The sequence below is a fragment of the Myodes glareolus genome, chromosome 18 (genome assembly GCF_982192425.1).
Source record: "Myodes glareolus chromosome 18, mMyoGla1.1, whole genome shotgun sequence".
Lineage (NCBI taxonomy): Eukaryota > Metazoa > Chordata > Mammalia > Rodentia > Cricetidae > Myodes > Myodes glareolus.
Window position 1 is genome coordinate 39,973,165 of NC_142043.1, and position 144,179 is coordinate 40,117,343.

Consider the following 144,179-nt stretch of genomic DNA (forward strand, 5'->3'; position numbering starts at 1 on the left):
GCTGTTTTCGGGCCTGTTCAGGCACCTTTGCACACGGGATCTATTAATACACACACTCGGGTATACATAATTAAAAATAAAGTGCTTCTAAAAGATAATTGGCTGTTTCTATTGAGTGAGAACCAAATGGCTTCAGATCACATTAGAAAGTTTGTGCTTGTGAATGGTGTAGCTGAATGAGGAAGTGTGTGTGTGTGTGTGTGTGTGTGTGTGTGTGTGTTGCTTTTATGTTTGTCTCTGTATCCCATGCATGCAGTGGCCTCAGAGGTCTGAAGAGGGTATTGGAGTCCTGAGACTGGAGTTACAGTGGTTTGCTGTATAGGCTGAGATTCGAGCCCTGGTCACTGATAGAATAGCCAGTGCTTTGAACTGCTGAACCATCTCTCAGTTCTAAAGTAATATAGTGTTGAAAACTAATCATTCTCAGTTGAATGACTTAAAAAAAATGAGAGAGTCTTTGAGAACTAAAAACGTGTTGTTAACAGGGTTTAAATTCATGAAGTTGTTTATCAAGGACATGCCCATAACTGATCATATTAAAGAACAAACAAAAGATATACATGAAATTACAGTGTTTCTGTATAGCTGCAAGGTCAAGTTTGGTTGTCATCATTTCAAGGAAGAAAGAGAATGTATCCGATTCTTACTGTGGTTAATAGCTTTATATATACGTGTGTGTGTGTGTTGTGTGTATACATATACATACATATATCTTAATCAAATTCTCTTTTAAGTCACACATTAGATAAAGTAGAAATTAATCACACTTCTGTTATTTTGTTATCAAATATTGTTGACAGATACCCTCAGGCATTGGCCCAGATTCAAGTTCACACAGAGATACTCTCCTAACAGCTCACACTCACGGGTGTGTTTGTTGAAGATCGTTTCTAGGATGTTCTTCATAGTGGCTACTGGGACACTTTAGAAAATAAACAAGTACCATTTCATGTTGAATGATTTACAATAGTGCTATTATTAATCAATTAATTTATTTCATGGTGATATGATTGATAATATAAGAATCCAAGCAAAATAATGTTCTATCAAACCCTGGAGGGAAAAACATGGGACAGGAAAAAAAAAGCTAAACACATTTGGCAAAAACAGCAAATGTGAGTTATAGTGTATATATCTGACTCCGTTTTGAGTCGGTCCATACCCTCTGCATCCTGTAAGAGCCGATGGTTCTCACCCTGGGTGTTTGAAGCTCTGTTCTTGAGGTGTCTTTGCTTCAGAAATCAGCAGTAATAGGAGTCAAAACAATTTCTATTTTGACTCAGCTAGGCCAACTTCAGGTCAGGTTTGGTGGAATCTTTGTATACATGGGAGGTCTTGAAGTCCCTGACCACTTCCGATGTGGGTGGTTAGTGAAACAACACTGGAATGTCTCCAGCTGCTATAGCCAGGATGGACTTCAATACCCTGTGGTCCATGCGTCCTCAGGGGTTCTGCTGCTTGGGCCCCCACTCTCTACTTGCTGGAGTCCCTTAATTCTTAGATACAGTTGACCTTGCGTGCTTTTTTATTATTCTCCTGTTCCACTCACATTCAAGATGCTGGAAATTCACTTGAAACTTGAAACAAGCTCTTATCTGCCTCCCAGTCATGCCATGTTTTATTCATCATATATGCCAAATCCAAAGGTCATCTCCAGGACACATCATTATGCGATGTGCACTTGTTTCCGGCATGCTGCTTTTCCTAGTCAGTACTCAGAACTCCTTCCCTGTGCTTACATGTGTTGCTATCCATTGGCATCACACAACACCATTAATCAACTCTCTCTGTCTGTGTCTCAGAATGACCAGGGAGCACATTTCATTACTATGGTATGTGGGGCTCTTTGTTGTTGTTGTTGTTGTTTGTTTGTTTGGTGGTGGTGGTAGTTTTTTTCTACTTTCAGTGCCTGGTGTTAAAAGGGATTCAATAACATTTAAATGAGTGAATGAATGAAGGGAAGTTTGCTTCCTTTTCTTCCTCAAGTGTTTGAGCTTTAGAGGCTCCCAGGAGCTTATACCTTAGTTCTCGGTTAAATTGTGTTTTCTGAACTGTAGCATTCATTATTATGCTGAGAGAAATTCACAGAACACTTGCTTGGAAAGCATGAACAACCCTTAAATTAACCTCAGGACAATTGCTGTGTGTGTGTGTGTGTGAGTGTGTGTGTGTGTTTACTATGGATACAAGTTGATAGATAGTTAGATAGACATAAACAAACACATCAAACACATATTATATAACATATGCTTTAGTTGGGTGTATATATATGTATATATATATATACACTCTATCCTTTGTATAGTATATTTAATGCCATTTTACAGAAAAAACATGGCTATATTTATATTTATATAAAATATGATTGATAAATGACAGTAAATAGATCTGGATAAATTTTGTATAGAATTTTACAAAATTTCTTTATGATCATCAGACTTAGCTCTGCCTCGAGCCAGTGTCTAATTTCCACGCTGGCTGACTGGCTGTAGTAAGCCCACTCCTACAGGTTTTCCAAATGTTGAGAAATTTTAGTTACCTCAGAGTAAAATCTTAGTTTCTTCATTTTTTTGCACATGACTGTTTTCCCTCACAACTAGCCATGATTTGGTTAAGGCACACATTGCTTTAGGGCTCCTTTTATTTGAGAAGAAGCTGGTCAGGCTGTTAGACACAGCTTTGAACGGGCAGGAAACTCAGTGGGTGGATCAGAATACACTCAACTGAGTACTGTAACAACTCTGGATTTTGTGCTTCTGCTGAGGCGTGGCTGAGCAGCCAATCTTCCAGGCCCAGTGTGTACCATCTTTGTGACTCCCTTTATCAGTGAGAGTGACAGTTGCATCCAGCTGAGTCTCCAAAGTCTTTTCTAGTGGGCAACCTTCCCTAAAGGGGACACAGACCTGGGAGACTTGTGACCCTGAGGCAAATACCTCTCCTCTAAAAAAATCCAGATCAGTTATGCTATGCAGAATAAGCAGAAAATGTTGACTGGTTTCCTACCAAGAGGGAGCAATTTACCTTCTGCATCAATACATAGCAATACAGATTGCTGAGAGATTCTTCTCTTATACATGCCTACACACTCTGTGTTTCCTGTGTACTCAGTGAGGACGGATATGGAGTGGGCTTGTTGCATTACACTGAGAGGAGACGCTGCATGCTGTGTTTGTTAGTCTCTGTAAATTAGGGATTCTAGGGCAAAGACACGTGGAGAAAACTATTGCCAGGCGTCATACCTAGCCATAAGGACACTGTAATCCACTCTTCTACCAATGCGGAACGGCGTTGTATGCAGCAGGGGGAGCCAAGGTGAAATTGAAATGCTGATGGGTGTAAAGAAGGTCCTGAATCAGGGGGGCATGATTCCTCTCAAGTGCACTTCAGACCACATCTTGTACTGAAGCCTTCCTTTTCAGGACTACAAATCGATATGAAAAAAATCAGAATCTGTGTATAAGTCATGAAAGCTGAAATAAGGCAGAATGAAGGTGAGACTGTCATAGGATTTCAATGAAAGTGGGGCAAAAAAAAAATGTAAACCTTTTAACAAATGCGTCTCAAATGTTGCGCCTTTAGATTTTACTTGACCTATAAAATCACCCACTTTATAAAAATACCACCTGTTTACTTAAGGCTTCCAATTAGTTTATGAAGGACTCCTACTTTTTTTTTAATTGATATTTGAAAAATTTGTTTTATACAGAAAATTAAAACAACAGCAAAAAGTCATTTTTAAAACAGAGTAAGTATCTTTCAGCCATGTTAGATTCCTCTGTTGAGAGTTCTCGGTTTAGGTCTGTACTCCATCTATTTTTATTGGATCATTTGTTCTCTTGATGACCAGTTTTTGAGTTCTTTGCATATACTGGCTGAAGGAAAATTTCAACATCCTTAGTCATAAGAGAAATGCAAATTAAAATACCTCTGAGATTCCATCTTACACCTGTAAGAATGGCCAAGATCAAAAACACTGATGACAACTTATTCTGGAGAGGTTGTGGGGTAAAGGGAACACTTCTATATTGCTGGTGGGAGTGCAAGTTGCTACAACCCCTTTGGATGTCAGTGCTGTGATTTCTCAGAAAATTAGGAAACAACCTTTCTCAAGAGCCAGTGATATCACTTTTGGGTATACATCCAAAGGATGCTCAATCGTGCCACAAGGACATATGCTCAACTATATTCATAGCAGCATTGTTTGTCATATCCAGAACCTGGAAACAAGGTAATATCCCCTTGACTGAAGAATGGATAAGGAGAATGTGGTACATTTACACAATGGAGTACTGCACATGAGAAAAAAAATAACGACATCTTGAATTTTGCAGGAAAATGGATGGAACTAGAAAACATCATTTTGAGTGAGGTAATCCAGACACAGAAAGACCATTATCTCATGTACTCACTCATAGGTGGTTTTTAAACATAAATCAAAGAAAACCAGCCCACAAATCACAATCCCAGAGAACTTAGACAACAATGAGGACACAAAGAGAGACATACATATTTCTAATCTACATGGGAAGTAGAAAAAGTCAAGATTTCCTGAGTAAATTGGGAGCATGGGGACCTTGAAGGAGGGTTGGAGGGGAGGGAAGAGGCAAGGAGGGGAGCAGAGCAAAATGTAGAGCTCAATAAAAATCAATAAAAGAGGGTTAAGTAGAGGCAAATATAAAACATAAGAGAAGGTCAAAAAGTATCTTGATTAATAATATGTTCATGAAAATCAGACTATTCATGGAGATTTACCATCCATTAAATGATTGCTAAGAAATATATATGATAGCAATAAAAATGCATGTGAACCAAGACAATAATAACTGAAAGAAAAAAATCAAAACCAAGATTGGAATATAAAGAAAGAATATCTTCAGATGTGAGAACAAAACTCAAAATGAATTAACGTAACATCACACATGAACTTAGAACATAACTGAGGCACATTAATACCCTGCTGAAAGGGAATCTGATCAAATAAAGATGAAAGAAAATGAAAACTAGAGTGTTTGATACTGTTAAAAGTCATGAATTTCAGAACCAAAAGCTCCAAGACTCCATATAAATCTCAAGATAGAATCTAAAGAGATGGCTTTACATGTAAGAGCAGTGGCTGCTCTTACGGAGGTTGCATGTTCAGTTCCCAGCACCAGTGTAAAAGTTCACAACCATCTGTAACTCCAGTTTCAGGGAATCTGCTCCTTCTTTGGCCTGCAGAAGTACCAGGCACACATGTGCCATAGAAAATTTATGCAGGGAAAACACCCATACATATAAAATAAACAATAAAACAATAAAATAAACACCCATACACATAAAATGAAACAATAAAGTCTGGGGATAGAGATCAACAACCTCGTTCAATTTCAGAACAGATTTATTGAACCATGATGGCTTTAGCTTTCTCCATAGATATTGCATGCTTTGAAAGAAAGTAAAATACTGATTTTTCTGTGTGAAAAGACATTTACCTTAGCATTTTTATACCAAAATAGCATAACAAAATTGCTATACTTTGAATACAAGGTTCTCTCCAAAGTCTGTGTTAAAGTACAACCCTTGCTACAGTCTTAAGATGAATGGCTATTGGGAGGTGTGTCAGTCCTCATGAGAATCTTATCCATAAGTGGAATTAGCAGCCTGAAGGATTGAGGGAAAAGGTCCTTTTCCTCTACACTTTTGGCACATTAGAAAACGTTGTGCTCCTTATATATTGCCTAATGCATGGTATTTGCTTTTGATGACTCATTGAGACTAAAGCAGTAATGATTACATAAATGTTTTTCCAAATATGCAAATATATTTTAGAGTTTTCATAGCTAAAATAAATTGATCCCAGCTATTCCTTCACCTAGGAGATAAAGACTTTGAGTTGTTATTTGCTTGGTTATCTATTTACTTACGTATTGATATATTTGAAAGGCATGGTCTCACTATGTAACTTTGAGCGGTTTGTAACTATATATGTAGATCAGATTGGGCTCAAACTTAGAGAAATCCACATGTCTCTGTCTCTAAAATTCTGGGATTACAAACATATGTCACCACACCTGTCGACAATGAACTTAAAAAGGAGATTCTGCTTTTTAACGTCTTCACATTGCAAAATGGTGAAATCATACTCGCAAATACAGCTGTAACACCAATATGTATAACAATCACTGAACAATCAGCATAGAACAATACAAAGCTGTGGGGCAAAATTTCCAAAGAGGGGAGCAATGAGGCAATAGCCACTGCTTAGAAGTTTCCTGGCAATACAGCCTTACAGTCTAGGAGAATCATATTGGGATAGTCACTGATCTAGGAAGCCCAGCACCTGACTGAGGGCTTTCTGTTGATTACTCAGGTTCCTGGACCCATTTGCAGAAGGCAAACTACACAGGACAAGATCAATACCCATCAACTGCTGAATGAATAAAGAAATTGTGGTACATTTATTATAACATCAGTTATTAAGAATATTACTCAGTAAGTAAAAAATGTGGATTTGTGTAGTTTTAACCTAAGTGAGTGGATTCAGAATAAAAATAATTCTGAGTGAGGTGACCCAGACCTCTCCCAAACACATATTGTATGTTTTTTTCATATGTGGATGGTAGATTTTAAACTTTTGATATCTTTGATACAATCTGAATAACCATGGAGGTTAGGTACCTAGTAAGGAATTACAAGGGAGGAAATTATCTCTAAAGGAAGGAGAAATAGAATATAGTGTTAAGGAGATATAGAAAGGGAAGTTGGAATAGATGGATTGAAAAGGGAGGGAGTTGGGAGAGAAGAGTAAAGGAGGAATGTACAGAAGGATCTGCTTTGTTGGAATTTCTGTCCTGCCCAGTTCCCACAGTCATTAGGTCCCAAAGAAAATCACACAAAAGTCTACATAAGTTATAAACTGGCCCATTAGGTCAGAATTCTTATTAGCTCTTATCACTTATATTAACCCATTATTCTTATCTATGTTATCCACATGACTCGGTACCTTTCTCAGCGGGACAGCTTCTTCCGTGGTCTGTGCAGGACTGAGAGAGAGGAATGGGCTTCCTCCTTTCCAGCATTCTCCTGTTCTCATCGTCATGCCTCTACTTCCTGACTGGTTGACCTGCCTATACTTCCTGCCTGGCCGGTCAGCATTTATTTAAAACATGATTGACAGAATACAGACAATTTTTCCACACCAGAGGTAATAAAGAAAGGATAGCTAACATTAAAGGCCATTTGAAAACTATCTGGAAACCTCCTACTGCAGAAGCTTCCAAAATACATTTATAAATATGAAAGGGAATTACATAAAGAGCAAAACTTCAAGTGCTAATAATGATTTACTTACTGTTGAGAAAGTTGATCAAAAGGGTCCCATTGAAATCCCCAATCATCACAGGGTATTGCCAAGGCTGTTGATTACTCTCAAAAACATGCTAGTAAGATCCCATTGCTGAGGACAGCACTGACATCATTGAACAGGTAGCAGCCAAGCTGGAGTCTCACCATAGGTTTCTTCCTGCTGACTACCATTCCTGGTCCTGGAGGGCACGCTACACCATACAGAACAAGAACGGTGGTCCCAATCAAATCAGGTACAAACCTTGTAACCTACAACAGTGACAGGCTTGTATCCATAGAAGAATTACTTGCTCAACACACATCAGATAGACTTCTCCTTACAAACTGAGAGACTCTGGAGCGCTCAATCCTAAATGGGATGTCTTCATCAATCCCCTTCCCTCAAGGCTCAGGGAACTGCACAGAAGAGGAGTAGGGAGGACTATAAGAGTCAGAGCTGATGGAGGACTCAAGGGGAGCAGGGTCTTCCAAACACAAAAGAACTGATGAATGTGTGAGTTTGCACAGACTGTAGTGACAGGTACAAGACCTGCACAGGTTCAAGAGAGATGACTGTCCCAGCACAGGTAGAAGAACATGGACAGCAGGTCTCATCTCTAAGCAAAAGCTAGGTGCAATGATACCTGTTGGTAAAATAAAAACCAGTTTTCTCCAGTGGTGTGTCACAGGATGTGTCAACTAAACTGGAGGGAAAGCCGAATGCCTAAGAATATTTGGCCAATATAAAACAAGCTCAGTGGTGTTCTTTGTAGACTTCTTGTTTCATTATGCTTTATTTTGGCATTTATTTTTTTCTTGCTGGAATTTTGCCTGATTGTTTTTATTTTTATTTTTGCTGTTGTTTCTTACTTTTCTCTGTTTATTCTTTTGTTTCTTGGGTCTTTTTGAGGGGGGGTGTGGAATTGTAGGGGTTGGGGAAGGCAAAACATGATCAAAATATAGGGTATGAAAACATTTTTAATAAAATAGACTTGCTACTCTGAAAACAAAACAAAACTAAAAAACAAGATCAATTAAACCTATATGCAAGCGAGAAAAACAATGAAATAAAAAAATTTGGCCCTCTAATTAGAGGGAGCCACGGAACCATATATTTTGCTCTTGGTTAGCATGCCTCTAAACCTCCAGGTGAGTGCTGGCTTCCTGATGATTTCGCTATTGGCGCCTCACTCCTCCTGTGATACTTCTCCAATTTTCTACAGATTTTTTTTATTTGAAATAACCTCTTGAAAAAGCTTCCTGTACTCGAATGCCTCTGAGTCAGTTTCCAGGAGAACTTCAGCATAATCGGGTGTGCTCAAGAAAATTAGCTCAATTGAATATGTCCAAAAACAATTTAAGACTTTAAGCTCCACAATAGTCCATTAAAACACTTTTATTCAAGGCCGTGTTTGCTTTTCACAGACGGCTATTCAAATATGTTATCTGTTGCCCGAGAACTGGCAGTCCCGCATTATTAGAATGTTCCGCCCAGCTAGTGGTGCGCCTGCAAAATGATTTTAAATGATTTCATGTTTAGCCATTTTTACTCATTTTCTTCCATTTTGCAAATTACTAATTTGTTTCACTGAAGTCCAAGTGGCTCAGTAGAGAGTAGAATATTACTGCTGGAACGCTTGCCTTAGCTGGGACTTTGTTGGTAGGCTCAGAACTGTGGCGAAACCTTGAGAAGGGATTTCAGGTGACTCTGCTGCCGACTTCCGATGGGTAACATTCTCCACACTTAGCTGGGAACAAGGAAATCTGTCACACAGAAAGCCCCTTTAAAGTCTGAGACATGAGAATAATGCTCGTCAATTTTCCTTGGTGGGCAAAGTGAGAGTGAAAGGTTTAAGTCCTTAAAGAAATAAAAATAAAAAGTATTTTTCGCAGCCTGCAGGTGACAGGGACCCCCCGCTGCCTAAGGGCACTTTCGTGGGCCGCTGAAGCCTTCCTTCTGCACTTGCTGGGGAAAAGGGTGGTTTTATCCCCAGGCAAAGCTTGCTGGATTCAGGGAAATCCGTTTGAGCATCATACGGCATGTCACAATGCTATGCAGTAGTCTTCTTGCCCAGCAGATAATGAGTTTCCCTCACTGTTATTACCTGAGCCCCAAAATGCACATTAAAGAACGCTGTCAATTAACATTTGGCTCAAAATGTGACCTACATAGTTTCATGGAGACACTCCTGCGGAGCCCAAATGTCTACTAATATATTTCACTACTCTGTTACAAAGAAGGTATAATGGTCAATTAAGAGCAGGCCATCCCCAAGGACCTACAAATGCATAAGAACTCTGAATATTACCATTAGTTGTGTGATATCACTTGATCCATTGTCTTTGGATTCACATTACCCAGAATAGGCAGACACTGATAAAAGTTTGGCTCGTCTCCTAAGTTTAGCCTAGAGATGCCAGACTTAGGGAATCTTGTTCCATCTCTTACCCTCCACGTCTTTCCCCACGAAAACAGGGCATTCCACTGTCTGATAGCAAAGGCCACATCCAGTCACTTTGATTTCCTTTTTTATTTTTTTCCAGTCAGGATTTTCCTTTGGCATGAGGTTTCAAAAAAGGCCTAAAATGGTACTGGAGTTCACCTGACCACAAAAGATATAATAACCACGAAGAGTAAAATCTATTCAAACACTTCCGTTTCTGGAGGTGTATAGATTCTTCCTCTGTGTCTGCACATTAAAGGAGAGGAGGTGTAGTATGGTACATATAGAGAAAGGGGTCAATCAGGATTGCAAACTCTTAGCTTATGTTTTAAATTTAAAACCATTCAATGCATGTGTATCTTAGTTATTCTTCTATTGCCATGACAAAACCCCATGACCAAGGCAGCTTATAAAACAAACATTTAATTTGGGAGCTCATGGCTCCAGAAGGTTAGAGCCCATAACTGTCATGGCAGAGAACATGGAGCAGGCAGGCAGGCACGAAGCTTTACCAGTGGCTTACATCTCTCTGATCCACAAGCAGTAGGCAGAGGCATCATCATCAGGGATGTACCACCAACAAACCCACACCTCCTAATCCTTTCTGAAGAGTTCCACCAATTTGAGATCGCCCATTCAAAAATATGAGCTCATGATGTCCATTCTCATTCAAACCATCACGATATGTCTGGGTGTTTTTGCCCTTGTGTATATCTGTGCACCACACATGTGCTCAGGAGTCAAGGCGGCCAAAAGAGGTCATCAGATTCTCCCAGGACTGGAGCTAAAAACAGTGATATTATTGCTTGGAACTAAAACCAGGTTCCCCACCCTCTAGAAGAGCAGCAAATGACTTTGTTGAGCTGCTTCTGTAGCTCCATCAGTTCCTGCTTTGTTATGACTTATGCAGCAAGAAAAATGATGGAGGAAAGAAAACCAATAATAAAAGATAAAAGTTGTGACGTTTCTTTTTTGCTTGTCTTTTATCTTTTTTCCTCCTTCTTCCTTCTTTCCTTCCATCCTTCCCTCTCTCTTTCCCTCCTTCCTTCCTTTCTTTCTTTCCTATTTTGTTTTTGTTTCAAGGCAGGGTGTCCCTACATAGTCTTGACTTTCCTGGAGTTCCCAGTGTAGACCAGACTGGCCTCGAATTCACAGAGATCCACTTTTCTTTGCCGCCAATGTGCTAGGATTAAATATGTGAAGCAAGTCAACATGCCTGGCTTCAGTGACATTTCTTCAATCCATCTGAGGACTTAGCTTAACTGCCTCTTCAAAATCCAGTAAAAGTGAAGGAAATCCAGATCTCAAAAAGCATAAAAAGAATGACCTGCTCATCTGAAAAAAAAATTTCCAGAGACTACACTCAAAACTGTGGCAGCAATAGAACATTCAAGGCTTCTTGTTTAAGAGAGAGGGCACACAACTTCATAAGCTTCCCCTTATGGATAGATAGAAGCAAAATTCCTTCATAATCTTTTCATGGGGAGTGAAGATACCCTTCATGAAAGGCATATACTACCAGAGATTTCTACTTAGTGAAGACCTTCTTGACAGACTGTACCATGACATATTTTTATCTCATTCATTCCAGAATCCCAGATTCCAGCTTCTTCTAACTGTTCTCTCTCACCTAAGGCAAGGAAGATGCGGAAAATAGTCATTGCTCAAGATTTAATCATTGATTATAGATATTTTCACCTCTGTAAGCTTCTGATGATCATGTGCAAAGAACTGAAAGATGTGATATCTATCAAACAAGGTGCTCTTAGAGAAGTCTGAAGACGAGAGAACAAGAACACCAAAGGAACGAGAAGGCTCTGCTACTTCAAGCTCCTGAAAATCTGAAACGTAACTGATTTCCTACACAAATTAATATCAAAACCTGAGACTACAAACCTCTTGCAAGTCAGTCTTCTCTGCCATTTTAACTGGGGTACGACATGGCTAGGGTTGGTAAACGGTGACTGAGGCATTGTTAGAGCACGTTGAAGTGTTGGAAGGCGACTGAAGATGAAGGTTCACTCTGAGTATGGGTAGCACAATTCAATGGGTTGGGAGGGATATGTCTCAGGTGGAAAACTTGGAGGAAGCCAACCGGTATGACAGGGAAAGCGCTGCTTTCTCCTAAGTTAATATGTATCACTTCTGCATTCAACACAGCTTTTTTTTTTTGAATTGTAATGTGAAATCAACCCTGGTGATTGATTTCCCAGGATTCTAACTCTAGACTGGCATGGCCGAGGCCTCCAGATTCTTTGTCCTGGCTATTTTTATATCAACTTGAGATAAGATAGAGTCATCTGGGAGGAAGAAATCTCAACTGAGAAAAAGTCTCCGTAAGATTAGACTGCAGGCAAGCCTGTATGGTATTTTCTTATTTTGAGATTGACTGATATGAGACAGCCCGATCCACTGCGGGTGGTGTCATCCCTGGGCTGGTGGTCCTGGGTTCTATGAAAAAGCAAGATGTGACAGCCATGAGGAGCAAGTCAAGAAGCAGAACCCCTCCATTGCTTTTGTATCAGTCCTTCCTCCAGGTCCTTGCCCTGTTTGAGTTCCTGTCCTAACTTCTTTCAATGATGAACAGTTATGTGGAAACATACATCAAATCCACCCCAGATTGCTTTCAGTTATGGTGCTTTATCAGAGTAATAGTAACCCCAACTAAGATATTCTTAAACTGAGAGGTTGCCTGGTTCTTCGCCTCTCCATGTAAAAGTTGTCATTGTTTTGGTCAGCCTTTTGTCATGTCAAGCAACCCAATAAGATGTCTTTTATAATAATCATATTCTGTTAGTTTCTGTTCCCCTAAAATAATACACTTATTGACCAAAGTTTATAATACTCAAAGCACCACATTCAGTGTCAATATAAAATTTATAAACATGCTAGAAGGACAAGAAGAAACTTGTCTTTGCAGGAAAAAAGCAAGCACTAGAAGAATATTAAGTGTAATCCAGAGCTTACAGGAATACAAAGATAACTAAGAGTTTAAAATGAAAAAGATGAGTCAAGGTTTAAAACATAACATGAGGTAGCTCGGATGAAGGGAAAAGATAGAAATGAAGACATCCAAAAATGAAAATGCTGGGCATCAAAACATAGCCAAGAAAAATGCTTTTAACAAGTTCATTGATGACTTTAATGTAGTCAGACATTTCTCATCCCGACTGCCCACTCTGTGTCCCATTAACTGCTTCCAAATTATGACACAGAGACTTATATTGATTATAAATAGTCGCTGGGTGGCTCAGGCTTGTTACCGACTAACTCTTATATTTAAATTGACCCATAAGTCTTACCTATGCTTAGCCACGTGACTTGGTACTTTTCTGGGTACCTCATGCTTATCTTGCTTTCTCTGAATGTGACAGCGACTCTTCTGAGTTCCCCTTTCCTCATTCTCCTAGTTTGGTATCCCCATCTACATTTCCTGCCTGGCTACTAGCCAGTCAGCAATTTATTAAACCAATTTGAGTGACAAGTCTTTACCATGTATAAAGGATTATCCCACAGCACTATAGACCAATAAGTTTGAAAAATGATTGAATGCCAAACCGAGAAATAATGCAAAAGGCAAAATGGAACAGTTAAGATTTACAAACATTTCAAATGTTATAACTTTTGCATATTCCACAGAAGCCACAATTTTTGCATGTTTTATTGTTGAGAATTGCATAAATGGATACAATGTGTTTAATAGCCACTCCATATGCAGAAGTCAGCATTTCATGCTCCCACCCCATCTGTCTGCTTTATGTTCCTTTCACCACTTCTTCCTCAAAGTTCCCTGAGTCTCAGCAGTGGACAGGTTGATCAAAGGGCCCTATCGATAGCTAAGCACTCTGAATTATTTAAATTTGGCACTTTGGCACCATGAGTCTCTGTATTAACCCTTACTCACTGCAGAAGTAGCTCCTATGTCTTCCCAAAGGTGAAATCAACACAAAGATTCTGGGTATAAACACAAGTATTTAGAAGGCAGTTTGGGAACATGACCACTTAGCAAACAATATGTGCTCCCTACTAGGGGCTATTATATCTTTTCATGAGGGTTTAGGCCAGGTTTACCAAACATAAAATCCCTCCTATGAGGAAAGACTTACATCCAATTATCTCCAGAAAACAGAACTTTCAGAGCAAGCACAGAAGAATGAGTCAAAATCGGAACATAAATCAATGGAATAGAAATAAATAATAACAACAAAATCAGAGTTTTGGGTAAAGATTCCTAAAATTGAAAGCTGATAAATTAGAAGTCACAATAACTGGCTTAGTAACTTTTCTTATTTCTGGTACTGAATAGCTAATATAAGTGACTTAGAAGAGAAACATGTTTTCAGATGTTTTATTGTTTACTCCATTGATTCCAGACGTGTGATGGGTCAGGACATCTTGAGTATGTGGAAAAGACTAACCACACGATATGGGTATGGTAGACAGAACGCAGAGAGATGGAGGCAGTGAGACCCCTGAGAAGATGCTCCCATAACTTTACGCCTAGGAACCCAGGTCTACCTCCTCAAAGTTCAAGAATCTCCCCTTGATACTAAGACTTGATCACAGGAATATTTTGGGAAGACACTTCGTGTCATAACAACAAAACTAACCAGTGAAATTTGGAAGACTTAAATTACCAATATCAGAAAACCATCGAGAATCATTGGTATTGATGCTATGAATATCAAAAGGAAAACTAATAAATGCACTAGTAAATGAGTACTAATGAGAAAATATACTAAAATTATTAAATGGGCAAAATGATAAACTTAATTGAAAGACACAAAGTAACAACTTACTCAAGAGACATGTATTATATTGATAGTTTAAATTAATTAAGCACGAATAAATGACTAATGATTAGTAAATACGTTACTATACCTAAAATATATAATGTTATGACCTTATATTGAATAATATGCATCATGTAATTATAATTTGTATCATATTTTTCAGTTATAATAATTATGTATTATATGGTAATAGCATAATAACCATATAATGAACATAGAAAGGCAGCATAATAAATAAATGTTATGCAGTGAATTATGCTTTAACTAATTCCACCTGCAAACTTCTCTTTGTCCTGAACCTGATAGCTTTAATCTCAACTCTCCATCAAATACAGAGTTTGTCTTTGTTAAGGGTGACAGTGGCTGGGCTAAGGCTGTTCTAACTATCTCTAGAGTTCACAAGTGAAAAAAAAAAACAGTTCCTAACAACAAGAAGAGAGAGTCTAACAATGAAAATTTCAGTTGGGAAAGGTGGAAGAAGTTGACAAGAGCCATCTTTGAAAGGATGACCTGGAATTCAGTTTGTGAAGGTCTCCTTCCTCTTATTAGTGTATGTGGACCACCATCGGCTTCTAGGTGGTTGTGCATTCATCAACCCTGGCTGTTTCTTAGGAATGGGAGGAGGGTGGAGATAGCACTGAAGAATGGGAAACTGCTGGGGTGTGTTTGTCTAACCTGATGGATTTCTGTTAAAGGTGAATAAACAGGAGTCAAGAAGTTTCAGTTTGTATCATTCATAGGCTGGAAATCTTCTGACGTTCCCAGCAGATTTTTCTGTGACCTTACATATTTCTGAGTTAACAACCCGTGATAAAAATGAAAATCTACTCTAAATATTTTAAAATGCATGTGAAGTGGTGAGGGAACTTGTCCTTTGTCAGAAGAATGGCAACCGATTTGCATAGAAACACTCTAGATCTTGGAGAATTATTTCTGTTTTGTTGAGGCTTCTGCCATCTGCCTTTTGATTTTAGGTTAAGGTCGAGCAGCCTTGTGGCTGACTCCAATTACCAACATCTGCCTCACTTACTTGTGCTTTTTATTTTTCTAATATCCCCTATGAATGGAGTTTTAATCGACGGTACCATTTTAAACTTTGCACTCTATTCAAGAATTTTTAATATGAATCTAAATCTCCTCTCACTCCTGCTACTCCCTAGCAAGTAGGCATTTTGCAGAATGTAATTATCAGGAGGACCAATGCTATTCTTTATTTAGCACAATTTACGTATTGCAGAGCCCAGCATACAGTTCTACAAAGCATAATCATCATAATGGCTACATAGACCTTCTCAGCCAGCTCTATTTTTACGTATGATTCATTTTAATTTCAGAGGGACAAAAGGGATTATGTCTCTATTGGAATGTCTTGAGTAAGCCCTACAGCAGGGGAGCTGTGATGTCATTTATTCTATGAAAGGCCTGCTTTTCATCTATTATGGACTCTGACTAAAATATAAATATAATATACTGAAGCTGTTCTTGGTAGAAAACTGGTCCTAGGAATTCTTTTCGCTCAGTACAATCTGTGCATGTGTTCCCAGGCAATTCTTAACCACAAGTCAAACTCAGACTTTAGATGGCAAGTGGAAAATGACTTAAGCTTATCATCCCAGCTCCCTTCAGATACCTGCTGAGCATTTATCCCAACATGAGCAGGTCTTCCATGGCCTCATGGTTTTTAGCTGTGTCACAAACTTCTGTAAAATTTAGACCCTAAACATAAATGACTGCATTCTACTTTCAAAGTGCTCTTTCCTTGGTCTCACTGAAGCTGTTTCTAATTATTTTCTGAATTTGAGTAAACAAAATTAATGCTATAATGAATTACAGAATTACAAAAATATTGGCTTTCAGGCTGTGAGATAAGAATGAACTTGTTGAACCTTAACTTGAAGATCTACTTTGTTCCCGATTACTTGAAATTTTATTAAAAAATTATCTAGGCGAAGAGCTGGATTTTCCAGCCACAAATCTAGAATCTTAATTTCTCTTAGAAGCCATGGTCAAATGGGATTTTTAACTTACCTTTTAAATATTTAAAACGTGTAAATTATATGGGTGTTTGTAGTCTTTTGTGCACTCACGTGTACACAAGGCAGGGATGCTTGTGCACGTGTGCAATGTCTGTAGAAGCCAGAAGAGGGCATCAGATCCCTTTAAGTTTGAGTTACAGCAATTGCCATCTTCCTGATGTGGGAGCTGAGAACCAAGGTTGGATCGTTTTTCAAAAGCCTGGCCATGTTATTACCCACTGAGCCATCTCTCCAGTCCCCACTTTTCAATATGTTTAATAATCTTTGCTAAGAAATACTATATAATTCCTTTATGCAAACACAAATATTACATTTCATTTCATTAAAAATAGGTCCATACAGAGGACAAATTTATATAGGCAATGATATACAAAACACTTTCTTACATTTGTCTTCTTACCTTCGAACTACCTTTCAACTTTACCTTTGGTGTTTTCTAGGTCATTTTTACAAACACATCACATGAAAGGAGTGGTCTACATATGTGATATATGTATGTAATATAATACTTGTAATTATTACTGATATATTTCAGATCTTCCTCATGGACTAGTCATTATCAAGCGTGACATGCTAAGTAGAGTTGATTTTAAGCCTTTCTTAGGAAAGTGCATTTTGTTATTTAAACACGGACATCTTACTAGTTTGGGGCACTTTCTTGTAGACCTGTTGTGCTTGGAATCTAGCACTTTCAGAAAGATAATAAAAAGCAGGTAAATATGCTGTATGTTTATTAAGAAGCTGAGTTGCCATGTTCTCTGTGATAGTTTGTAGTGTCACTATTAGAGAGGGCAAGTATTTGACAATTTTTTTTAAAAAAAATTGTTTTAATTGAGCTACATATTTTTCTCCCCTCCCCTCCCTTCCTCTATTCTCCCCTTCTATCCTCTCCCACAATCCCCATGCTCCCAATTTACTTTTTCTACTTCCTATGTAGATTAGATACATGGATGTCTCTCTTAGGGTTCTCTTTTTTGGCCTAGGTTATCTATGAATTGTAGGCTTGTGTTTCTTTGCTTTATGTCTAAAAGCCGCTTAGGAGTGAGTACATATAATATGTGTCTTTGGGTTACACCACTCAATATGATGTTTTCTTAATTTATCCATTTGTTCTCAAATTTCAAGATGTCATTATTTTTTCTGCTTTGAAGTGCTCCATTGTGTAAATGTACCACATTTTCTTTATCCATTCTTCAGTCAAGGAAATTGGGTTGTTTCCAAGTTCTGGCTATGACAAACAATGCTGCTATGAACATAGTTGAGCACATGTCATTGTGGTACGATTGAGCATCTTTTGGGTATATACTCCAAAGCTGATATTGCTAGACCTTGAGGTAGGAGCCCTAAAATACTTCACCCAACAAACAACAGGAAGCACTTTGTAGCAGTGAGGCAGGTCCTAGACCAGTGTCTGAATCACTTCAGGCTTAGAATTACTAACAAGTTTATTTAAATACTTAAAAGCAACACACCTGCATACAGAGAAGGTTTGAGTTGGGCAGAAGGTCAAGAAACCCAGACCTGGCAGGTAGTAACGAGCCACAAGGTTACTGGCTGAAACTTGGACCAGGCAGTCAGAGCTCCAAACTGGGAATGCAAGCCTGTTTTCGCGGTGCAAGGTAAGAGCTCCTGCGGTCAGAGCCTGATCAGAGCAAGCCTGGCAGCAGCTGGATCTCAAAAGCTGATTGTAGGTTGGGGAGTGGCAATGAGACACATAGGCCAAAGGAGGCACAGAGGAGTTGCTGCAGGAAGCTGCAGGCAGCAGTAACTCAGCCCCTTAGGAGGTGGGACCAAGCCACATGGGCCAGACTGGCAGGAATTTAAGAAGGCACTGCAGCAAGCCAGCAAAACCGAACCCTGTGCAGCTATATACCAGAAGAGTAGTTTAGCTGTGGAGGGGTAGTTCAGCTGAGTGGGGTGGGATGAGGCTGAGTGTGTGGGGATCTGAGCAGGTTCTGGCAATGGTATGTCTCACACCGGATACCAATTTTTTGTTTCACCAATGAGTTCCACAATTGCCCAGAACGGAGTTTAACAAAAGTTTATTTATTTAGGATAAACTGACAGTAAGGGTAGCGATCTGCAGTCCTCCATGTACACTGGGAACTGCAACCAAATCCAGCAGCAAAGAGGGCCACACATGCTTTTTGTCTACCTGAGACCACACCCAAAGTGGGCTGGTATCTTAAAGGATATTGGTTGAAGGAATTCACACAACAATGGACTCTAACCCTCTGAAACTGTAAGCCTCCTATAAACTCCATTTCCTGTAAGTTGCCTTGTTCATGGAAGTGCTAGAAAATAACAAAAACAGAGTGCATGCCTGCATGTGCGTACAGGCTGTAAGAAGGAATCCGATAGATAGTTGTGAGCCTCTTCTGCAGTACTGGGAGATGACTCCAGTCCTATCCAAGAGCAGCCAACATTCAACCTCTTGTAACTGCTGAGCCATCTTTCTAGCCTGATCATATATCTTTTCCTAACACCCGTTAAGGCATTCTGTAAACCAAACACCTCTTTTTAGTTTCTAGAGTGCCAGGAATGCTTTATCTGATTTTGCCTACACTGACTGGTGTGGCTTCAGTTCTCTGAATGCGTAGCCAGTCTCAATATACATTTATATTGTATACATCTATATACATATATATCCTATTTTTCTTCTATATTAGAGAGCTCTTATATTTTATTTAAAGGGCTAGATTTATTGTGCATTTTAAGGTAAAGAAATCCTGACCTTACCCTTCATGATACTTTGGCAATTCAAGACCCTTTAAATTACTCTATGAATTTTAGGATCAGTTGGTCAGGCATATAGTGTCCCTGAAGAATGATCTCAGCAGCTGAGCCACCGTTGTGGTGTGACATCATTCAGTGCAGGAGCCTGGGGCATCTTCTGATATGTATATAGGGCTTCTCCAGTTCCTTTTAAGTGTGCTTTATAGTTTCTGAGATGAAACGCTGTGTATATTGTTTTATGAAATTATTTTATTTTATGTTTTGTAGAACAGGTTTAGTTTAATTCTTAGATTCTTCATTGGTGAAGTGTTTTATTATTTTGCACTGATTATATTTATGAGTTCTGGTGATGTTTGAAGGAATGTTAAAGATGTTCTACATATGAAATTTGAAATTGTTGCCGAGAGAGTTCTATTTGAAAGGGCTTTATTTTTTTTCTTGCATAATTTCTAATCATGAAACTATAGTTACTGTAAAATAGAAGTGGTAAGAGTGGGTATTTGTCTTATAGTTGAGTTTAGGGGAAATACTTCATTATTTTCATATTTTACTGATATTAACTGTGAATTCTCTTTATAGATGCCTTTTATCAAATTAAAGACATTTTATTTTCTTCTAAATTCTTAATATGTTTATCAAAATATCTTTCATATAACTTGATATTATATGTTATTCAACAACTAAATAAATGCCTTTTTTCCTTGTAATTTCATTTACTTTTTGCGAATTTCTTTTTCTCTCCTTTACTAAAAACAGATTATTTTATCATACAATATATCCTGATTATAGTCTCCACACACTTCTCCCAGTTCCTTCCTACCTCCCCTTCTATCTGGACCCCCTTTCTTTCTGTCTCTCATTAGAAAACAACAGGCTTCTAAGAGATAAGACCAAAACGCAACAAAATAAAGTATAATAATAGAAAACAAACAGCATCACGTCAAAGTTGGACAAGGAGCCAAGAAAAGGCACAAAATTCAGTGTCCTAGTCATTCACAGACTCAAGCATCCCATAACAATACTAATCTTAAAGCTATAATATATTTGCAGAGAACCTGGTATAGACCGATGTAGGCCCTATGCTTGCTGCTTCTCTCTCTGTTGATTCAGAGGGCGGTTCTGTTCACCCACTCCTGTGGCCTCCATCCTCACTGGTTCCCATACTCCTTCTGCCTCTTCTTTATCCTGGTTCCCTGAGCCTTGAGGGGAGGTATTTAATGGAGATTTAATGGAGATATCCCTTTTACAGTGGTGTGTTCCAATCTCTCTCTCTCTCTCTCTCTCTCTCTCTCTCTCTCTCTCTCTCTCTCTCTGCAATATTCTGCAATATTCCTGGTTGTGGGTTGTATATTTGTTCCCATCTGCTGCAGGAGCAAGCTTCTCTGATGATTACTGAGTAAAACACCCATCTAAGAATATAGCAGTATGCAATTAGAAGCCATTTGTTTTAAATTTTTTCTAACAGTACTATTTGGTTTTATCCTCTGTTCCTGGTTATTGGTCACTCACACAGTATCAGTTATGGATTCTGTCTTGTACAGTGAAGTGGAGTGGAGTGGCCTTAAGTCAAATCAGACATTGGTAGATTATTTCCACAAGTTATATGTCACCATTGACCTAGCTTCTTTTGCAGGATGGACAGATTGTAGACTAAATCTTTGTGGCTAGGTTGGTGTTTACATTTATTTTTTGCCCATACCAAAGAAACTAGAAGATGGTGAAGGTTCTATGTAAACACCATTTCAACATTGTTCATTAGGTTGTGTGCTTTTTTTTTTTTTGGCTTTGCTGTCAGTTTGTGGAGACCAACCTATTTTCTTGCAACAGACTGGGTAGTTTGGGGTATTTCCATGTGACCTCTTTTGTCAGTAATTCACTTGGATGTAACCTGGTCCCAGTACTAAGTTTCCCTTGGTGACAAGAGATGATCAGGCGAGACTCCATATTTCTCATTATTTGGAGAGCTCATTAGAATCACCTTCATAAATTTTAGGAAGTTTCAACTGCACTAAATTTCTACACCACCCGTAAAATGCCCCTCAGTTTTAACTAGAAGGACCTGGAGAGATGGGCTGCAGACTTTAGGAGACCACAGATGACAGTCCAAACTACTAAACCAAACAGAACTTTCAATAACCAAAGATGGTGAAATAAGATATGCCTTGATAAAGTCAAATTTAAACAATGTTGATCTACAAATCCAGCCCTAGAGAAGGTGCTAGAGGGAAAACTTCAATCAAAAACAGTTAAACAACCCCACAAAAGCACTGGGAATAAGCAATCTCAGATCAGCAAAACAAAAGAAATGGAAGTAGGCATGTGCATATATGCCTGAACACATATATGTGTGTGCGTGTATACGTGTGTTTGTGCACATAGGCGTGCATGTACAAACACACACACACACACATTTTCACTTAAAACCTCCACCACCAACAATATAATGGAAATCAGCATTCATTGGTTATTGATATCTCTCAAGATCATTGGTCTCAATTCACAAACGAAAAGGTACAGACTAACTAATGGATACTACATAGGGTTCATCTTGCCTCATCCAAGAAACACCTCAGCATAAAAGACAGACATTATCTCAGGGCAAAGTGTTGAAAAAATATAATATCAACAAATGGACCCAAGAAGCAAGCTGTTGTAGCCATTTTAATATTGAGCAAAATAGGTTTCACACCAAAATTTATAAAAATAAAAAGATAGGGAAGAACACTCACTGTATTTCCATTAAAGGAAAAAATCCATCAAGACGTCATTTCAATTATTCATATCTATGCCTCAAAAACACGGGCAGCCAAAGCACTGGACTGAGCCCCCAAGGTCCAAATGAGGAGCAGAAGGAGGGAGAACATGAACAAGAAAGTCAGGACCATGAGGGGTGCGTTCACCCACTGATACAAGGGGACTGATCTAATGAAAGCTCACCAAGGCCAGCTAGACTGGGACTGAACGAGCCTGTGATCAAAGCAGATTCTCTGAATGTGGCTGACATGGGGGATGTCTGAGAAACCATTGATAATGGCACTGGGACTTGTTTCGTCTGCATGTACTGGCTTTTTGGGATCCTAGTCTGTTTGGATGCTCACCTTCCTAGACATGGAGGGAGGAGGAAGGAACTTGAACTTCCCACAGGGCAGGAAACCCTGACTGCTCTTAGGACTGGAGAGGGAGGAGGAGAGGGAGTGGGGGGAGTGGGAGGGTCCCTGGAGGAGGGGAGGAAGTGGAAATTTGTATAAATTAATAAATAAAAAAAATGAAACACTACTACCCCACCCTCACCAATAAACAGGTCATTCAGGTAAAAACTACACAGAGAAATGTTAGTGTTAATAGACATTATAAACTGAATGGGTCTCACCAATATTTACAGAACATTTCACTCTAACACATATGAATATTTCCTCTTCTCGACACCTCACGGTACCTTCTTAAAAACTGACCATATGTTCAGACACAAAGCAAGTCTCAACAGATACAAAAAAAGAAAATTACTCCCTGCATCCTATGAGACTACCACAATTTAAGCTGGGTATCATCAACAACAGAAACAACAGAAAGCTTACAAACTTATGGAAACTGAATAAATCTCTACTGAATGAAGAACGGGTCAATACATAAATGAGAAAAAGGAAGTTAAAGATTTCCTAGAAATTCATGAAAATGGACACACAACATGCTCAAACTTACAGGATACAATGAAAGCGGATCTAAGAGGTGAGTTCATAGCATGAAGTACCTACGTTAATAAAACAAAAAACGAAGCAAAACCAGAGAGACCTCACGCTAGCAACTTGACAGCACACCTGAAAGCTCTAGAACAAAAATTAAAAATCTCGCTCAAAAGGAGAATTTCCTATTATACATTTTGAGCCTATCATTTTTCTGTCTTGAAATAAAAGAAGGTGCAAGATAGATGGACCTTTGATCTTGTCTTAGTTTTGACTAGCTCTCTAGTCAACAGCCTAGAATCACTTAAGAATGGAGTTTCAATTGAGGGATTTTTTTCCAAATTATGTTTGCCAGTGGAAATGTCTATGGAATATCATCTTCGTTATTAATTCATGAAGAAGGACCCAGCCTAGTGTGTCTGACCATTCCCCAGGCAGGTGGTCCAGGGCTACCCGTGAAGATAGCTGAACAGGAACTACTGAGCAAGCCAACAAACAGCATTCCTCTGTGGTTTCTGTTTCAAGTTCCTGCTTGAGTTTCTTCCCTGACTTCCCTTAATGAAAATTAAACAAACACTTTCCTCCCCTGAGTTTCTGGGTCAGTTTTTTTTTTTTTTAAATCATAGCCACATAAGGGAAACTAGCAGAAAGCTTGTTGATCTTTGTTCTAGAAGTATATTATTTTTACCTCTACTTTTACATTTGTGAACCTTCTCAAGTAAATTTTAAAATATTAGTGTGTGAAGTATGAGCATTATCCCTATTTGTTTTTCCTGTTGCTATGATGAAAAGCTTGGGAAGTATTTATACAGCTTAAACTTCCCAATCGCACGTGGTTCATAATTAAGGGATATTAGGGCAGAAATTTAAGCAGAAGCAGAATCAAGAATGATGGAGGAGTGCTTCTTACTGGTTTGCTCAACTTACTTTCTTTTACTTTCTTTTCTTTCCTTCCTTCCTTCCTTCCTTTCTTCCTTTCTTTCTTTCTCCTTTTCTTTTTTTTCCCTGTTTTGGTTTTTTGAGACAGGTTTTCTCTGTAGCTTTGGACCTGTCCTGGAACTAACACTGTAGACCAGGCTGGCCTTGAACTCACAGAGATCCACCTGCTCTCCCTCCTGAGTGCTGGGATTAAAGGTGTGCACCACCACCGCCCAGCCTCAATTTACTTTCTTATAGAGAACCCAGGACCACTTGTCCAGGAGTGACCTTGCTCCAGGAGGGTAGTCCCTCACACTTGAGTGGTCTCTCCCACCCTCCCAAATCAATCGTTAATCAAGAAAATGATCCCACAGAAGTACTCACAGGATAATCTGATGGAAATAATTCTGAAGGAGGTTACCTCTTCCCAGATAAGTATGTTTGTGTCAAATTGATGAAATCTAACAATTGCAGTGGCCAAGATTATTTTTTTTAAAGAAAGTATCATTTCTTTTTACTAAACCTAGAAAGGCATTTTCTCAAAAAGAGGTAACTTGGAATCCATTGAAAAATTCACAGCACATCAACAGACATACAAATGTGAATTAATGATAATTCTATCAGTCATCAAGGCACATAATTTAAATTTTTACTGTGGAGAGGAGGCTGTGTTTACTTTTAAAACTATGAAATAGTACAGTGACATTTAGAACACAGTTTGGCAGTATTATATCACATTAAACACATATATTCTAGGTACTAGCAATCTAAAATTTAGATACATAGACAGGAGCTATTACTAAACATGTTCCCTCTAAGACTTTTATGGGATGCCAATAATTGTTAAACCTGAATACAATTAATTATCATTCAAAGGAAGAATGGATAAGAAAGTTACACTATTAATGTACTATAATGCTCTTCAGAAATAAGAATGAACCCACTTTCACACACGTACATGACAAATGCAGATTGCATGTACAAAATAAACTACAAAATAAGCATCTGATGTCCATGCATGACAACTTATGTAAATGCATGAAATCTAGACAACATGGTTGAGTGGTATCAACATTATGCAGACTGAAGGACGGCTGACGTGAGAGAATGTGGTGCGTATTTCCATCTGTAAGAAGTTCCAAAGTGTAAACTGTGGTGGTTATCTTTGAAGCAATTGACATTTATACAACAAGCATGTTAAATTTTCTGGTGTTATAGAAACGTACTATATGCTTATTTGGCTGGCCTTCAACAGCTATGCATTACAGCCAATGTTATCACACTTTGCATATGGTATGTGCACACTTTATTGAATATAAATTGTATCTCCGTTAACAAGAATGATATTAATACACAGGGTTGGTGGGGACTTTATTAAAAGGCTGGAGCTTTAATAAAGTGCCTGTGAAATATACTTTGGGTTATGTTTTTGTCCTAGAAAAAATAGATGATTTTGTAATGAAATCTAAGCAGCTTAGTCATTCATTAGTGCATTTAATAAATATTTTTAGGTAATTTCTCCTAATTATTTAATCCAAGCCATCTTTTTAAGAAATTATTGGTATTAGAGCATTTGTACATTTGCAAATATCTTTATAATGTATCTTCTTACTACTATTTTTAAAATACGAAGTGATTTTATTCAATTGTTTTGATCTATACTGTCAACAGCAAGAGAACACCTTGGAAGTACCCAGTTTCAGCCCATTATTGTGTGGCTTCTATTGACCTCAGGATTTCTTCATTTATCCGAATTTATATTTCCCCAATCTCTTGCTTTTCTCATCTTTCATCTTTAATTCCTATCTGTGTCTTCTCTTGGATCACTGCCATTTAATTCTCTATTTCTCACTATTTTTATAACTGTATGTTCTTGAACTGCTTAACTTATTTCATAGATAATAGATACACAGCCACAAATGTGAGGAGGAAATATAGAGAATACAAGCGAGAGAGAGAGAGAGAGAGAGAGAGAGAGAGAGGAGGGAGAGGGAGAGGTAGAGAGAGGGAATTCTAACAGCCATAGAAAAACAGTATCGTGAGCCAACCTTTTTTTTAGAGTAGTTTTATGTCATCAATAAGGGTTTTAAAACACTGCTGTAAAATATGTTCTGTTTAGCATAAGTGACAGAACCATCTTTCTCAGCCTGTCATTCAGTGCTTTTCCCCCTGGTTATTTTAGTTGATTGATGTGTATATAGTTCAAACCAGAAGACAAAATATATGATTCATCCCGAGTCTGAGAGCCCCATTTGAATGACACTTTATTTACATTAGCATTCCTAATTACTTAATGACCAATCAGATATGGTTCATTGCTAGTAAGTGTAGAAACATGTTGTTTGAAGGATGTAGTTTAATTAGTATACTCCTAAAACATGTCCCTCATGACCGTTGGATGTAATCATTATTTTATGTATTTAACTGTGAAATTCATATTTACTCAGCAGGCTAGAGAGCAGCATTTTAGCTCTCAAAGCTGTTTAATAGAGCATAGTTATGTTTTTAAAGCAGCCTGCCAAAACTAAAAGGCTGATTATTAAAAAGAATGGCCACCACTCCCATAAAGCCATTTCTATACCCAAAGTTATTCCTATTAAAATATATATAAAACACAGTAAAAAATAATAAACACATGGTCAGTATAATTATGTCTATAACAATATAAATTTGTCTTCAAGCTATTAGAGTATTCAGACATTTAAAAGATATATATATACATGTATATATATATACACACACATTATTATTATTAAATTATGTGTATGTGTGTGATTTTAGATGTATGTGTGTGCTGGTGCCCAAGATAGCCAAAAGGGGGCAATGGATCCTCTGGAGCTGGGGGTACAGGTGGTTGTTTGCTACCTGACCTGGATAATGGGAATCATACTTAGACCTTCTGCAGGAGCAGCAAGTACTCTTGACTGCTGAGCTGTCTCTCCAGCCCTTATTTGGCTTATTTTCAGAAAACACAGTGTGAATGATCCTTAGCTTCCGGTTTGGATGGAACAGGGCAAGGTAATCATTGTATTCATGATACTATATCTTCCAGTGCCATTTTCCCCACCCAGATGTCTACTCTTTATTTGACTTCTGAAAAGCAATAATATTTCTAACATAGGCATTACCATGCCAAGTAATCAATAAGTCAGTTTGCAGGAAATTTGACAAGCAAGTTTAGATTATACTGTGAATAACAACCATTTGTTAGAACTTCCCCGTGGGAATCCATTGGCTCACTAATTCTTTACCCATGCTTATTTTTATTTTTTGTTTGTGTGTGTGTGTGTGTGTGTGTGTGTGTGTGTGTGTGTGTGTGTGCATGATTGTGTGTACATGAAAGCCTGTGAGTTTAACAATTTTTGGATCCATTATGTGGGTCTCACTGGCAGACTCATGTCAGCCGGCTTGGTGGCAATCACCTTGACTTGTGGTGCCATCTCATTGGCTCCATTTTCCATGATTTTGATCAGAATATGGCTCAAACCTCCTGAAATAATTGTCTTAGCCCCTGGCTTTTTCTTTTTTATGCTCATCTCTTTGTTGATAACTCACAAATTGATAATAGAATTCTTTGTCATTGGCAGATATTTTTCCATCACTCCTTCCACGACAGGCTTGTTTGGGAACATACACACTGTCCATGTGGCTACCTCCAATGGGAGGTACTAATATAAGATAGTTATCTTACCATCACATATTTGATACTGTATATGATATCCCATCATCTCTAGTAGCATCAATAATGTTCAGGAGTTATTTTATAACAGTCATTCTTTGTTACTTTTATTTAAAATTTGAGTATTTGTGTGAAAGTATACATGGGACCTTTAATATGTGGCATTCAGAAGACAGGCTGTAGAAATAACTATCTTTTCACTGTGTGGGTTATGGGAATCAAACTCACATCACCCGACTTAGTAACAGGTTTCACTGCTCACTGAGTCATTAGGGGTGATAGCAATGCCTCCATCTGTCCTGAGTAAAGACCTGGGAACTGCTGTAGAGCTTGCCTACAAAGCAGGTATGATGCTTCATGAGGACAATCTGTGAGACCAAGTAAGTACAAACTCAAGAGGTGCCCAGATAGTATCCAAATTCAAACTTCCTGTCATGTTCCCACCTGTGTCACTTCCATGCACACCAACAAACATAAATCAGAGTCTACCTAGCGACGCCGAGCCTCAATCCACTCTTTCCTTACTGTGCTCAGTAAGTTACAAGGCTTCAGAAAGCAAACACTGATCCATGTTTATGTATCTCTACAGCTTATGTTCACATATTTTTCATTAATAACATAAAATTATTCGACTATGAAATTTTCAATTGAAGAAGCCTTGATCAAGGAGTTTTAAAGTAATTTGCGCGATTTCAACTACAGATATTCTTTAAAATGTTCAGCTTCCTAAGCTGGTATGAAGAGAGACATCTTTCGAACACTTGGGAGTCAGGTGGACCTCTTGTGAGTTCTAGCTCAGTCTGTATTATTACATAATGAGTTGCAGGCTAAACATGGCTACGTAGTGAGACTCTCTCTCTTTTCTTCTTTCTGTCATTTGCTTGTTCCCTCTCCCTACTACCCCCCTTCTCCACACACACACACACACACACGCACACACACATATGTAAACATATGTCTTTCTGTTTATACATGCATACATATGTATGACTCTCCTATAAATTATAATATATATATATGTATATGAAGAGAGAGTAGATTTTTGTACTACATTGTGAAAACTCTAATTTAATCAAGCTACAGCGTGCCCAAAGATCTTCTTTTAAATGAGTATTTAGGGTATTTCTTACTCCACGTATTCATTGTTCCAGTACAAGAAGTAGTATCCTAATGTAATTAAGAACTTTGCTTAAGTTTAGGCTTAAAAAATCAGTTAGGAGCTCAATATAATCACTTTACACCCACCATAAACAGAAAACTCAATTAAGTTTCAATGTCTTTGCTATGTAAATAGGACTGACAAGCCTGGATAAATTCAATCATACAATTAAAGTTTGGACCAGGGAGTTACCTCAGTGGGGAAAAATCACTTGAAACACAAAAATTATACCTGAGCTCCATCCCATGAACCCATGGTAGAACAGATAAACCACTCCTTAAACTTATCCTCTGACCCCCACACATATGTTCCTGATTGTACACGCATGCACATTACACACATGTGCAATTTTGTGTGTGAATTTTTTAATACATATGTAAAAATCACACATATATCTTTAAAATTAAAACTATTGAGAGCTAAATTAATACTAACATCCATACTAGATTAAGAGGCTACAGTAATTACTTTTCTTTTGCCGTGAATAACACTATGAACCAAAGCAGCTGAAGAAAATGAGAGTTTATTTTGGTTTGAGATTACAGATGATTTGAGTCCACGATTATTGAGACAGCATGGCAGCAGATAGCAGCACAGGGTCAGGATTGGAGAGCTGAGAGCTCACATCTTGAACCGAAAGCACAAGGCAGAGACAGTGAACTTGAAGTGTCTCAAGAACTTTTATGCCCATTTCTTGCCCAGTGATGTACTCCCTCCTGCATAACCTCAGTGCCTCACCCTCCCCAAATAGCACCATTAATGGGGAGTCAAGTGTTCAGATGCCTGAGAAGATGGGGCATATTTCTTATTTAAATAGTCACACAGACAGTGGTAAATGTTCTGTCTTCGTTATCTAATTACTATGTAATAATCACATAAGTATCTCTATCATGTAGGCGGTAGAACCAGATATTAATGAGCACATATGAGTTTCTCTGAGTCAGACAATTAATCAGTTTGAACGCTGACCATCAGACTGCCCAGTAAATACACAGCACCAGCAGTAATAACAGGAAAATAAACTAATTAGGCCATGTACATCATTTACCAACCAGTTCTAAATCTTGCCATGGATTAATAATTTTTGCTTTAACTGTGAGATGTTTGTTGTCATTTTATTTATGCAGAAATTAAGGCTTGGAGATGAGACATTATTTGCTTAAATTCATATAACTTAACATGTAAAAAGTCATGGCTCTGACCTGAAACCCGCAGTCTTAATTATTAGAACAAGGACTTTGAGTTTCTTTGTTTCTCCTCCCTATCTTCTTTCCATAGTCTTGGAAAACTAAATACATAGAATAGATACGTATTGGGATCCAGTGAAGATACTGTCTGCATTAGTGTGTGTATATGTGTGTGTGTGTGTGTGTGTGTGTGTGTGTAAACATGTATATCTATTTAAGATAAATTGTGAAATTCATTTCTTTTATCCTAAGTATCTGGGTGTTTGCCTACATGTGTATATGTACATCATATATATATATATCACACATATATATACATTATATATGTGCATATATATATATACACTCAGTGCCTGAAGAAGTCAGAAGAGGGCACTGAATCTTCTCTAACTTAAACTTAATATGGTTGTGAGTTGTGATATGGCTTCAGGGAACCTGAAGTGAGTCCTCTACAAGAGGCACAAGCCCACTTAAACACTTAGCCATCTCTCTAAAGCACATTAATTATTTTTAATCACATCTAATACATAGTGATTGAACATAACCCAGGCTGCAAAACAACTTATTCAGAAGATATGGAGGAAAAGGAACATGCATTCAACATGTAATTATATAACACACAGGATCAGCCTGCCTCAGAAACTGCCAATGGACACGCCTCCATAGTCAAGGCAATATGTACATGCCACTGCAGGCTACTATTAAAATACATGATGAAGAGAAGATTCAGAGTTCTAAGCTGGAAGATGGAAGTGGCCAAGGATGAGTCAACTGACTACCCATAAATATGTAGGATGAGTCAGCTGACTACCCATAAAGATGTAGGATGAGTCAACTGACTACCCATAAAAATGTAGGAAGAAATTACACCTAACCCCATCTTCTCCTGTATGATATTCAAATCAAGAAGTTGCTTTGATCTGAGAGCCCAGTGGGAACAAATACCTGGAAACAATTATGCACCAGAAAATGCCCCCTTTGGGAGCATCCAGTTGGTGCTCTTTGGTATATACTGACACAGTAAGGAAGTTGCTTTCAGTTCAGCCAAATGCTGTGGAATGTTACGGGTGAGACAGAGACGGAATTTAGGAGAAGCATGGTGTTTACAAGCACGGAGACAACTGAACTTCATAAAAGTCATAAAGGAAGATGAAATATTTAAAAAGTCAAAATTCATATGACTTGATGCCTGTTTCTGTAATTGATTCATTCCTCTAAAGGAGAAAGAGCCCGAGCTGTGAGAGGCCATGGTTTTCCTTAAAACAAATTCAGTGTTTCTAATCAGTCATCCTGAGGCAGGAAATAAGGCCATGGGGTGGCAGGTTCTGGGATTCAAACAGTTAAAATCTTTTATCTCTGAGTTTAGAGAATTTAAATCAGAAACCACGATACACAGCATGATACATATGAATGCTTAAAAAAGCTTTATTTAGACTATTTACTGGTATTAAGTACACCTATTTGCAGTGAACAATTTGATGTATGGACACGGATATATACAAGCCAGAAAATGTTACTACACTGGGATGAAGAACATAGGCCTATGTGCCTTGCTACCATGGGTCCTTGGTAAAGTACCTTCTGCTCACCCATCTCACTATGGCTGCAGCCGCTGCCAACTTGCTGTCTCTCCTAATACACTATGACTTCAGTTTCCTATGAATGGAATAAGGATATCACATGACTTCTTTGGTCAGAATTGCTTTTCTCAGTATAAATTCTGAAACACTCATTTTCCGCTTTCAACAAATATCCAATTGCTTTTCATTTCTTAGGAGAACCCAAGAGATAGGAACAGCTCAATTGGCCTATCTGTTTGTCCCTTTCTGCATGTTGTACCTGTTGTCATATTTAACTATCAGTAAAGCTTCTGGGGAGATTTGGGTATTTGTTTGTGTGCATATGTGTATTTGTATGTGTGTGTGCATGCGCTTGCACTCATGTACATGAGTGTATGTTTATATGTATGTGTGTGTGTGGTGTTTCATAAGTGTCTTTTTTCAGCTGGACTGGGATACAGTATGTCTCGAAGGCTAAATATGAAGGTGTTTCTGGAAGAGAATAGATTTGAACTGTCACACTCAGTAACAAAGGCACCCTCAGCAATATGGATGACCAGCCTCAGTCACATAAGAGCACAAAGGTGTGAACAATGTGGCGGTAAGGTGACTTGCTTTCTTCTCTGGTGATAGAATATTCCTCTAGGCCTTTTACTCTCTTGACAACTACAGTGTCTCGGGTTTGTTATTGTTGTTGTGTTTGAAGTTATTTATGTCTTTTCGATAGCAGTCAAATTGCTCCCTAATCATTTGTTGAAATGTTATCTTTCCTTCAGTGAATCACTCGTTCAGGTCTGAAAAATTAATATTAGTTATATTCCTGTGGATTTATGGGTGAAGTCCCTAATGTGGTTCATTGAATTGCATGTCTATTTTTACTTCTTGCCACTATAAATTAGTCTTAATTAGCATGTTATATAATACGTCTTGGAATTGGGGTGATTGATTCCTCTACATTTTTTCCTCTTTGCTGAAATTATTTTAGCTTTCCTGTGCACTGTCTTTCCACAAACACTATTACAAAAAAATAAAAATAAAACAAATTACTTTTCTCTATTCCCAAAAATTCTTCACAGATTTTTGATAAGAATGGCAATTAACCTTTTTTTTGAGATTAGAAAGAATTTATATCGTCACTGTGCAGAATTATCCAAACTGTGGATGCATTTTTATCTTATTATACAGGTGATTTATTTGTGGATGAAGCTTTCTGGATGGATGTGCTGTTCATGGTTCACTAAGTTTGTACATATGTTATGGATATGAATAACTTTGAATGTTATTACAATTTTAATTTCATTGTCTACATGCTTCTTACACACGCACAATAAATTGATTTTTAATGATTTTTATCTATTCTGTCAGCTTACTGAACTCAATCAAAAATTTTAGCCAATATTATATAGATTCATTGGTACTGTAACAAAAAAATCAATTCATGGACAAATTCGGGCAGTTTATTTCTTATGATTTAAATTTTAACTCTTATTCACAATCTACGCACATTTGACTCCTATTATTTTTTTTAATTTTACCTACAAGTTTTGGTGTTATGGTGAATAAATATGTAAGGAGTCAATTTATTTGCTCCTTTCTACATTGTCAGAGTAACATTTTCACGTTCATGGTTATCACCACCTGCTTTTATCCAGATGTACATTGATGATAAAAACACAGAACTGAAGAATTGGTAATTTCACAGTGTTTCCAGGAAAGGTGTTTGAGCCTGATGAAGGTTCCAGAACAAAAAAGTGGGATAAAGGGACTGCAGCTGCTCTGGAGAACCATGTGTGAGATAAAGGGGCTGCAGCTGCTCTGGAGAGCTGTGCGTGAGAAAGAGGACACGAGATTATCCCTGACTCATTGGACAGGGCCTTGAGGGATTACAGGAGTTGGTGAAGGCCCTGTGACTCTAAAATTGAAAACTCCTTTGATGATGAAGATGTCCCTTTGAAAACAGCTAATCCAGTTGTGGGGACAGAGATAATCCAGAAATAGAAAGACAGGAACAGAAAGCTCACTCCACATGATTGAAACCAGACTACTTTATATAGTGAGATTCATACAATACAGGGTTACATAGGGAAACTCTATTTCAAATCACACACTTGCGTGTGCGCACTCACACACCTCCATGTGCGCACCCACACACCTCCATGTGCGCGCCCACACACCTCCCCCCACACACATACAAAGCTTCAGATTTGTTCCCACACAAGTGTCTCCCTGACTCCAAGAACAATTTCACACAAGCAACTCTCACTCAGAAATAAACAACTAGGACTGTGCCCTATTTTTAAATTGGATTGTTTGGTAACTTGATGTCTAATTTCTTGAGTTCTTTATGTATTTTGGAGATCAGTCCTCTGTCTGGTGCGAGGTTGGTGAAGACCTTTCCCCTCTCTGTAGGCTGCTGTTTTGTCCGATTGAGAGTGTCCTTTGCCTTACCTAAGATTTCAGCTTTATGAGGTCTCATTTATTAATTGTTCATCTCAGTGTCTATGCTGCTTGCGTTCTCTTCAGGGAGTTGTCTCATGTGACAATTTATGTAAGGCTGTTCTCCACTTATACTTCAACCAGGTTCAGTGTAACGGGATTGATGTTGAGATCTTTGATCCCCTTAGACTTGAGTTTAGTGCTGGTTGATAGATATGGATCTATTTGTATTCTTTGACATGTCAACATTTAATTATGCCAGAAATATTTATTGAAGATGCTTCTTTGCTCCACTGTATAATTTTGACTTTTTTGTTAAAAATCAAGCTTTCATAGGTGTACGGATTTAAGTCTGGGTCTTCAATTCAATTCCATTGATCAGTCCGTCTGTTTTTATGCTAATATCATGTATTATTATTATTATTATAGAGCTTAGATCAGGAATGGTGATATCTACTGCAGTTCTTATTTTTAGAACACAATTGTTTTAGCTGTCGTGGTTTATTTTGTTCGATACCCTTAGCCATCAGGGAAATACAAATAAAAATGAATCTGAGATTCTATCTTATACTTGTCAGAATGTCTATGATCAAAAACACAAATGACAGATTATTCTGGAGAAAACGTGGAGCAAGGGAAACACTCCTCCACTGCTGGTGGGAGTACAAACTTGTACGGACACTTTGGAAATCAATATGGTGGTTTTTCAGAATATTGAGAATCAGTCTACCTCAAGACTCAGTGATATTTCTTTTGGGCATATTCCCAAAGAATATGCAATCATTCCACAATTACACTTGCTCAGCTATGTTGATAGAAACTTTATTTGTAATAGTCCGAACCCGGAAACAACCTACATGCTCCTCAATCAAAAAATGGTTAAAGAAAAGGTGTTACATTTACTCAGCTGTTTAAAAAGCAGTGACATCACGAAATTTGCAGGGCAATGGATAGAGCTAGAAAAGATCATCCTGAATGAGGTAAATGCAACCCAGACCACAAAGATAAACATGGCATGTACTCGCTCATAAGTGGATATTAGCTATAAAGCAAAAGGTAACTTTGCTACAATCCACAGACCAGAGGGGCTAGGTAACAAAAAGGGCAATAAGTATACGAATCTCCATGAAAAGGGGAAGTAGAAGAGGTTTCCTGGGTAGACTGGGGGTAGGGAAGGATGGGATCTTGATGCATTGGGGTGAGGGGGTATATAGAGGGGAGAGTACTGAAAGACATGAGTGGAAAGGGTTTTTTTTTTTTTTCTTGAGAAAGTCTCACAAATGTACAAGGATGACACCATCAAAGACTTCTAGCAACAGTTGATACATAGCCTGAACACACAGACTCCTGTCATTAAACTCCAATTGTCATTAGAGAACCTTCAGCTCGCAATGGATAGAATCAGGTACAGCAACCCATAGCCAAACATTAGACTGAACTTGGGGAAATTCTGCTCAAGAGAAGGAGGAAGGGTGTAGGAGCCAGAGGGGTCAAGGACATCATGAGAAGATGCACAGAAACAGCCAACTTGTCTCATTAAGATCTCACAGAGACTGGACCAACAACCAGGGAGGGTGCATGGAACAGACCTAAGCCCTCTACATATATGTCATAGTTGTGTAGCTTGGTCTACTTGTGAGACTCCTAACAATGGGAACAGAGGCTGTCCCTAATGCCTTGGTTACCTCTTGCAAACCTACTTCTCAGATGAGATTGCCTTGCTCAGCCTAAATACAAAGAAAGGTGCTGAATCGTACAGTCACTTGATATTCCATGTTTGTGGATAGCTATGGGAGACCCGCCCCTTTGTGGATAGCTATGGGAGACCTGCCCCTTTGTGGATAGCTATGGGAGGCCTGCCCCTTTCTGAACAGAAGCAGAGTATGAACGGATTGGGGGAACAGAGGGAATGTAAAGGGAGGGAATTGGAGGAGAGAAGAGAGGGAAACTGTGGCCGGGATATAAAATAAATAAATAAAGTAATTAAATTAAAAAATCAGTAACAGGGAGCTGGAGAGATAGGAGATAGCTCAGTGGTTAAGAGCACTGGCTGTTCTTCCGGAGGACCCAGGTTTAATTTACAGAATCCACATGGCAGCTCACAACTGCTTGTATCTTCAGTTCCACGGTGTCTGACACCTACACATCAATGAACATAAAATAAGTAAATAAGTATGTAATAACATTACAAAACTTTACCATTTTCAGGTACTTTTCTATTGAAGTTTTTAATCTAATGGAGCAAATGCTGTTCAAGGTGTAAAGAAGTAGAAATTCCAGAAGTTTTTAAGTTTGAGTGGAGTTTCTTAAAAAACAAACTTTAAAAACTTAGTGCTCAACAGCCAGGCCGTGGTGGCACATGCCTTTAATCCCAGTACTCGGGAGGCAGAGGCAGGTGGATATCTGTGAGTTCGAGGCCAGCCTGAGCTACAAGAGCTAGTTCCAGGACAGGCTCCAAAGCTACAGAGAAAAAAAAACTGCCTCAAAAAAAAAAGAAAGAAAGAAAAAGGAAAGAAAGAAAAGAAAAGAAAATTAGTGCTCAAGCAATTTTTTTTAATGCGTATACTTTGTGGACTGTGTGGTTCTTTTGTGTTAACTTGACACAAATTAGGGTCATCAGAGAGGAATGGGCCTCAACTAAGGAAAGACTTCAGTAAGATCCAGCTGTAAGGCATTTTCTCATTTAGGGATCAATGGGGGAGAACTCAGACTCAGCTCATGGTGGGTGATGCGATCCCTGGACTTCTGATTCTGGGTTCTATAAGAAGGTGAGTTGAGCAAGCCACGAAGAGCAAATCAATAACAAGCTCCCCTCCATGCCTCTGCATCAGCTTCCTCCTCTGGTACCCTGCTCTGGTTGAGTTCCTCTCCTGACTTCCTTCAGTGATGAGCAACAAAGCTGCAGTGTAAGCCATGTTTTCCTTCACAACTTGCTTTTTGGTCATGGTGTTTCTTCACAGCAATGGAAACCCTAAAATACTTTGTAAGGCCACTCTATTTAGAGTCAATGCACATTTGTGGTCAGAGAATCTAGTGTATAAAAACAACAGCAACAAAAACCAAAGCCAATTAAAGAATCCATTAATATACCTAATTCATATACTTAAACTTTTGGTACACAGCTGCCAGGGGCCAGCCTGGGTGGTTGACAGGTCCCAGACAGGAGGTAAAAAGTTTGCAAGAGAAAAATGAACCAGGCATAATGGATGGGAGGATCTTGCAGCTTAACTGACTAGTAGCCAGGGTGTTTATTTATTCATAATTAAGCAAGCAGGGATAGATTCATGTTGTTCAAAAACATAGATCATATCATTTTGGTTTTATATATGTGTTTTACTTACTCTTGCATATCTTAGTCATATTTGCATATTTTAGTCATCATTGATAAACCATGACAGAACAGAGTTATCCTTTACAATAATCTTCCCTCAAGTTTAATCATCCTTGATAATCAGTTACCTTAACCATTTTTACTTATCAACCCATAAATCAATTTTTAAGAATCTAGAGTCAAACAAATTATCAGTCTTTGTGGCTACAAGAAAGCTGGACCAAAACAGAATACTCAAACCAGCCCAGGCAGATTGCCATGTCCCGAACAATATTATTAATGCTCAATGGTCAGAGTCCATGAAAAATCCTAAGAGCAAAACTACTGCAGCTATTATTCAAATTCTGGCATAATACAATATCTACCTCTTATATGTTTGTAGGAATTGTTTATATGTCTAACCCTGTCACTCTTTTGTCTTTGGTCATATGATATAATAGTGGCTCTGCCTGACCCACCTTTTCTAAGAAAGGGAGGGCCCTGACATATTCTTTGATCATCTTTTTACATCATCATGCATATCAATACAAGTGATCATCATTATAAGCCTTTGTGTAGGGCAGAGGTAACTTTCACTAATCTAACTTTGTTGCTCCCTATGCCACATACTTGCCTGACTGTATAGGAGGAAGAGGCTTGCAATCTGATCTGTGGCCAACTCCTCTAGTCCACCTCATTTGTTGACCTTTTAAAGTTTACTTTGTTTTGTTTATCTTGTTCCCAAGTAAGTACAGGGATAGATGTTTTTAAGAATATCTCATAACATCTTAAAGAGACCTCTGGCTTCTTTATGTGTGTAAGCAACCTCCAAGGCATAAGGAAGACCTGGTTGATAAGAAGAGCTCCCTAAAATCTGGAGGCGTGGTGTGTTCAGGACATTTCTGGGGAAGCGTAGAAACAGTACTCCTGGGAGAAGGAATAAATGACTCATAAGAAATTTTCCATCAACCCAGTATATCCAAATCGAGCACATGTTAGAAGTTCCCTAAGCATGCAACATGTGGAGATGAAGCCCAAAAGTCACATGGCAGACATCATGAGGCTCAGATTTGCCGAATCTTTGTCAAGTAGCTGTGCTGGCTTCATGACTTTTACTGTTCCCATGAGATATGGCTGGGCTACTATTCAGCAGTAAAAATACATTTTAAAAAGCTTTTTTATGAATGCATAGCAATCAAATGAATGTAATATTGAGTACCATAAGCAAATAGTAGATTGAAATTGATTAGGGAAACAAATTTATGAGTCTATAAAATTTAAACATATGAAAATACCTTGGTTTCTTGAAATAAAGTTGAAATGGAATTACTGATTGGTGGATAATATTCCTCTCAGAAGTCATAGATTGGCAAGTCACAAGTCCACTAACAGATGTGAGGTAATCTGCTTTAAGTTGTTGATACTGGGGCAGTCCCAGAGACCCTCAAAACAATACATATTATTGTCATTGATCTTATCAATACTGGAGAGTTTATGATGAGTCTATCTGTTGACATCATTACAAAACTCAAGTCACAGGCATGGAGAGATCCAGGTGGTGCTGATCTGGCTACTTCCTTCCTGATGATTGACCTCTCATAGTGCCAGAAAGGGCTACATAGACTTCTAGAGGGCAAAAATCACCAACACTCTTACCCATCTGTGAAACCTTCAGGCTCCAGTAATAATTGGTCTAGCAATTAACAACTGTCCATGGCTGCATCAGCGGTATGAATATTATTGGAGTTACAAACTGCCTCTTTATTGGAGCTAATAAATACTCCACAGGAGGAACTCAAGCCTGTTACTGTAACTTTGCCAAAAACCTACAGCTGGTAAGGCCATAGACTCTAGGGGGAAATAATATTACTGTTCTAAATGGAATAGTATAAGACTGACTTATGCACATTTCTTTCTATACTCAGAGATTAGTGCAGCTCTCAGTCCTCATCAGAGAAGGTTCTTTGTGCAAAGTTTAACGGTGAATACATAAACCTACAACTGGGCAAAATGAAGTGAATATGTGCTAATGTACTGTTCAATAATAAATGTGACATCAATATCACAGCACCTTGCTGTTCTTAACAAAATCCCAATCCTTCAATTTTACCAACAAAGACTCAGGAAATAAATGTTGAGGTGAAAGCTTGCTAGCTCAGAGGGGCAGAGCAAGCACCCAGGTGACCTTCCTCCACCAAAGTCCCAGAAGCCTTTTAATTCTCTTACCATCTCGATCAAGTATTTAAAATTCAGTGTCCCACCCTTCTACTTCCTGTACATCTCACTCCATCCTTCTGACTCCCCTTTACTCACTATGGATTTTTTCTTTATAATCCTATATTCATCTTCTGTCAACCGGTTACTTGCTCTGCTCTTTGACCTATGGTTGACTTTTCTTAATCCTGTTTATGATATTTAAGCAGAAATCTCTTGGATTAAAAGCGTGTGCTAGGGTTGAGTCACATCACCACAAGAAATGAATTTTTTCCAGTAAATAATGCAATCTTGGGGGTTCACAATGTGATCAAATATCCTGCACAGGTTCTCCCTTCCAATGCTCAAGAAAACTCATGGATGAGAGATTGCAGGAGCTGGAAGTCAGGGATGATTTCTGTGAATCAATGTCTTCTGAGCACCATGGGGATGATGTGCTCATGGACTCAGCAGTGTGGTAACTTGCCTAAGGACTGGATCAGATCAAGGCAGCCAACAGTGTGCATGGGACAAGGAAACTCGAACCCTCCTGCCTAGCTATTGATAAATGAAGGCTTCTGGGGGAGCTATTGATAGAGGATAGCTGTTTGGGGAGTAAAAGCCAATTTTCTTAAGAGTTGTGTCCCCTGTTAGGTTGAGCAGGCCTCATTGGTTTTTCTCTTTAACTAGCCATACATAGATGGTGTTCATTGGCCTAGTGGGCTATAAAAATGAATGAAAAGAAAAGAGAACAAGAAGCTAGGAGTATTATGTGAAGGAGGGAATTCAACAGAATCTGTAAGGTGGCAAATACAATCAAAATGCATTATAAATGTGTATGAAAGTTTTGAAGAACAGATAAAAATACTTCAAAATATTTTATAGTTGATGATATATACCTACTTCATTAAGTGGGTGGAAATGGATGCTTATCCTTGAGAATTTTCGATGAAAAGCAGGGACCTTGAAAGTAATCAAGTATGTAATTTCTTTGTAAGTATAACAATGCCATTATTATGTTTATTATAGCAACAGAAAAATCTTAGCATATTGCTAAAAGCAGGTGGGTTCCTCTCAGTCATTCTGAACTGTATAATAAAAGTTTACTTTGTATCCCCTGTGTTCTGTTATTCCTCCTTCTTTAGGATCTTTCTTTCCATTCTCACCAGTGGTATTTTCCTGGTTTCCTAGGTTTTATAGGAGTTCTAATTTAACCCACAAATCTAACCTTTTGAAGGTAGGACCCATGAGCATGAGATATTTGTCTTGTTGGTTCTGAGTTATTTCACCCGCTATGGTATTTTCCATTTCACTTTTACCTGAAAATCTCATTTATTTTTACAGCCAAATATAGTTTCAGTGTGTACAGGTGCCACATTTTTCATTATCCTTTAATCTATTGATGGTCAATTAGGTTGCTTCCATTTTCATATTATTTAAAAAAAATCAGTCCTCATCAGACAGATATATTTCTTTATGAAGTTCATGACTATTAGTGCAAACCAATCAAAAGTGTCAGTGTGGTGCTTAACAACAAGTGAGACATCTATGTTCCCTCCACCAAGGTTCAGGGACCATGGTGGAAGACAGACAGATAATTGTAAGAAACAGAAGTTAGGGCACACTGGAATGAAGCACTGTCTTCTGGACAAGAGAGTACTGCTACACTGACAAACTCGTAGTGCCCATGGTTGCTTGCTTGCATAAGACATGTGTTAAATAAAGCCACTCGACATTTTAGGATAGCATGGCGGGGAACTCACAGGACCCCATCTGTTACTGAGTACCTATTAACAATTAATGTCTACCTTGGGAAGGAGATCTAGTTTCCTTTAGAGATGTAGTCCCTGATACGTTGACCATGCTCCAGTGGCTAAACCAACACCATGAGTATATATGTAGCAAAAATAGAGCTCAGATTCTTTTCAAAAAGAAGGGGACCTGAAGTTGGGAGGAGAGGAGAAGTGAGGGATAGATCTGGAAGTAATTAAGGGGAAAAATGGGGTGAATATGATCAGAATCCATTGAGTGCAATTAATAAAGAATTAACAAAAACATTATATTAAAATTTCACATTTAAAAATGAAAGGTCCAGGAGTTTAAGGTACATCACATTCTCAGTATTAATATATATATATATATATATATATATATATATATATATATATATATATATACTCCTTCTGGTTCATGTCTTTATCTGTGTGATTTCTGTTATTGTTGTAACATTATTGTTGTAACAAATTATCACAAATCACAAGCTTAAGCTCACCAAATAAAATACCTTATAGATTTGAATCTCAGAAACACTTAAACAAAAATTAAACAGATAAATAGCTTACACATTTTGTACCTATTGACAAAATGTCATCTTTATGTAGATAGAATAAATAATATTAGGAAAATGTGTTTAAAGTTTTAATGTGTATCATTATAGACAATGAGAAACAACTGTCACAACTATAATTTTGGCTGCAAGTAGTTTCTGCACCTGACATACCCCGGATCTGTGGAAAAAGCATGTCTTCCACAGCTATTGTAGAACTTTCTATCTTAATTACTGCTGTGGGAGCCTCTTTGGCTAAAAGCCTTTAAGATACCATCCCACTTGGGTATGGCCTCTTATGCTATAAATGTCGCTCTAAAGTATGTGCTCACTCTCTTGCTTCTCACTTCCGGCTGCTAGACTCTGTTCCTGTTCCTCGTTCATGCAGAGGACTGTGATCTAGGACAGTGATCTGTGAGTCTCCCCTAAATAAATAACTTGTTATTATATGTAATTCTGAAATAGTATGAGATTATTTTGCATCTTCCACCATCATCTGCCGCTTAAACATGGGGACCAGTCCATACTTTTGGGATCGGTCTGCCAGTCGCATGGTACTTGGGCACTGACTCTCCTGCCCATGGCTCTAACCGGCCCTCAGATGCATCAGGCTATGGCTCAGTGCTCCCCAGCTCGCAACCCACATGCTGCCTTTCTGTACATTACACACCTGCCCACACACTGCTGGCTGTGATCCCTGTGGTGCACAGAGTCCACAACTTCCACTGACAGAAAACTTTGGGTTTTCCCTTCCTCCTGGGCCCCAACTCTCAGAATTGTTTAGTCACATTGATAACTGCTCTTAATCTGTTTTAAAAATGCATATTTTTTCAGTTCTTAAGTAAGCAACACATGCTGTTCACTGCTGCTTGCATGTCTCGGCCACGTGGCTGCAACTCGGACACCTGCTGGCCAATAACGATTATTACACCTACTCCAATTCATTGTAATTGCCTTATGACAGGTAAGATCTGAACACTACAAAAAATGACTGAAAGCACCCAGGAGTTCAATAATTATTTCACTTATACTATGGAAGGTATTGTACATGGGTTGCATGATTTTCCTTCTAAGTCCCTTTATTTAATTCTAGAAATATTAGCTTTGTTTTCAATACTATCTCATTAAAAATGGTTTAGTACTATGGAGAAGAACAGCATCAATTTGACAAAATTATCTGAAAAAAATTTGTACTGTTGAACTTAACTATCAGAATCTGTTGAAAAGTTATAATATGTCCAAGGATAAGACATTATCTTTACTGGACAATTTTCATACCATGGAATCCTCAGTGAAGACATTAGAACAGAACACTGGACCTGAGATTCAAACTTTAAAAAAGTCAGTAGTAAAAAACAAGTTGAAAAGATTGAGGAATTTATTGAAGTTGATGAGCAAGGACACAATGTACAAGGACAGGATTTAGCCTCATCAGTACATGGCAGACCCCAGGATGACTTACACAGAGTTTCAACTGCATATCTAGTAATTTCCTCTGAAAGACGTTCTGGCACAAAGTACCGTACGGTAGTCAAAGAATATGTATGGGAATACACATGAGCAATCTAAAAGAAATAAAGCAAGCAATAGTTTCTTATGGGCCATATTCACCTTTTGTCAGGGAAATGGTGAAAAGATGGGCTTCAAGCCCTAAGACCGCTACACACATTGGCTTCAATTAATCTCAGCAGTCCTAGTAAATGAACATCAACTGCTTTTTAAGTGTGAGCCAAGAGGTAAAAGTTTTGAAGCAACAGGGGAAAGCAAAAGGATTTGAAGCTTTCCAGGATCAAATTATTACTAGGATCATTACTCTGATCCTCAGGAACAGACTCGCTATGACAAATGCACCTTGCCCCTATGTAGCACAACAGCTTTAAATGATTCAAACAAGATTCAGGAACTAGGAAAAAGGATTGAACAGATATTAGGGTTAAACAGGTCAGAGAAAACCCTTTACTGACTTCTTAAAAAATTTAAATAAGGCTGTTCAATTAGGAGTGACAGACCCCAAAGCTAGATGTGTACTAATTGAATCCTTGGCTTTTGAATGCCAACTTAGAATGTAAGAAGATCTTTGGGGCTTTAAAGGTTAGACCAGCACCCATAGATGAATGGATCTTACATGCAATGACTGTTGAAACATTTGACTATAGTACTGAACCTTGAGTAGGAGAAGCAATGTCCAATGGTATGAGGAGAAAACAAAATACCAAATGTTTTCATTGTGGAAGAATAGGACATCTAAGAAGGGACTATAAACAAGGAATTCTTAGGAATAGTGTCTCCACTTGGAGGGGCAAGAATAGGAAGACACAGCCTTCTGGTATATGTAGGAGGTTTGGCAAAGGACAATATTGAACTAATGAATGTAGGATGACAAGAAACAGATAAGGCAACCTAGTATCACTGGGAAACTCCTTGGGGGGTTTATGTAAAACAAGGTGTTAATGTAAAACAAGGTCCAGTCATTCCCAGTCACTGTCCAGAACATGTCTCACAAAGAAAATTAATCAATCCAGTGCCTACTGTAAAAAAACACACTGTTCTGGATGATGGAATAGACCTGGAAGATGAGTCAAAAACTCCAGTAGGAAATAGGAAACATATTTTAGCTGACTTCTATAAATGATCAAAGACCAAAGCTAAGAGTATGTATAAATGATATTTTCATTGAGGGCTTACTAGACACAGGGGCGGATGTGATTATCATTAATCCAGAATCTTGGCATCCAAATTGGCCTCTTCAAGAGGCAGATATTGAATCCTAGGAATTGGAACCCTATTTTCAGTGAAACAAAGCATGAGGTGGGTTGAATTCATAGGGCCAGAAGGAGAGAAAGGAAGGTTGAGGCCATATGTAGCTAATATTACAGTGAATTTATAGGGTCATGACCTATTGCATCAATGGAATACCCAGGTTAACATTCCTGCAATCCCAAAAACCCATGTTTCTGGGAAGGATATTATAAGGTATTATAAACAAAGGTCACCAGCCATTCAGGCTGTATAAAAACACAAAACAACTAGCAAATCTTCAGAGATACTAATGGCCTTGCCTTTAAAATGATTGACTGAGAAATCCATATGTGTTAAGCAATGTCCTATAATAGAAGAAAAACTGCAAGTTTTAGAACAGCTGGTAAAGGAGCAACCAGATTCCATATTGAAGAATCAACCAGTCCTTGAAATTCTCCTGTAATTGTTGTTAAAAAGAAATCTGGTAAATGGAGAATAATGATAGATCTAAGAGCTGTTAATAAAGTAATTCAACCAATAGGCCCTCTACAACCTGGAATTCGTCTGCCTATGGCTAACAGCCTTTAAGATACCAACCCACTTGGGCATTATCTCTTAAGCTGTAAATGCAGCCCTAAAGTATGTGCTCACTCTCCTGCTTCTGGCTCTTGCTTCTGGCTGCTAGACTTTATTCCTTTTTTCCATTAATGCAGAGGACTGTGATCTAGGACAGTGATTTGTGAGTCTCCCCTAAATAAATAACCCTTTATTATATGTAATTCTGAGTTAGTGTGGGATTATTTTGTATCTTCCACCATCAAATTATTACTAGAATTCTATTTCCTCCACATCACTATCCAGGTTCACATAATTACTATTTCAACTTTGGTTATTCAAGTATATGTTTCCATTATACTTAGGGCTCAGTGTGGAAAATCTTCTTGGGTTTTGATTTGCCTCTTTAAAATCATAATTGAAGTGTCTGTTCAGATATTTATCCCTTTTTATTGGGTTGTTTTCTTGTTTTTGTCTTAGAGTATTCTTTAGATGTTTTTATATGCACCATTCATTAGATGTGCAGAAAAATTCTTCAGGTTGATAGCTTGTCTTTTTATTCATTTTGTTGTCATTTAAAATCACCTTGAAGAGATTATTTTTAACTTTAATAAAATCTAATTTGTTAATTTGTTATGTCAACAGAAGACAATTTGCTAAAGAATGTGAATCTCATGTGTATATATGTATATTTAAATTATAAGTCTTACTTAGTTTTAATTTTCTTGTCTTTATAAAGGTTCACACTTTGCCTAGCTGTACTCAATTAACATAGAAGAAGAAGATGATGATGATGATATGTGTGAAGGACATGATCTGTGTGACTATGTTCATATCTGTTTAGATGTGTGTTGAGGGCAGAAGACAACATTGAGTATCTCTATATATTACTTCCATCTCTGTTTTGATAAAGAGAAAAATACTAAATCAACAGCTTTTTGATTGAAGAGACTGTCTAGCCACCTAGATCTAGGGATCCTCATTTCTGTCTTACACATACTATACCACTCATGGGAGAATCAAAACCTATATTCTTGGACCTGCATGTCAGGCAGCTCACCAACTGAGCCATCCATTCAGCCTCTAGAATATATTGTTAATCATGCGTGTCTAAGAAAACACCAAACGAAAACAGAAGGAATTAGAGGAGAAAAGAAGAAAATAGAGTAAAAATAAATACTACTTTTTGACATCCTTACAACACATCAAGTGCTGTTTCACTTCCTTAAGTGTCACCCAGAGCCTATGATGGGGGTAAAAGTGTTTTCTTACCCGTATCTATGAAATCAGGACAATAAAGCAGTCATTCTCAACATACCCAATGCCATGACCCCTTTAAACAGTTCCTTTTGTTATGGTGACATAAAAATAAGAACCATAGAATTATTTTGTTGCTACTCTATAACTGTAAATTGCTACTGTTATGAATCACCATATAAATATCTGACATACAGAATATCTGATATACCATCCCTGAGAACTCTGCTATTAAGTGTCTTTGCTCCTTTGACATGGTGGTAAGTTAAATCTTTGCAGTTTCATCCAACAGAATCACTGACGTCAGGAACTTTTCTCTTTGTCTTCTATCTGCTGTCCTGTATAGGCACAATTACCACTATTCAAGTTTATTCTTCAGGTTTGAAGTGATGCACTGTGTATTTTTAATTATTTAAATTTCACTGTGAAAACTTGATCATAGGACAATAAATTGCTTAAAATAAATTTTTAAACACCAGCAAAAACACCTTTATAATATTTCATCAGCCATTTATGTTGGGTTATCTTTTTATGTTTATGATTTTTATCTAAATTATCTGGCTACCCCATACCATTCACATCATTATATATTTTAAGTAAATTTGTAAAGGTGTATGTATTTTTTCCTTTGCATACTGCCAAATATTAAAACAAAAATAAAAGACTTTGTTTTTCTCAATAAAGTAATTGAAAGTGACATCAAATTCAGTATATTTCAGGTGATTTAATTAGGAGAAGCAATGAAATGGAGACCACTAGTATTCAAATCAATGTCTGAAAGGAAAATGCAGGAGGAAATGCAAAGCAACCCTGAACCATAGTGTCTTTTTCCACAGTACCAGTGAAGATTTAGCAACATCTTCACATCCACTTCCATCTGAGAATTTTTCACACTTACTCACTTACTCAGATGAGTCAAGCCCCCCCCTTTTTTAAATTTTCTGCTGTTTTCTGAGAAACTGCACTGCCCTTAGAATTCAAATTATCCTGTTTTTAAAGTAAGTAATGTTATTTCTTAATAATTTGCTGGTATTCTCCAGGAAATGTCATTAAGGAATTTTGTAGTATACAAAGATCTGTATTAAAAATTTATGTTTATTATCTGTAATGGGTAAGGCCACTCAATCACATGGACAATTAGAGAGTTAGCATGATGTTTTCTCATACAAACAGGATATCATTATGCTTTACTTACTCTATCTTGAGGTTTCTGTAAAATAGACCTTTCTTTATGCAATACTGACACTATTTTTTTTTTCTTCTAGCAAGTGTTTCTCTGTAATTTTTTTGAAGCTTGTTCGGGAATTCACTTGGTAGACCAGACTGGCCTAGAACTCATGAAGATCCACCTATCTTTGTTTCCTGAGGGCTGGTATTAAAAATGTACATCACCAATATACCACTCAGTTCTGAGAGTGATATTTTAATGCCTATAATTTTTATAAGAAAAGTATAAGAGGCTAAAAGAAGAGTGGTGCAGGAGAATTGTCTATATTCTGTCAATCATGTTATAAATAAACACTGATTGGCCAGTAGCCAGGCAGAAAGTATAGGCAGGACAACCAAACAGGAAGTAGAATAGGGGAAATGAGGAACAGGAAGAGGGAAGCCTATTCCTCCAGAGTTCTGCTCAGACCACCAAAGAAGTAGAATGTGACCTGCCCTGATGAAAAAGGTACTGAGCCATGTGGCTAACATAAATAAGAATAATGGATTAATATAAGTTATAAGAGCTAATAAGAAGCCTGACCTAATGAGCTAATACGTTTTATAACTTATGTAGACCTTCTGTGTGATTCTTTGGAACCTAATGACTGTGGGAACTGCGCAAGACAGAAACCCCAACAAGCAGGTCCTCTTGTTAGAGAAGAGCATATGCATTCCCACACATGTGGAATTTTAACATTATTCAGATTTCCAACAGTATCATATCATTTATCTAGTAATGAAATATCAATTATTTTTCCAACTATTCTTCCAAATTTGGTTTTATAATCTCCTTCACAACTGTGTGAATTTGTACATAAACTGTATTAAAAGGTAAGGGGCATTTTTATTTATTTATTTATTTTTCACTAAAATTTCTATACAACTCTGCCTGTACTGGAATTCACTATGTAAAACCACAGAGATCCATCAATCTTTAAATCCTGAGTTTTGGGATTAAGACGTGTACCAGCACACCTGATTGTGAGAAATGGGTCTCTGCCTCTTGTGCCTGCACTTGGTACTCTTTTCCTCCTGTCATGTTGCCATCTCCAACTTCAATATGATAGATTTGTTTCATCTTAGTATATTTTATTTTGTTATGTTTGGTTGTTAGCTTTTATAAACCTGTTCTTTTTTCTTTTCTTTTTTTATTTTCTAGTGTGAGACAAAAAGGGAGTGGCTCTCAATCGGAGGGGAGGTAAGGAGGAACTCAAAGAAGTACAGCTAGGGGAAAACTTTCAACAGAATCTTTTGTATGAGTAAACAATCTACTTTCAATAAAAGAAAATTATAAACAACAACAAAGTATCCAATGCAACAAGAGGGTTAAAATTCTACAAAAGAAAAAAAAGAGAAATAGTCTGAATTTGCTAAATCCTCATCACAGTCAGAGAATATTTGTAAGTTGTAAACAAATTTTTCTTGAGCTGCCAGCTCATAAAAAAAACAGAGACTTACTATTAATTATAAGAACCTGGCCTATTTCTGAGATTTGTTCTTAAATTATGTTTTCCCTGTAGCTTTTTTCTTTCCTTCTATCTTATGCCATTTGTTTCCTCTTCCTGTCTTCTGGCATCTCTCTCTCTCTCTCTCTCTCTCTCTCTCTCTCTCTCTCTCTCTCTCTCTCTCTCTCTCTCTCGTTTCCATTCATCTCCTGCTCTTCTCTCTCTGCCTGAAAGTCTTGCCTAGCTATTGGCCACTCAAATATTTATTAAATCAATCAAAAGGCATCTTTTCAAAGACAAATCTTCACAGTGCATAAAAAGATTATTCCTACCACATGTCCCACTTTTTATCTAAATAAAAAAAGAAATATTTTAACTCTAACACAGCAAAGCTATATACAATAGAAACAATTATCAGCTATCTTGGGCTTTTTGTTTTTCCATATGAAGATGAGTATTGTTCTTTTGAGGTCTGTGAAGAATTGTGTTGGGATTTTGATGGAGATTGTATTGAGTCTGTAGATTGCTTTTGGTAAGAATGTCATTTTTACTTCGTTGATTCTACATACCTAAGAGTGTGGGAGATCTTTCCATTTTCTGAAATCTTCAATTTCTTTTTTTTCAAAGTCTTGAAGCTTCCGCCATTTAGGTCTCTTAATTGTTTGGTTAGAGTTATCTTAAATATTTTCGATCATTTGTGGCTGTTGTAAAGGGTGATATTTTTCTGATTTCCTTCTTGGCCCATTCAGCATTTCCATATAGGAGAGCTACTGGTTTTCTTCTCTTTTCTTCTTCTTTTTCTTATTTTTTTGAGTAAATCTTGCATCCTGCCACATCACTGAAGGTGTTTATCAGTTAAGGATTCTGTGGTAGAATTTTTTATGCCACTTATGAATATTAACATATCATCTGCAAATAGCAAAGGTTTGACTTCTTTCTTTCCAATTGGTATCCCCTTGATCTCCTTTTGTTGTCTTAGTGCTCTACCTAGAATTTTGAGTACTATAATAAATAGATAAGGAGAGAGTGTGCAGTCTTTCCTTTGTCTTACTCCTGATTTTAGTGAAGTCGGTTTTATTTTCTCTCCATTTAATTTGATGTTGGCTGTCGGTTTGCCGTATATTGTCTTTCTAATATTTAGGTATGTTTTTTGTGTCCCTGCTTTCTCCAGAACTTTTAACAAGACAGTGTATTGGATTTTGCTGAAGGATTTTTTAGCATCTAATGAGATGATTATGTGTTTTGTTTTCTTTCCATTTGTTTATATGTTCGATTACATTGGCAGATTTTCATATGATTGAGCCATTCCTGCATCTCTGGGATGAAGCCTACTTGATCATGGTAGATGATTTCTTTGATGGGCTCTTGGACTCGGTTTGCCAGTATTTTACTGAGTATTATTGCATCAGTGTTAATGAGGGGGATTGGTCCTTAATTCTCTTTCTTTTTTGCATTTTTGTGTAGTTAGGGTATCAGGGAAGCTGCAGCCTCATAAAAAATGTTTGGTAATATTTCTTCTCTTTCTATTGTGTCAAACAATTTGAGGAGTATTGATATTAGATCTTCTTTGTAATTCTGGAAGAATTCTGGACTGAAACCATCTCCCTGGACTCTTTTTGGAACAGAGCTATTTCCTGATATACTATAGGTCTATTTACATTGTTTATCTGATCTTGATTGAATTTTAGTATGTGGTACTTATTCAGAAAATTGTCCATTTCTTTTAAATTGTTCCAATTTTCTGGAATATGTGTTTTTGATATATGATCTAACGATTTTCTGGATTTTCTCAGTATCTGTTATTAGGCCTCCTTTTTTATTTCTGATTTTCTTAATTTGGATATTATCTCTCTGCCTTTTGATTAGTTTAGATAAGGATGTGTCTATCTCTTTTATTTTCTCAAAGAACCAATTCTCTGTTTCATTACTTATTTGTATTGCCTCTTTGTTTCTATTTTATTGTTTTCAACCTCCAATATGTCTATTTTATGGCATCTATTCTTTTCAGAACATTTGCTTCTTTTTGTTCTAGAGCTTTAAGATGTGCTGTTAAGTCACTATTGTTAGACTTCTCCAAATCCTTTATGTAGGCACCTAGTGCTATGAACTCTTAGCACTGCTTTCATAGATTCCCATAAGTTTTGGCATGTTCTCCAATCATTTTCATTGAATCCCAGGAAGTCTTTGATTTCTTTCTTTATTTCTTCCTTGACCCAGGAGTGTTTCAGTTGAGTGTTATTCATGTTCCATGAGTTTGTAAACTTTTTGCAATTTGTGTTGCTGTTGTATTTGAAATTTAAGTCTTGGTAGTCAGAAAATACAGGGGTTATTCCAATATTTTGTATCTGTTGAAATTTGATTTGTGACTGCATATGTGGTCAATTTTAGAGAAAATCCCTTGAGGTGCTGAGAAGAAGGTATATTATTTTGAATTTGGGAGGAATGTTCTATGGATGTTATTTGAGTTATAATATCTGTTAGTTCCTTTATTTTCTATTCGAGGTTTCTGTCTGACTGACCTGTCCATTGGTAAGAGTAGGGTGTTGAAGTCTACCACTATTAAGAGTGTGGGGTTTGATTTGTGACTTAAACTTTAGTGATGCTTCTTTTATTAATATGCATGTTCTTATATTGGAAGCATAAATGTTCAGGATTGAGAGTTTATCATGATGGATTTTTTTTGATAAATATGACAAGTCCTTCTCCATCTCTTTTGATTAACATTAGTTTTTAGTCTATTTTGTTCGATATTAGGATACTTATACAAGCTTGTTTCTTAGGTCCATTTGATTGAAAATTCTTTTCTCAACCCTTTACTCTGAGGTAATGTCTGTTTCTTGTTCACAGCAGCAGGGCAGCTCCTATTTTTGTGATCATTCTGCTAGCCTGTATCTTTTTATAGGTGAATTGAGTCCTTTGATATTAAAGGTTATTAATAACCAGTTACTGTTAATCCCTGTTGTTTTTTGGTTTTGTTGGTGTTGGTTGTAGTGTGTGTGCTTCCCTTTTTTTGGGGGGGATTTCCTGGTGTAGACTTCTCTATTGCCTTTTTTGTGTGAGTATAGCTAACTTCCTAGGGTTGGAGTTTTCCTTCTAGTACATTCTTCATTACTGAATTTGTAAAAGATATTGTTTAAAGCAGGCTTTGCCATGGAATATCTTGTTTTCTTTGTCCACGGTGACTGAAAATTCTGATGGGTATAGTAGTCTGGCACTGCCTCCGAGGTCTCTTTGTGTCTGCACAGCATCTGTCCAAGACCTTCTGGTTTTCAGAGTCACCATTGAGAAACCGGGTGTTATTCTGACAGTTCTGCTTTTAAATGTTACTTGCCTTTTTTTCTTTGCAGCTCTTAATATTCTTTCTTTATTCTGAATGGTAACTGGATCATTTTTTTTTCTTTTTCTTTTTTGGTCCAGTCTCTTTGTTGTTCTGTAAGCTGCTGGCATCTTTATAGGCATGTGTACCTATAGGTTGGGAAAGTTTTCCTCTATGGTTTTGTAGAACAAATTTTTTGTGTCTTTAACCTGGTATTCTTCTCCTTTTTCTGTACCCCTTATTCTTAGATTTGGTCTGTTAATGGTGTTCTAGATTTCCTAGATGTTTTGTGTTAAGACTTTGTTGGATTTAACATTTTTTTGACCAATGAATCTATTTCCTCTATTATATCTTCAATGTCTGAGATTCTCTTTTTCAACTCTTGCAATCTGTTGGTTATATTTGCTTCTGTTGTTCCTGATTATTTACCCAGATATTCCATTTTCAGAATTCCCTAAGTGTGTTTTGTTTATTACCTCCTGAAACTGAAAATCTTCTATGAGGCAAAGGATATGGCAAATAAGACAAAATGGCAGTCTACATAATGAGGAAAGATCTTCACCCACTCTATATCTGTCAGAGGGTTGATCTACAAAATATATAAAGAACGCAAAAACTAGATATCAAAATACCAAATAATCCAATTTAAAAATGGGGTACAAAACTAGACAGATAATTCATAATAGAAGAATCTCAAATGGCTGAAATACACTTAAGGAATTGCTCAGTATGCTTAGTTATCAGGGAAATGCAAATCAAAACAACTCTGAGATACCATTTTACACCTGTCAGAATGACTAAGATCAAAACATTGAAACACTGACAGCAGTTTACACTGGAAAACGTGTGGAGTAAGGGGAACACTGTTCCATTGGTAGTGGATGTAAAAAGTTATACAGCCACTTTGAAAATTACTATGGCAGTTTGTCAAAAAAACAAAAAACAAAAAACAACAACAACAAAAAGGAATCAGTCTACTTCAAGACCCAGTAATGCCACTTTTGGAACATATTCCAAATTGCAACATGCTCAATTGCAATAGAAGGACACTTGTCCAACTATGTTCATAACAGTATTGTTCATTATAGACAGAGCCTGGAAACAACCTAGATGCCACTCAACCAAAGAATGGATAAAGAAAATGTGATACCACTACAAAGTGGAGTACTACTCAGCTGTAAAAAGCAATGACATCATGAAATTTTCAGGCAAAAGGATAGAACTAGAAAAAACGCACCCAGAGTGAGGAAATCCAGACCCAGAAAGACAGACACAGTATGTACTCACATAAAAGTGATTATTAAATGTAAAACAAAAGATAACCAAGCTACAATTCATAGCCCCAGTGAAGCTAGGTATCATGGAGGAATCTAAGATTGATGCATGGATTTGCCCTAGGAAGGTGAAATAGATGAGATCTCCTGGGTAACCTGGGGGTGGGGAATACAGGGCAGGGCATGGATACTGAGAACATGAGGGAACAGTATGTGTATGTTGGAGGAGGGATGGAGAGGAAGAGCAATGAATGAAATGTCTTGATAGAGGAAGACATTATGGGGATTTGGCAAAACCTGGTAGTAGGGAAATTTCCAGGAATCCATAAGGATGACTCCAATTAAGATTCCTAGCAATAGTGGAGAAAATGCTTGAACTAGGCTTCTCCTTTAATCAGATTGGTGACTACCTAATTGTTGTAATAGAATTTCAATCCAGTAACTGATGGAAGCAGATACAGTGATCCACAGTCAAGCACTAGACTGAGCTTTGAAGGTGTATTCAAAGGAAGAGAGGAGGGAATACATGAGCAAGAGAGAGTCAAGATCATAATAGGGAAACCTATGTAGACAGCTGACCTGAGTTCATGAGAACTTATAGACTCTGGACTGACAGTTGAGTAGCTTACATGGTACCAAACCAGACACTCTGAATGTGGGTGACAGTTGTATGGCTTAGACTTGTGTGGAGTCCATGGTGGTGCAGCCAGGCTATATTAATGGTGCATGAGCTGGTATTTTGGAACCCATTGCTATGGTAAGATGCCTTCCTAAACCTTAATGCAGTAGGGGAGTGGGCTGTTTTTGCCGCTATGTATTATGCTAGGATTTGTTTACTCCCCATTGGAGGTCTTACACTTCCTTGTAAGTGGATGGAGGGTTGTGTAGGCAGAGATGGGGGAGTAGAGGAGGAGGGAAATGAGGTTTTTCAATGCCCATATTCTGTTTTTGAAATAAATTCATGCTTCCAAGAGGAGACTCATTACGCTTTCATGAAAAACCTTATTTTATTAAAACATTTTAAATGCCATATTATGTAGGCCTTTGAAGTGTTTGAAGATCAATTATTTATCTAAAACATGGCTCTGTATAACCTTGAAAACATACATAATATGAGTATAAGTTTGATTGTTATCATTTACTAACCATTAAACTGTAATTCTTCATGATCCTCAATAGCTTTCAAGAACTAGAACTTTATTAGTTTTTTAAAATAAGCTATAGTCACAATACTTTAAACAAATACACAGTATACAAAATAGCCTTATATTTGTATCGATACACAAAAATCCATACCAATATAAAATATTTGACTTAGTGGTTCTTCGAAAGCAGACTCAGCAATACACCCTCTCATTTCACCATTTTTACACTATATCCCCTCTTTTCCCTTCAGAAAAGATCCCTTTATCTAATCTTTTTAGCCCTTTTCATGATCATGACCAATAACAAATTGTAACTGACCCCTAAACAATAGCAAACATCCATAAACCACCAAATGACCAAAAGCTACCCATGCTACCTCTTGAGAATGTAGGTGTCATGTTCTCTAGACTATCTCCTATTATTTTGGGGTGATGGTATCTTTAGGGGACCCCAAGAAATTTTGGAAAACGGTCAAGCCCTGGGGAGGTTAATCAAAACATTTGTTTCCTGGTCTCTGTGCAATGAGAAAGTGTAAGACTTACCTGCAGTCCTGGCTAGAGTAGTCTGTGAGGCTGGATCATCTCAGCCAGCAGCCTTGAAGCTGTACTGGATGCAGAACTCCGAGGAAACTCCAACAGTGTTACACTGAGAAACTGGATCACCTGGGCCACCCATTTTCATTCCTCTGTGGTCCCCTTGCTCTGAAAACAGAAACTTTCAAAGGTAACTTATATATCTGCACTAATGCAAGTATAGACTGTGCACTGTACACAAGCTAGCCAAAGAGAATTTCCTTTATGTTTAAGCAGATAAAATATACATCACCTGTCTCATAGTTTTTCTAGAATTATTTCATTATGTCTGTAGTCAGGATTTTCAGAGGGTCTCCTCTGATTATACCTTATCTCTATCAACCTTGAATAAATGCACAACCTTTGATTTCTGTGGAAACAGAAGCATAACCTTTATCCCACAGCAATGTATATTTTGACTTTCCTTTCAAAGTTCCAGCATTCTAAGGTGTCTAGACCAGTTTAATTTAGCATGCCCTCTTACAATCCAGTGTCTCACAGAAGTTTTCATTGTCTTATTAGCAATCAAAAAGTTCAAAGTCAAAAATATATACAGGATCCAGGCTCCCTGTGTATTTTCCAACTTTACATGCCGTATCCTTTTTATATTATTTTATCTTTTCTTTAAAACTTTATTATATTATGTATGAAATTTTCTTATTTTTCTATGATCGTCTAAACCCATTTTCTATTCTTTTCTAAGCCTAAGCACATTTTAAAACACACTGTAATCTGTTTAGAGTTTTTATCCAACTGGATCTGTCTTGACTGAGTACCTGCAGCATTCTCTGAACATGTGAGACAAATATTGATCTGCCATGTCAACCACCATTCTGCTTCGCTTAGCAAGTGGTGATTTGGGCTAACTCTAGCCCACAGGAGCAGTCAGTAGCCATGCCTCTGTACTCCAAATGCTAGCCTTGCTGAGAAACTGTAGGATGACAAAGCCAGATCTAACACCTTGTTTGGAACATTTATTAGCTTCCTCAGGACCTATGTTTGGATATTTGAGCTCTCTCAATGGACACCATATGTAGATGGGTTTTTCTTTGGTCCAACAGCTCACACACAGAAAAAGACACAGAGACGTATTATTAATTATGAAAGCTTGGCCTACAGCTTAGGCTTGTCTCACACCCACTAGCTCTTACAACTTAAATTAAACCAATCATATTCATCTATGTTTTGGTTGGCCATTCAGCTCTTTATTTTTTGTCTTTTGTTTTTGGTTTTTCAAGACAGGGTTTCTCTGTAGTTTTGGAGCCTGTCTGGAACTAGCACTTGTAGACAGGCTAGCCTCGAACTCACAGAGCTCTGCCTGCCTGTGCCTCCCAAGTGCATGTGCCACCACCACCTGGCGGCCATTCAGCTCTTTATTAAACCAATCAAAAGGCACCATGGAAGAGACACATCTTCACAGTGTATTAAAAGATTATTCCACAACAGACATTATAGTATTAAAAACAAAAGCCACAATCAGAAATCCTTCCTTCATGATCTATCAGTTGCGCAGAGAAGCTTTGTAAGTATTTATTTTTAAAAAATACAAATATAATGTCAGCATTAAGGATCATCATTAGTGTCGGTTTGCTAATAAACCACAACAATACTTTATGATACTTTTCAAGGTGATATTGAGAAAAGATGTGAAAGGAGTCGTACCAATTATCTAGAATTTAACAGAAAGTTCTAGAATTTAATAAGCCACACTCTAGTTGAATAACAGCTATGACATTGAATAAGTAAAATGAGAACAGGCTATAAGCTGTTTGTAATATAAAATATGAAGTATCTGATTATTATTTGACATCATTATGTATGTAACTAAATTATCACTGCCCAAGTGTATATAAGAACAGTTAATCATTGTCATTCTCATCTTCAGACACTGATCTCATATAAAGTGCTAACATTTTAAGTAATTTCTGAAGTGTAAAAAAAATAACTTTCAATTGATAAGATAAAAAAAATCCCAAACAAAAATGTAGAAAGTTCTTTCTAGGTATTTTTTGGTAGTATCTTTAATTTATTTCACTGATGTTTTCATTTTAACCATAGAATTCGTTTTAGCTACATCTTTCCCAAAGTATTTGACTTGACATTTTGATTTATTAAACATAGCATTATAAAATAAACCAGGCACACAGAGGAAATCAGCACATTTCCCACTCATACTTAGAAGCCACAATTTGTTCTCAAGAAATAGAGAATATTGGAGTGATTTCTCTGATACAGAGGAGCTTTCAGGGAGACAATGGGCAAGGGAAGCCATGGTGAGCTGAGGGCAAGGGAAGCCATAGTAAACTGAGGGCAAGGGAAGACAGGGTAAACTGAGGTCAAGGGAAGACAGGGTGAACTGAGGACAAGGGAAGCCATGGTGAGCTGATATAAAATGCAATGGGAAAGGAAAGAAAAGACGAATCCTAGTCTTTAACTCAACAGAGTTAACTGTAGCTAAGTTACTGTACATTTGAAAGTAGCTAGGAGTTTTGACTATCACTAATACAAATAAATATTTGAGGTTATAGATCTGCTAATTGTCATAATTTGGCAACAAATTATTGCTTACATATATTAATATGTTACGATTTACCCCATAAATATGTACCATTGTTAATATAATTATTTGAGACAGGGTCTTATTATGTAGCTCTGTTTGGCCTCAATCTTCCTCTGTGGATCAAGTTGACCTTGAACTCATCTCTGAGTTTGAGTCCAGTTACCTCCACTCCTGAGCACTGGGATTAAAGGCATATGGCAGTACCTTATTTAAAACTATTATTATCATGTGTTCTATGAAAAATAAAATGTAAATGAACTTTAAAGAGGTAGAAATGCTGCTATACATGATTCTAACCAAAGTAGTGAGAAATCATTCTAAAAATTTTAGTTGTTCTGAAAAACTTGGCATTTTGCCACTTTGCCTATATCATAGCATTTATATTTTACATGGTTTGGTATGGGCTGATTGTTATTTTGAACCGAATGGAAAAACTTGCAAAAATCTTCCTAGTACCTTTCTTTTTGAAATTTGTTGAAACCAACAAAGTCTAGGCTTTTCTCTATGAGGTGACGGAAGGCAGCATATTGAACGAGACAATCAGTCACAATCTGTTGTGATTTTCACTTTTCTAATCTCAGTTTTATTTATTTTGTCTTGAGATCTATCACATAAGCATACTCATAAACTTTGGTGCTGCCTAAGTAGGAAAGGGACTCCTTTTATGGGTGCTAGGCTATATAACATAAAATATAGAATTAAAATAAAAAATGCATTGACGAGGAGAAATGTATTGTTGCTGGTTGCCAGAGAAATTAGAGATGCTGATGGGCATTTGAAAGTGTTCAGACAGTAGAGAAGGAAAGAGAGGGATAGAGAGTGAGTAAGATAAAAACCTCTATAAAAAAAAAGGGTGAGTAAGAAAGAGCCCCGATTGACATGTGCGATCATGCATTTATTAAGATCCACAGGTATTATGTTCTGCATTTCCAAAGGACCCAAGAACTGATTTGTTTAAAGAAAACACTGGAAATGGGGGAGGGATGATGACATGGCTGATTTTAACTGTTGGGTTATTTTATAATGTTGTAATAGGCTATTGATTGTTAAGTTGGGTTTTGGCATACTGATTTGAGGAAGTAGTGATACACGTGCATCAAAAAGGAGAAAAAATATAACTATGATGAGGTGACACTGGTCATTTTCAAACAGGTAATGGTAAGATAGTAAATGCTAAGCCAAAATTCATGCTACAGATATTAAACTTTTTTCATCTTTTAAATTAGTGTGTGTGTGTGTGTGTGTGTGTTTGTGTGTGTATGTGAGTATGTGTGTGCGTGTAGACATGCGTATGTAGAGGTCAGAGCATAAGTTGTGAAAGTTGCTTCTTTACTTTCATCACAGGTGTCCAGGAATCTCAGTGAGGTCTTTTTTGTTTTGTTTTGTCTTTGTTTTGCCTACTACTCTATGCGGATCTACGGTGGACGGTGGGAGGTCGTGTGGGGATCGTTCTGCAGGTCACCGGGTGGTGCTGACTGACGGTCACGGAACTACATGCGGTGCCTGGCTGGGAATCAAACTCAGGTCCTCGGGTGGAGCTGTCGGGCGCTCTGCCTCCTGAGCCGTATCTCCAGCTTCACTGAGGTCTTTAGACTTGGTGACAATCCCCTTACCCACCAAGCCATCCTTCTGGCCATAAGTTTCAAACTTCACAGTCATGTTGTATATGTATGTTCATACATTTGAAAGGCAATGAAAAGTCTCCAAGAAAAAAAAAAACCTATTTTTTTGACCATGGAAATGTCTTAATATTTAAATTGTAAACTCTACAAACCATTGTGCCTAGAACATTGAAATGATAGTACTCCAATACACTAAATAAGTTGCTTATTTATTTGAGGTTAACTGAAACAGTAGAGATTATCATAGACTATTATTATTGCTACTATATTCCCTATTTGGGGCAAAACTTTCTAACCCAAAGTGGAAAATATTATCATTTTGTTTTGAAGTCAAACATTCAGCAAAATTGTTTTCTCCTCAAGTTCTCTTTTATAATTACTGTGCTTTGAGCAAGAGACAGTCTTTGCTGCAATTTAAGAACATTCTCAGGAATAAACATTTTTGCAGTACTGGAAACAATATGAAATTCTGTCATGAATTGGTTTTGTATTACTTTAAAATTTCATCAATGCCATAATGCACTGGCTTGCAAAGACCGAGCATGGAAAATTCATTTTAAAAGGGTTACTCTTCTAAAGTGGCTGTCAGCAGTCAGGAAACTCAGAGCTCTGTACTAATGTGCCACATTTTCCAGAATGATCTGTTCACATTTGTGTCTTTCCGATTTAGTCTTGTTACTATACCCATTATGTTTGGAGACTTAGCCTTGCAGATCAATTCCTTCAGGATTTTTGTCTTGGTAGTTTGCATTCTGTAATCCACATGGATATGAGAATCTATGCGGGATACTGTCTTATATGCTGGCATCCTATTTCTTTCTAAATATGGCTTTCACATTAAGTTTTCTGAAAAAGTTCAAGAATAACAGCCACAAAAGTCTGTTTTGTTTGCTCTCATTCAGTAGGTAACAGCAAAGTTTGTGTGTGTGTGTGTGTGCACTCATGCAAATATATGTATGAAATAAAAATAGGAAGAATTGTACATTTGATTGAGAAGTCACAAACTGTCCTTTAAAAATGTAGAGGACAGTATTACTTTTGCGTGTGTGTGTGCGCGCGCGCATACACACACACACACACACACACACAATACTGAAAGGTCTATTGGTAAAAATTAACTTTGTTAAACTTTTAAGTACAGTCAAGTAGTGCTTAATACACTCTGGGATATTAATATGTGGATATAAAGCCTAGACCCCATCTGTTTTATCAAAGTGCGATTTTTATAAAATACTTAAGTTATGGTGTGCAAAATATAGTTTATTTCAGTTAGTAGTTTGCAACTTGACTTACCCCATCATATGAAATTGTATGAGTTGAGTATTCTCACCAAAGGTGTATGTACTCCAACTTCGGTCCCAAGTGTGGTGATGCTGAGAAGTGTATATATCTTTAAGAGACAATGCTTGTGGGAGGCAATTAGGGCACGCCTTCATGATCCCCCAGAGTGCATTAACTCTTCACCAGTGGAATAGATTAACTCATAGCCTGTAATATTTTTCAGGAAAGTAAATTTTCATAAAGCAAAACCACACCACAAGCTTGGCCTAGTCCACATATGACTACTTGCTTTTTCCAGTTTCTCTGCTTAATTGAGATCCAAGGGACCCCAGCAATTTCACTGGATTCTTAACATCAAGCATGAGAGTGGTGTTAAGACTGTAGCCTACAACAAAGCATTCCAATCTTGTGCCTCACAATTATCGTGGATAACAGCTAAAAGAATACAGTTTAATGCTTATTTCTCAAAGAGCTATGCTCATTATGTGTGTAATTAACAGTGTAACTGTGGACATTCCATTGCTAGTAGTGTATGGTTTGTTAGCGATATCATGGGGAATAGCACCATGATTTGTATTGCCTATCATATTTACAAAGCTATGTGCAAGATATTCATGCAAGCCAGTAAATAGTTATTTAAGCTGTACATTACACAAATACAGTAAAATGTTTTCACCATCTAATAAAGATTTAGTGTGCGTTCTCCTAATCAGACCTTTTAATTTAATTAGCTCCATTATGAGTGAGGGGGTGTGCAATAACTTAAAAATCATCTACATTCCCCATCCATGTCTCCCCTTGCTATATGACTGTTAATAATTACAACCTCCTAAATGAGATGAAATGTTATGTTCCCTTACAGTTTACATTTTAAAATTTATTTCACTGAACCCCTCTAAGATAACAGCATTCAGCCAAAACATTAAATCAAACTCTAAGTTATGAAGCATTTGTGAAATAACAAATCTGCATTCGCCTTCCTCCCGTCGCTGCATTATTGAATGTCATGGTGTCATAATCCCTCTGTAAACCAGGATATACTGTGAAACTCAGCTATCTGTTTATTGATGAATCACATCATCATTTAGACACAATTAGAAACAGAATAAATTTTAGCTGCTTCAGTTTCTGTTAGTTCATGAAGATGTACTTGAATGTCAAAATATATTCATGGGGAAAGAAAAAAAATAGCATAAGTAATTTAATTGAGCTGGGTTTTTACATTTCACTAATGTGGATAATCACTGTTCCACTGACAGAATAAGTCATGTTTGTGCTTTGAGAAACCACTGGAAAACTTGCTTTATCCTTTACATGCCACAGTAATATGAATCTTCCCAAGAAACTGCCTTTTAGGAGCTAACTGTCTTTGTAAACCTTTTTTCTGGTAAATTTCAAAATGCAAATTACTATACTTTAAAAGATTAATTTGCTAGGCATATAATGTTTCTTACTTCAGTCTATGTGGCATATAACTCTACTTCTTTCATATCTCGGAATACTGTTTTTCCTAATTTCTTTTTCTGAGGAATGGTATTTAAACTCTTTGGTTTGAATTTACCAAACCAAAATTTGACTTCAATTTACTTTTTAAAACATTTGCTCTAAAGAAAAGACCGGCAACATGGACTCTATAAGCATCCTGTTGTCTCAAAATCAGGCTCTGGCTTTTATTTCTGGGTAGCTTCTTACTCTGACTGCAGCTCGTACATTCCCTGTAATATAGAGATGGTTATACATGCTGGTCTTGGATACTCCAATAGAAACTCTTCCCTCCATTGTCATTCTCTACTCAAAACCTTTAACGTTTGAAAGCTAACATGCTATGCTTACCATGTACAGTAAGATCTCTCCCTGGGATCTAGAGCCCTACTCTCTAAAGTAAAACATTTTCCACCAAAATAATGTTCTCACCAAGTAGTACACATTAAGACCATATGTGGTAACATGGAAACTCTAAAAAAGTCTCTCTTTTCACTATGAAAATTTGTCTCTTTCCAGGGTTGAGAATAAGCAATGATGTATCCATAGCATTACATTGTAATGCACTAAGCCTTTAGAATAAAGACAACCAGCATTTTCTATATCGTGATATCATAGTTTTTTGTTTCGATTTTTTTAATTTTTAAGAATCCACCACTGACGATCCACTAATTACACCTAAATACTTCCATACTGGATCCCTGGCTTTCTTTAGGTTCTTCTATTCAAGCTCTATATATGTGTTTCACAAAATATTTAGGGTAGATATTTATTTGCTTTGCAGAAGTCTATCTTCCCCTAAGAAAACTGGCTCTGCCTATTTATTTCCTTTGGATGACTACCCAGACCCATATGAACTTACCCTACTTCTAGAGACAATATTCACTTTAGTTGTGAGAGCTAGAAAATCTGGCATGAGTTAATCAGGAAGCTTCTTCTCTGCTGGATAGTTTTGTAGTGCTAGAAAGTGCTATGCAAGCTACTTAGACAGAGCAAGCATCAATGGTCTTACCCAGTTGCGAAATCTGTAAACTATACCATCAACCTATCCGGCAAAATGTGCCTACTGTCGCAACAGTGGCATGATTCCTATGGGGTATGATTTTCTTCTATTTAGATTTTAAACCCCTAAAAGGGAATCATACCTGGTTCTGCAACTTTGGTTAAAGACTATAAATAAGGAGGCCACAGACCGTAGGAGGGAACTTGCTACCATTGCTTTTATAAGTGTACATGAGGTCAAATTGCATTCTAAATTTTTATGTATATACTATTGTTTTTAGCTGCTCAACTTTGAATCAGATTCTTCTCTTTGTAGTGAGTAATAATTAACATAGACACTATTAAGCCATTAGAGCTCTTAGAACAAGTAGTTGTTGAATACTCAGCACTAAATGAAGCACCAATATCACCTTCAAAGTCTCAGGGAACATGGTTCAAAGGGGATTTAAAGAATGTAAGAGCTGGAGCCTCAGGCCTGCTGCAAAATATGATCTGGAGATAACATGGCTGCTACACCAATGAACTTAGAGAAGCTGTGGCATTCTTCACAAGATTGGATCCATAGATATTCCATTATGGGTAGAAAAGAGACTCATAAATCTCTGTTCTTTTCTGGGTAACTATAGGAACTTAAAGTGTGCAGAGTAAGGGAGAGCAACATTAGTTACTGGTATAAACACTGATACAGCATCACATTCAAGCAAGTAACTCCACCCGTGATTATGGAGGCAACTCTAATTAAATATAGTGGGTCACAAGCTACCCACACAGCAGGTAGAAAATGGGAGAATGGCTTTGGAAGAAGACAAGATTTTCTGGGAGGTAGAAGATGATAGATAATAGAACAAATAGAATAAAGGAGGAGATTTGATCAAAGAAAATTATACCACTTTATAAAATTGCAGAACATCGACTAATGATGCAGAATAATGTAGAACAACTAATAACATTTAGCAATGAATAAATGAGTAAAAGTATGGATTCAGAAAATTCCAATATTATAATATTCTCTTCTCCAAATTCAAAATATTTATTTGAAATATAACATTTAAACAAACACATAAATGTGATTTTGTTATTTCAGCTTAAACTTGAATGCACCCACATATAGATTTCAGTTACTGAAATTCATGCAGCAAGTGCCATCTCTTAAAACTCCCTAAAAGATATATTTCCCCAGCAAGGCTGCATCTATACAACCTCCACAATACCACCATGAACTAAGAACCAAGTGTTAAAATGCCTCAAACTATGGGACAGATTTCTCATTCAACTAGCTACATAGACACTGCTAAGTACTCTAGCTTCATTATCTTATCATTATGTAATAATCATATTATCATCTCTAGTATATAAATGAGAGAACCAGAAAATGAGTACATATGATTTACCTTAAATCAGATAATTAACCATTTCAAACACAGACCATCAGGTAGCCCAGCAAATTTACAATACAACCAGTAATAAGAGGAGAAAGAGGCAGTAATTATACCATGTACATAATTTACTAAGCACTGGTGAATCTCTCCACATTTCAACAGTTTTTTCTTTACTTTCTGGGTGAGATTGTTATTTCCATTTTATTTACGTAGACATTAAGGCTCAGAGATGAGATTTTGTCTGCTCCAAGTTATGTAAAATGAGGGAACTATGATGTGGACTCATGACTATGACCTGAAATTTAACACACAATCTGATCTGCTATAGCAAAGGTTTCAAGTCTTTCTGTTTCTCCCTTTTGTTTACTTTCTATGAACACACTGAATATATACTAGTACTCCAAAGAACTATCTCTCTCTCTCTCTCTCTCTCTCTCTCTCTCTCTCTCTCTCTCTCTCTCTCTCTTAGTGTGTGTGTGAAATATAAAAGATTCTTTTCTTAATATTTATTTTTTATGTTTTAGTTTTTTACATCTCTTATTAAAATATAGTTGTATCTATTTCCCTTCTCTTATCATTCTTCCAGCCAGTTTTCATCCCTCCTCTCTTCATCTGATCCCATGTCCAGGCCCTGTGAGGGGTTAATCTTCTTGTACACTGTAAAAATTTGTCATTTGGATTGCACTGTAAAGATTTGTCATTTGGATTAATTTAATAAAATGCTGATTGGCCAGTAGCCAGGTAGGAAGTATAAGTGGGGTGACCAGACTAAGGATGATGGAAAGAGGAGGGTGGAGGCAGAAGAATTGGCAGAAGACACAGAGGAGGCAGGAGATGTGGCAGTACATTTATTCATCATCATCATCATCATCATCATCATCATCATCATCATCATTACTAATTGTTAATAAAACTATTGCCACATGACAGAGAGTAAATAAGGAATATAGGTTAACTTAAAATATATGAGCTAGTTAGTAATAAGTCTGATCTATTGGCTGTGCATATATCATTAATTTAAGCCTCTGTCTCATAATTTTGGAAGCAGCTACTGGGTATTTAGGAACAGGTAAATAAGATAAAAAGCCCTGTTTACAAGCTCCTCTCAAATTAATAACCTGATTTTCTCCAAATACTCAATTTTCATAGCAGTAATTATTGTTTAAAGTTGTCCTTTCTATATATAGTGTTTACTTTTTAATCATATTTAGTCTAAATCAGCTAGATAGAAAAGTGTGAGTTTTGAGATAGAGACTCTCAATCTTATTTCATTGGTTCAAATGTTCATTTTATGACATTGATCTGTTGCATTGATTATTATAGATTTGTAAAATTGATGTGGGATTTCCCCTTTGTATGCTGTGAATATCATTGGATAATAAAAATAACTCCTTTAGCTTATAGCAAGGCAGAATATAGCTAGGTGGGAAAACTAAACTGAATGCTGTGAGAAAGAAGGCAGAATCAAGACAAAGCCATGTAGCCCCACTGGAGACATGCTGGAACTTTATTCGGTAAGTCACAGCCTCATGGTGATACACAAATTAATGGAGATGGGTTAATTTAAGATATGAGTTAGCCAGAAATACTCTTAAGCTATTGGTCTAACAATATTGCAAATAATATGATTTCTGTGTGATTATTTTGGGTCTGAACAGCTGGGAACAAACAAGTGGCCTTACCACAACATAGAATATTTTAAACTCAGACTTCATTTATTTCTTCCTTACTTCCTTTTAGCCTTTGACTAATTTGCTAATTATGATTTCACAAGTCTGCACATAATGTCATTGGTATTTTGGTAAGAATTGCATTCATTCTATAAATATCTTTGAGTTGAATGGATTTTACAAGAATTCTGATAACCTCTGATTTATGATCATAATTCTATGATCTTTCCATTTTATTGTGTGTTCTCAATTAGTTTACCAGTATTCTATGGTTTTCATTGTAGACTTTTTTGTTTCATTCTGATTGTTAAACTTTCAATAAACATTTTAAGATAATAATACAAAAAGTCATTGTGGTGGTTATTCAGAAGCTGAAAATAGATGTACTTCAAAATCCAGATATACCACCCCTAAACATATACCCAAATGGTGTTTCCTCCTTCTACAGAGAGATTTGCTCAGTTACATTAATTGCTGTCCTATTCATGGAAGCCAGAAATTGGAGACAGCCAATATGTCTGTCAATGGATGAAAAGATGAAGAAACTATTGTACATTTACAAATTGCAATATTACTCCATCATTAACACAGATTGAAATCATGAAATTCATTGTTAAATAGGTAGAGCTATAAAAATAATTCTGAATCAGGTCACTTTGCAATAGAAATACAAATTTGATGTGTATTCACTTATATGTGAATGTTAGCTGTTGGCCTTTGATAAGCAAGCTACAATTCATATAACCACTGAAGTTAGGTATGGAGTAAGAGACTAGTGGGAAGGATGGATATCTCTAGGAAAGGAAAATACAATAGATAGTTATGAATGGACAGCTAGGGGAAGGAATTGGAGGGCCAGATGGGGAGAGAGTAAAAGAGAGAGATAAGTGAGTGAGTAAAGGAAAGTGAAGATAAAATTAAGCATCATTTGAGAGATCATAAGGAAACTTAATATAGCAGAAGCTTCTGAAAATATAAATGGGTATGAAAGTAATCCAAATAAAGTCACAAAGCAACAAGGGAGAGGAGCCCCAACTAGACAATTTTTGTCACCAAATAAAGCTTCCAGCACCAGGATTGTGTTATGTCTAATCACGTTATTGGCAAAAGAGGCCTATGGAAACACCAAACAATTCAGGTTATTGGCAAGGCTTTTGGTTGTTCTATGCAAACTGAAAGTAAGTTCTCTTGCTGAAGATAACACCTGCACAACTCACTGAACATGGAAAAGTTGAACTTGTGCCTAGCTCGAACCTCATCGCTCCATGCCAGTGTTCGTGATACTGGAGGGAACTCTGTATGCTACCAAAGGAGAAAGGAAATCAATAACCCAGCCACAACCCATTTGATCTACAATGGTGATCTGTCTGCAATATACAGTGGTGTAGTAGTGATTAAAAACTTAAAGGAGTAATCAACAAACATCTGACTGGAATCAGGCCTACTCCATGAGATAGAACTCATCTCCAACACTGCTAGTATGACTGAGAACCTGAGACCAGATAGGCCAGGGACATTACTCATAGATTAGTACCTTGTTCAGCCTTTATTGAAGAAGATTCCTCCTGTAGCAGGCGAGAATAAATACAGAGACCCATAGCCAGAAACTGTGTAGAGAGTGGAAGACTTTGGAACACTTACTCAATGTGATGTTTCCAACATATCATTCCCTTCAGGGCTGAGTGGTCCCTATGGAAGAGGAGGTAGAAAGAGTCTAAGATTCAGAGTGAATTGAGGGACACCAAGGGGACTAGACCATTTAAACACAGCAGGACTGATGCACATATGAACTCACAAGGACTGTGGCAGATGGGGTCCCAGTGCTGAGAGAAGTGTTATAAACTTTCATCTCTAGGCCAGAAACTATCTCCATTTGATAACCACTCACAGATGGACAATTTGTTCTTTCCACTGGAATCTCACTGGGTATGCAAACCATTCTTAGGAATAGACTCCATGCCCGCCAATTGATGGTGGGCATAAATTGAACTCAATGACATCTCTGGAAGTTCTTTGTCTCATAAGGTTTTGTAGGGGCACTTTTATCTTATAGGTCCTTTGCATGCATGTTGTGGTTGCTGGTTTTATGTTTTTAGGGGATTCTTGTGTACGAACCTGTGTGTTTCTGTGTCTAAGTGTTTCTTGTACTTTTTCTTTGACTCTTTTTCTTCTTTTTGTTTGCTTTGCCCAATTTTACCTTGTTTGTTTTGTAGTATCATCACTGTTTAGATACCTGTTTGCTTTGTAATGATAGACAGAAATGGTGTATCTTTGGGTTGGAGGGAAGGTGGGGTAGATCTTCAAGGAGTTAGGAGAGGGAAAAACCATAATCAGTATATTTTGAATGAAAACGTTTATTTTCAATGAAAGAAAAATAAAGGAAAAATACAAAAAAGAAAATAATTGACACGAATGTACATAATTTACAATACATTTTGAAGTTAGTATTTATTTTAACTCACAATATCAGTCAAATCTGCAATGTCTTTTGGAAAAAAGGTGGTAAGAATATGACCTATAGGAAAATTTACAGTCCTGAAAACAGAGTACTGTGTATTTCAATGGACAACAACTAACCTTACTCATCTTTCAGCTCTCCATCAATCTAATTTCCTTGAAACTCAACTAAGAGTCAAGGATTCGTTGCAAAGTTACCTTTTGAAATTGGATAGGCACGTCACAAAACTTACCACATAATAAAGTTCACTTGAGAGTGAACCCTTTATATCTTTTCACTGGTTGCTCTGTCATGTTTAGATAGAAATTCAATCGATAGTCTTGATTTATTTTATTTCATTCTTGAACCATTGCAGCAGTCTTAATGTCAAGAAAATATATATTGACAAAATATGGGCAAGAAGTGATAGCTGATAAGCTAAAAGTAATGCAATGGGGAAATACACCCGTCTTAAAATAATCCCCAAGTATCCAAGGCTACTCTGTGGAAGACCAAGTACCTATATTCTTAATAACCACATCTGATAGCATAACTCCTGCTCAGTCAGTGGCTTTCACATTTTGGAATTAGTTTGAGCACAAACCCATTAGTATGTCTTACTAATGTTTTAGTGGTGGGGATATATTTCCATCACAGCTGATAAAATAGTGTTTTATGGTCCTCCATCCTCCACCTCAAAATATTAGTTATTAAATCGATTTCTTCATCTATGATTCCTAGTCACATGAGATTTTGCTGACATTTGAATAGAGGCGCAACTGTTCTCAGTCCTTTTAGATAGTGAAGCAACTTCCATGAAGAGAAAGTTCCAGAGTCAGTCAAACACGGTATGTGACCTTTGAGTAGCTCAGTGCCCATGTCCAGGTCTGGCTCCTTTGTATGGTTGCAGACTAGCTCCAAACTGCAACTTAGACGTGTAGTAAACACAGACAGGCATAACTATGTCAATGAGTGTTAGGAGTGATTGTGGACTTAAGTATAATTTGTCAAATAATACCTCTTTTCTTTTCTTTTCTTTTCTTTTATTTCCTTTTCTTTTCTTTTCTTTTCTTTCCTTTTTAGCACTTTTATTCTACAAATGTTGGACACTTTGAGTTCCTAAGATACAGGATAAGAATAGGGAACAATTAAATCAGTTTGAAAACAAAGCCATCTTTTCTCTGAGATATGCTGGTCCTTCTGGGATACAAATATCAGGTGTTCACCATGGTGCATTTGAGGTAACTGACTGGGAAGTGAAGATTACAGGCATGTGCAGCGCAGTCTGTGACAACCTCCTTCCTCTGTGTCTGCTCTGTCTTCAGTTTTTTTTTCCTGACAGCACAGACGATACAATTTGTGCAGTTTGTATTTTCTAAAGTGTGACTCGGTCACTTTGCTTCCATTATTTCTAAGAGGCTAATCAGGGTCAAAAGATAAAGGAGAAGAATGGGATGTGGTCAAGCAGAAATCTGTAAAGTTGAGCATGGGTCAAGGACTCTCATAGGGAAGACCTGGTCACTGCTTCTGGTGAGGGGTGGATAAAGAATAGGAGTGGACAAAGTCAGAGAGCAAAGAAACATGAAATTGGTTACAAGGGAATATTTTCTTTTCAAAATTTTCTATTCATAAGCACATAGCAACACACACAAACTTGGCCTTAAAGGGCTCTTGAGAAAATAAATCTGGACTTTAGGTGGAAAATATTTTGATGATGTGTATTAACATTTTTAAAGCACTAAAATATGGCTTTAAAGTATTCGACATATGTAATTAGTAAGCCACACATAGCATTCGGTATATTCGTATGTGTACTTGTTCTTTTGTGTGCATGTTTAGAGGCCAGAGGTTGATGTTAGTGTCTTCCTAAATCATTTCTCCACTTCATTTTTCCAGTTCATAGTCAACAAACTCTGGGATTCTATCTATATAAGTCAAGAACTGGGGTTCCAGACAGCAGACACCAGGCTTTTAAATAAGTATAAGGTTCCAAATTCAGGCCCACATATTTGCACTGTAAGTATATTATCAGCTATGCATATGTCTGCGCCCTAAAATGTACATTTCTATTCTATCACTCAGGAGGCAGTTGGATCTCTGAATCTGAGGTCAGCCTAGTCTGTAAACAATGCCTAGAATAGCCAGAGCTATACAAAGAAATCTTGTTTCTTGCAGGAGGTTCTCTGTGTGTTTGAGAACGACTTGGTCTATAGAGCAAGTTCATAGACAGCTGAAACTATACAGAGAAACCCTGTCTTGAAAAATAAACAAAAGACACTTTAAAGGTACACATCAAATGTGAGAAATCAAATATGAGAAAAGAACAATGCCAATATCAAGAGGGTCATGGATTTTGTAGTAGACTTGTTGAGACATCAATAAATAAGAAGCATCACACAACATTAATTTGAAGGCCTCGCCCTTACCTAATCTATACAGAACTGGGGATAATGATTTATTAAGCAGACAAAAAAATAATCTCATCAATATTGAGAGTTCAGCAGATTATTTACACTGCTACTTGCATAATAACATTGATAATAAAACCTTATGTGATACCTTTGTTGTAGTACATCTTTAAAGATTTATTTGTATTTAGGTGTGTGTGTGTGTGTGTGTGTGTAGCATACCTACTTTTGTGGTGTCTGTAGAGGCCACGAGAAGACACTAAATATCCTGAAGCTGGAATTAAAAGCAGTTTTGAGTGTCCTGATGTAGATGCTGGGAAAAGAACTTGGGCAACATTAGGAGTCTGGCCTTTTTGGAGTAGGTGTGGCCTTGTTAGTAGAAGTGTGTCACTTTTGGGCCTGGCTTTGAGGTCTCCTGTGCTCTATCTGTCTATGCCCAAGGTGAACACAGACTCCTTCTTCTGACTGTAGATAAATATGTAGAACTCTAAGCTCCTTTTTCAGCACCATGTCTGCCTGCTTGTCACCCACCATGAAAATAATGGGCTAAACTTTTGAAACTGTAAACCAGCCCCGATTAAATGTTTTTCTTTATAAGAGTTGGCATGGTCATAGCGTCCCTTCACAGCAACAGAAACCCTGAATAAAAGAATAACATTGATATCTTTAAGAATTGAAAGTAGCAAACATGGTTAACTTAATCATTGAACCAGAGTATCATCCAGAAGAAAAACATATTTCCTCAACCAAGATAATTCCTAAGCCTCTTTTGCTCAGTCTCTGCCATTTCCTGTCATACTACTGGGGATATTTGGCTTTCACAATCAGTAAGAAAAATTGAATATTCAGACACCATGTAGAGTCATAGAGCATAGAAATTCTTATATATAAAATATTTTTATAGAATAATATTTAATAAGATTCATTTCAAGTTACATATTTAATAAGATTTTTATTCTTTTAAATTTTCAGAATACAGATTAATTTATGAAGAAATGCTAGTCTGTCAACTGGCCCTCTGACCTCGTGGTACCTGTGCACATTCCCATCAGCCATCCTGTTGTTCCTGTGTCTGCCAGCAATCAATCTCACAGTAGTCATTCAGCTCCTTTGAAGGAATCCAGTTGTTGTTTTATACTGGAATTCCCTTGCTGGCTAAGAATATTTGCATATCTTTCTGGCATTATTGGCCATGTGTTACTCAATAAATCTTCCAACTGCTATATGAAAGTTTGCTCCCTTCTAGTGGTTGAAGGACTTAAAAATGTGTAAGGGTACTTTACATCATTCAAAAATAAATATTTGCCTGGTATATGTCCACTGAATACTTTTTACTGTCCTTGACTTGAATGAACATTTTATTTATAGTGATTATCTTTAGAGAATTTTTTATCAGTACCATTTTAAATAAATAGTCTTTTTGTTTTAAAAAAAATTAGCTTTAATGAAAATTTGAGTGGAGATGCTGTTTCCATAATGTTCTGTTCCCATAGGCACAGGAAGGGTACTTCACCAACTTTGTTCTGCAGAAGTTAACCCTTCCTTGCCCAGACTTCATAGACTGATCAAGTGATAAGACTTTTATTTGAACCAGGTACACAAGAATTTAAATGCACATTGGAATGAATTGTATAACACTTACCATGTTGACTTAAATTATAACAGAGAAACTGGTTTTACTGCTGATTATCACATTGATAACTAATTTTTATTTATGATTGACACCAGAAAATCTTGCAAAGAAATAAAGAAAAACACTAAATGCAGACCTTGAGCCATGTCTTTATCTGTGTAATTCAAATTAATTATACAATGAACCTGACTAACTAAAAAAAGAAATTGATTTACAGAAAATGCATTGTCTTAAATCCCTACAATTTTGTTTAAAAAGGAACAATCAGAATTGGTGACACTGACAAGCCAAATACATTAATATTTAAGCACACCACACATTTCATATATACCCGAGGAACAACCATATTGTGATATTCATGGGATTATCAATGAAGTATAATCTCAGAGTATTGAGTTATAAATACAGTTTTCTTCCAATCCAGATTATAGATACAACAGTTGTTTCATTATTTACATTTTTAATGTGATTTCAATATTAAAAAAATTGTTCTTGAACAATGGCCATGAGGTCAAATGAACAATGTTTTCCTACTTAGCAACTGTTAGTAACACAGTTCAGTTAAAAGTGCTATATTTTTGTTACCTTAGATAGCCAGCTTCCTCTCAAACATTATATAAAAAACATTTCTGAATAAAAGACTACTGAAGCTTATTGAATGATCTCTGCAAGATGTCATTGTATTTTTATATTCTTTAGAAAGAAATTTTTTATTAAATAATAATTCACACCATCCGTTGCCACCTGAATCTAACAGACTCTTTTAAAATAACAGTTTAATTCTCCTTTGTAATAATTTTTAAATGTGAGAACAAAATTATAGTAAAATAACAAGTCATAGAAGTTTAATGACTCACATATATATATATATATATATATATATATATGCATACACATCCCTTGCATACTGTAGACTTCCTTCACCTGAGATTTAGCACTTACTCATACTTTTATCACAAATGAATTTGTCCAAAGTCTTGCTGCAAAATATCAGAGAATAAAAGTCTTTTTATCTTTTGAATAATTAGGAAAATGTCATAATTCATTTTGGCTTCAGAACTTCATGTTTTTCTCTTATTATCTTGTGTTTGAGGCAGTTTGGGCTGTCATCTGGGCAGTCTGGCCTAAGATTTCACTTAAATGAATTTCATCTTCATCTTTAGAGTGTGGGCGATGGATGGCTCTGCATGGCTGAGTCTTTTCCTTGTCTAACTGATAAATGGCAACCTCCGTCTGGGCAAAGAATGAAAACTTGTACATTTCAAGCTTTGTTCAAAGAAGCCTAAGAATGGACACCTGCATGGTGTCCACATTCTCTCCTATGTCTGTGACAATTGTTCTTGTAGCTCTAGTCTCACGGAGACAAGCTATTCAGACCTGCTCTATTTTGTCAACATTTTTTCACTTTTTAGGATTTCATAGTTAGATGGGGAGTGATTACAAAGTAATAATTAATAAGAATGAAGTTACCTAGATATAATATACTAAACATTCATATATATTAAACATTGGAATAAATATTATCAAAAAATTACATCTTAAAATTATAAAATAATCCCATGGAGTAGAAATACAGTTGAAAACTAGAATGAGATTTACCTTGTGTTCAAGTCATTTTTATGATTATTCAAATTTCATAAAAAAATAAAAATCAACACATACTACTCTTTAAAAATACACTATGTTCACAGCAACACTGTTTGTTATAGTTGGAACCTGTTTGGAAACAACCAAAATGCCCCTTGACTGACAAATGGATAAGGAAAATGTGGTATATCTACACAATGGAGTACTACAGAGCAGGAAAAAATAATGACATCTTGAAATTTACAGGCCAATGGATGGATCTAGAAAACATCATAGTGAGGGAGGTAAGCCAGACCCAGAAAGACAAATATCATATGTACTCACTCATAAGTGGCTTTTAGACATAAACCAAAGACAACAAGCTTACAATTCACAATCCCAGAGGACCTAGACAACAATGAGGACCCTAAGAGACACATCCATGGATCTAATCTACATGGGAAGTAGAAAAAGGCAAGAGCTCATGAGTAAATTGGGAGCATGGGAATCATGGGATGGTGTTGAAAGGGAGGGGAGAAGAAAGGAGGATAGCAGAGAAAAATGTGTAGCTCAGCAAAAACAATAAAAAATTACAGTTCTTAGAAAAATACAAGAAAGGCATGGAAACTTACATCTTTTTTCCCAACACCCAGTATGCTGAGTCAGGAGAATTATTTCAGATACAAGGACCTCAGCATGGTATAGTGCAGTGTAGGACATTGTGAGATCCTGTTTTAAAATAAAGTCAAATGAAAAAGCAAAAAGAAGCTGAAACCTCCAATTTAGCATGTCAGGAATTAGTTGACACTTATTTGAGCATTTGACCTTTAAATAAGAAGTTATGTATGTGTAGCTGGGAAAATAATGGAGGTATATGGATGGAAAACATTTTCTTAGTTCACGCAAAACCTTTGGTTTGAATCTGAAATCATAAAATAAGAGAAAGTAACAAGAATATATTTAGAATATACTTTCAGTCGTAAGTTTTAACTATTATGTCTTGGAACTAGCCAATTGATTTATTTATATTTATTTTTTCACTGTGCATCCTATAGAGTACTTCGGGGTAGACAGGGGAAGGTGAATAATCTGCTTAGCAGTTGTGAATGAACTTCTGTTTAAATTGCTTATTGGTAAATAACCAGCTGCCACCATAGTCAACCTGAGGCACTCACATAAGGCATGCGTACTGGGTGAAGCTCTCCAATGCTGCATTGTAAAGATTTTCCACTGAGACTTCAAAAGAGATCATGTATTTCCTGTTAGAACTTGCAAGATTATTGTGCATGGGACTTAGTGATTTAAAAACCCAATTTTATTTTTGGATAGGGTCGATAGGGTCTATTTGGCAATTTGATATCAACTGAATGGACGCAGTAAGTTTTCTTCCTTCCTTCCTTCCTTCCTTCCTTCCTTCCTTCCTTCCTTCCTTCCTTCCTTCCTTCCTTTCTTCCATCCTTCCATCCTTCCCTTCCCCCCCTCCTTTTCTTCCTTCTTCCTTCCTTGTTTGCTTTAGTGTCAGGAAGCCCACGCTATCCTTGAGCTCACTAAACTGCCCCAGCCTTCCAGGGAGTAAGAAGATCAGAATCTCCTTACCAGCACAGGGAATATCTGTGAAACCAACATGTGGGAGTCCTTTGTTGTCAGAACAACCACTGCATACAATCTTCTAATTGCCACCTAGTTCTTAATTTATTTTGTTCGTTCCTTAAACGAAGCTTCATCCCTGGATTTCTAACAATTTTTTGTTCATGTCTGTTTCTGTTTGCTGGGACAGCGGGGAGAAAAACAAAGGATCATGAGCAAGGTACATTACATCTGCATCCACTCTAACAATACTTAATTTAAAACATGTTGGATTCTAATTGTATACTATAATTTTAGTTTTCTTGGGAAACACAGACTATATTTTCTACTTTACCTATAAATAACCTAGGAATAATGTTTCAGGAGATAGTAATCAGCCAGGGCTGCAATGTGCCTGTAATCAGGACACGAGTATGTCATGAGCCACTTCTTTGTAGTTCCATTATAATGTTTTATAAACATATAAAATAAATAAAGCAAAATATAAAATATAGATACTTTATAAAATATATTTTATAATATATTCTAAAATACTATTGTAAAAAACAAAGGCAAAAAAAATTAATCAAATTTCCAATTGCTCATGTAAAATTTCAGCCTATTTAGTTTGTTTTTAAATTCTTGAAAAGGAACACACCAAATACTTATTTATTTCGTTTTGTTTTTCTTCTGGTACAACATCATCTGATGATATGCATACGCATACTTGCAACTAAAACAATATGGCTGTGTCTTACCCCTACTTCCAATGGAAAACAAAAGAGGATAACATTCGAACTCACAAGGCACTGGAAATCATCCCACATAATATTTCAAAAATGGCAGAATTTGGAAAATAAAGTCAGAACTGAAGCTTCGTTGGCTGAGGATCTGGGGCTTGGAAATTAGGAAGAAAAACGTTGTAAGCCAAGCCACAAAGGATCTAAGACTAAACGAGACAGTGCAAGCATGTGCAAGTGTCATTCTCTTTTTGATGGGTGACATTTTAAGAAAAGTCAAAAAGCACACACTCTGTCAGAAGGTAAGAAACAAGACGCTTGGGATGTAGTTGGTGCTGAGAAATACGAGGTGCATCCAGTCCCAGTGTCTCACCCTAACATCCCTCATGGCCTGTTTTCCTCTTGTTGCTCCATGAGCTGAAATTCATATATTTCATGGCTAAGGGATCCTGAGATGAGACGCTGCTTGCCTGCACTTAGTTTTGCCGCTTCTTATCGGACCATCTGCTGTCACCTCAAAAAGCCAAGATTGCATAATCTTGGTAAACACACAAACCATTTCTGCATTTAAATTTGGTTGGAAGAGAAGACCCATTATGTGTCTGATCTGAGGTGTCATTGTTTCCTTTTGGTGAATTTTTGGTGACTCATAGCTATTGTCTTCCTGTGAGCATCCTCTTGTCTTGACAGTGTTTACTCCAAACTTCTTACATCAAGGCTTAACAAAGTCAGGGGTATTAGAAGCAGACTAATTTGCAAGAAAGTCTGCGTCTGTGTTTCATTCACCTTCTGGATTCAAACAGCATTATCATCTATGAACCCAAATGTGCTGCGACTGGCGCAGTGTTAGTGATGAGCAGAAACAAGAAGCTCTGGCTGCTGAGTCTCGAGCGCCAATTCAGAATTCTGGAAACCTCTCTGGCTAAAGACTAGACTGTGTCTGACCACTGGAACTGTTGGTGTTCTTTACAGAAGGTCCAGATGTCTGCCATGGTGTGTGCAGATGAGCCAGAGGAGATCAATTCACATGGGTAAAAGAAAATTGCCCTCGTTGCACCTCTCTTTGAATCATTCCCTACACATTTAATTTCAGCTTTATTAGTTATAAAGAAGTCTAGGAGATCTGCAGAATACCACCTACAGATTGCAAAAAATCTCAGCAAACCTGATGGTGTAGGCCAATCTTCTAACAATAAACGACACAGAGTATCTTGAAACTGCCAGAGAATACCAACGCACACTCAAAATGGAATGAGGATTCTCGAAACGCCAAAATATTCACCAGAGACTGCCTGAGAGGGGGAAGAAGGAGGTATGGCACCCACCCGGAGGATGCCTCTCACGACTGTAGAACTATTCCTTCACATTAACACATTATGCAAACAGAGAAGCAAGGCACCAATACACTAAAAGGACCAGCAAGAAAGAGCAATAGCAACAACAATAAAATTCAAGACCAGCTGTTTGTACAGGTAAATACTTAGAAATGTTTTAGTTTGAATTTTTTGAGAAAAAAAAATTGCCACAGAGAAGACAGTGACATGAGCCTATAATTCAGGCACCCAGGAGGCTGAGCCTAGGGAATTATCAGGTTGATCTAGCCTCAAGAGGATGAGCATGGCAAAGGAAGAAAACTTAAGAAAAAACAGAGAAGACATTAATCAGTGGTCTCAAAAGTCACTATTTTCACTATTATGAACAGCTACTAAAGGAATAAAAAAATCTACATAAAATTAAGTATGTCAAAGAAAGACACAAATTGCCCAAATCTACACAAATTAAAGTAGATAATATGACTAGATTTACATTTAATAGCTTTCTATGAATTATTTTCATTTTTATTTATGTGTGTGTGTGTGTGTGTGTGTGTGTGTGTGTGTATTTGTGCTCATGTGTAGGTGCCTGCAGAGGCCCAAAGAGGGTATCAGATCCACTGACGCCTAACTCTGTTGTTTAGGAATCAAACATAGGTTTGAACAGCAAATTCCCTTAACTGCTGAGAAATTTTTCCAGTTCTATATATTTACTCCTTTTTTAAAATATAAATACCCACATCATCAGCAGAGTCTGAATTTTCTACAAATTCTGATTTTCTGGTAAATTCTATAAAATATATGAGATGCATTCCGCATCCAAATTAACCAAACTCTTTTGGTAAACAAGAGTGCTATATACATCCAAACTCACCTGCATAGGTCCCATTCTACACCTGACAAAAATGTGGCCTTTTAAGAAAACAACATCCCGGTGGATCAAATCCAACAGTATATCAGAGTCTGCAGCCTTTAAGATGGCCGTCAATGACCCTTTCAGCTGTTTGCTCTTAGATTCTCATTCCAGCACTTTGGAGTGAGTTATAATTATTTGCTCCCCAATATTGATATTATCAGTGTTTGATATGTGCATTTGTTTTGGATATAACTCTAGATTTAATAGTTTACTTCTAATTTCTGATATGAATAGCTGTGGGTAGGAAACTGGTCTAACTGAGCCATTCACACAAATGTACACTCTAGGAGATTCCAGTTGCCAGGAGGCCATGCTTGCAGGCGACTTGGAAACCCCAGTCTTTTAGCTCAGAGATCTATAGAGAACGTCTGGAAGAAAAACTTCATGGGACAACTTTAGTTGAGCCTGGCCTCCCTAGCAAGAGTGTGTCTGTCTCCTGTAGCTTGTTCTGAGCCACTCGCCTGAGACATACCTGCTTCCTTGGCCTCGAAAAGCATGAGATAAATGTTTGTTGTCTCATAGAGTTTCAGTTTGCATCACTCTCATTTCTAATGACATTTTCATGTGCCCAATAGATATTTATATTTTTTCTTATATAAAATCTTTCTTTCATTTTATTATGGATTGTTTTTAACCTTCTATTATTGAATTATGAGTTATTTATATATTCTGAATACAAATTTATTGCTTGATAAATTTGCTGCAAATATTTTCTCCTATGCCATAGCCTGCCTTTCCCTTTCTTAATAATGTCATTTGAAGAACAAATGTTTTTAACTTTGATCTGAGTAAATACAGGCCTTTGATGTATGCTCTTTGTGGATCTGCGTCTCTCCTTTTGTTTCCAGACATCTCCCAGGCCTTATTGCACATATTGCTTTTGTTTCCTTTCTAATATAATTCTTTATTTTTTTGTTATCACCAATCTTTTATTAAAATTACATTACCCTTGCTTTAAAAAATAAAAGTGAAAACTAAACAAAATAAAATTTCCTTATAGTCATTTCCCATTCAATGTTTTTAAGTTGTAAAATGTGCATGTTAATTAAAAATTTATATTTTAGGAAGGACAAAAGTTCAGGAAGGGAAGTGATTTTGAACATATACATTTTTATTTATACTTCCCAACATGAGGGTGTGCATCTTACCAGCACTGTGACTGCATCAGTGCATTCAGGAGCCAGGATGAGTCAGAGACTGGGGAATTTTGGTGTGTGATTCTTCTTAACAGTTTTACCACGTGATGGTACATATGGGGATGAATGAGCAGGCCTCGAGTTGCTTGTTTTGAATGATGAGTTTTATAAACATAGAGAAATCTATGTATTAGGGAAATCTTAATTGTCAGGTACCTGGTTGTGCATGATAAGAGCAGAGGATGGTAAATTAAAAAGGATAAACTCAAGAAAAGAGACGTTTTGGATGCGAACTGTGAATCAGTGTGATGTCTTTGCTAAGTAAGTCTCTAGGAAGAATTTTTTGGAGGACTGGGATGGGGAGTAATAAGGAAGTCAAGGGCCAATAGTAGGTCAGACTGATGTAAGGAAAGAGTGGTAGTTCTTAGTAATTGCAGAGAAGTTGGAAAGTATAAACCCATAGAATCTGGTACCATGATGATTATACCAACCTATAACGCCAACATTTTTTATTCTCTATTAGACAGAGATTCTCTTCGGTTTTTTTTTGGCCTTTCTACATCTTGGTTAGTACAGAGGCCAAACATTATATTGGATTCAACAAAGGTTTTGAAATGGACATGAGTAAAGGTCCACCACAAGTTCCTCTGTGCCTCTAACATTCTCACTGATGTTTTCCATAGCCACTGGCCTCATCCAAATATCTGGCCTCTGTTATGCGAACTGAAAATTGCCCTGTAATTGTTTTCATGATTCTGAGCTTAACTCTGCAAACATTATATCCTCCTCTATTTAGCATCCTAAAGTACACATTTCCTGCACTGATAATTGCCACTCACAGGGCACCAAAGGTGCTTCTCAGAATTCATAAAGTAGCTTGTCCATTTTTGCTTTTACAATCCCCACCCCTCACCCAAAACTGTCCACTAACCTTCCTATACTTCCAACTATTCCAGATTTATACACTTTTCTTGCATCCATATAGGATGCTAATGACAAATGACTGCTGGCCCTAGTTTTTCCATTCTCTTGACATTAGTAGAAGATCTGTCCCATTCAGATTAATTGTATGACAACCCAGAAACACAAGAAAACGTGATGGAGGTAAATGGCCTAAATGAATAGCTATTATTATATGATTGGCCTTATACCCGTGGCTTATAACACAGCAATGAATGGCTATGTTACAAACTAACATTGACATACACTAGGGACTCTTAAATTCTTGCCAACCATCTTTTGTTTCTAGTGGAAAGTAATTATCTGAAAAGTGTGTGGTGACTCAATTAATATATGGAATAGTAAAGTTTACCCTGACCAGTCTCTCCTCTATTTGTCTCTCAGTAATTTCAGTATGTTGTCTTAATCCTTTTAAATGTTGTTAGAAGTGACAGAGAAATATGTACAAAGAATGGTTTAGACTTCCACCACAAACCTAGTCATGAAAGCAAGATTAAGGAAGTACTGAATGTCCTCAGTGATGCTCCTTCTTCTAAGCAACTTGTGCTTGTTCTGTTGCTTGAGTTCATGACTACAATTTATTTCTTTGCACATCATGAAATTGTAAAATTCAAAATAGTGAAATGGCCAGAAATTTAAATTAAGCCATAATTTGCTCGTATTGGCCTGACTGTAGAGTGTTGGCTTTGTCAGTCTTCAATTCAAATACCAGTTTGTTTCATGGAAATTAGGAAGCAAAATATATTCAAGAGTTTCCTAGTAGTTCACTTTGTAAATGAACTTGTAATGATTCTTAAGAAGTTCCTGTTCAACATAATCTCTCTTCTATTTCAGTTATTCAAACATTAGCCTCTCCTATTTTAATGGGATTGCAATAGAATTTCAAGCCCTTGTTGTCACATGCCTTGTGATTACTAATGGCAATTTTAGGTTATCTAACCAGTCAGGCATTCAGCAACTTACAAATTTGGCTATGTTTATTATTAACAAAGCTGTGCAAACGTTAGTGACTTGTCATACACTAAATGTCTCAAACATTGTGACAGTATAAATAATATACAAGAAAAATGTTTTTCATGAATGCTTTTTATTAGCTCCCCTTTGCCTGTTTCATATGCTCTAATTCATGAATATATTAATTCAATAAATAGTGTAAGTGATGAATACATTTGTACTTACTCCAGCAAAGGTAGAAAACATGTATATATTTTATAGAAAATAGACATTTAAATAATTACAATACTGTAAATGAAGCATCATTGATATGTGTACAAAATCCCAAGGATAAAAATTCGATGAATTTTGGAAGAATTTTTGAAAATAGAAAGGATTTTCCCGCAGGTGCTAAAGGCTGCAAGGATCTCACATTTACACACGCTATATAAGGAATACCACAGTGAGAAGGACATTGGTGATTTTCTTGAATCAGTGTATCCCTTATAGCCACAATGGACAGTAGCCATAAATAACATGGAAGTTTGAATAATAATTAATACTAAGTTTCAACAGACAACTGATAAAAACCAAGGCAAATCATGTTTTCCCCTCACCAAGAGAACTTTTGAATGGAAATAAAGCACTTCAAGCAACCTATTACTAATTTAGTAATTGGAAACTTTTCTGCTCGATCACTATACAATTCCTGGCAAATAAGTGACTGTTACCTTAATTTCTTTATAGATCAGTGTTTTATTCTCTGAGAGAACATGAAGATACTCAGTACTCAGATGTCAAGGTACTGAGAAAGTCCTGAAATAAACGTTTGTGCAAATGAGCCATATGCCCCTGGGTTAAAGGACACCGAGAGAGTCTTTCACCCAGTATCACAGTTTTCATAGTATAAAGTGGTGGGTCAAGGAGGGTTGTGTTTAATAATATATTCCTCAATGAAATGTCACTTTTTCCTCAATGTGTCCTCTGTATGAGTTAATTAAAACCATGTTTTGCTGCAGTGTCAGCAGACCGAGCTGCTGACTTTCTTGTTCTCTTACCACATGGTACAAAAATGAACCCTGTCATATGATAAACTTGAGATCGTAAAGCTTCCAAATCATATGCTTTCTCACAATAAACAAAGGTAACTTGCTCCATCTGCCTTATGTATGAATTAACATTCATTCACATTGCATATAGATAGAAATTAAGTAAACCCAAAGTGTGGGGCTGTTACTTCTCTGCTCAAATAGAGAAACAATAATTATTATCTTACTACACAGATCTCAACATTTCAGTCCTAGTCAGTGAGTGTGGCAGAGTGTCACTCAGTAGTGTACTTTTAATAGTCGCTTAAAGTATAAGCCTCAGAAATACCATGCAGTTATTTATGTTATAAGAATCTTTTTAATTTTACTAAGCAAAAGTATACTTCATAAATGTGTCCAGAAGTAAGATTTACCCCTACCCTCCATGTACTGCTCACGTGACCAACAAATTCAGTGGTACAATTCCTTATGTACATGAACACATCTTCCTTCTTGCTCATGAATACATGCTCAGCATAAACATGGCAAATGATCGAGAAGTTTAAAGAGCTTGTTCTGTTAATGCAGATCACTTGATCCTCATAAAATACAAATTCAACTCAATTAAAAGATGTCGCTACATTTTTATTTTTAAGAGACAGGGTTCCTCTGTGTTAGAGTCTTAATTGTCCTGGAACTTGCTTTGTAGACCAGCCTGGCTTTGAACTCACAGAGATCCGCCTGATTCTGCCTCTTAAGTGCTGGTATTAAAGGTGTGTGTTACCACCACTTGGTCTTTTTTTAAAAAACAAATATATATACACATATACATATATATGTGTGTATATATGCATCTATGCATATATGTGTATACACACACACACACACACACACACACATATATATATGCAGGTGTGTTTCACCTGCATGTGCATCTGTGTAGCATATGCACACAGTCCCTGCAGAACCCAGAAGAGGGCATTAAATTCACTCGAACTGAAGTTACAGACAGTTGTGAGTTGCCATGTGAGTGCTGAGAATCAAACCAAGTTCCTATGGAAGAAAAATTGAATGCTCTTAGCCATTGAATGATCTCTCCAGCCCCGGCATTTCATTTTTAGCTCTACCATGACGGCTTCTAGAGCACTGATGTGATTTTATATTATATTCTAAAATATTTAACACCAGGATAATATTTACCAAATGAAACAAAAGTAAAACAGAGGATTCACTCTTAAATTATGCTATTTATGTATATTTAATTAGAACCTTTATTAAGTGTGAAATAGAAAGGCTTGGCTTATTTAACCATTACACATATGGGAAGCCTCTACTAGTGGAGAAAAACATCCCTGAGAGCTCCCAGCTTTTCAGATAGAGCCATGACAAGATGGTGTGCATTAGGAAAAGATGGATTTAATCACGAAATTATGACTCTCATTGCTGTATACTCCCATGGCTAAGTAAAAGAGAAAGTTACCACCAAAAAGCAGCTGTATTTCTTTCTTTTCCCCCTCAGATAGGAAAGGTCTAGCTAGCACTCAGCTCACTTGTGAGTTTTTTGCATACCCTGGTGCTGACTAGAGGCTGTCCTCATATTTAGATGATTCATTACAGCGTAAGATAGTGAAGATTATATCTGGTGTGAAGAAGATTTTTTCTAAATCCTCAGAAAAATGTACAAGGTAAATGACAACTGGCCTACTATAGCCTAAAATATCAACAAAACAAAATTCCTAAACTCACCTATTAGTGAGTGAAATACAGGTAACAATTTTTAATGAAATTGAGAACCACCATTATGATTTTTTTAATTTATTTTATTTACTTATTATGTATATAATATTCTTTCTGCATGTATACCTGGAGGCCAGAAGAGGGCACCAGACCTCATTACAGATGGTTGTGAGCCACCATATGGTTGCTGGGAATTGAACTCAGGACCTTTGGAAGAGCAGGCAATGCTCTTAACTGCTGAGCCATCTCTCCAGCCCCCCACCATTATGATTTTTATATCGGAATCAAAGGATGTTCCCAGCGTCACAAGGCCTTTATTGAGTTGTGTTTATGCTGGCATTGTTCTTACTTTTGGCTCAGAAGTAATTTGTATAACGTTTGGAACTTCTTAGTGCAGTGTTTATGAAAACAATGTAAAAATCATCTCCTCTCTCCATAGACCGAGTAGTGGTTTTTCTCCCTAATCTCAAATACCTCTAGATGCACTACATTAATAAATAATATAAACTGGAAAACCTGTATTTCTAGATCTCTCTTATTTTCTATCAACTTTTTGCTTTCTGAAATAATGTGAGATGGAAATTATCTGCATATAGAACTTCTGAAATATATAATTCTCTACATTTAGTACCCTTGATGCTTGTGTATTTTTGCCAATCTGAATGCTACATGCACAAAGAAAGCCGGTGTTTGCTTCGAGAATCCAATTAAGAAATATTTACAGAATCAATAATGGGAGGAAGAATTTGTTGGAATGCTGCAGAGATAAGTAAAACAAGATTACTGCATTGAGGATTGAATTATTTATTCATGCTTTCCTTCAAATATTAAATTAGAACTTACCATATGCAAGCATTTTCTTCTACTTAAAAATACATAAATAAATTCCTGTCCTGAAGGTACTCGTCAGTGCTTCAGAGTTACCCTCCCACAATAGCCTGCAGTAAGATGCATAGCACTTCCTTAACGCTATCTCCTTAGACATCCCTATTCAGCAGCGTCAGAAACTGTTTTGATAGTGTTAAACCACATGTGATCTAGGAAGGTAAGTTTGGACCAAATTATGAGCCTGATGTTTGCAGCCTACCAAAGATGTTTTGTGGGCATTTATTTGTCATTTCCTTGATTTGGAGTTCTGCTTGTGACTGCTTTTATCCATGAAATAACTGGAAGAGTTGTCATTACGAGTAGTCCTGAATCTCAGTCTTTCCTGTGCTGCCCACTTTTGCTTCATACCTTTCTGGATTCATCATTTTGCAATGTTTTCTCTAGGAATCCAGCCACTTCCATTATTTCTGGATGGCTAATTTCCCTCTCTCCCTTTTTCCCTCTCTCCTTCCTCCCTCCTTTCTTCCTTCTTCTCTCCTTCCCTCAGTTTGTCTCTCCCTCCCTCCACCCTTTGTTCTATTTCTCCCTCTCTTCTTCCCTCCTTCCTTACTGTCTTCCTTCCTTCTGTCTCCAGTTGTTCCTCCATTCATGTCTTTCCCATGTATAGAAGTTTCCCAAGCATATTTATGTGTGTTGCAAATGGAAAATGGAATATAAACAGTCAAGGATAGAAAGCAAATACAGGTGAATACTTTCCAATGAACGATAGTATTCAGGTAAGGGAAGCTCAGAGGTCAAAACAGTATTAAACCCAAAGGACAGTCCACCTGGACACATAATCGGAAATCAATATCAAGAGAATCTCCAGAAAACAGTAGCAGATAAGAGGAATAAATAGAACCTCAGTAAGGCCACCAGAATATGGCTCAGACAGAATCCCACTGGTCAGTAGGATGTGGTTTTGAAAGGGTTCAAAGGCAAACATTACCAACAAAAACAATCTCTATCAAAGACGTTGTGGTGACTCTTCTTGGCTGTCCACCTGACTACATTTGTAATTAACTAAAAACCTAACACAGTGGGCACACCTGTGAGGAATATTTACTTAATTTAATCATTTGAGGTAGGAAGACTCACATTAAATCCAGATCATTTGAGGTCTGAAGCCCTCACCTTAAATCAGGGCTGTACCTTTTCATAGTAGCCTATAAAAAACCCAAGAAAGGCGCTTTTTGCTCTTTGCTTGCTTGCCCTTGCTCTTGCTGGAAAGTTCATTCCTTAAATGTGTGTGTGTGTGTGTGTGTGTGTGTGTGTGTGTGTGTGTGTGTGTGTGTGTTTGTAGTTTTAGTCAGAACTATACCTGCAGGCTGATGCCTTTAAACACTTTGTCCCCAGCTGGTGGCAATGTTTATGAAAGTTCAGGAGGAATCTTTAGGAGGTGGAGCCCTGCTGAAGGAAGAACATGATTGGATATAGGTCTCAAGGTTGCATGTCTTCATTCCATTTCCCATTCCCTCTGCTTTCTTTATGTGGTTGACAATATAATCATCCATCTTTGTGCTCTTGCTCCAGCTTCCATGGTGATTGTTTTCCTAAATCCACGCTAAAAAGAAGAAATAAATAATTATCCCCTAATGAGATGATGCCCCTTTCCTTCCTAGAAACACACCCTTGGTACGGAGCCTTGTGGAGCTTCCATCACATAGCCCTGTAGAGCCTCTCTGGTGTTCTGAGATCTAACTCACAAAGGACTTTTACTTCTTCCTTTTCTTCTTCATATTTTCTGAACATAATTTTCCCCTACATTTCGGGCTTTCTCTAAAACTACCACTTTATCCCACGTAGCTACGTTAATTCTCCATTGCTGGTTACTGACTTCCGGCTGAGCATGCTAACCTGCCTTACACAGGATGTCTCTCTTGCATCCTCTGCCTTGAATACTTTTACCTCTGTATACTTTTACCCTGTAGGTGCCAAGATAGACAGTATACCCTCGCTATTTTTCTCTCTCAACTTGAAATAATTTGATCTTAAATTTATTATTGAATCTGCTTTAGAATTCTCTTATTAAAGGAACAATTTCCTCAGTATTATTTTTCAGCCAGCATGGGCTTCTTAGAACTCCCAACAACCAGAGGAGCCTTGGGAAGGTGAGTAGATTTCTGGAGTGAAGGAAGAGCTTCTGACTAAGATAAGTTCTGCTAGAACACACTGACTTAACAAACATGGCTTACTCCTTTGACCATAGAAAGACACAGGAAAAAAAAATGACATCATCTAAGTTCCAGAAGGCAGACCCACAATGAAACAGTAATTGAACTGGCACTTAAAGGTTTGACTTCCAAGAATCTGGAAAAGTGAGCATCAAGCTTATGATGCTTTATTAAGATGGACTGAATAGACTAAAATCCCAAAGTAATTCTATGGGTATTTTCCATAATGTTTTTTTCTTTTTTTTCAAAGTTTATTAAATTATAAAAGTTTCCATTTCCACCCCCCTCCCAACACCCTCCCACTCCCCCCACTCCCTCTCCTCCTCCCTCTCCATCCCTAAGAGCAGACTGGATCCCAAAAAATCCAGTATATGCAGAGGAAACAAGTCTCAGTGTCATTGTCAATGACTTTTCAGAAAGACTCCGGGCCAGCCACATTCAGAGAACATATTATTTGTTCGTTGATTTATACTATTATTCAGTTCTGAGACTTAGAATTATAAACTGCTGTAATATGAGGTATAGGCCCTTTACATAAAGTCTTTCTCCTTTACTTGAGGTCTTTGAACTCAGCTATCATTAGAAGTGTCTCAGCAATGTTTGCCTACTGGATGGATGTTGGAAAAAGGCCTCTAGTTTGCTCCTGGCCACTTAGCCCTAAAATAATCATACGGAAACTGTATTAATTAAAAACACGGCTTGGCCCATTAGCTCTAGCTTCTTATTGGCTAAATCTTACATCTTAATTTAACCCATCTCCATTAATCTGTGCATCACCACATGTTAGTGGCCTACCAGCAAAAATTTTAGCACATCTATCTCTGGTGGCGGCTCCATGGCATCTCTCTGACTCTGCCTTTATTCTCCCATGCTATAGGCCAAGCTAGTCCTTTATTCATAAAATAATATCAATAAAAGCAATACCAATCAAAGCAAAACATGGACAGAATGAACTCCCACACCAGATGGATCACTCTAAAATCCTGTAACACAGAATGTTTTCCAGTGAAGCCCTGAATTATTGACACAATAGGTCAATGGTCGTGAATTAGCACAGCTGCATGTTCTGTTTGGCTATTAATACACTTATCTGGTTCTTGATGTTAGGGTTTGGGTTTTGTTAGTGGTGGCCAAGTGTTAATAGTCATGACAACTATTTACAAACAATTTCTTAGTAAATGTCTACAGCATGAGTATGTAAGTCAGTGAATGAGCATGCTGAAAACAGAAGGGGAGAGGCAGGTAAAACAACATAGTATGACACAGAGAGAAGACCCAGGCCACCCACTCTTCTGCAAGAGCTTGCATCACAGGTTTCCTCGCAAAAGTGATGCTTAGGTCCTTCTTGGTGCTAATTTTCCCTTGCCAACTGTGCTTTTTCCTCAATTCATAACATGGCTGGGTTGTAGTGGTGAGGCTCCTTCTCTGGCTCTCCCAAATTCATATCAACTAGAACCTTTAGAAATATGCATGGGCCAGCTTTGCAATGGTGTTTCGTGGTTCTCAAAAGTTAGGATTACTGGTTACATATACTAAATTAATTTATGTACTTAATTCTTCCAAAAATAACTTTTCAAATACTTCCCCTCAATCTGACATATTTGAAGTAGGTAGTGCTATGTTACTCTTCATGTTAGAAATATTTTGTCAATAGGTTGAGCACCTTCTGCCAAAAAAAAAAACTTAATTGAATGGAGGGAAGACAGACCCATATAAAATAGAATTGTTTCATTATTGTTTTCTTAAGCAGAACTGAACTTCAAATTAATGAGTGAGGTGCAGTCAAAACTCTATGATAAAATATACATGTTTTTCAAGATATTGAAAATGAATATTGGGCCTAGAAGTGCCCCCAAATCATTTACTTACATTGTTTCTAATATTTGCCATTGTCATTTAAACTTATCTCTTTTTCATACTAACCAAAAGCAAACACATTGTCATATAAACTCAGACATTCAGTAATTTTCAGCTTCTAGGAACACTGAATATGTGCTAGAAAGAATTTATAAAACTGGTATTACATTTTCTTACATCTTTGTGGGTTTTGTTTCTTTTAAGCTTTAAACTTTTAAAATATCATTTCTATTATTTTTAGAAAATAACTTTATTTTGATTAATTTGTAAATAAAATAAATCTCATACAGCTAGATTTAGGAAACCACTCACATAAATCCTTGCACAGGCACAAAGCCTATACACCTAAACAAACTTCTGTCTACTTAGAACAGCCATTCTTAACCCAAGGAGTTTCATCTAGGACTTTCAATATTTATTTTAAGTTAGAAATTTATACAGTTGTCCATCCTACACACATATAATATATCCTGACAAATTTCAAACTATTAAAACAATGAACTTTATATTCTTTTTCCTGACTAACCTACCACTGCAGAGTCATCCTAATAGTCATGTATGTATGTATATATTAAGGAAATTTAAATGGAAGTCATTGTACAATGTCCGAACTAAACATCTTATGATACCAACTGAAACGTCCAGGGCTAGGGATGAATTATATCTTGTTGAGTCATTGCCCAAAGGAGTCCCATAATACCTCATAAACCTCAGAGGCTTTTGCCATAGTTATTGTCTAACTCCCACAACCTGATAAGGCCCTATTGCAAAAACCACTATTTACTTATGTCATTAAACATGGAGAAATCAACTTGGTGGCCAACTAGAAGCTGTACCTTTATTGACTAGTTTTATGGTACAGGATGATATGGTATACCCTACAGGAGGAGAAAAGGAGTCATCAATATCACTCAGATATGACTTCAGTGAACTACAACCCTATAGCATTTGCCGGAATGAATTTGTACACTAGTGGTACAGATACTATGGGAGTAACCAACCATGAATTTTTTTTGCTGGCTTTTTAAAAAAAATGGGGTACATTTTACAAAAATAGATCCAATACCAGACACTACTAAAGCAAAAGAACCTGAGACTCGGTAGGTCGTGGGCCCTATGGAAAATCCTATCATTATTCTTCTGCTAGATGATCAAAGCAATAAATATACTAATTGTTATATTCATGCATCATGCATCTGTGCTTACATTTTATCAGAAGAGTTTCTTCTTGCATTAAATGACAATTAGCAGAGAGACCCACAACTGGAAAATACATAGAGATTGAAAGACTATGGAGGACTCAATCATAGATGTGATGTCTTCATCAAAGCCTTTCGCTTAAGCGCTCAGATAACTTAAGCATATAAGCAGGAGAAATGTGCTATTACTTCCAGACACAATAGGCTGATGTACATGTGACTTCACAGAGACTGGAACAGTATACACAAGTTCTGCTCAAGTTTAGGGCAGATGAAAATCTCAGCATATTGAAGGGAAAGCAGAGTCAAAGCCTTACCCCTAACTAAGAAACTACTTACAATTTATGTAATCTAAGTGAAGAAAAATCTATTTTCTCCAAAGTAGTTATGCTGTGTATACCAACCACATTCCAAAGACAATCCCAGGAAGAAAATATTTGACCAACACTAAATGAGTTTTGTTTGGTATGTGATTATTGGGCATGATGGTAGTGGTTTTGCATTGATTTGATATAGTAATTTTTACGTTTTTCTTTTTCTGCTTGATTTGTATATTTGTAAATTTTTATGAAAAAGAGAAAAAAATGAAGCACAGTGTATAGAGAGATGGAGAGAATTTGGAAATAGTTGGATAAGGGGGGAAGGATATGATAAAAATTCTCTTTATGCATCATTTTAAGAGCATATATATGCTTTTATTAAGATTTTATATATATATATGTATGTATGTAATAATCAAAGTACAGTGCTAGTCATTATTTTATTGCTGTGAAGAGACACCATGAATTAAGGCAGTTTTATAAAATAAAGCATTTAGTTGGAGGCTTGCTTATAGTTTCAGAGTTTGAGTCCATGGTTATAATGACAGAGAGCATGGCAGAATGTAGACAGATGCTGTAGCAGTATTTCAGAAACATAGCATGATTTTTGGGCAGAGAGAGCACCTCTGAACTTGGCATAGGCTTTTGAAACTTCAAAGTCCATTCCCCATGACACACTGCCTCCAACAAGGACACACCTACTAATCTTTCCAAGTGTTTCAAATAGCGCCACTTTCTGGCAACTAATCATTCAAATATATGAGCCTATTGTCACCTGTAAATAGGCATTTCTCTGTCACCCACCCATTCCTAAATACCCAGGTGCTTCACAAATAAATGACTGGGAAGCTTACTATTATTTATAAATGCTTGGCCGATAGCTCAGGCTTGTTACTAGCCATCTCTTACACTTGCATTAAGCCATACATATTTCGATTTTTTCTCTGCCATATAGTGTGGCACCTTTTCTCAGTATGGCATTCTCATCTTGCTTCTCTTCATTTGTCGGTGACTCTCTGAGTCTGCCCTTCCTCTTCCCAGAATTCTCCTAGTCTGGTTGCTCTGCCTGACTACTGGCCAATCTGGGCTTTATTAAATGAATTCAAATGGCAAATCTTTACAGTGTACAAAAGGATTATTCACAGAAGTGATCATTCTCATTTACACCACCACATCCATGTGTGACTTAATGTGAGTTGATAGTTTGTCATCATCTACCTTCATTGCCTATCAGCAACAAATTGACTTATTAGGTTTTTAAATATAAACATTGTGATAAATTAGTATATAATTATTGCCAATATTCCAATCAATTTTTGTTCTAATTTTAAGTTGTTATTATTTTCAGTATTTTATTTGTAAAATAATAGTTGAAGTGTGTTTTATAAGCGATTCAAAAGTTGTTGACTCAGTTATTTTATATCAAATATTTTTCACTTGAATTTTCAGGTAATATGCACTCTTGCTGTCAACATTTTTCCACATCTGCTAAATCATGAGCTTGGTAACATCGCAGACCAATGTCTCTTCTTATTGAAATAAAATATTAACTACTAATGGCCAAGACAAGGTAATATTTCAAGGGTAGTCTTCTTAAAATGTTATTTTCTGGTTTTGAATTTTGTACTTTATACAAAACTATACTTGCTGACTTCAAATGCAAGTTTAAAGTGAAGAAACACAAATAAAAACAGGAAGAGCATTCTAACTTTGCTGAACTTCAGAACCTTGAAACGGAAATGCTTATGTAAATGTTATTAATATCTAAGGTTTCTATTGTCTCCAAACTATTCACTTTGTTTTATGCTTCCCTTGAAAGTGCATTTTAAATGTTAAGCCTTTTTATTTCAAGTATTTAATGTGTTGACTCTTCACATAAATATCAAAAGGTGTCTTTTGGAAAACGTTAATAATAAATTCAGAGTCCCCAATAATGCGTCAATGACACATTAAGGAAAGAAATCATAACCTTTCTTTGTCTTACATAACCAAAAGTGAGTCCAGATCAGATTTTTTTTTTTTACTTTCCCAGTGTCCTCCGTTGTTCTTGTCTGTCTGTAGTCAAAGTCCATGCCTGCTTGAATACTGTCTTGCCAGTCTGTCCCTATGTCCCTTCCCCTATCAAAGGGCTTTGCTCTCTCTTTTATTGAGCCCCACAAAATGTGTTACATGGGGGAAAGGAACAAGGATACTTTACAGGAATGTTTAATAAAGTTTGCAAAGGATTAAGTCATTGACTGCAGCTAAGTCCAACTGACACAGATAACAAATATCACTGTTTATCAAACAATATCTATATGTTGTCTTCATTCATGGCGTATATTCCCTTTGTAAGACTGCTTTAGACTTGCGTTTTCTGTTTTCAACAAATTGTTATCAGAACGCACATATAAACACATATGCCTTACTCGGGTCAGGAAGAGACCAAGACCTAAGACTGTTTACATGGAAAATAAAAGGCAAGAAAGGTTTATTTTCCCACTGTTCTGTTAAAGGCAGGATGAACAAATAGGCTGAGGAGGACACAGTAAGTCAGCAGTCTTAAGTCTTAAGTGGCCTCCAGGTATATTGTTAATTCTGATTGCGAGGTCTTAGAAAATAAGAGATATTTTCATAATATGGCCATTGCCACATTTCACAGTCATGGACTGCTGCACACATTTTTATCCTCGGTGTTAATCAATTTTCTGTTATTTGTAAAAGCACCAATATAGCCGAGAAGACAAAAGGCTTAAGGAATGTCAAACTCTAAATATTTGTCTCTGTGATTCAAATATATATATCCTGTGGTAGTATATAACATCATGGTAGTACATATGTTAGAGTAAGCCTCTGGAGATAGGGACAGAATGTGCTCTAGTCCCTTTATTTCCTTTAAGGAAGGATATTCAATGACATAGAAGACACCCATGAGACTTCATCTCTTGAAATTACTCATATCTCCCAATAGAACCACTGACAAGCCAAGCCTTTAACATACAGGCATCTGGAGAAACATTCTAGATCCAACCTTATTGTGCATGCCACACAGTAAACCTAAGAGAATATTTGTCTAAATAATAACCTTGTAGAAATTCAATTACGTCTGTATTGGTAAAGTTCATTAGAAAACAAAATTAGATGGAAACTCAGAGTTGTTGTGATTTGCATTTCTCTGATGACTAAGGATGTTGAACACATCATTTTGAGTGAGGTTACCCAGATACAGAAAGACAATTATCACATATACTCACTCATAAGTGGTTTTTAAATATAAAGGAAAGAAAACCAGCCCACAAATCACAACCCCACAGAACTTAGACAACAATACATAGATCTAATCTACATGGGAAGTACAAAAAGACAAGATCTCCTGAGTAAATTTGGAGCATGGACCTTGGGAGAGGGTCGAAGGGGAAGGGAGAGGCAGGGAGGGGAGCAGAGAAAATGTAGAGCTCAATAAAAAATCATTTTTACAAAGAAAACAAAATAAGAATTAATTGATGTGTGTATCTGTAGGTAAATGTTTGGAGGCAAGTGTGTGTGCAGGTTCACATGGAATGGACAAGTAGAGGAAAACGATGGAGAGTGAGAAATTTATACGGTAAACAATGTGCTGTTTACCATTCGGTGGTTTGAGAAATTCTAAACAGATTAGCCCACATCTGGCAAGGGCTTTGTGCTGCAATATACAAAGTTGGAGGTATCAGTGAGGAACATGTTAGTGAAAGAGGAGGGGGCAAGCTATTCCTTTGCCATGGTCCCCCTCCTGTAATCACTAGTTCTTGTCTACAATAACGACATTAGTCTCTTCAAGAAACAGAGCATCAAAACCCAATCAACTATCAGGATCTTACCTCTCATCACACTTGCATTGTGGACCAAGTTTCCAACAAATTAGCTTGTGGAACACTGCCAGCCCATTGGTACATACGTGATTCATTCCACTGCTCCAAGGACTATTGGATTCTCAGTCACATAATTCTTTCAATCAAGAAATATAACTATTAGCTGCTCCCCTATGACTATCTGTTGCAACTGAGTGTCTTTCTAGGTCTTGGGGTCACACTGAGGGTCCCTGCTTTCACTTAAAGCAAGGTAACACTTATAGGAAGACCATGGTTGAAGTTCTGGCAACTGAATTAAGAGAATCCTCTTGGGGGAAGGCAATAAAGGGGTAACATAGATACAGTTGCTCTGCTGATGTCTCGGTGGTGTTGCAATGCTGAGTAGCAGTTCTTAGATTCTAGAAACTAGAATGATGCAATCAGAGGCATATTTGTCTACTGTTTCACTGACTAGTACACTGTGGGAGACAACAGAATATAAATGCTTGGGGATTTGTTGTGCAAAATAACTAATTCATGAAGCATTCGTATGGGTGGAGTGGGAAGTATCATCTTACCCAATGTTTTCTCACTGCGTCTTTTTACCCTTTGTCAGGGCTATGTAACGAAAGATGTTGACACACTGGATTACAGCCGTGTTTTATTCACCCTGCATAAGCTATTCCAGAGAACAGTTCCAGCTCAGCCTTCGGTAAATGAAATAACAATGATCCCTCCTATGAGTTACACGATCCTCTGTCATCTGACTAGAAAACAGTTTGAAATACATGTCATCTTGGAAAACAATTTCTTCTTTCAGAACATCTCTTACTTTATCCATACATCTCACCTTACCTCTTTCACCCCAAAAGCATGGTGGAAAAAAAGAGAAGCTCGATTTCAATTAGGCAAGTTCCTGTAGGATGTCTCATTTTTTCTGGATTTCCTATCTCAGGATAAGCATATGCTGACCCTGAACACATCCACAGAGTTCTACTCTGTCTCACTTTGGTGACAGCATCCTACAAATTTCTCATCTTTTGACTAAATACATGAAAAATGCCAGAGTATAAGTTATTATACCTATATTTACTTGAGAAATACTGCTCTTTAGAGAATCAATTCATTTACTTCCACCCACAACATTAAAATTCTTCATGATTTTATCATCTCATAATTTCTAAGCAAGACAGAGTGGCTTCAAAGCTAGACACACGAATAACTTTTAAAATCTCTTTAATATCCTGTTCTGAAATCTGATCCTTAAATATTATTCCCTCTTTACATACTTAAATCAAAATGAATATCTGAAATTCCTGAGAATCATTTACCAGAGATGGTAAATAAAATCCAGGTTTTCATACAGTTTCACTAATCTTTCTGAATATTATATTATCAATTGTGATAAATATAAAAGGAATAGCAAATGAAGTTAATGGTTAAGTACTGATCCGGGTGTGGCTAGTGGGCAAGTTCCTTTTCTCTGTATCTTCTTTTAGAAAGGGAAGTAAATATAAAAAGCCTAGATGGACTTTTCTTTTATCTGAGATATGAAGTTTGGCACACACAGCTGAAAGTACACCACACTTCACACCCCATATTCAAGGACAAATGAGGTGTCTCTGCATCAAGCACTGCTGTAGCAAGACCTGGAAGAGCCCAGTAGCAGATAACTCTTGGGATTGTATGAAGAGTTCATATTGTTGTAAGTTAAAATCAAAGAACTTCAGTACGTCCACAAGCCGTCCTGAACATTTAAAATATAACTACTCCTTTGTTGGCTCGCACAGAACTCAGTTCTGAGTTTAATGGTAAGAGTATGTCATATATGGGACACGACGCAAACAGGTTTCACCATGAATAGCAAAACAAACAAGCAAACAAACAAACCCAAGTAAGTGTGCAGATGCAAGGATCCCTGATATGCTGTTCTGGCCTGATCACACTTTCCTCTCAAAACAGCACATTCTGATCTAGAAACGCATACTGTCACATCAGTTCCATATGCTCTCTGTACAATTCTGGGTGAAGAAAAGCATGGGTGTAGGTGGGAGATAAGATGTTCTTCTTTCTCCTCTTGCTGTTTCACTACCAAACCAAGCATTTGGAAAAATGACAGAGATGCATGAGGATGAGTTTAGAGTGCCATCTTGACTGGGCTAAGGGGTAGTCGGAAGCTAGTAGAGCTCTGTGGAGGTGTTTCTGGGAGATGACAGAACTTAGACTCGTAAAGCAAGCAAAGAAAAGCAGGTATTATTGGATTAGTGGCCATCATCCAGTTCATGCAGAGCCTGAGAAAGATAAGACAATGGAAATAGCGAATTCATCCCCTCGTCGTTGAGGAAATTCATTCTGGCCTGGCTTTATACATCAAAAGTATTAGTTCTGTTGGGCTTGGAAATGCAAAGACCTAAACCAGAAGTAACAGTAACCTCTCTTAATAACCTCAACCCCACAATCCTGGATTATCTGAATCATGTTCATTTATATAATCACATATTACATATATTTATAAAACATACATTCTCTTACATACATATAGTAGAACATTATTATTGTGTTTATGATGAATGATGTTACTAGCATATACATATATATATATATATATCCAGTTGCATATATGAACACACACACATATATATATAAACATAACTATTCTGTTTCTAAATAGAAGGATAATTCACAATTTCATGTAGATAAACATATCCCATAAATCTTTTTTTCTGTGTTGAGCTCTCAGTTCTTAGTATTCACTCACTTTATGAAAGTTCGCTTCTTTTTCATAGTATTCATATTCTTCCTTTAGTTTTTATGTAAAACAAATCAGAAATGCAAAAACATATTGAGAATAGAACATAGAATTAAAAATGGAGTGAGACAGCTTTAAAAGACAGAATTTACCAAAGGATCCAGAGAAAAGTGTAGCACTAGAGATAATTTCTTGTCCAAAATTATAAAAGATATATCACAATTTTTAAGTACGTTGTGAGCAAATGCTTTTCAATTATTATTCTATTAATGTATTCTTTATTTAAAAATTATTTTATTGTTTGAGTTTATAATTACATTATTTACTCTTATTTTTCCTCCCTCCAACCCCATCCTTGTTGTCTTTCATATTCATGATCTATTTATTCATTAGTTGTTATTACATGCATATATGCATATTTATATACATTTATATTCCCAAATATGGCCTGTTCAATCTATATATCATCACTTATATGTAGTTTTTACTTTATCATTCTATGCTTTAAGTGGGGATCAGAGTCAACTGGGAAATCAAAGCAAAACAGGCAAACAAACTGAAATAAAAACACAGAGCAGGGGATAGAGAGGAGAGGGTGGGTTTGAGAGGAGTTAAGGCTGAAGGTGATCAAATACATTATATGAAATTCATGGGGAATTTGCAAAAATCATAGTATTAAACATTAAAATAAAATGAGTTATGCATGTGTCTAACCTCAGGCAAAATATTCACAATAATCCTACTAGTAACTCTTGGGAAAGAAACACCAACGAACTGTAATTGATCACTATAAACTAATCAATATGGGGGGGAAATTAGAGCAGCAGTTGTCCCTTGGAATGGGGACAGGAATCACTGGGAACTGACAGGAGGGAACATTCGGGGTGATGAAATAGTCTATACTTAGCTGAAGTGTGGATTATACTGATCTGGGCATTTGACAAAACTCTATTTACTTAGGAGGTGTATTTTTTAACCATGTGTAAACAAACACCTCACAAACAAGCAAAGTAACAGAACTAGGGAAACGCACGGAGCTCTAACAGTAAGCAAAGTGAAATGTTCTGTGTGGTGTGTGCTGGTAATTGAAATTTACTTTGAAATGTACAAATGGAAAATAAAAACTGATGGAGAGAGACACCTATGACAAGACAAATATGTAAAATGCTAATTATAGGTTATGTAAGTATTTGCTGTAAAATTCTGGGAGGAAAATCCTGGGGAATAGCCAAGGCAGGATCCTGCAGACACTGTAGCAGAGATCACCAACAACCACTGCTACCTGACTTGATCTCCATGGCTTGCTCAATCTGCTTCTTATAATACCCAGTATCACCTGTCCAGGATTGGCACCACCCACAGTGGCAGGACTCTATCATGTTACACATTAATTAAAAAAAAATGTCCCAGAGTCTTGCCTACAAAATAATCTGATGGTCTCAATTTTCCAACTGAAACTCTCTATTGCTAGATAAGTCTAGTTGGTATCAAGTTGACGAAAGTGGACAGACACACTCATTTACTTAGAAAGAGGCATTAGGGAGAGGTAGCTTTATATACTGGGCATGTAGGTTTTATTTTAGAATCTTGAGATCCGGGGACTAAACTGGATTATCTGTGTTAGAATTACACAGTCACTGGAGGTTTTTCACCGAACGAAGCAAAGTCTTCTGATTCATTGATGGGTGATAGAATGATGGATGCAACAGACAGGAGTGACGCAGAGTAGGGGTCCTAAGACAAGAAAGTCTGGTGGCCTCAGCCTCCTACATAGAATAGAGAGGAGATTCTGCATTCAGATTCTGTCAAAGAGCATGACATCCTTGGAAAAATGGCTTCAGATTTTCAGATTTGATCTTCAAGGATTCGAGGGAACAGAGCTGTCTTTTGTTAATTATCCTATGGGACATTTCTTTTCAATAAAAACGTGAAAGTACTAAAATAACATAGATTTCTGCTTCAACATAATGCCTTAGTTCAAGCATGGGTAAATATTACAGAAAGGAAAATGATGGCTGTAAAATTATCATTTTACCACAAAAATTATCATTATTACTGAGCTTCAAAAACAACTGGTAGCTCAATACAGTTGATCATAAACAAATGTAGTAATAACCACCATTTCTCCAGCATACTCTTTTGTTAAGGCATTCTCCCAAACTCTTCATTATATTAACCCATTTAATTAAATTCTCAGGTGAACCCATGAGTTAAGTGTTAATCCACTCTCTTCAGTTAAGAAAATTAGGTTTGGTCAGCGACTTGGTCAGCTGCAGAGCTTCCAAATGTTCCTGATCTGTGTTCATCATCAGAGGGTGAACTTGGGAAAAGGATCAAATAAATGTTTCAGAGGAGGAAAATAAAATAACACTTTGGGATAACAATTTTCTACATAAAAATAAAAGGTAGAAGTCTATTTTCTGTTACTTCTACATATTTTCAGCAAGGGCTTTAAGGATCTCATAGAAAAATTCATTTTTAATTTATTATTGATATTGGAACAAATTTTATTAGATAGTTCTGAGTTTTCCACTAGTGTGAGTTGGTCAGTAAGGGTGTTTTTATGAAATATTTCTTTTCTTTTGTTCTCTAAACTTATCTGTATTTAGAAGGTATGACTAAATTATTTTGCAATGGTAGCTGAGTTTTTTAACCGTATTTACAAATTCTAGGTTTTGTGCCTCAAATTTGAACATTTTGTAACTTTTCTTCAGAAGTGATCTTCTGTAATAGCAATACAAATTTATCTTAGAGTACTCAGAATCTCTCAGTAATGGACAGAAGAAAAAACAACCCTTCAAATCACATAAAAGCAGACTCACTTCATAGAGTTCAAAAGCTGCAAGCCCTTGTTTATTTAAAAAGAAAAAAGTAAAAGAAAAAATGGATTTCAAAATGATTGTAATGTTTGTAGCATGTAATTTTAATTATCAGAAGATGCATTCATAAGTAATAATTATTCAAAGTTGCCACTTTATTTTTATTTAAATGTGGTTAAAACATATGATTTTAAAGCATATTCAACTATTTATAGTAATTCCAACTTACTAACTTATAATGGAAAAAATATCAAACTTTGAAACTCGTGGTATAGCTCAGAAGGCAACAGAACTTACTGTTACTTCTCAAGCCTGGAGAACTGAGTTTGAGACCCTGGACCAGTGTAAATGGTGAAGGAAATAACAGACTCCATGAAGTTGTCTTCTAAACTTCATATGTGGCACATATCATACATACCCACAGACTCACATCATGCATGCACAAATACATTAATAATAAATTTAAACTTTAAAAAAGAAAAGAAATAGAACCTTCCATGAGACTAGGGCATTTATTCACTCTGTAGAAAATTTTCTGTCAAGAAGTAAATGGAGAATCCTTAGGACTTTATTTTCCCTTCATCATCTCTCTTTCTTATGTGTGAACTTTATACAAAATGATAATATATTTAGAGGAACAGTCACTTTTATAATATGTTACACTTCAGGCAAACTGGTATGCTGATTGTATATTTGCATTTTATAAAGTTTAAAACTGAAGGGTTGGGAGCATAGTTCCGTGATAGCTATCTTGCCCAATATTTATCAGGTTAAAATCCAATAATATAAAACTTAAATAAAGTAAAAACAAAGCAAAACCCTGTACAACATGCAAATCTAATCAACTTTAAGATATTATCTTACACCTGTCAGAACGGCTAAGATCAAAAACACCAATGACAGCTTTTGCTGGAGAAGATGTGGAGTAAGGGGAACACTCCTCCATTGCTGGTGGGAGTGCAAACTTGTACAACCATAAGTCTGGCAGTTTCTCAGAAAATTGGGAATTAACCTATCTCAGGGTCTAGCAATACCCAAAGGATGCATACTCATACCATAAGAATGTTTGCTCAATTACGTTTATATCAGCCTTATTTGTAATAGGAACAGTCTAGATGCCCCTCAACCGAATAATGGATAAAGAAAATGTGGCATTTTGATGGGGATTGCATTGAATCCCTATAGATTGCTTTTGGTAGAATTGCCATTTTTACTATGTTGAGCCTCCCAATCCAAGAGCAAGGGAGATCCTTCCATTTTCTGGTATCCTCTTCAATTTCTTTCTTCAAAGACTTAAAGTTCTTGTCAAATAGGTCCTTCACTTCTTTGGTTAGAGTTACTCCAAGATATTTTATGCTATTTGTGGCTATCGTGAAAGGTGATGTTTCTCTGGTTTCCCTCTCTGCTTCTTTATCCTTTGTGTATAGGAGGGCAACCGATTTTTTGGAGTTGATCTTGTATCCTGCCACATTACTAAAGGTGTTTATCAGCTGTAGGCGTTCTTTGTTAGAGTTTTTGGGGTCGCTTATGTACACTATCATATCATCTGCAAATAATGAAAGTTTAACTTCATCCTTTCCAATTTTAATCCCCTTGATTCCCTTATGTTGTCTTATTGCTATTGCTAGAACTTCAAGCACTATATTGAAGATGTATGGAGAGAGTGGACAGCCTTGTCGTGTTCCTGATTTTAGTGGAATGGCTTTGAGTTTCTCACCATTCAATTTGATGTTAGCTGTCGGCTTGCTGTAAATAGCTTTTATTATATTTAGATATGATCCTTGTATCCCCAATCTCTCCAACACCTTTATCATAAATGGGTGTTGAATTTTGTCAAATGCTTTTTCAGAATCCAGTGAAATGATCATATGGTTTTTTTCTTTCAGTTTATTTATATGATGGATTACATTGATAGATTTGCATATGTTGAATGAGCCCTGCATCTCTGGGATGAAGCCTACTTGATCATAATGGATAATTTTTCTAATGTGTTCTTGGATTCAGTTTGCCAGTATTTTATCGAGAATTTCCGCGTCGATGTTCATGAGTGAGATTGGCCTGTAATTCTCTTTCTTGGTTGTGCCTTTGTGTGGTTTTGGTATCAGAATAACTGTAGCTTCATAAAAGGAGTTTGGCAATGACTCTTCTGTTTCTATATTGTGAAATACATTAAAGAATATAGGTATTAGGTCTTCCTGGGAGTTCTGGTAGAATTCTGCATTGAAACCATCTGGTCCTGGGCTTTTTTTTTGGTAGGGAGATTTTTGATAACAGCTTCTAATTTTTCATGACTAACAGGTCTATTTAGATTGTTCACCTGGTCTTGGTTCAACTTTGGTATATGGTACTTATCTAAAAAAATGTCCATTTCTTTTACATTATCCAATTTTGTGGCATACAGGCTTTTGTAGTAAAATCTAATGATTATCTGAATTTCCTCTGTGTCTGTGGTTATGTCCCCTTTTTCATTTCTGATCTTATTAATTTGCATGTTCTCTCTCTGTCGTTTGATTAGTTTTGATAGGGGTTTGTCGATCTTGTTGATTTTCTCCAAGAACCAGCTATTTGTTTCATTGATTCTTTGGATTGTTTTCTGTGTTTCTATTTTGTTGATTTCAGCCCTCAGTCTGATTATTTCCAGTCTCCTACTCCTCCTGGGTGAATCTGCTTCTTTTTTTTCTACAGCTTTCAGGTGTACTGTTAAGTTCTCAAAACCTCAGATTTCAGGGCAATGCTTACATTCCACCTTCCCCACACCCATCTTAGTCAAGGTGGAAGTTCTCAAAGAAGTGTATAAATGAATGCTATTTGACTATCTTAACTTAGATTTTTTTTGATTTGGCAAGAAAAGTAGCCAAGAAAAAACTGTCCAGCAAATTTTATTCTGTTACTGTAGAAAAAGGCAAGACAAATGTCCAAAAATAGACTGTAAATCAACCATTGTTTTACAAACTGTGACAAATTCATTATTTGTATAAATTGATTAATATTTTCAATGTCACAAAACAATATACAATATGCAAATATACAGTTTATAATATATTCCCATTTTATATGTGTATATGTTAGTTCTTCAATACATAACACCTGCTTTTAGGACATAATTGAGCATATATACGTGATTCAATAAAATATGTACATTATTCAAAAACAAAACAAAAACAAAAAAAAACAAAAAAAGAAAATGTGGCACATTTATACATTAGAGTACTACTCAGCAGTAGAATTCTTAAATGTTAACAGCAGTGTTATACTTAATGGTTCCTAATGGAGGCATTCTTTCTTGTTGCTACTTCCTGAAGGGAGAGTCAAGAAAGCTTTCCCCCTTTTCAGCCTTCTCTGGTTATTCTGATTTTCCCCTCTTTTTATCACAATATTTCTCTCTGCTGCCTCTCTTCTAGTTTTCTTTACTCCTGCTTTTAGTAAAAGTCAATTTTTGTAGCCTGATAATGTCTATTTTATTTTACATAGTAGTTATTAAAATATCATCCATCTCCTCAGAACCCATTTCTACATAGCCCATGTGTATATTATTCCATTACCTCTTGCTTGGGTTGAAGTCACGGTGACAATGCAGGTGTCAGGACCGCAGACTTACAATGTCTTCATTAATTCAGGGTTACCTGCTTATTCCTTTCACAAGTTTCCCATAAGTCCTCCTTGTTAGCCCCAAATTAGTAACTTTTAGAAAACTTTCTCTTCTTACATCTTACTCCTTTGTCATCCTATTATCTATATACTATCATCAAGTGTGGGAAGCATATACAATCTACAGTCTACCATCTATCCATGGTCAAGGTGCAGTTTATTGTAATTACACAGCAACAATGAACCATGAGATAAAAATCTCTGTTAATCATAGAGTGGAAAACAGTTACAAGACAACAGAAATAACAATACCCCAAACCAAAAATAGCACAATTTAGCCAATGAAAGAAAAAATTGTTTTTGCTTTGCTTTGACTGTAAAAAAAAATGATTAAGTCATGCTTATCTGTAATTTAAGGAAGAAAGATAATAGATTATTTGGGTGAGTAGATAATGATAGATGTATAGATGCTATCATTTGTTTTTCTTGTTGTTATGGTAAAACATTTGTTGTTATAACAGAACACTTGACCAAAGTAACTTAAGGAATGAATGGTTTATTTTGACTCAGTTTGAGAGCCAAATTAATCATGAATGCGTGGCAGAAATCTCAAAGATATGGCCACATTGAATCCTTGTTTGGGAAGTAAAGAGATAAATGATGTCTTCTTCCTTTTTTCTTTTGTTTTTTCAGCACATGGAATGTCCTTGCCCGGAATCAGGATGACCATCCCAACTCACTTAGTCTTCCCTGGAAACGCTGTCACAGATATAGTCAGAGGTTTGTTTCCTGGATTACAGTAAATCCAGTTCAAGTGACAATGAAAATTAATGAGCACCAAAGATCCAGAGGTAGATGCAGTTACATACATACATTTCTAGAGGACAGAGATAGATGCGTGGGGTTTGGATGAGAATGGCTACCATAGTCTTATATAATTGAATGCTTGGTTCCCAGATGGTAGAACTATTAAAAAAGGATTCAGAGCTCTGGCCTTGTTTGAGGAAGTGGTTCTTGGGACAGTCAGGATTCAGGGTTTCTAAAGCTGATGCTATTCCTATGTGGCTTTTCTACCTGTGATTGTTGACAGAGATGGAAACTCTCAGCTATGGCTCCAGCAGCATGCCCCACCTGCCACAACATGTCCCACCGTGATAATCCTAGGCTCTAACCGTCTGACATGGTAACCCTTAAATAAACACTTTTTTAAATAACTTGCCTTGGTCATGGTGTCTCACTACATCAATTAAAAAGTAACTAAGACACACAAAAGGAATGTACCCAAAGGGAAGAAGAAGGGTGGGGAGATACTTCCTATGTATTTATCTCCAGAAATGCTTTCTTAGACACACAAGGTGACATAATATGCCTTCCTCAAATCTTTGCAATTATTAATTCTTAAATTATTCTTACAAGTTTAAGCTAACATGAGATTCAATTTTATTTATCATATTTAATGAAGGTAAAATACACGTTGGCTTGATCATTGTAGAGTAAAATGATGTTTTTATGTGGGTGTAAATGATAAAATGCTGTTCTTTTAGTGAAAAGTGAATTAGAAAGGAGCTGTGGCAAATTATTAGCTACAGCTGTCTTACATGTGTATATGGACTATCTTATATGTAAGTATGTTTTTTCTTGAAAAGTATAACACATTAAACCAAATAAGTAAAATAATATGCTTAGCAGGCAAAAAGAAACTTTGATCCTACATTCTTTTCATATTAAAAAATTCTCAGCAGAAATCACATATCTCTAAGCCTGCACAGTCTTATGGTATGGATAAGTGTCTACAATGGCATTATCATGTATGTCAAAATATATACATGTGCATCTCATTATTTTTCAAATGACTAAAAAGAAAAATTTACTGCAAATTAAAATGTTTATACAGTCTTGCATTTTGACTAGAATTTCTTTTAATAGATGCCTACTTTTAAAATTATTATTATTATTTTATTTGTTACTATATATTTTATTAAGACATTTTGAAGTGGTTTTTTAAAAAAAATATTATTTTTATTGAGCTATACATTTTCCTCCTTTTCCCTCCCTTTCTTCTGCTTCTACTCTCTCCCATGATCCCCATGCTTCCAATTTACTCAGATGATCTAGTCTTATTAATACATTTTTTTAATTCAAATATATTTTGTTATATTTTTCCCTTCTCCCAAGTTCTTCCAGATCCTCTTCTTTTCCTCCCAATCCACTCAACTTTAAGTTCTTTTACAAAATATGAAAAAAACAAAATAAACTAAAACACAATAAAATAAAAAAATACTAGAAAATTAAATGCAACAACTCTCAGAAATAACAAACAGCTACAAATAGAAGCACTCTCAAAAGAGTGTGGGAGTTCACTGCTTGGTAGCCACCTAATCTTGAACATAAGGCCTGTCCTGAATTGGTTGATAAGCCCAGTGTTCATTCCATTGGCGAAACTGACATTCCATCTCCCAGCAGTATAAATGACATTTCAGTTGTTAACCTTTGTCCTAGTGGCTAGGTTTTAATGCACCTATTCATTTTTTTATATAACAAGTAAAATGCTACAAAATAAAATATAATAAGATTAAATAAAAACTATAACATCAAATTTGAGCAAGAGAAACCAACAGAAGGAAATGAGGCCAAGAGAAGGTACAAAAGTTAGAGACCCATTCATACACCAAGAAATCCCATAAAACACTAACCTGGAAGCCAAAATAGAAATGCAGAGAATATGGTACTTTGGAGGATGTTAAATGAAATATGTCAGGCACAGAAATATAAACACCACATGATCTCATTGAAATGTAGAATCTAAAAAGGCCGATTTCACTATTTGAGAATAAAATAGTAGTTACCAGACATACAAAGTTTGCAGATTTAGGAGGAGTGGCTATTGTTATAGCTAGAAGAATTTCAAATCTTTTTTGAACAGGATGACATGTTTAACAATAAAGTACATTGTATTTCAACCCAGCTGGGAGAGAGGACTTTTGCTGTCACAAAAGGGAAACAAATTATTAAAACTGCTGGTGACACTCATAGCAATGATTTCTGCTTACACAAAGTGAACACTGAAAGATTACACTACAATCATCAAATGAAACAATTATTATGTTAATAAAAAGTCTTAAAATCGGTCAATGTGATATGCTATGTTTTAATTTTCTAGTTTCATGCTGTGTCTGCATAAGACTTCCAAGTGACTAGAAAAGGTGAAAAAAGCAATAATGCTTGATTTCCGCGACATTCAAATCCTTGGTAGATAACAGTAACTAAAATGCATGCCAACTTAGAGCATAGTTTGAAAACAATAAAATTAAAATATTTTAATTTTATTTTAATTTAATTTGCTCTAGAGCAAATACATTTTAAGCACACATTAAATAATTATTCCAGATATAAAATAATTACCTGATAACTGGTTTCTTCAGAGGGCCAAAATTCTGTTCCTTGTTCATTCCTTGAATGAATTGGGAGAAGAACCTGATTCCAGTTAGTCATGAAATATGTCTTCAGATAGAGGCTTCACAGATAGATAGAACTCTACCTGCAGTCCAAGATCATGTTTGTATAGACAATTTTGTTTAAAATGGAGGTGTGGTGGTGATGTTTGGTGTTATCTCATCCTGTCTTGTGAACCACCCTGCTGTTCTCTGCTCTTTGACCTTTAAAGGCATTCTGAATACTCTTAAATGTATGAAGCTTGGTAAAGCTTCAGTGCAGAATATAATGCAAGCTATTTCATAGTACAACTGTAATTTGAAATACATGGAGAAACGCAGCAATTGAAAAAGGCACATACAAGAAAGCCACTCAATACTGGAAGGTACTAGACACAAAGCAAAGACTTGTAAAATTAGCTCCTAGTTGCCATTATTTTTTTCTTCTTTCATAACAGCACCATCCAAATTCAACTGGGTAAAGAAAAATATCCTTAAGAAAGGTGCCATGTTTTACTCTTCCTTGTTTAGTTACTAGTAGATGCAGGGTTCTATCTCATTTAAAATGTGGTTCAGATGAACACACACATGTGCACACACTACATATGTACACACATACCTGAGGGAATGCATAATCATTTGACTCACCTAGTGAAGTCTTACAGACCACCGGGATGATTCTTGTGCAGGCTCAAAATGGCCTGAGAGTAGAGCTACAAGAGGCTGCCCATGTATTTTCTTGGTGTGTTGGCAGTGAGGCTAAAATTACACTTCCTGTGTTTGGCAGGGGATAGTCTTATCTAGACTCCCCACTAGAAACAAATGTGAGAAGACAGAGTTGGATTTTCCTACCAGTTTGTTCAGATGAAGACAGAAGGATGAGGTTAAATACTGCTAGCAGTCAAACGTACAAGAAACCAACAAACAAGAAATATGGAGATCAGCTACCGCCCGGGAAGAGGCAGAGGCACCACTGAGGAAGCATGACAGTTTCAAGAAGAGTCCAGAAGAGTGAAGTGGTGTTGAACCTGGTAAAGAAAGGAAAATGAGTGTGTTTGAGACAGAGAACAAAGCTATAGAGAGGTTATCAAGCAGTTCAGCTTAGCAGATGCATGACGTAAGCTGGAGAGTTGCATGCTGAAACTGGGGCTGTGGGTTGACATGACATTGTTGTACTCACAAATTTCAACATAGTGAGATGTGTTGTGCTTATCAACAGTACTACCTACCTATCTGTAGCAGGGGAAGAGACTTAGGGACATACAGCTACTTGCTAGATATGAGGGTAGGGTTTCTTTAGTCTTTGCTTTTAATACACAGTAAGGTAGACGGTAAAGACAGAGAGAGAACTTGAGATTCCTCGCAGACATAACAGACTCAAGGAGTCTATTCAAGATCACAGGCTGATAAACATTCCCAATAGGTGTGAAGAAACAAAACAGAATCCTTCCTTTAACACCTGGCTTAGTGTTGGTGCTGTTTTTAATAATAACGTGTGCTCATAGTCTTGCAGCACAGATGGTATTATATCTATATATGAAATCTGTATCTGAAATGTTTTTCATAACTAACTAGAACCAGGCTTCTATTTTAGAATCCAATCAACAGGGTGGATTAAAGAAAAGAAAGCTATTGGCCCTATGAGGAAATCAGACACCAAACAAAGAGACAATCAAGGAAAATAATCTGGACCTTCTCCCACCGAAATGGGTTTTGAACTAAAAGTTGTAGAATGTGGAAAGAAAAGGCAGAAGTGACCTAACAGAACTTCTGATTCCCTTAAATTTTAGATCATAGATTATGGCCATTAACGTATTCTGAGAACTTAAGTACAGAAATAAGGAAAAATGAAGGTGGAATGACTATGTCCTTGGAAGGGTAGACTTTGCATCTGAAGCACCTCTTCACGTCACATGTTCTGATTGCTTGATCCTCAGTGTAGTGGACTAGAGGGGAACCCTGACAAGGTGATTGGATCATAAGGACCTTGAAATCATCAGTGAGAAAAATTCAGTTATGAATTCAAAGCTTAATTGAGCATTGGTTGGTGTTTTAAGACAAAAAATCCCTTTTTTGTTCTTTTTTTGCTTTCTAGTCACCACAAGGAGATCACCTTTGCTTGCCGTGTGTTTTCACCACATTGTCCCATCATGTTGTAAACTTCAGAGAAATTATGAGCCGAATCCCTGAGACTATTTACACAAGTTAACCATCTGTCCTTTATGTCATTTTCTCTTAGGCATTTTGTCATGGTGATGGGTGGTAGGAAACTGAATAGTTCAAGTAGGAAGTATACTTAGTATGGAGTGAAAAAAACCTGATACATAGGCTATTGTGTCACATCTTATTTGATATAAGTAGCAAACATAAATTAACAATTAAATTGTTTAGTATTCTCTGGGCACCACAAACTTATTCTCTGTGTTCAATTTTGTTCCTCTTTACCTTTGAAACTTTTTGGTTTATGCTTTGGGATACCTATACTGCACTAGGAATGTTCTAGTCTGCTCTATCCTGTTGAGTCCAGATTTGATACTAATAAAGCTACAAATATTTTGAGACAGAGATTGTTTTCTGTAATTTTCAATCCCTAAACAATAGGAGTATGTGTACAATAGTATTCAGTTATTCAAAGTGATTAAATTAACAAATTATCAAGAAAGACAAATTTATCAGTAATCAATGTGAATAGCAAGTATGGGAAAAGATTGGTCCATTAAATACAGCAGTGTGTTTAGGAGTAATTGTTCATGGCTCTGAAAACACCACTGAGCAAGATTCAATTTCTCAACTCTGTCCATTACTGAAAGCTAAAAAGAAAAATGAATAGAATAAGAAACTTACCAGTAGGTAAAGGTGTTTACCACCAAGACATATTACCTCAATTTCATCCTCCAGATCTCATGGTGGAAGGAGGGAAACAACTCTTGAAAATTGATCTCTGACCTCCACATGTGTGTCCCATTATACTAACACACCTACATCCCCAATATTCATGCGTCCAGCATATAGGCAAAATAATAAGAAACACATATTAAAAGTAGCACAAGAGATTGCGATATGAAGGCGTCTAAAGAAAATATGGTAAACATAATAGTAGTACCTAACCTGTTGAATCTGGTGTTGGCAGGTCTCCTGTATCTGTTGTTACTGTAACAAATAATTTTATATTGAATGGCTTGAAACTATAAGCTTATCACGTTACATCTAAGAGGCCTGAAATTGTCCTCAATGAGGTAAAATAAAAGTATTTGAAAGCTGTATTGTTTTTTCCTGTGTGTCTTGGCAAGAATCGCTGCCTTTTCCAATTACTAGAATCCATTTACCCTTCTTGGGTAATGACCTTATCATTTCATCTTCAAAGTCTATCATCATATCCCAGTCTTTATGATCATGGTTGTAATGTATAATATTCTCCAGTCTTATAGCCTAGGATTATATCAGAACCACCCAGGTTATCTCAAGGAATTTACCCATCTTGAAATCCATAACTTTATACATGCCTTAAATTAATTTTTTATGCAGTAAAGAAATATTAACATGTTTTGAGTGTTGCAAATTGTTTTGAGATCAGTACTCTCCTACTAGAACAATGGAACTTGAATAATTTCAGCTTTAATTCAATATACAAATGTAGTTGAGTTGTGAATTTTTAATGAGGATCAAATCAGTGAGAATGACTTTTTAAATGGATTACATAACAGTGATTTCATGAACTATGCATGAGTAGAATTGTGCTTACATTTTACATATTATGTCTTGAAAGAATATGTACTGAAAAATCTAATCTACAACTATATCATCCAACTTCTGTATTAAGTGTTATACTTGGTTGTGATGCAAAATGCAAAATCATTGAATATCAGTGTCATTTTATACATACTGAAATATGATCAAAGTTGATTTATTAATTTTTTAAATATCATATAAGCTTCCCCAAGACATACGTAAGAAGTAATGGAAGTACTAGAAATAATAGACTGTGATCTCAAAAGAGAAAGAGGAAGAAACTTAAAAATTTACAGAAGTGGAGATAGAACAGTGGGAAGTTATAAAAACAAAAACAAAAAGCAGAAGACGCATAAACAAGCCTCAATCCAAACACAACTCCTGAAGTGTAGCATAACATATGAGAGAGGTGATGCAGAAACATCTTATTGGAGAAATTTCCTTTTTTTCTGAATTGTAATGGAAATTGCAATTTTTAAAAATTGCATTTTTAAGAATTTGCTGCTCAAAGGAGACTCAGAAACAACAAAAAAGAATTAATCAAACCAACTGATTCACATATTCAACACCAAAACAAGTCAAATCAAGACAAGACTTTTAATTCAAAGGGCCACAATCTTTCAAATATTGGCTCTAAAGATAATTAAATAGATATTAAAATACAAGATGGAGATTTCACTACTTTTTCAGTAAAAATGACCGATGATCGTGTAATTATATAAGAAGAGGAATTAAATCCAATCTAGATGATAAAGAAAGTCAGAAAAATGGGATGAGAAAATACAGAGAAAATACATAAGAAAGATAATGAAGAAGTCAACAACATGAAAAAGGAACTCAGGAAGGAAACTGAGGTTTTAAACCAATCAAATATAAGCAGTAGAGATGAAAACCTAAGTCAATTAAGTAAAAAAAAAAAACAGAGCAGAAGAATCAGTATTGAACTCAGCTAAACATAGCAAAAACATAAGGACAGGAGACCAAAGTTAAAGTGATACCACATTCAAAGTGCAATAAACTAGCCCAACCCAATATCCAAAGACTCTGGATAGCATAAAGACTGGACCTAAAATTCTAAGGGATAAAAGATTTAAGGATTAAATAAAATCTGAGAATCTATTTGATGAAGACCCAGAGAAGTTAGATAAAATAGAGGTCAAGGAGACATGCATAGATCTCTCTGGGAAGGGGAATAGATTTTGTGAGTGGACTGGTGCTGGGTAGGATGAGACAGAGAGAGAATATGGGAAGAGACTATTGGAATAGAGGGACATTTAGGGGATGATGTGGAAAATTAGTGCAGTAGGAACTTACTTGAAATTTTGAGGGTGAATCTAGTGAAGACTCCTAGTAATGGAGTCTGAACCAACCATCTTCTGTAACTAGGCTAGGACAGCAGGAGAGCATGACCCACAGAATCAACTGTGAAGGGAACATTGGGGCTCAGAGAGACTGAAGTGTAATCATGGAGCCTGTATAAACCTGTCAAATATTTGATGGTGGGGTCCTACTGAGTTGCCTCATCCCGCCTTGCTATGCCTGTTTATGCCTAGGTTATTGAATCTTATTATGCAGTGTTTGGTTGATGTTATTGGGAAGCCTGCTCTTTTATTAAGGAAAGCAGAGCAAAGGTGAGGTAAGGGTCTGAAAAGAGGAAAGGGAAGAGAGGCTAGGTTTGGGATGTATTATATGAGAGAAGAATAGATATTTTAAAAAAGAAAATTAATATTTGGGAAATAAGACGAGTTTTCTACATATTTGGTGCCTTCTGGAGAATACTACTACTATATTAATATGAAATAATGGGTTGGATACTAGGAGCGTTGAATCAGAGGGAAAAGGTTTTCATTAAATACTTCTGTATTTTTTAAACTTTGGTTTGCTTTATTAAAATTTTAGTAATGAAAAATAGTGTTTCTCAAATATAAAAAAGTTTCTCAAATTTTGGTAAAGAAGTGGATATACAAACATAGGAGGCATTACAAAACTTAAACAAACATGGTCAGAGATTAAAAAGTCCCACAACCTACTCTGGTCAAGAAATCAAAACCACAAAATGAAAAAAAAATATGAAAAATCATAAAAGAAAGCACTAACTTACTTGTGAGGGAAGATACAACAGGATAATGGGAGCTACTCCATTAGCATCCCTAAAAACCAGGGTGTCATAAAACAATTTTAAGTCCTGAAAGTTGAGTAAGTATCAAATCAACATTATTACATATAGAAAAGCTACCTTTAAAGTTGATGGAGAAGTAAAAATATTTTAAGATAAGCAGAAAAGAAAGCTATTCTCTGAATGTTGCTTACCTGGAGTCTTTCTGAAAAGCCATTGACAATGACACTGGGACTTGTTTCCTCTGCATATACTGGATTTCTGGGATCCAGTCTGTTTGGATGCTCACCTTCCTGGACCTGGAGGGAGGGGGGAGGAGCTTGAACTACCCACAGGGCGGGAGATCCTGACTGCTCTTGGGGATGGAGAGGGAGGAGGGGAGGGACTGGGGAAAGTGGGAGGGGGTTGGGAGGAGGGGCAGAAATGGAGACTTTTGTATTTTAATAAACTCAGAGAAAAAAAAGAAAAGAAAGCTATTAAAAGCCATCAAGCCAGCACAACATAGGATTCTCAAGCAATATCTCACACATAATAAAAGACACACTGTCTGCCTTTTTAATTATGAGGTTTCAGGAGAGAGTGATTTTCATGAAAGAATTGATGAACAAAAAAGCTAAGAAAAGGGCTGTCATGACCAACACTATAAACAAACAAACCTCTAATACTAAAGAGGTGAAATAGATGAACACATAATAAGCCAACCGAAAAAAAAAATCAAAATTAAAATTAGTAGCTGGGTGGTGGTGGTACATGTCTTTAATCCCAGCACTTGGGAGACTGAGACAGGTAGATTTTTTTGAGTTTGAGGTCAGCCTCGTCTACAAGAGCTAGTTTCAGGACAGTCAGTGTTATTCTGTCATCTCAAATAACCAACCAAACAAGCAAACATCAAAAAAATTAGTAGTAATTTGTTGTCAAAAATACAGGGCACTTTGTTGTAGGGAGCGCGGGGTCTTTTGTTCCATCCTGTCCGGCTAGTTTACACCCAAAATGATCACACAGAAACTATATTCATTTAAACACTGCCTGTCCCATTAGCTTTAACTTTTTATTGACTAATTTTTACATCTTAATGTAACCCATTTCCATTAATCTGTGTATTGCCACTTGACTGTGGCTTACCAGCATAAGTCTAACCAGTGTCTGTCTCTGGCAGGAGAATCATGGCATCTGCCTGTCTCTGCTTTCTTCCTCCCAGAATTCAGTTTTGTCTTCCCTGCCTATCTAAGTTCTGCCCTATCAAAAGGACAAGACAGTTTCTTTATTCAACCAAAGAAAGCAACACAAATACAGAAGGCCCTCCTATACCAGTAATTAGTAAATATTCCCCAAGAAATAAAAATTCTATCTAAGATAAATAGCAAAGCAAAATAAAACAAAAATCAATAAAACAAACCACAAATGTGTTGACTGTATTAAAAAAAATTTAAAGAAAAAATTGAGTAAAATTTTTCATGCAAACAATCCTATTTAAACTCAGAGTCTCTCTCTCTCTCCTCTCTCTCTCTCTCTCTCTCTCTCTCTCTCTCTCTCTCTCTCACACACACACACACACACACACACACATGCATGCATATAGTACATTGAAATCGAAAGTAGGAAAGGAATTTCCTGAGGAAGGAGGGAAGTGGTGCAGAAGGAGAATGACTGAGATGACACAAGATAAAAGAGGATAAAAGGGCTAAGTTTCATTATATATCTGTATGAAAGTTTCAAAGAGTTTGGTGGTGAACATTGTGTGTGTGTGTTTGTGTGTGTGTGTGTGTGTGAAACTACACACAAAGTATCTGTTATCTCCAAGAATCACACCTCGTAAGACAATCACAGGTAGTTATAAGATGGAAGTGAATCTATCAAGTGAAGGGAACCCCAAAACAAGTTATATTGTATTATTGATCATGATATTGATATATATATATATATATCAATATGTTGATATATATATATATATATATATCAACAAAGTCTTCAAAGTTCTACCTAAAGCAATTAGAAAACAAAATTAGATCACAGAGATAAAAATTGGAAAAGAAGTCAAATTTTCACTATTTGCAGATGATATGATAGTATACATAAGTGACCCCAAGAATTCTACTAGAGAGCTCCTACGGCTAATAAATGAATTTTCAAAAATAAATTCAGCTAAGAAGGTGAAAGTCCTCTAGAAGATGAAATTTCATGACATTTTTAAGATACCAAATAAAAGAATAGAAATTGAAAGAAACTCCATGTTCATGGATAAGTGGTATTCATCTTCTAAAAGTGTTGTTATTACTTAGAATAGTCTGTAGGCTCAATCCAATCCTAATAAAAACTCCAGTTATGTCCTTTCACAGATTTGAAGGCACAGTCTCAGGGTCCTAATTGCTGTTTAGGTTATGATTTGTAGGCTGGTTTTCTTTGCTTTATATTTAAAAACCACTTATGAGTGAGTAATAAGATAATTGTCTTTCTGGGTCATACAGGGTTCTAATCTACATGGGAAGTAGTAAAAGACTAGATCTCCTGAGTAAATTTGGAGCATGAGGATCTTGGCAGAGAGTAGAAGAGGAAGAGAGAGGCAGGGAGGGTTACAGAGAAAATGTATAGTTCAATAAAATCAATATTAAAAAAAGGCACAGTCTTAAGATTCATAGGAAGACACAAATGATGACAAGCTGTCAAAGCAATTCTCACCAGAGGCCACAATGCTGGAAATACCATAATGCAAGGTAATGCAAATATATAATGCAGCATAGTGCAATGCTGGAAATACCATAAGGCAAGGACTAGATGGTATGTCACAAAACTATAATTTAACAGAACACACAGAGAACTATAAAATGAATCCACATAGGTACAACTACTTAATTTTTAGTAAGGTGCTTAAAATTTTACTTGTAAGAAAAGCAAACACCTCAATCAATGGTACCAGGAAAAACTGGATTTTAAAATGAAGAAGAATTAAATTAAATATATAACTTTCATCCTCCTATAATCTATCAAGAATAGATCAAAGATCTGAAAAGTTAAAAGTGCTAGATGAATGCATATATAAAACACTTTATGATGTAAGCATACACAATGACTTTTTGACACGAGCTTCAGTAGCATAGGAAATAATCCCAAGATTGATAAATTGGATTACAAGAAATTAAAATGCTTTGGCACAGAATAGAAAACAATGAGCAGAATGTAGAGACACATTACAGAAAAAGAAACTGTCTGCCAATTACATATGAGATAGAGGATTAGTATCTAAAATGTGCATAGAATTTAAAAAATCAAACACCAAGAAAATCTCAACTCAATCAATAAATGGGCTAATGATCTAAATAGACAGTGCTCAAATGATTTCATACAAATGAGCAATACATAATTGAAAAGACTAATAGTCTTAGTAATTAGATGAATCAAAATTAAAATTATGAGCTCGGTGGTGGTTGCACACACATTTAATCCCAACAATCAGGAACCTGATACCTGTGAGTTTGAGGTCAGTCTGGTCTACAGTGCATGTTCCAGGACAGTCTCCAAAACTACGAGGAACCCTGTCTCGAAAAAGAAAGACAGATAGATAGATAGATAGATAAATAAATAAATAAATAAAATTAAAATTACCTTGTGATTCTTTCTTACCCCAATTAGAATGGATATGGTTTAGAAAACAGCCTTCATTTATACACTGGAGCAGTCACTGTGAAAGCCAATATTTAGTCCCTGCCACATATGAATAGACTGATCACGTGACACAGCTAGCAAAAGACTGTAAATCACATACCTCAGGAATCCAGACTTATGAATGTTTCTTACTGCACTCTTCACCACTGCCATGACGGAGAAGTCTTGGTGTCCACTTGGTTTCAGTTTAATGGCTAAGGAATAGATGGGATGAATACTTTAATTTTCTTCTGGTTGTAAAGAAAAATTGAAATTATACTCTTTGGAGGCAGATGAATAGAACTGAAGGTCATTATGTTAAGAGAAATAAGGCAGAATCAGAGAGAAAAAACTGTTTCCTATGTTCTCATGTAGTTTGAATCCAGATTTGGAATTCTTTACAGGTTTATAGGTCATGAAACATGGATGAGGCCATGGGAAGTTTGAAAGGGGTCTGAAGGGAGATGAGAAGAAGGAAAAAGAGGAGTCGTGGAAAACAAGGAGAGAAAAATATTCAACAGGGGGAGATGGATCAGCAAAAGGGTCCAGGGGCAGGACTGGAGAGATGGCTCAGCAGTTTAGAGCACTTGATGATCTTGTAAAGGATCAGCACTCACACAATGGTTCACATTGCCTGCTGTTCCAGCTCTAGGGGGCCCCACACCATCATCTAGCTCCTCAGGTTTAGACATTCTTGGTGCATAAACATATATGTAGAAATTCGCTTGTATACCTAAATTAAAAATAAACCTTCCTTTTTTAAAAGAGAAAATTATTGCCTTATATGGTTTGTAAAATAATAATAAACAAAGGATATGTATTAAATTTCAGTTATGCCTTTTCATACCAAAAGGACCAGTTCAAATATTAAATTATTATTCAACATGTATGAGGAACCACATATATACATATGCAGTAAAACAATAATTGTACTGTATTTATTTTATTAGCTGGCTTTGAAAATGGCTGTCTTAATATTTAAAAGTTACTAAAATAAATTAAGATCTATCCGTGGCATGGTCTACTTAATATTAAAGAATTCTCACAAGAAGGATGATGAGAATAATTTTCAAGGACCTCTGTTTATTTTGTTTTTCATGTGAATATAAAATACACAACTAAGAGTGTTGCTATAATAGTTACAGTCACCATGAGTATGGAAAAGCCTGTAAGTTTTCTTTAAAATATTTGTTCTTTTCTCCCACTAATCAAAATGCATCTGGTGTCTGTTCAGAACCCAGACTAAACGTCCTGAGCCTGGTTGCAGCTTTACGTGGCAGTGTGCCCAAGTGGGAATTTCTGAGGACTGTCATACTGTCCCAAGCTGTTGTCTACTTTTGCCCTTAAATTATGCTGCCTCATATGGAGAATATGAAGATGTCGTTTTGAAGAACAGCATGAGGTCAAGGGCAAGGCACAATTAGCCTGTAAACAGCAACTAATTTCTACATAGAAAAGAAAATGAATGGACTCAAATATATTTAACTTAATATCGATACCACCACTGGCATGTGCTTTAGTTTAAGCATGAAGGATGCTCACAGTCTATTATATAGGATTGGGATCCATGATGGTAGAACTGGGAAATGGTGGAACCTTTGGGAAACAGGTCCAGTGAAAAGGTTGCTAGGTGATTGTGGCATGCCCTAAATGGGTGGTCTCCCCTAATCCCTCTTTTGCTTTCTAGCTCATGAATGTTTCTGCCATGATTTCTGTCTAACATAGGGACCAAGAAACCCTGAACAGGATTCTTTCAACTGATGAGACATCTTAAATTTTTGCTCTTTGCAAGTTATTATTTCAGATACCTCATTGTAGTGGTGAAAAGCTAATACATTTTTATCGTTTATCATGCTGGATGAAAATAAAAATAATGCAAAATTTTTCATAGATGTTTCACATATTTTCTATGCCTTTTTCCATAATCAATAAATGTTAAATGAATATTGCATGATATCTTAAATGTTATGCTTAGTAACCTAAAGTCAGATATGATATTATTTATAAAAAAAATAGCTAGGAGACAGAATGATGCCTACACAATGGTTAGTAGCATTCTCTACTATTCCAGAGGACCAGAGTTCAATTACCAGCATCTACCCTGGGCTGGTTTCAACTGCCTGTTCCCCAGGTACAAAGTTCTGATGCTCTCTTCTGATCACGTCAATCTTTCACAAGCAAGTGCTCATAATACACATACAGACAAACACACACACACACACACACACACACACATATCTAATATGTTTTTATTGAGAGGGAAAAGGAAATTATTATTTAAGCTGCAGGAATACTGACATTTTAAAATGCTGTATTTTTATTTTCCACATTGAATCATTTATTAGGAATACCACATATAATAATCATTTTAGTTTTTCTAAACAGTATTTCTACCTTTAGTGTCAATATCAACTTAAGTTCTGTTGTGAATTAACTTCCTTGCTGACTTTTGCTTCTTGTGTTTAACATATAATCTGGCTTAGCTTTCAACCACAACTGATTTATATGTTTAAAAGTGTTATTTCTATTATTTTTACAACATTAGCTTTAAAAAATCATATCCTATAAATTATAAAAATAATGGTCTGTGTATGTAGGTGAATTTGCACTGAGTGTTTAAGTAGCACCTCCAAATTATTGTTGTTAAAAACCAACTACTAAGTACTTTTATCTCAGAACCAATGTTGTATTAAAACACAGCCACACCCAGACCATGGACAAGCTCTTGAGACCTGTCACATTTCAGACAGGAGCTATCACATGCGAAAGCACACCTTGCACTCTGTGTTACCACAAAGCAAAACATTTTTATGGTAAAGAACAAAATCAAAATTTGTATATGCCCGGTTCAAGTCCAAATATGTCTAGAATGTCTGAGAAGCTGGTCATATCCTGTTCTTTATTTAAGCCTGAATTTTCTGAAGGACTCAGAAAATTTCGAATTTATTCTGCATTTTCTTCAGAAAAGGTTGGTATTTATAAATAGAAATTCTGTGACTAGAGAAACATTATTTCTTTCTAATTCTGAGCTATGAAAAATAACTACCCAATTTGTAATATTTGAATTAAAATTACTGGAGGTAATTTTCAATGAAAATGATTAATTCTATAAGTCTTTAGATAAAGACAAAACAGGAAACTGATGGCTACTGATAGGCAGAGAGCTACTTCTTCTTCAGTGACAAGCCTCATGCAAGACGTAGAATATAGACATAGAACATGGACATAGAACAGTGAACAGAGAGAAAAGGTTATACACACACATAATAGGCACATACATATATGCAAAAATGTATACTGCATAACTAATTTAAAAAAGTGGTTATGAATTTAAGAGGAAGTGGGAGGAGAATGTGGGAGGAGCTGGAAGTGGAAGAGGGAGGGGTGAAAATATAAATACAGTTCTCATGTTTTAAATTATCCAAATATTTAAATTTTAAGAAAAGAACACCAAAATATTTATTTAATTTTTTCTTTTCTTGTTGATTTTTATTGAGCTCTACATTTTTCTCTGCTCCCCTCCCTGTCTCTCTTCTCTCCTTCAACCCTCTCCCAAGGTTCCTATGTTCCCAATTTACTCAGGAGATCTTGTCTTTCTCTACTTCCCACATAGATTAGATCTATGTAAGTCTCTCTTAGTGTCCACATTGTTGTCTAAGTTCTCTGGGATTGTGTTTTGTAGGCTGGTTTTCTTTACTTTATTTTTAAAAACCACTGTGAATAAGTACACGTGATAATTGTCTTCCTATGTCTGGGTTACCTCACTCAAAATAATGTTTTCTAGCTTCATCCATTTTCCTGCAAAATTGAAGATGTCATTTTTTTTTCTGCTGTGTAGTACTCATTTGTGTAAATGTACCACATATTTCTTATTCATTCTCCAGTCAAGGTGCATTTAGGTTGTTTCCAGTTTCTGGCTATGACAAACACTGCTGCTATGAACATAGCTGAGCACAGAATGTTTTAAGGCAGCAATTAAAGGTGACGTTCCACTTCTGAGTTACTGCATGTTCTCAGTTCAGTCATAAGTAACATATAATTCCTTCCTCTATTGTTGAATCATGCATGGAAATTTTTCATATTATATTAAGTAATAAAAAATGATTTAGTATTCTGCCGGAAAATTTTAAATATATAAATATTTTTTTCAACTTATAAATATTGAGAACTACTTGACTAATACATTTCTGAATAAGAAATCTACCAATATTTAGTTAGAGTTTGAATGTTTTGTTTTGTGTGTGGGAAGTTTGCTATTTTTTATCTGCATTGGAAGACTGAAGTCGGAAACTAGAAACAGTTAAATCAACAGAAAGTTTGAGTGAAGAATATGTATGCGTCTGAATTAATATCAAAACAGCAATTTGTATTTAATTTGGCACTAGTTTATTGGCTTTCCTAACCAATGGTGTATTAATCAATAATAACCTAGATTCTCAGAACCCCCTGGCCTCACATACTGCCAATTCCTGACAGAAACACAAAAGTCTACACTAAGTGCAGACCTGGGGATTTGGCCTCCTCTGTGAGATGAAGAGCCTGGAATAAAAGATAAACATGGGACCTTGATGCAGGAGTGTCATCTGTCTATGTGTTGCTTTCATTGGTTAATTAATAACGAGACTGCTTTGCTTGATAGGTCAGAACATAGGTGGGTGGAGTAAACAGAACAGAATGTTGGGAAAAAGGGAAGTGAGTTAGACGCTATAGCTCTCCTCTCCAAGATGGACGCAGGTTAAGATCCTTCCTGGTAAGCCACCATCTTGTGGTGCAACACAGATTATTAGAAATGGGTTAGATCAATATGTATGAGTTAGCCAATAAGAGGCTACAGATAATAGGCCAGGCAGTGTTTAAATGAATACAGTTTCCATGTAATTATTTTGGGGGTAAGCTAGCCAGGATCCGGGCAGAAACACAGCCCACCGCTCCTTCCTTTTACAGGACCTGGGACAACATGTCTTGATTAGCCAAAGATTCCCATTTAGAAGACCACAAGGACGTTCCTCAGAGACACTTCTTGGAGCAGCTGACAATGGAATCTGTTGTTATGAGCTGTGTTGTGTTCTTATGAGTTGGTTGAGGGTGTATCCTGTAACAATGAACTCCCTATTTCTTCTGGTTGTGGAAATCCTCACCTTCCTGTGGTACAGTAGCCTCACCCCAAAATCTCATCAGAAGAAGCTTTGTAAGGACTCTGAACAAAGCCCAGGGATCACATAGAGACAACTTCATCTGTGTTTGCCTTGGGCTATTCTGTGTGTTTCTTCACTTTCTCCATTTCTCCTGAGGCTGCCATTATGTAACAATCGCAAATATTTCCCAAGCTGGAGCTGTATGTATTCAACTGTAAATGCTACGGATCATACCACATACAGGAAGAGGATGCTGCATCACTTAAGTTACAATCAAACCACTTCTGTGGCTACAAACACTTCCTCTACCTAGTATTAGTTTGATAGGTATCATAGATTAATAAAATGATAAGTGGGGTCTTAGGGAAACTTTAAAAGATAAAAAATAACCTTTGGAATACCTAATTTCCTATATGTTGTACCACTGTGGCTCACTAGTATGTCACATTTTTACATGGCCTTGAGCTATAAGAGGAGATATTGATTTATTCCCTCTGGTTGGTGAATTTCACCTTTTGACAACAAATGGACTATATTAAAAAATTGTCTATGTAATTTGCAATATATCTTAGAGAACTGTGAGAAAATAGCCATCATTAAAAAAAACTTGAATATCTATACACACACACACACACACACACAGAGTTCTGTAATGGGCCTTGTGCTTCTGCTTTGTAATTCTCTCTTGACGACGAATATACTGGTGTAATTTTGTTCTGCGTCCTCGAAAGTACTTCACTGTGAATGTGTTATATAAGAATGAAGAGCAAATATACTTCTCAAGTGCAAACAGCTCATTTTCATTTAATAATATTTTTATTAGTAGATGTGGGTATCTATGCTTTTTGGAGAGCTCATTTTGCATACACTAGAGCAATATGAACCTATTGTGGGATGCAGCAATGTTTAAAGGAAGCAAGTATCTCTATTTAAATATGCTTTCTTTTTAATTTCTGAGATGGTTATGTAATTGCATCACTTCTCTTCCATTTTTCCCCTCTACTCCCTTTTAGTTGCCTATAAATTTTATCTAGGCTTGAGGCCTCTTGAGCGGATTCCTTCCACAGTACTGTGTCTTTTGGTTTCCTCATTGCTCACATTATGCTTAGACAACTATGTTAGTGAGACTTCATAGGTATAAATTCTCTGGCATTTTTAGAAGACAAAAATCCCACAGTAAGCTCTATGATATTCTGTCTCTTACAACCTTCTGCTGTCTTTTCTGCAAAGATCTCTGAGCCTTAAGTGTAGGAGTTGTGTCGTGGAAGTTACCATGGGGGACTGGGATCTGAAACTCTACATTTTAATCAACTGTGGTTAATCTACTGCTTACCCTCTGCTGCAGAAAGAAGGTTATGTAATAGTGGGAGGGAATTACATTTATTTGTATAAGGATGCATATTTAGAATTTCGTAAGATATTATTCGAGTTTAGCAAAGGAGATTTTAAGGAATCTCCTCCAAGATCTATGACTTTATTAGCCTTAGAATGCTATCTAGGTTTCTAATGCATGGCATGGAACAGGCCTTAAATCCTAATGTGGAGCTGCTGGTTATCACAGGGGTGCTTGTGCCATTATTGAACACTTGAGGCAATCATGGCATTGGGCTGTTGCTGTGGTGCATGGGCATCATAGCCAAAACAAGGATCTTAGTAGTGAGAAATAATTGCTGCCAGTTCATAGAGTCAATACGACCCAAATCAGCATCTTAATGAGCTTCTAGAAGCTAACAAACTGAATCTAAGAATTTATATAGAAAAGGACAGGAGATACACATGAAAAGGTCAGTGACAAAGATAAGACTGGTATAGCTAATGTCTCCAAAGTATAGGAAGCCTGCATATTTTCTGACAAACTACACTGAGCAGCGGAATCTGCTTATGCATCTACCTCAAGGGAATAGAACCACAATACTCATATTACAACACACACACACACACACACACACACACACACACACATGCACGTACACACACGCACATTCATATACATCCACAATTCAGAAGGCACCTGGAGACTAAGGTCTAGGAAGCCATGTATGAAACAAGGGATACAAAAATCTACATGGTAAGACATGAAAGCTATTGAAAAGAGCTCGTATGGAAGAGTATTTATTAGGAAGAGAGAAAACTTGATTTCTCCTTACGATAAATTAATTTTATGCTACTTTCTTATGTATACGTACTGAAGGAGAAAGCCCTTTCCTATAGGTGGAATTCTAGAAGCATCTAGGAGCTCATTTTATTTTGTTTTATTTTATGTTCATGAGTGAAGGCGTAAGTCACAAACAATCCCAAACCAGTTTGAATGATTAATAGAATAGTTATTTATTTAAAGGGATAAAACTTACAGAACACCATCCCAGACAGGAAAAGGAGTCTAGTAGTCGGAAGGGGAGCCAGAAGCAAGAGAGCCCGCACAAGACTACTGCTGCTTTTAAAAGCAAATGAGACCATGCCCAAGTGTGCCGGTATCTTAAAGTCTATTGGCTGAAGGAACGGAAGGAGCTCCCGCAGCACATGAGTGTCCATGTATGTATGTATGTATATCATGTGCTTGCCTGGGAAAGCTGGAAGAGTATGTCAGATCCCCTGGAGCTTAAGTTAAAAATGGTCATGTGTCACCATGTCAGTGTTGGGAATTGAATATGGGTCATCTGCAAAAGCAGCAATTTCTTTTAATCACTGGGTCACCTCTCCAGTCCCTCCCTGAAAAAAATAACTTTCATTAAAAACATGATCCCAAATGCAAAGAAGTATTATATTAAATTTTGTGACGATTTGGAAAAAAAATATCTTATTTTTCCCTTCAAACAAACAAGTGAAATCTACACATGAAGAAACACTGAGAAAGTACTTTCCTATTTGAATGGCCCCATGGTCTCTGTTGGGTCTCGGCTAGACTGGTGTCTATCAGAGCAATTAGCTCTAATTAGCACATTCATTGTCAAGGTTCCCTGAGATGTGAGAACGGGATGGGCAGAAAGGATAATCCCCTTATCTCCACTATGACTGATACCCCGCCCCCCCCAGAAAACAAGATTGAAGTGCTTTGTCAAGGCCTGTAAGGCAATTTCGCTGCCACCAGCTGGCTGTCAGCACTGACAGAGGTCTGCCCTCAGGAATACCTGCTCTCAGGAACCTTCATTCCAGAATTGGGAAGGAGAATTCCATAGAAAGAGTAACGCTATTTACATTCAAGATTGAAAGCTCCTGTGGGGTTCAATACAAATTTTACATTTTGATACAATAGATGCTGCTAAATACTCTTGTATGCTTCAGGAATATAGTCGGATGAGAGACAGTCAAGGGGTTTATGTAATGAAAGCTTGCAAAATGTCCTCAAGTTTAGTAGCTAATAGAAGTTTTCCCTCTTTTTTATGCTCTGACCAATAAGAACAGCTTTTATCTTGATGTGTTTAAAAAACTTATCCTCAATCAATATTTAAACCCAGTCTATGTAAGTTATATTTATTTTTTATTAAATTATTATGTTTACCAGGACATGATTATGACTACATAGTATAAATTAATTTGAAAATGTAATATATATCAAATGTCACATATTATACTGCTTTATGAGTTATAATTCTATTAATTTTCTTCCTTAATTAATTTTTATATTTATCTAATATTCAAATATTTAAGCAATATTAGAGCTATTAAAATAATACAAAATTTAGTTCATCTTAAGATCATTAATATAGATCTTTATTAATGATCTTAAGATGAAATAGAAGAATGAAAACACAGAGCAAAATTATATAAATTTGTACAATGATTTGAGGATAAAATTACAATAACTTTATGAAAGTGAGAATGGTCACACTTTTGGAAGCATGTTCTAATAGAATGACTTAGCACTCATAATCATTGGGAACATCTTTATATTCATTTTAAATCCATTAACAATTTTGTTTGGCAACATAAGAACACAGAGTAAAAGAAAAGCATGTGTGTAAGTAGGTGTTATATACACTATATATGTATGCACAAAGAATAAATAGACACATATGTCCAAAATTATGTGTACAACATGCAAGGCAGTACATGCATAATATACAAAACAACATATGCACAGTAATGCATACATTATCTAAGTTCCCATATACATGCATACAAAGAGTGTTATATAAGCTGTTATATGTAAAGATACACGTATTTTTTGTGTATTGACACATGTAGAATATAACATATATTAATACAACAAGTAAAATAACTAACAATGACACAAAATCGTGTTTATTCTGAATTAAAATCCTGAGTTCTTGATAGATATACAATATGGTAGGATTTTTAATCTATGTTAAATAGTCTTCAGCACGATGATTATTTGAAAATAGTATGTAGCTGAAAAGAGGTAACTTTGTTTCTCTTGTTTGTACTTATGCTTTTATGAACTGAACCTTTTCTTTCACCACAACGTCGCATTTTTTTATAATTATAGAACACACTTTAAATCCAAAACTCACAAGAAGAGTAAATTGTCTCAAATTAAATTATGAACAAGTTGAGAAACAAATTGGCAGGCACACAAATGGCACACAAAGGGAAACACCAGCAGAAGCAAAATCAAAATTGTTGACCCCTTGGTTGGGTATTTTCATACACCACTGAATTTATTGTCCAGCAAGACACTCCTGGATGGAGGTGCTGGCTTGTAAATGTTTAAAAAATGGTATGTTTTTTTTCTTTTCAAAATATTTAGTGTCTACATTTCATCAGTGAGCCCAGTAAATCATGGCTTCTTCAAGTGCAAGGATCGAAACCAATTACCATTAGTGACCAACGGGTGCAGCCGATCCTTTCTGTCCTGTTGCCTGAATCTCAATACTCTCCCAAGTGTGCCTGTGCAATTTAACAGGACGATCAATACCCCGCAGCAGTTAGCAGCAGCCCTCTTGAAGTGCCTCACAAAACGCGCTGCATTTCTCTACCGAATAAATGTCAAAACATTCCAACAGCTACAATTCTTGGGAGAAATGGTTCTTCTGAAACATTATTGACATACTTTAACCCACATTTCCCGCTGCTTGCAGGCGTCCTACTGGCCAGTCAATTCTGATTTGGCAAGAGCCACATCGACACGTGCCCCCGCTGACTTGCTTGGTGCTGTGAAAGATAGCAGAATCTGGTGGCTAGGTCCTGGAGTTCAAGGGTCAGTGGTCTAACTCTGACTCAAGGTCAAGGTGATGGCAATCTCTCTCCAGGGACTTGGCTTCACTTCTAACCCGCCCTTGAAACTGATCAATAACGTCACAAACCGTGCCTCCTGAGCACAAAAGACCACCGGAACTAAATGCTGCTAGGTCATAGCTGGTAAATCAGAAGCTTAAAAGCCATTCGTGGAGATTTAACTTCTCACTGAATGGGTAAAGCAACAGTGATACATACATTTACATCTTTATAATTAATAGAATAATAAATAGCTTGAACATACATATACGTGTGTGTGTGTGTGTGTGTGTGTGTGTGTGTGTGTGTGTGTGTGAAGAAAAGAAATTTATTCTTCAAATCTCTGGGCCTTCATTTTTTTGAGTTTGATTTTGGTCCACTTTAGAATCTCTCATGTTGTGATTGTGCTGCTCTGAACTTCACAAAATAATAAGGCAGTCAGTAGTTGTCAGGATTTTATTTCATAGGACTAGACATTCTCCATCAAATTTAGCTTTATTTTCCTTTATTTCGTTGCTCATTTAAAATCCTCGACCTCTCCCAGCCTTTCCCTGAATTATTTCAGCAGAAGATGTGGGCCTTCCAGATATATCTTTGAAAAACAAAACAACAACAACAACAACAAAAAACCAGAAACCAAAAACCAAACAAACAAAAAACCCATCACCATAAGCACAAACAGAAAGAAAGTCGCTAATACAAGCGGACTGAGCTTCAGTTGGATATTCACAGGAACAGAAAGTGACTGTTGGCCTGTCCTTACACTTCGTTCAAGAAGAAGGTGGGGACCTTAGAGACACACAGCCCAGTCAGGTCACCCTGGGGCTATCACTGCAGACAGCCAGGTGGCCTTCCTTCATATCTACTTCCCTTACTGCATCTCCATCCTGTGCTTATCACTACTTAACCAAGAGTGACTGAGTTTTACTAATTTGGAAAGTTATAAAGGGTTCTCTATCGTCATTATTGTGTGGCTTGTTTCTCAGTTCTGCCTGCCACTGGCCAGGATATGATTACAAAGAAAGAGAAGGTCTATCCCAAATTACAAAATGTCACCTTTACCTTCCTTGAGGTGAAAAATTGCTCAGTGGCAGTGTAAATAGATGTAAGTATAGCTGTTGAGACAGTCACAAGTGTCCCTAGAGATACTCAAACTCTTAGTACCATTTTTTTTAAGTAAACACCAGTAATAGCAGTCTGGATAACAACTTCTCCACCAATTCTCTTAAAATTATGCACTCTTCTAAGCAAACAAGAATGTTTTTAATGTTATCTATCATTAAAAGACCTGGAAGACAAGATACTATACCCGTGATTTCATAATCTTCCTTATCCCTTTCTCAACTTTATCCAAGGATGCAAATTTAGTGGACAAATGGAAGGTGTGTGAAATCCCAACTTTATGCTCTGAAGTACGGTGCAGCAAGAACAGGACAAAGAAAATCAGCCACTCCCAGCACCTCACACTTCCTCACATGCAGTGTCGGGAGAGTTCTAAATCACCATTTCACAATCACAACTTGAGTCTGAAGAGCATGCACAGAGTTTATATGCTAAATCAAACACAATAACCAACATAATGTTGAAATTCACAATAGCAGTGACCAAGAGAGACTGTATCATATACCGTCAGACATACACACAAAAAAATATTTCTTGATTCCAACTCTGGTGTTTTATTACTGATCAAAGATTTAATCATTATAGGCTGAGTTCAGGAGTTCCTTTAAAAGGAATCATCAATAATTTCTTTAAGATAGATAACAACTCTTAACATCTATTAGGCATATTGCAGGTTTTATTCCTTAACCTTTACAAATAAGAAATTCATACTATTTTAGAGGACTGTTATAATTAGTCATTACACACCTAAGTGTTTGTATTAGCATTTCTGAGTATCTTGAGGGATGGTCTGATTCCCTCTCAGTATGGGACAGAATATACCTTCGTCTATACTAAATGCCTGCTGAAAATGTAGTTATTTGTCTAAATATTCTGATTATGTCTAAGTAGTCATTTTTAATACATACATGCTGTATTTCTTATTTAAGTTAATTTTCATGTCATTTTTATGTGACTGTTTGCCCATGCTTCATAATAGGAAGTCTAGAAAGAAAAAAAAAATCATTTCTGAACTCAGGACTGTCTGAAACCAAAACCCATGTTTTAGGCATTATGTTCTTTTAATGTTGTCTTGCCAAGGATATCCAAAATGACAGGCTTGTCTAATTTCCACGGGAGGATCAATTTTTTTGTGTATGTGTCAAACATAACTCATGTCTTATTTATCAGTTTAGATAAGACAACAAGCTAAGAATAATCATTAAAAGAACGAACAACACAGTAACCAAAAAGGAGCTGCTAAAATTGAAGGGACAAGAACACACTTATCTTCTATTAGATCAACTCTATTAACTAATCACTATAATTCCTTTTCATGAAAATAGATAAAATGAGTACACAGAAACCAACAACTGGAGATGAAAATGCTGGAGAGAAAATTTAGCAGGAAGTTGATGCTGGAAGAAGACCAAGCTGACTTAGAAGCTGAGATCCTGGCTTCAGAATTCACTCTGCAGTTTGTGCTCTGTGCTCTTCTGTACATCATATAACTTAATTGAAATTCATTTTATTCCTCTCAAAGATGAAAATCACAATGGGTATTTTCATGTGATACTGGAGTGAGACTGCGCTGTTGAAAAGGCACATTAGGAAAAGTTAAGGGGGAAAATGCATACCCATGCCAAGAGGATTTCAGGGAAATCAGAACAGCACAAGCAAAGAGCTTAAAAGCTTCCTGAGAGGGAGGGGAAGCCACACACTAAGTCACTATTGGCAGTGGCATTGGGATGATTGCAGATGCCATGTCGCATGCCTGCAAATTCTGAAAGGAACAAACTAGCCCTTGGAATCTTTGTTCCAGTAAAACCATCAACAGTATGTAAAGTTAATATAGAAGTGTTCTGAATACACTGGGGAGCAGAGCTAACATGTGTCTCCGCTTAGGAAGACATTAAGTTATTCAGCAGACCGAAGGAAATGAATAAATAAGAAAGGAGGAACAGAATGAGAGCAAAGAGGATCCTCTAGCTGGCAGCTGCTCCAAGAGTAAAGGTGACCTGCAGCAAGAAGAGCTAAGTGAAGAAAGTCTGTGCCTCTGAAGGTCTGGGTTATGGCAGCATGACCCAGTTTGTGTCTGGGTCACCAGACACAAACTAAGGAGCCAGGCAAGGGAAAATTAAAGAATCCTATTTTCAGCAATCAACAATAAGATGATTTCTATTAGATATATAAAATATATATACATATATTTTATTATACTAAGGTTTAACAATATGATAGCAAAGAAAAAATACTGGGAAAAAACAACACTCAGAATACTAGAATAATACAATTTTTCATGGAAATGTTATCTTCATTAGCTTAGTTTAGACAAAACTATGATTAGGTCTGCAAAGTTAAGGAAAACAGAAGTATGTACCATTCAGCATCTCCGTGTTTGATGAGTTCTGTGTATGTCGTCTTCAGCAATGGGACCCTGCCGTCAGTTCGTAGAGAGAAAACTGTAGACTCAGAAAAAGACTGGGATGTTTGGAGCTTCACAGAGGATGTTTTTGGTCAATTATTCTTTTAGATCTAATACATTCCCAGTAAATGAAGCTTTGTTTCATGATAAAAGATGGGGTGGTCTCCTGCATTATTTGGGTTTTCATACTACCTGTCAAATGATCCCTAATTTTTGCTGGCTCTCTTTGTATTCCCTTTATCAAGTCCTTCTACTTTCTCCCCAATTTATCATCCCATTCCAGTCCACCACCCATTCTAGTTCCCTTCCCTAGGGAGATCTATCCACCACCACCACAACCACCTCCTCCTTCACCACCAGCACAACCAGTCCATTACTCTATACCTAGCCTCTGTGAGCTGTAGCTTCCTTATCATTAAATGCATACCATATTTGTTTTTCTTGATCTGGGTGAACTCATTCAAGATGAATTTCTTTTGTTCTAGTTCTGGTCATTTGTCTGTGAATTTCATAATTTCTCTTTGTTGATATATGAGTATTATTCTATTATGTAAATGTACTACATTTTTAATCCAATCATTGGTTGAGAGACATTTAGACTGTTTCCATTTTCTGATTTTTGTGAATAAAACATCAAGGAACATGGCTGAGCAAGTGTCTGCAGTAGGATGAAGTGTCCTTGAGTCGATGCCTCAGAGTGAAATAGTTGAATCTTGAGGGTGGTCATTGTCATCTTCCTGAAGAACTGCCACACTGAATTCCTTAGTGGCTCCTCAAGATTGTAGTACCACCTGAAAATAGTTGAGAGTTAACTAATCTAGAACCTTCACCCATATCGGCTAATGTTCTTGGTAACAGAAGATAATCTGTATTCCATCAAAGAAGAAATACAAACATCAACCCAGCTACAAATCCTTTGATATATAATGGTGTCATACTTGCAAAATATGCCAGTCCAATGGTAGCAAAACTTGTGGAAGTAACCAGGTTCTGATTTGTCTTTGTCTTAAGGTCACTCGACAAGGTAGAACCCATACCTGATGCTGTTTGGGTGACCAAGAACCTGAGATTAGATGCCCCAGGGACTTAAGGTAAAACCAAAGGCTACTGTTCCACTAAAAGAACATAGCAATAAAATGACTTCTAATGGCATTCTGCTATACTCCTTAATGCCCTTAATGCTCAGTCAACATCAGAGAAGCTTCTCCTGTAGCATTTGGGAACAAAATCAGAGAACCACAACCAGACAATATGGAGAGAGTGAAAGACCTTCGGGATGGGCCTAATGGGGTTGTCGCTATAAAATCTCTCTCCTCAGGGTTCAGAGAACTCTTTGGAAGAAGAGTAAGAAAGAGGGCAAGAGCTGGAAAAGACTGAAGGCACCAAGGAAATCAAGAAATTCTAAACAGAACAGAAGAGGAGCACATGTGAACTCACAGAAACTGAGGCATGGGTCTTCAGGGGTCTGCTCCAAATGGTGTCCCAGAGCTGACAGGAGAGTGGACATGTGCCCATCCATCCTTAAACCTGAAGCTATCTCCAGCTGGTAATCACTTACAAGTGCTGATTTAGTTTTCTGCAAGGGACTCTCCCTAAGGAAGCAGACTTATCTTAAAGGTAGACTTCATGCTGAGCAGTGGAAGACCCACAGAAAACTCAATGACTTCTTTAGAGGCTCCTTGGCTCATAAAATTGCGTTAGGACTTTATCTTTCATTCTTTTTAAAAAAAAAAGTTTATCTTTTGTTGTCTGTCTACCTACCTATGTATCTATCTATCTATCTATCTATCTATCTATCTATCTATCTATCTATCTATCTATTTATCTATCTATCATCTATATTTATATCTCTCTTTACAGGTTCTTTTTAATATATTCTGGCTTCCTGTTTTCTGTTTTTATGGGATTTCTAAGTGTGCAAAATGAGTGAGTCTCAATGTCTTCTTGTGCTTTTTCTTTGTCTCCTTTCCTTTTCTTTTGTCCCACATCAATGAATTTATTTTTGTTTTATCTTATTTTGCTTTACTATTATCCCTTAGATGCCTGTTTGTTTTCTAAAGAGAGACAGAAGCTAAGTGGATCCAGATGGGAGGGGAAGTGGGAAGGAACCAGAAAGAGTAACAAAGGGGAAAATCATAACCAGGGTATATTGTAGGGGCAAAAATACATTTCAATAACGGAATTAAAAGAAACAGATTTTTTTTTCATATGCAACTATGCATGAAAAATAATTTAAGCAAGAAAGATACAAATGATATTTTAAAATATTACACCTTTTAACATCTTAACACACACACACACACACACACACACACACACACACACCTAAGATTAAAACAGTCAATGGGGTTTACCCCTCGGAATCAGCAAGACAGCAACATTTTTTGTCATAATCCTTTTAGGAATTGGTTTGGCCCAGGTTCCCTTGGAGCTCAGCCTGAGAGGAGGCTTTCTATCATTCTCAGGACGACATTCCCAAGCAAAGTTAAAGACAGGAAGGGGGAAATGGCAGGCAGTAGAGGTCATAGCTGGAGGGTGAATATGCCTGATCCAGATTGGAGTGTTAGTAATGAGACTTTGCTGTTACCTTGTGACCTAGATCATTCGCATCTGCTCTTTCAGGTCCCATCTGCAGGCTACGTGCCAGGGAAAGGATGAGTGTGTCTATCTGAAGACCGAGACTCTCCTTCAGAGAAGGTGACAGCTGTGAAGCATTTTAGTCACAAGTCTTAGGGCTGTGGCGCTATGTGTGACCGAGAAGAGGAGCCAGATGCTACCTTAGCACCAACTGGAAGAATTGCAATTCAGCTTTGTACTCTAGCATCTTTTACGTCCTTGCAACATCAACGACAACTCCAGCATGTGTAGCCTTACCCAAAGGCAGACGTCTTTAGATCAATCACACTCTCAGGCCCCACCTGTGACTGAAGCCAGACACTGTATGTGATCTGTGTTCTGTGGCACACACGTTCAGCATAGTTTGGGCCCAGTATATTATTGCTTGTTCAAAACAGCTTGCTTTCAGTTCTATGAAACAAACCTATGAAGAGACTCCAGATTGTCATGATTCAGAAGTTCTTGAAACCACTTTATCAAACTGATTTTCGTGCTGTAAAGAACCCTCTGCGATTGAATTCCAGAGCTCTGTCTGTGTGGAGAGGAACTGACATAGTGCCCAGGTCATGTCTAAAGGGAACACTGAGTGCCACACATAAAGTAAGCAGAGATCAGTGGCGTGAGAAATGGTGCGGCATCACGCCACTGCCTCAGCAAACACATCGTCATTTTTAATTTTCATGTGTCTAATACTTTTTTTGTCATTACAGAACTCCAAGAAATGCAAATGGCAAGATAAAGGTACATTCACTTCTAAACATGAGCACAGGTGGGAAAGAAGTTAAGACAGTTCTGTAAAGAAGTGGATTCATGTACTCCTCTGTTCTTCTAGTATTATTTATTTACCTCCTCTTTATCGTACCAGGATGCTCAGGAAGAAGCCCGATGATGCTCTCCGGGGACTTTTTATAACCTTGATGTGTGTGCAGACTCTTGCCCATTATTGAACTCTACCCTTCATAATTCTGATAAACATATTTATAATGCAGAATCTTGTTTTGTTTATTAACATCTAAATAAATCAAAATGATAAATAGTGAGCTACTTAGTATCTTTGTCGGGATTTCTTTGCTAAGTGGGGGAGAAAAATAGTAAATATCTACCAAGACTGTCTCTTATATCAATGAGTGGTATTTTTGTGCTCTGTGGTTTGCATTAAACCACGTTTAAATTAAATGTAAAATTAACTTACAATTTTACTGATGTTGATAATTCTTTTGTTAAGATTTATTTTTTAAGTTTGTGTCTGTACAGGCATCATGGGGAGTGGGTGTTGTGATTTTGAATGCATGTGCCTATAGAGACCAGAAGAAGACATTGGATCTGCTGGAGCTAGAATTATAGGTATTGTGAGCTACCCAACGTGGGTATTGGGAACTGAATCTCTTTTTTGCAAGAGTACCTACTGCTAACTGCTGAGTCATCTCCTCCGCCAACTCCCCCTCCCTGCCTGCCACCCCAATTTTTATGATCCTAATTGACACCTAACTTGAATTCTTCCTTTCATGAATAAAAATCAAAACTTTAATGATCAGTTTCAAATGAGATTATGGGGAATGGAGGGAAACATGACATTCAGTACATTTCCCAGCTGGGTGAATACCACTGTTTTCCTTTCTGCAGTATCTATATTATGACTTACCTATATCTATGACAAAAGAGCCCATGACTTCTGTTTAGCCGTCAAAATATTTCCCTCCATGTTGTCACCCCATCCCACTTAGACATATGAGCAGTTGTATTTTCTAACTTAGAATTTTAATACTCTTAATTTGTAGTAACGGCAACTTAAATGGCCATCTCAGTTGCAGAATCACTTTATTAGAAATGGAATTGAAAGAATCCTCATCGTCCTCAAAAAATAGTAACAAAATATCCCTAGGAAGATTGTTGGAAAGTTCTTCATGTTCTTTGCCATCTCAGAAACACTGGGATGAAGGAACCATTTACATCAATTACCTCAGGTGATCGCAATTTTCACGTAGGAATCTAAAATAATTGATGCCCGCATCCTCACACATATTGAGTCTTATGCGTATTCTGGATCATGTGGTTGATTATATTATAAATCTTTATAAAGCCTGAATGGAGCCCAAGTTCGAGTGACGCCCACACTTCTTAACATTCCTTCACCCATGCTCTCTATGTAAGCCGTAACTTTTTGTCTTACTTAGCTGGACTTAGAAGCCCTATAGTGGTATGCCTTCAGTGCAAACCTGAGCAAGACAACTGAAGGAAGGAAGGCTTTATTTTTATTCATAATTTCAGAGGTAGAAGTCCACCCACCACAGAAAGGCACAGAACAGTGATTTGTAAAGAATGGAGAAAATTCCGGAGTGGTGAGGAGAGCCTCGTTCATGCTAGGATGCTTTCCTCTCCGTCCAGGATTATTATAGCCCCCTCTCTCCACATCAAGACTCTTAGATGGTGCAGCCATTTCCAGGGTAGCTCTTTCCCTCTTCATTGATATCTCACACGTCAATATTCTCTGGAAATGGCCTCCTGGAAGCATTCGGAATTATTCTTCACAAGACCATGGCATCTGTCAATCCTGTCAAGTTGGATATCAAGATTAACGACCTCAGCCTCCTTCCAGAGCATTGGGAACACAAAAATCCATCATTGTGACTCTGTGAACCATAGCATGTTCAGTAACACGTTGAAGCATTTGCCGTCAGGAGGACAGCTGCTCCAAGTCATGAGGACAGCTAAGTGGATGGGTCTGCTTTCACTGCTTAGTACAGAAGTGACACCGATTGCTCTGAACATCATTATATCCAGCAGCATGGAAGCTTGTGGAGAGAGAGATAAGCCAAGGATTGTTTAGAGTGGCATACAGATGAGACAGTGGGAGAAGAGAATTTAGTTTCAATGCAGCCTAAATTGTGATTAATCTCTCCTATTTGTAAATGTTTATTGATAGCTTCATGAAAAGATCATAGATATTTATTAGACATGGCTTCTATCACTCATGAAAACATCATCAGATATTCAGTGATACATGACAAGGAATGCCCCAACATATAAACAAACTCCAAAGATCATCACACATGCTGGCCAGAATAATTGAGTTATATATTCAAGAACATACATAGCAATATGATTTATATATCTGTATTTTATTAAAATCATGAAATTGTCATAAACTTAACAGTTTAAAGTAATACAAATTTACTTTTTTTTTTTTTTGGTAAACCAGGCACACAGTAGCTGAATTCCCTGTTCAAGTTCTCACAGGCATATAAGTTTATAAGCAATCTGGGCTCCACTGACTTCTGGAGACTTAGCTGAGAGTCTATACCCATGACCACTAAGCTGGCTCGCTTCATTCAATCCTTTGGGTTTGTGTAATTCAAACATAAAATAGATTGAATTAAAGTTTCAACAGTCATATTTTATAACAGACTCAACAGTGATAGAAATTATTATTGTCCCAAACCACAGATGAATAGAAAATGTAAGGACTATAAGACAGAATACACTGAAGAGATGACTCAGTGTCAATGTGGTTGGTGAAAAGGCTGAGGACCTGAGGACTGACCCCCAGCACTCAATAAGACTAGGCATGGCGGTGAGCATCTGTAACCTGAGCACACAGAGGGCACAGACAAACAAATTCTAGGGTCCTACCAGCCAGGCAGCCTAGCCAAATAGTGAGTCCTACATTCAGTGAAAAACCCAGTTTCCAAAAGCAATGTGGAAAGCGATTAAGACATCTGACCTCCATGTGCACAGGAAAGTACAGGCAAGTGCACACACACCCACAGACTAGAAAAATTTAAAAAATTAAAAAAATATTTGCATAGACATGTTGAAGAGATTTTTATAAATAATGGACGGTAAAAAGACTAACTGTTTATAAATATGTTGTCACAATTAAAAAAGAAAATGGGACATTTATGATATTAATGTGCTAGTTGAAATGTTGGCCAAAAACTATTCTAAAATGAAGCACGATACCAATACTTTGTCAATCCCAAGTAGCAAATATATAGAAAACTACTGTGATTTTCACTGTCCAATTAAAAGGCAATAAGTGATATCATTATTGAAGAGAAACAATAATAAAGATAACAGTTGACAGCCATGACTGTCAGATATAAGTTGAAAACTAATTCAATGGGATAAAAGTACAGGTATTTTTATCTTCACTCCCCAGTGAAGACAAACATTACTACACATTTCAGAACGTAAATAAATACATAAATAATAAATCACTTAAATTCTTTTTCAGATTGAATTGAAGGCATTTAATTCTAATATAAGATTGTTAATGAAATTAAAGGAACAGTTACAAAAATATGAAATATATAGCTAGATTTCACTTAATATTAATTTCACTGAATCTACAAATAATGTCAAAGAGATGGTAATTGTATCTATTAGTAATGTATATTAACAAACCTATAAAATATAAAGGAAAAGCAAGAATTGAAGTATTCAAGCAATTTTTGGTCCAGGAAACATTAAATTTGTAAGTGTTATTGAACTTGTTGAAGACACAGACATACTCTTTTAGCTAGTAAAATTATCAAATAATATTAAAAGTGTTACTTAAGCAAATGTGGTAAGGGAATAAAATGAAAGGAATTCAGAACAAATTGAAAGTACAGAACAAAAAACATCACATTTAAACACATATGCAGTAGAAATGATAATCGAATAGGAATACAATGACTTTCTGTTTAAATTATGAAGATTTTCACATCTGACAAATCAAACCGTATTGTGTGGTGTGGGATTTCCCTCTATATGCTATGATTACAATTAATGAATAAAGAAACTAACTTGGGCCTGTGCAGGGAATAGAGATAGGCAGGGAAAAGTAAACTGAATGCTGTGAGAAAGAAGGAGGAGTTAGGAGAAAGCCATGGAGCCACTGCCAGAGCCAGATGCACTGAAACTTCGCTGGTAGACTACGACCTCATGGACATGCACAGATTAATGGAGAAGGGTTAAATTAAGATGTAAAAATTAGCAAATAAGAAGATAGAGTTAATGGGCCAAGCAGTGATTTAAATAGTATAGTTTCTGTATGATTATTTCAGGAGTCTGGGCACCTGGGAAAATGAACAAGCAGCTCCTTTTAGCAATTCTGTTTGTAACAAACACTGAAAGTTGGAAATAAAAAGAAAAAGTGCTACATACAAAATATACAAAAAGGAAAGAAATGACAGAAACAATAAGTTAGTAATACTTAAAAGCACTTTTTCTTTTCTTTAATTGTTTTTATTGAGCTATGTATGTTTTCCACTTCTCTCCCTTCCTATTCCCTCCCCTTCTACCCTCTCCTAAGGTCCCCATGTTCCCAATTTACTCATTTGCCTACATTCATTTGCCTACAAATTTCAAAATATCATTACTTTTTTCCAACTGTGTGGTACTCCATTGTGTAAATTTACCACATTTTCGTTATTCATTCTTTGTCAAGAGGCATTTAGATTGTTTCCAAGTTCTGGTTATGACAAAATAATGTTGTTATAAACATAGGTGAGCATAAGTTCTTGTGGTTTGATTGAGCATTCTTTGGGTATATACCCAAAAGTGGTATTGCTGGGTCTTGAGGAATCGCCATACTGATATCTAAAGTGATTATACCAGTTTGTACTCCCACCAACAATGGAGGAGTGTTCCATTTACCCTACATCTTATCCTTTCCAGCATAAGTTGTCATCAGTGTTTTCGATCTTGGCCATTCTCTGATGGAATCTCAGAGTTGTTTGGATTTCCTTTTCTCTGATGGCTAAGGATGTTGAGCATTTCCTTAAGTGACTTTCAGCTATTTTAGATTCCTCTGTTAAGAGTTCTTTGTTTATGTCTCATTTTTTATTGGATTATTGGTTCTTTTGAGTTCTTTGTTGTTTTTTTAATTGATTTCTATTGAGCTCTACATTTTTATCTGCTCCCCTCCCTGCCTTCCCCCTTCAACTCTACCCAAAGGTCCCCGTACTCCCAATTTACTCAGGAGATCTTGTCTTTTTCTACCTTCTACTTCCCATGTAGATTAGATCTATGTAAGTCTCTCTTAGTGTCCTCATTGTTGTTTAAGTTCTCTGGGATTGTGGTTTGTAGGCTGACTTTCTTTGCTTTATGTTTAAAACCACCTATGAGTGAGTACATGTGATAATTGTCTTTCTGGGTCTGGGTTATCTCACTCAAAATAATGTTTTCTAGCTCCAACCATTTTTCTGCAAAATTGAAGATGTTATTTTTTTTCTGTTGTGTAGTACTCCATTGTGTAAATGTACCACATTTTCCTTATCCATTTTTGGTTGAGGGGCATTTATTGGAAATCAGTCCTCTGTTTGATGTGGGGTTGGTAAAGACTTTTTCCTATTCTATAGGCTCACCTTTTCATTTAAAACTACAAAATGTCATGAAAAGTTACAAAGTCTAATTTTATATCTATTGTAATTGCTTCAACTATGTTTTGAAAACTAACAGAGAGACATGCATACTGTACATCGCTTAGCAAGTTTGGGAGATGGTTTTTCTGTCTGTTAGAGGAGACTTACCACACAAATGACAAAATCTCTTTCAAAAAATAGCGGCAGAGAAAATAACTTACATATTTACAGTGAGACCAGGATCAACTAATAGAAAAGCCCAAAGAAATCACAATAAGGAAAAAGAAACTGGTCAGTTCCTCCATTTAAAATACAGAATTTTAAATATCCTAGACTGACTGTCACCAAATCAAATCCTGACTTTATAAATAAGAGAATATAGGAAATCAACTGTATTTTATTCTAGCATTGAAAGTTTGGTTTTACTTTTTAAGATATGGTGCAATTCCTTCTATTAAAATCAAGCAGAATTCAAAACACATCATTATCCTACTAGATTTAAGATAAATGTTGATAACATCATCTGTGATTTCCAATTGAGAAATTTGGCAAACTAAGAATATAGAGGTACATCTTTATTATGTAAACTGCCTACAACACTGTAAGCATCATAATGATGGTGAAACAGAGAAAATCTCCTTATGAAAGCAGGAAGAAGAAAAATATATTCCCAATATTGACCTTTACATATTCTCCTCTATGAATATATACAAGTTCTAAAGACAATAATGAAGAAACTACTGCTATGCTCTGACTAGGTGTTTAAATCTAAAATCTTTAACACTGTAGATTAAGTGAAAAAAATCTTATAAACATGACAGAACAATATTTTAAAAAGAAAAGGGAAAGGGGAAATGAGGAAAGAAAATTCTAGACTGCTGAAAGATGTAATCCTGTAATTAATTACATGCTGTGTGGTAAAATTACTAGATGAAAAATAATGACTTTCTCAGATCTTGTCTCTTTCAACAGGTAAAGAGCTGAGAAATCTCCATTACTATTCTTACAATGAGAAAGCACTTGGCAGGGCGATAATCACCCCCACCATTATGAATATATTCAAGGTCTGAAGATTGTAAAAGAAGAAACTGTTGTTAGTCTCTGATTAAACGTTTACAAAAAATCTTTACAGCTATAGATTAAGTGAAAATCCCATAAACATAACAAGAAGTTTTAAAATGAAAAGGGTAAGAAAAAATAAGAAAAGAAAATTCCAGATAACTGTCCCAGGAAATCTTGAGTTTTGCATATATCCAGAAATTAATGCTTGCTATTTACTGTGTATTAAAGCAGAAGCTGTGGAGACATACGTCCAGATGGTACATGACAGCAATGACAGACTTCTGGAGGCAGGGTGTATGATCCTGAGGGAAAGGGACTTGAGTCACACAAATGATTATGAAGGTCATACTTCAATACCCTTGTCAGGATCTTTGGGTGAGGTTCCAAGCAAAAGCCTCATATCTCCAGTCGGAGTCAAAGGATCCATGTGCCGTGTTCATAGAGATATCTGTCTCTGTGTCTATGACATCCAGATATCTCTCCACTAGCGAAAAGTCTATTCAAAAGTGTGTCAACTAGAAGAAGAACCCTTTCTTTCTCATAATATCTACCAGCCTCCTGACCTCACCAAAATGAGAGGAACGTAAAAAGGAAAGGAAATAGCATGACTTCTGAAGCTAGGATGCAAAAGTAAAAGAGACCAACAGATAAACGACACTCCTGGTAATTTAACAGCACCTAAGGGCAAAATTGGCAAACACTTAAAATGTACTTAGATCTTTCCACAAAGAGCCCTTTCTCCTGGATTTACTATGACACCAGCCGCTGAAACAATAGTTTGCATCTGAGAGACATCTAAAGAGGCCTCTGCAGGGATTCCAGAGTCAGTAGGAGAAGCAAAATCCTAGATGCAATGCAGTCTTTGGAGAGTAACAATATGGAATGCAGTCTCGACAAATAACACAAATTATAAAGGAGTTAACATAAATCTGCACTTAAATATCTATTTATCTCCTTTGTTTTATTGTATATAGCATATCTAGATATTTTTTATTTTTTATTTATTTTTTATTTTTTTTGCTTTTAAAGACAGGGCTTCTCTATAATTTTGGAGCCTGTCCTGGAACTAGCTCTTATAGACTAGGTTGACCTCTAACTCACTGAGATCTGCCTGCCTCTGCCTTCCTATTGCTGGTGAAAGACCCCCGATATTGGAAGACTCTCACTCAAGCCTCGGGATAACGCGACCCCCCCAGTAACTCACGAGAGACCGTCCTTGCTGCAATCACAGGAGGTTTAATGACAAGACAACAAGACGGGAACCAGTGCACTGGGGCCGAGACTCATAACCCACGCAGGGGAAGAGTTCGACCTCAAGTGACTGGGAGAAGTAGTTTTTATAAGAAGAAATCACACAGCCCAGTGGATTACTGGGGCAGGGAGGGTGTCACAGAAAAGGAAAAAGGAAAGGGGGGCAGGGAGGGTGTCACAGAAAATTCCGAAAATTCCAGTGATGATTACAAGGGGGCAACTCCCTGCCTCTCAAGATCATTCTCAAGGTCATAATCAGCCAATTCCTATTCTAAAAATACCAGTGATCATTACTAGGGGGTGATAATTACTAGGGGGAATCTCCCTGTTTCTCAAGATAACTCTCAAGATTACAATCTACCTTTATCTTCAGCTAGTTCCTGAAACTGGCTAGTCCTAGATTTCTGATTCTTCTCTTCCTGCTAGATATTTGGCTCTACTTTCCTGCTAGGGGGATCTGAATTTATGCAGGTGTTTCACTGAGATTAAAGGCATGTACTACCACTACCTGACTGCATGTCCAGATCTTAACAAGAAATTATTACATATGCTAAATCATTCTGAGGAAATAAAGCAATAATTTCAACCAGTACTAAATACAATAAGATCCAAGAATTATCAGACAGAAATTTTAAGTAACTATAATTAATAGGTTAAGTAAAAAAATAAAAACAAGAAAGAGAGAGAAAGATACTTCAAGATATAAACATAAGAATTTTCAGAACAGAACTCCAGTTGCTCTCCAGAAAAGGCCAATAATCTACAAATAGGAAATTAGTGAATTAAATATTTTGTGAACAGCAAAGTACAGACACTTGACAGAATAGGATAAACCTTTTCACAGTTGCAAGGTATATACTGGTACAGTAAGCAGATGATTTCACATTTCATAGTGTCCAGATAACAACTGACCACAGGTTTATAGTGTAACTGTCAAGCCTGGACCCTGGCCTCGGGCTTCCAGAATCTGGCATCAGTTCATTGGCCTTGCCAAGCATGAACCTGGCAGGGAGCAGAAACTCAGCATCCACTTCCATCCATGGAACCCCAAAGGGCCTTTGGCCCTACGTAACCCAAAACAATAAAGAACTGAAAAAAAGATAATGTTGGAGAGTGGGGAGGGGTGGAGAAGCCATTAGTAAGTAACTAATTTGGAAGGTTTCAAAACAAAAGAAAACAAACAAATACCAGATACCCCCAAAATATTTTGAAAATGTTTAACATCTTAGCTGTTAAAAAAATGAAAATTGCGTCTACTTTATGATTCTAAATTGCCCACATGACCATTATTAATCAAGTTAACAAATGCAGGTGAGGATGTCAGGAAAGATAAATTCTTATTCCCTCTTAACGAGAATGGAAACTGGAAAAGTTACTGCAGAATTCAGGCTAAAGATTTCTCCAGAAACTGAAAATAGAACTACCATGTAAACCAGCAACACCACTCAGGCACACATACTTAAAGGATTCTATATCAAACGACAGGGAAAATTCCACAACTTTGTTGTTCTTCTGTTTGCAATACCAAGGAAGTTGAATCAGCCTAGAAGATCATTGATTGGGTAATGATAATTTGATACATAAAAACAATTGAATTTTGTTCAGTTATAAAGAAAAAAATGAAATCTGTGGAGAAACGGGTAGTACTCAGGGTCAAAAAGACAAACTTTACACTGGAAGCCATGTTTCTTCATATCCTGCAACCCAAAACTCTGATGCCTCCAGCAACAAGATCTTGCTATCTGGTCCTAGTATGACTCCTATGACAACAACAGACTTTCCGGTTTGGGGCCTGCCCTAGTCAACAACTTGTAGGTATTGATCTACACATGGAACAATTATTTTTATTCATCACCCCAATGTATTCTGGGTGTACCTTTCATTTTTATTTTTAGACATTATCTTGCTACGCAGTTCAGGTTACCTTTGGATTCACAATCCTCCTGGTTCGCCTCCCTGATACTATATTTTTCTACCATACAGTATTTTAATATCTAAAATCTTAGTAGCTAAAATTCCTTAGCTACTGTTTTCATGTTTACAAGAACAGACATTTGTGAGATTTTTTTTCCAAAACACTTCATCAGGTATCACTTATGCCTTACTCAACCA